This window comes from Daucus carota, chromosome 1, assembly GCF_001625215.2.
Source record: "Daucus carota subsp. sativus chromosome 1, DH1 v3.0, whole genome shotgun sequence".
In the NCBI taxonomy this organism is placed as follows: domain Eukaryota; kingdom Viridiplantae; phylum Streptophyta; class Magnoliopsida; order Apiales; family Apiaceae; genus Daucus; species Daucus carota.
The window spans coordinates 46,187,947-46,327,720 of NC_030381.2; the positions used below are offsets into that span (position 1 = coordinate 46,187,947).

At 33.8% G+C, this 139,774-nt stretch overlaps 22 protein-coding genes across 39 annotated transcripts in view; 8 read left to right on the plus strand and 14 right to left on the minus strand.

Moving 5' to 3' along the window:
- Window positions 1-789: 789 nt before the first annotated feature.
- LOC108204534 (purple acid phosphatase 2) lies at window positions 790-4,159 on the plus strand. Its single transcript, XM_017374025.2, has 8 exons — window positions 790-1,313; window positions 1,577-1,777; window positions 1,910-2,021; window positions 2,237-2,466; window positions 2,746-2,884; window positions 3,164-3,384; window positions 3,524-3,645; window positions 3,728-4,159. The coding sequence occupies exons 1-8, from the start codon at window positions 1,152-1,154 to the stop codon at window positions 3,915-3,917; spliced, it is 1,377 nt and encodes a 458-aa protein (XP_017229514.1). The 5' UTR covers window positions 790-1,151; the 3' UTR covers window positions 3,918-4,159.
- A 1,345-nt stretch (window positions 4,160-5,504) lies between these two features.
- LOC108205124 (protein CHROMATIN REMODELING 35) lies at window positions 5,505-14,405 on the minus strand. Its single transcript, XM_017374927.2, has 7 exons — window positions 14,264-14,405; window positions 14,086-14,157; window positions 12,618-13,057; window positions 11,095-11,283; window positions 9,313-9,477; window positions 5,836-7,604; window positions 5,505-5,755 (listed from the first exon to the last, which is right to left on the minus strand). The coding sequence occupies exons 2-7, from the start codon at window positions 14,150-14,152 to the stop codon at window positions 5,752-5,754; spliced, it is 2,634 nt and encodes an 877-aa protein (XP_017230416.1). The 5' UTR covers window positions 14,153-14,157; window positions 14,264-14,405; the 3' UTR covers window positions 5,505-5,751.
- A 1,792-nt stretch (window positions 14,406-16,197) lies between these two features.
- Window positions 16,198-22,309, plus strand: LOC108205172 (SUMO-activating enzyme subunit 2). Its single transcript, XM_017374992.2, has 11 exons — window positions 16,198-16,411; window positions 16,485-16,574; window positions 18,024-18,107; window positions 18,188-18,406; window positions 18,817-18,918; window positions 19,790-20,248; window positions 20,351-20,580; window positions 20,917-21,010; window positions 21,175-21,357; window positions 21,451-21,548; window positions 21,629-22,309. Exons 1-11 carry the CDS (start codon window positions 16,373-16,375, stop codon window positions 21,978-21,980), a joined length of 1,950 nt encoding a protein of 649 aa, XP_017230481.1. The 5' UTR covers window positions 16,198-16,372; the 3' UTR covers window positions 21,981-22,309.
- Window positions 22,310-23,462: 1,153 nt separating this feature from the next.
- On the minus strand, window positions 23,463-28,004 carry LOC108204972 (uncharacterized). Its single transcript, XM_017374693.2, has 6 exons — window positions 27,608-28,004; window positions 25,512-25,547; window positions 24,979-25,180; window positions 24,112-24,190; window positions 23,883-24,000; window positions 23,463-23,727 (listed from the first exon to the last, which is right to left on the minus strand). Exons 1-6 carry the CDS (start codon window positions 27,820-27,822, stop codon window positions 23,703-23,705), a joined length of 675 nt encoding a protein of 224 aa, XP_017230182.1. The 5' UTR covers window positions 27,823-28,004; the 3' UTR covers window positions 23,463-23,702.
- Window positions 28,005-28,360: 356 nt separating this feature from the next.
- On the minus strand, window positions 28,361-36,080 carry LOC108205199 (chaperone protein dnaJ 10). Of its 2 annotated transcripts, none has more exons than XM_017375039.2 (10): window positions 35,941-36,080; window positions 34,135-34,258; window positions 33,549-33,608; window positions 32,837-32,919; window positions 32,388-32,553; window positions 32,186-32,315; window positions 31,641-31,799; window positions 31,379-31,551; window positions 30,661-30,741; window positions 28,361-28,714 (listed from the first exon to the last, which is right to left on the minus strand). In XM_017375039.2, the coding sequence occupies exons 2-10, from the start codon at window positions 34,219-34,221 to the stop codon at window positions 28,634-28,636; spliced, it is 1,020 nt and encodes a 339-aa protein (XP_017230528.1). In that variant the 5' UTR covers window positions 34,222-34,258; window positions 35,941-36,080; the 3' UTR covers window positions 28,361-28,633. The 2 variants fall into 2 exon arrangements, with proteins under 2 accessions (XP_017230528.1, XP_063941779.1); XM_064085709.1 differs by lacking the exon at window positions 28,361-28,714 and adding an exon at window positions 28,935-30,274.
- Window positions 36,081-50,840: 14,760 nt separating this feature from the next.
- Window positions 50,841-51,956, minus strand: LOC108206338 (bZIP transcription factor 11). The gene has a single exon (XM_017376604.2). The coding sequence runs from the start codon at window positions 51,505-51,507 to the stop codon at window positions 50,995-50,997; it is 513 nt and encodes a 170-aa protein (XP_017232093.1). The 5' UTR covers window positions 51,508-51,956; the 3' UTR covers window positions 50,841-50,994.
- Window positions 51,957-55,033: 3,077 nt separating this feature from the next.
- Window positions 55,034-56,155, plus strand: LOC108223411 (F-box/kelch-repeat protein At1g57790-like). The gene has a single exon (XM_017397671.2). It carries the CDS (start codon window positions 55,034-55,036, stop codon window positions 56,153-56,155), a length of 1,122 nt encoding a protein of 373 aa, XP_017253160.2.
- Window positions 56,156-58,070: 1,915 nt separating this feature from the next.
- On the plus strand, window positions 58,071-63,716 carry LOC108227144 (bifunctional dihydrofolate reductase-thymidylate synthase). The gene is made up of 12 exons (XM_017402170.2): window positions 58,071-58,363; window positions 60,333-60,835; window positions 60,922-61,321; window positions 61,439-61,483; window positions 61,566-61,631; window positions 61,927-61,988; window positions 62,072-62,146; window positions 62,235-62,400; window positions 62,470-62,593; window positions 62,838-62,944; window positions 63,016-63,140; window positions 63,425-63,716. Exons 1-11 carry the CDS (start codon window positions 58,292-58,294, stop codon window positions 63,124-63,126), a joined length of 1,731 nt encoding a protein of 576 aa, XP_017257659.1. The 5' UTR covers window positions 58,071-58,291; the 3' UTR covers window positions 63,127-63,140; window positions 63,425-63,716.
- Window positions 63,717-65,195: 1,479 nt separating this feature from the next.
- On the minus strand, window positions 65,196-65,909 carry LOC108223416 (uncharacterized). Its single transcript, XM_017397683.1, has one exon. It carries the CDS (start codon window positions 65,907-65,909, stop codon window positions 65,196-65,198), a length of 714 nt encoding a protein of 237 aa, XP_017253172.1.
- Window positions 65,910-67,764: 1,855 nt separating this feature from the next.
- On the plus strand, window positions 67,765-69,597 carry LOC108205926 (small ribosomal subunit protein eS25y). Its single transcript, XM_017376057.2, has 4 exons — window positions 67,765-67,904; window positions 67,988-68,062; window positions 68,566-68,700; window positions 69,227-69,597. The coding sequence occupies exons 1-4, from the start codon at window positions 67,902-67,904 to the stop codon at window positions 69,338-69,340; spliced, it is 327 nt and encodes a 108-aa protein (XP_017231546.1). The 5' UTR covers window positions 67,765-67,901; the 3' UTR covers window positions 69,341-69,597.
- Window positions 69,598-76,230: 6,633 nt separating this feature from the next.
- Window positions 76,231-92,949, minus strand: LOC108201493 (hypothetical protein). 11 transcript variants are annotated; one of them, XM_064085711.1, is made up of 13 exons: window positions 92,793-92,949; window positions 90,503-90,935; window positions 89,426-89,538; window positions 89,086-89,144; window positions 86,986-87,058; window positions 85,763-85,885; window positions 85,540-85,660; window positions 85,205-85,403; window positions 80,306-83,082; window positions 78,637-79,218; window positions 78,199-78,540; window positions 77,873-77,898; window positions 76,231-77,580 (listed from the first exon to the last, which is right to left on the minus strand). In XM_064085711.1, exons 10-13 carry the CDS (start codon window positions 79,130-79,132, stop codon window positions 76,465-76,467), a joined length of 1,980 nt encoding a protein of 659 aa, XP_063941781.1. In that variant the 5' UTR covers window positions 79,133-79,218; window positions 80,306-83,082; window positions 85,205-85,403; window positions 85,540-85,660; window positions 85,763-85,885; window positions 86,986-87,058; window positions 89,086-89,144; window positions 89,426-89,538; window positions 90,503-90,935; window positions 92,793-92,949; the 3' UTR covers window positions 76,231-76,464. The 11 variants fall into 11 exon arrangements, with proteins under 11 accessions (XP_063941781.1, XP_063941785.1, XP_063941786.1 ...); XM_064085715.1 differs by lacking the exons at window positions 85,540-85,660; window positions 85,763-85,885 and having other exon boundaries at window positions 90,503-90,544; window positions 90,699-90,935; XM_064085716.1 differs by lacking the exons at window positions 85,540-85,660; window positions 85,763-85,885 and having other exon boundaries at window positions 90,503-90,549; window positions 90,699-90,935.
- A 1,453-nt stretch (window positions 92,950-94,402) lies between these two features.
- Window positions 94,403-97,056, plus strand: LOC108193545 (protein RER1A). Its single transcript, XM_017360292.2, has 4 exons — window positions 94,403-94,542; window positions 95,064-95,442; window positions 96,504-96,684; window positions 96,801-97,056. The coding sequence occupies exons 2-4, from the start codon at window positions 95,093-95,095 to the stop codon at window positions 96,855-96,857; spliced, it is 588 nt and encodes a 195-aa protein (XP_017215781.1). The 5' UTR covers window positions 94,403-94,542; window positions 95,064-95,092; the 3' UTR covers window positions 96,858-97,056.
- Window positions 97,057-99,125: 2,069 nt separating this feature from the next.
- Window positions 99,126-101,755, minus strand: LOC108205151 (uncharacterized). The gene is made up of 4 exons (XM_017374967.2): window positions 100,851-101,755; window positions 99,804-99,893; window positions 99,617-99,684; window positions 99,126-99,414 (listed from the first exon to the last, which is right to left on the minus strand). The coding sequence occupies exons 1-4, from the start codon at window positions 101,475-101,477 to the stop codon at window positions 99,291-99,293; spliced, it is 909 nt and encodes a 302-aa protein (XP_017230456.1). The 5' UTR covers window positions 101,478-101,755; the 3' UTR covers window positions 99,126-99,290.
- A 327-nt stretch (window positions 101,756-102,082) lies between these two features.
- Window positions 102,083-103,478, minus strand: LOC108205152 (uncharacterized). The gene is made up of 4 exons (XM_017374968.2): window positions 102,770-103,478; window positions 102,593-102,682; window positions 102,433-102,500; window positions 102,083-102,340 (listed from the first exon to the last, which is right to left on the minus strand). The coding sequence occupies exons 1-4, from the start codon at window positions 103,385-103,387 to the stop codon at window positions 102,220-102,222; spliced, it is 897 nt and encodes a 298-aa protein (XP_017230457.1). The 5' UTR covers window positions 103,388-103,478; the 3' UTR covers window positions 102,083-102,219.
- A 947-nt stretch (window positions 103,479-104,425) lies between these two features.
- Window positions 104,426-106,424, plus strand: LOC108225645 (uncharacterized). Of its 2 annotated transcripts, XM_017400668.2 has the most exons (4): window positions 104,530-104,579; window positions 105,064-105,141; window positions 105,860-106,037; window positions 106,147-106,424. In XM_017400668.2, the coding sequence occupies exons 3-4, from the start codon at window positions 105,861-105,863 to the stop codon at window positions 106,237-106,239; spliced, it is 270 nt and encodes an 89-aa protein (XP_017256157.1). In that variant the 5' UTR covers window positions 104,530-104,579; window positions 105,064-105,141; window position 105,860; the 3' UTR covers window positions 106,240-106,424. The 2 variants fall into 2 exon arrangements, with proteins under 2 accessions (XP_017256088.1, XP_017256157.1); XM_017400599.2 differs by lacking the exon at window positions 105,064-105,141 and having other exon boundaries at window positions 104,426-104,579.
- Window positions 106,425-107,869: 1,445 nt separating this feature from the next.
- LOC108225842 (protein RADIALIS-like 1) lies at window positions 107,870-108,473 on the minus strand. Its single transcript, XM_064086813.1, has one exon. The coding sequence runs from the start codon at window positions 108,134-108,136 to the stop codon at window positions 107,870-107,872; it is 267 nt and encodes an 88-aa protein (XP_063942883.1). The 5' UTR covers window positions 108,137-108,473.
- A 3,921-nt stretch (window positions 108,474-112,394) lies between these two features.
- LOC108197333 (protein RADIALIS-like 1) lies at window positions 112,395-113,347 on the minus strand. Its single transcript, XM_017364918.2, has 2 exons — window positions 113,016-113,347; window positions 112,395-112,699 (listed from the first exon to the last, which is right to left on the minus strand). Exons 1-2 carry the CDS (start codon window positions 113,224-113,226, stop codon window positions 112,695-112,697), a joined length of 216 nt encoding a protein of 71 aa, XP_017220407.1. The 5' UTR covers window positions 113,227-113,347; the 3' UTR covers window positions 112,395-112,694.
- Window positions 113,348-118,358: 5,011 nt separating this feature from the next.
- On the minus strand, window positions 118,359-124,845 carry LOC135150488 (glycine-rich RNA-binding protein 7-like). Its single transcript, XM_064086817.1, has 4 exons — window positions 124,717-124,845; window positions 124,082-124,408; window positions 119,063-119,188; window positions 118,359-118,859 (listed from the first exon to the last, which is right to left on the minus strand). The coding sequence occupies exons 1-4, from the start codon at window positions 124,828-124,830 to the stop codon at window positions 118,545-118,547; spliced, it is 882 nt and encodes a 293-aa protein (XP_063942887.1). The 5' UTR covers window positions 124,831-124,845; the 3' UTR covers window positions 118,359-118,544.
- On the minus strand, window positions 121,041-123,283 carry LOC108204956 (uncharacterized). Of its 2 annotated transcripts, none has more exons than XM_064085725.1 (9): window positions 122,953-123,283; window positions 122,787-122,874; window positions 122,612-122,689; window positions 122,322-122,461; window positions 122,174-122,255; window positions 121,976-122,076; window positions 121,718-121,798; window positions 121,436-121,549; window positions 121,041-121,337 (listed from the first exon to the last, which is right to left on the minus strand). In XM_064085725.1, the coding sequence occupies exons 1-9, from the start codon at window positions 122,959-122,961 to the stop codon at window positions 121,230-121,232; spliced, it is 801 nt and encodes a 266-aa protein (XP_063941795.1). In that variant the 5' UTR covers window positions 122,962-123,283; the 3' UTR covers window positions 121,041-121,229. The 2 variants fall into 2 exon arrangements, with proteins under 2 accessions (XP_063941795.1, XP_063941794.1); XM_064085724.1 differs by having other exon boundaries at window positions 122,543-122,689.
- Window positions 124,846-125,917: 1,072 nt separating the features above from the next.
- Window positions 125,918-130,167, minus strand: LOC108204957 (uncharacterized). Its single transcript, XM_017374661.2, has 4 exons — window positions 130,008-130,167; window positions 126,669-126,756; window positions 126,397-126,521; window positions 125,918-126,280 (listed from the first exon to the last, which is right to left on the minus strand). The coding sequence occupies exons 2-4, from the start codon at window positions 126,751-126,753 to the stop codon at window positions 126,047-126,049; spliced, it is 444 nt and encodes a 147-aa protein (XP_017230150.1). The 5' UTR covers window positions 126,754-126,756; window positions 130,008-130,167; the 3' UTR covers window positions 125,918-126,046.
- Window positions 130,168-135,971: 5,804 nt separating this feature from the next.
- Window positions 135,972-139,291, plus strand: LOC108204626 (uncharacterized protein At1g01500). 5 transcript variants are annotated; one of them, XM_017374155.2, is made up of 4 exons: window positions 135,972-136,126; window positions 136,230-136,329; window positions 137,182-138,014; window positions 138,827-139,291. In XM_017374155.2, exons 3-4 carry the CDS (start codon window positions 137,262-137,264, stop codon window positions 139,055-139,057), a joined length of 984 nt encoding a protein of 327 aa, XP_017229644.1. In that variant the 5' UTR covers window positions 135,972-136,126; window positions 136,230-136,329; window positions 137,182-137,261; the 3' UTR covers window positions 139,058-139,291. The 5 variants fall into 5 exon arrangements, with proteins under 5 accessions (XP_017229644.1, XP_017229645.1, XP_063941792.1 ...); XM_017374156.2 differs by having other exon boundaries at window positions 135,975-136,126; window positions 136,280-136,329; XM_064085722.1 differs by lacking the exon at window positions 135,972-136,126 and having other exon boundaries at window positions 136,134-136,329.
- Window positions 139,292-139,692: 401 nt separating this feature from the next.
- LOC108223432 (NAC domain-containing protein 83-like) overlaps window positions 139,693-139,774 on the minus strand; it is a 945-nt gene continuing 863 nt past the window's right edge. Inside the window, exon 1 of the mRNA XM_017397700.2 lies at window positions 139,693-139,774. This exon is cut by the window's right edge and continues 863 nt beyond it. Coding sequence (XP_017253189.2) covers window positions 139,693-139,774 — 82 coding nt within the window.

The window sequence follows — 139,774 nt, forward strand, 5'->3', positions numbered from 1 at the left end:
CGAGGATGGAGAATTAAGTTCAGATATACTTGGCGTTCGTTAATCCGATGATATTATGTTTATCATATTTATTTACAAGTACGATTATATGTTTTTCATTTTATTATTATAATTATTACTAAAGTCGGTTTTGAAAAATCCAACGTCCTGCAAGAAAGGCCAAAATAATAAAAGTGAACTGAATAAATCCAAAAACAAACTACAAAACATGCCATTTGGCATTTGCACAACAACGACTACACAGATTTACAACCTATGATATTATATTATCGAATAGTAATTAATATTATCATATTCGGGATTAAAGTACAAGTATACCTTAAAATCATATACCTAATTTTGAATGAGTAAGGCTAGGTATTTTAAATTTTTTATTTAACTCTTTTTACAAATAATATGAGCTGAATTTAATAAAATATTTTACGTACAAGAATTTTATTATTATTATTAATATAAATAAAATCAATCAAATATCGACAAGAATTTGGATAAATAGGTTCTCACGATAATTATATTTCGATGCTAAATACTCCCTTTGTTTTGAAATAGAAGTAGCTTGACATTGTGACACACTTCCAAGTTCTTCGACTGTATAGTTAAAATTATTATTTTAATATATTTGTTAAATGAAATTATATGATTAATATTATAATTCAGAAAAAAAAATTAAAAATAATAATTTAAACTAACAATTAAACGATTTAAAATGTGTGTCAAAAATAAATCGAACTGTATTTTAAAATGGATGGAGTTCGGTAGTAATCGAAAAGTTTGACTTTTCTTGGGAGCATCTATCATTGTTAATTTGTATTATCAACGGCTCTCCCAACCCAAGCAGTATCAGAGTAGCTTCTTCTTGTTCCTTCTTCTGCGAGCTGAGATTTCAGACCCATCCAAACACCAAAAATTCAACTTCAAAAACAAGAGATTATATTTCATTATTTTTTTTTTTAAAAAAGAAACAGTCGAGATTTGCTTGATTTTCTTCCGTGTTTACTCTAACTATATTCGTGTGAAATCCCCGAATATTCCATTCTACAGTTGACTTTGCTCATCTTCTGCGTCTCCATTGTGTGTATAAGTAGAAGCAGTGCCTGGACATTACACTTCATCACTTACATGTTTGTTGTTTCATAGTTCATAATACTAGAATGTCTCGTTTTCTGGGACTTGTCTTATTTCTTCTCAACGTAGCAGACTTGTGCAATGGAGGAGTTACCAGTAGTTTTGTAAGGAAAGTGGAGAAAACAATAGATATGCCTCTTGACAGTGATGTTTTCGAGGTTCCTCCTGGCTACAATGCTCCTCAACAGGTCTCTCTCTCTCTCTCTCTCCCCCTCTCCCTCTCCCTCTCTCTCTCTCTCTCTCTCTCTCCCTCTCTCCCTCTGAATGTAATAATAATTAAGGCCAGTTTCCATGATATATGAATTGGGATTGTTTATCAACACATAAGCATCACTCTGTATCACACTTCTTGTTCAAATTGTTTTTAAATAAATTAATCTTTATCCAATTCCAGCTGTTAACTAAGGCCTTGATCTTTTGAATTCTAATTTGTAATTTTATTGTTTTCAAGGTACATATTACACAAGGAGATGATGTAGGGATGGGAGTGATTGTTTCGTGGGTCACAATGGAAGAACCCGGCTCTAACACACTTCTTTATTGGATTGCAAACACTAAACTGATCCGAAAGGCCCGAGCCAAGATTACTACCTATAAATTCTACAATTATACTTCTGGTTACATACATCATTGCACTATTAATGATTTAGAGGTAATTTTTATATATGTTGTTTAGATTCTTTTAAGTAGCATTTTTCTACTTGTTACTCAAATGTTTATTACCTGTAAAGCTGATGAGATTATCTTTTGTGATGGATGTAATTTATTCCCATTGTTTTGGCAGCCTGATACCAAGTATTATTATGAGGTTGGGCTTGGACATTCACCAAGAACCTTCTGGTTTGTTACTCCTCCTGCAGTTGGACCCGATGTTCCTTACACCTTTGGCCTCATTGGTGAGCGTCTCTTCTTATCTGCTGTTACATAGTAGGTGCTGCTGATAGGATAAATGAATACGTTTGGTTCACTTTATTCAGTTTCCAAGCATGAAATTAGAGAAACTAGATACAGAGAACTCTAACGTAGTTATGTAGTTGAAATAATTGTGCTGGTTGTGATGTGTACGAATTACAGTGCATTATTACTCACTTCCATTATAATTTTGTTCTAGGTGATCTTGGTCAGAGTTACGATTCGAATGTGACACTCACCCACTATGAACAAAATCCAACAAAGGGAAAGACTGTGTTGTTCGTTGGGGATCTCTCCTATGCAGATCAATACCCTGATCATGACAACCGAAGATGGGATACGTGGGGAAGGTTTGTCGAGAGGAGTGCTGCATATCAACCTTGGATATGGACTGCTGGGAATCACGAGATAGATTTTGTCCCTGAAATCGTAAGGATAAAATTTTTATTTGCTTGATATTTTCTCTATTGTAGTCTGTAGTGTAGATGAGTCTAGTATCTTTAACAAGTTTTCGAGAATAGGTTGTCTTTAATGGAAGCTGCCAGGGCTATATCACTGCCCCTGACCATATAATTAACTGCACTCTACTCTGTCTAATCATCTTACAAATAACCAAGACATGAGCGCGGTCAAACATATGCATAACTTATGATTCTTCAGGTCACTATTGAAATACATAATGTGACTGTCTTCAATTCTTCCTTGCAGGGTGAAACTAAGCCCTTCAAGCCTTATACTCATCGCTATCATACCCCTTATAGAAGATCAAACAGCACTGCTCCCTTTTGGTACTCGATCAAGAGAGCTTCAGCATATATCATTGTGTTGTCCTCTTATTCCGCATATGGTAATGAGTACATCCAATTTAAGTTTCACTATTCTGAATCATATTAGCAAGCATGCACATATTTCCATTTTTTCTGAATTGCTTATGTAACATTCCTTATGCTTGAAGATATTGATTGCTTTAGTCTAAATGAGAAACACTCCCCGAAATCATTGCTAAGGATTGCAGTAGTTGAGAAGGCGTGTCAAAATTGCCATAACAAACATGCTCTATGTCATTTTCTTGTTTTGAATAACAGGTAATTGAAGTCTCCTGTTATTGATTGATATATTTTTTCAGGAAAGTACACACCTCAATTTAAATGGCTTGAGAAGGAGCTACCAAAAGTCAACAGAAGTGAGACCCCATGGTTGATTGTTCTTATGCATGCCCCCTGGTATAATAGCTACAATTATCACTACATGGAAGGTGAAACAATGAGAGTGATGTATGAGCCATGGTTTGTCCAATATAAAGTTGATCTTGTGTTTGCTGGTCATGTTCATGCCTATGAGCGATCAGTAAGTTCATGTTCCCACTACTCGTGTTCCAAAGTAAATTGTTCTAGTTTGACTTCTATATGTGTTCGTAATAATCCCGAGCTTCCAAGCATGTTATAGTTATAGATAAGGAATTACACTAACAGCTTGCTTTCTGCAGGAACGTGTATCGAACATAGCATATAACATTGTAAACGGAATTTGCAGTCCTATAAGTGACCAATCTGCACCAGTATACATAACAATTGGCGATGGTGGAAATCTTGAAGGATTAGCAACCAAGTAAGATAACAAACACTTTACAAGTATGTCTTCAGTACATTTCTAGATAAATACTAATATTCAGTTCTTTTGTTTGATCCAGTATGACGGACCCACAACCAAAGTACTCAGCTTTCCGCGAGGCCAGCTTTGGCCACGCGACTCTTGATATCAAGAACCGAACCCATGCTTACTATGCTTGGCATAGGAATCAGGATGGATATGCAGTGGAAGCTGACAGAATGTGGTTTTCTAACAGGTACTGGCATCAGGGTGAGGATTCAACAACCTAGCCGCAAAGAAACAGACCTGTTTCACAAAAATTGATACACGGGTAAGCCGTAAAATTCAGGTCTTTTAGTTCACCTCCCGTGGGATTGCTATTCATTTGATTAGACTTGAGCAATTCAAGTGTATACCCTCCCTTGCAGATCACTGAGCAAAGAGGTTTTTCAGTATTGTATTGTCGAATTATATTGCTTGTAAAGAAATGCACTTGGACAATGCTGCTAAAGAATTTATATTTTATATTTCACAGTTATGCAACTTGATTGCATTTTACATATACAAATGCATAATTGTAATTCAGTCTCAGAAATCATGAATAATTCATTGTAGTTCACTTGGATTTTTTGGCATCTCACATCGATTAATACCAATTTGCTTAGGTTTGGTCAATATGCATCTAATTATGGACTTAGAATGTCATAAATAGTATCAGAGTTATACGGCTGGAATTGGAAGTGCAACGAAATTGTCCTGATTTTATAAGTTTGATTATGGCTCGATGACGTTGATCAGGATGTCATCAATTACAGAAAGAGTATATGTGATTTATAGTGGATTTGACAGAGAGTGTTTGAAACATCTCACGTCGATTATATAAAAAATATTTGTGATCTTTATAAAGAGAAGTAAACAACTGATTTATATCAATTTGCTAGCATTCTTAGATCAACATGCGATGGACTCGACCGGAAGTGCAAAGAAACCGTTTGGCTTTCGTAAGTTTAACTATGTCCTCAACAAGTACAAATAACAGTGTACCCCAAGGTTTACAACATGTGAATACTTACGTCCTCGAAAAGTACAAATAACAATGTACTCCAAGATTTACTAGAGGTGAATCCAAAAGAGTTTGACATTTTCAGGCAAAAGGATTCCGCAAATACATGTTGGGATCGACAGGCAGAAAGATTCCACAAATACATGGGATCGACAACTTTATTGCTAGCACTAAACATTCAAGTAAGATCATATTATTAATAAGTGTGTACAAATTCAAAAACAAACATAATCCGCCTCAAACGGAAGTGCAAAGAAACTGCAAGGCTTTTGGAAGTTTGATTATGTCTTCGACAAGTACAAATAACAGTGTACTCCAAGATTTATGACGGGTGAATCCAAAAGAGTTTGACATTTTCAGGCAAAAGAATTGTGCAAATACATGTTGGGATCGACAATTTTATCGCTAACGCTAAACATTCAAGCAAGATCATTAATAAGTGTGTTCAAAAACAGACATTTAAGAATATGATGACGATGATGTGTGTTTGATTTGATAAAATTTGTATAAGATGGTAATATGACATTTGGACCTACATGCAACGATTGACGGCGACGGGTAGAGATCCCCTCTCAAAACCCTCCTGCCTTTATAAAATAAACGAAAAAGTGTGAATAGCAGGAAAAGTTGCAAAACCAACCACTACTGATGGGATTTAGCAAAAGTAAACTTTAAAATGTTCAACATCTCAAAGCCAATATACTCAACTTTGGACTATTGTACGACCTGTTTTTAAACATTCTCTACTTTGAATCATTTCTCAAATCTTAGCGCTTTCTCAAGCAAAAGCCTGCTAATACTTTGATGCCAGCAGGGAGAAATAACTCAATTAACTAGATTCCCAAGGTTGCATATAACAAGAAATAAAATTTCAAGGAAATTGTTCTGGAATACCAACAAGTTCAAGATATTATTAGGTGCTCTGGTAGGAGATAAGTTGAACAGAGTTATGTCAAAAGGCACTATTGGAGAAAAGCCCAGTTCCTAATTTTCACTAGTTATCATTCAAGGAAGGCTCTTCACAAACAAAATTCTTTGACATGTTTCGGTCCTTTCAGCATTTACCTGAAAAAATAAGCAACAAAATGTGTTAAGACATTAAATTGCAAAGTCAACAATAACAGTAGGCAAGGAAAATATTATACCTTCTGTAAAGAGAGACGACATCTTGATTCAACCATGGAGTTTGCAGAAACTCGTCACCACAATCTTGAACATCTGCATTCTCCAGCTGGAGATCTTGTGGACCACAGCTTTCGTTCCATTCAAACCATAACTTCGAGATAGACTCCTTCCTGAAGCTGGTGTTGTGGTCTTCCTCCTCAGGTGAATCAGCAGCCACAAGACGATATGTGTACACCTTTCTAGTTTGACCAGGTCGGAATGCACGACCTATTGCTTGACGAGTAACAGAGGGGTTCAAATGTACATCCAGTATAATTATCCGTGAGGCCCCAACAAGTGAAATTCCTTCACCGCAAGCTTTGATTGATCCAAAGAACACTTTCGCATCAGGTGAACTGTTAAAAAGATCAACAAGTATCTCTCTTTCACGAACTTCACTATTTGTCTGACCAGTTATCACGAATATCTCCTTCCCTGGACTCCATCCTTTAGCCTTTACTGTTAGTCTCTCCAAAAACTTCAATGGCGGAAGGTACTGACTGAACACAAGGAGCTTCTCACCACTTGATTCACACAAGCGAAGCATATTAAGATAAAACTTTGCTTTGACTCCTTCTCTCACATCCAAATTCTCCAGCACTTTATCAACTTTTGATTGATCAACTCCATCTTTGTCTTCAGGAGCCCTAGGAATAGACTTCAACTCAGGGTGCACATATAGGGCACTACCACCAGAGCTGATTTTGAATTTCCCTTTTAACTCCTTTACAGTCACGAGTTCACGTTTTTGTCGAGAGCTGAGGTTTAAAAAAACTGTGAAGTCGAATAGTCCAGGTAATTCATCAAGAAAATCTCCCTTGTAATAGTGAAGAACCTTGCAAGTCATCTCCCTCAACTCTTGTATGATGAGTGCCCTTCGCTTGAGGTTGTCATCTTTCACGAGACATTGCTCCACCAAATCGTAGAATTCATTATCACCTTTCTTAAACATGTTCCCTCTCTTGGAGCTTGACACTCTGCTCAGGATCCGCTTTTTAATTTTCTTGGAGGTTTCCATGCGTAAAAACTTTGGCCGTACAAGATTCAAAATATTGAAAACCTCTTTCACATGATTCTGGTACAATGTGCCAGAAAGAACAACTTTTCGAGGTGTTTTAACTTTTTCGAGAGCTGCCAGCATGGCAGTTTCTTCATTTCTTGGCGTATGACCTTCATCCAATATAAGAAGTGTAGGAAGACTCAATAGGATCTCTTGACATTCGGTTGTGGTCTTGCTGGTATCATCATCTCTTACTATGGAAGAGAACTGCTGATATCCTAAGAATAAGATACTCCGTTCGCCTCTCCATTGTTTTAGAATTTTCAGCTGCTCAAACCTACTGTCTGCTTTTACAGAGTAAAAGTCGAGAAGGGGGATGACGTCAACTTGCCATAACAAGAACTCTTTCTTCCAAATTTGCATGATACCTTTTGGTAGTATGATAAGTGGTCTTGCAGAAGGAAATTTTGCCATAAAACTCTGTATAAAACTGATGATCATAAAAGTTTTACCAGATCCAGGAGCATGGGCCAAGATACACCCCCCTGGATTCTCCGTTACCAGATTCCGCACCAGAAAATTAAAGCCCTCAATTTGATGAGGTCTCATTTTTTTGCTGTGCCTTGGATGTGCAAAGAGTTCAGTTGCAGTAAAGTCTTCTTCAGGCAATCCAACAGGAAAATCTTCTGAAATCTCGCCGTCTTTGCCATTTCGACCTTCATACCAGTAGGTTCTAGTATTCTTTGTGTTCTATACAACAAAAGAAAGACCAGCACATTAGCGAAGCTTTTAAAGAATGAAGCTGGCATATCTTAGTAAGATAAAAATAGTAACTCTGGAGCCTTAATTTGTCAAAGGCACAAAGACAGTAGAACCTATATGATTTAAATTGGTGTTTAATAAGAGGATTTGCTAGTCAACATATATCTTAGCAGCTAGATGAAGCACTCAAACAAAATTATTAATCATAAGCTAGCCAGAGACTCAATCCAGACCAACGCAGAGTGGTCACATATGTAAATGATATGAAGCATGCATAAGCCAGCGAATACATAACTAGTAAATGCCCAATTCTACTGGAATCAGAAGCACGAATGGTGTACAAATAGAACAGCAATGTGTGTGAGTATAACATCTCAGCAAACACCAATAAAGAAAAGAGCTTTGTAGCACAAACTATTACTTCATCTCTGTTATCACAGACAGATATGAATCCGCATAAATAATATTATTTCATAGAGTTTAGCATATTTCAGCTGAGCAACTTCAAAAGATAATCTACAACACTAGATAGATATAGAAATAACTAACAGCGATTCAGTATAAGATCATAAGAGATTTATAGAGTGTCTTTTTTGGTGAAAGATATACCTACACAACCTAATCTATATATATACTGCACTATTAAATCTGAAACAGAGACAATTCTTAAGGGACTTTTAAAAGATAGTTTTTTAAATTAAAAACATAGGTTTTTTAATACTCAGTAGGATTCTCTTAGAATTACAACCAATTCTTTATAATTGTTCAGATGCTGAAAGAATTAAAAATCCATTATTTACAATAAAACTAATTATTATTATCGTATTACTTTTTTGTATGTCGGTTTTATTTTAAAATTCTAATACAGATTTGTAATATATATAACTTCAACAAATATAAATCATCTAACTGCCACATGATGAAACTAATTCTATTGTTTTTTAATATTTAGGCCCATCCGTCGCACGGGGCTCTATTGTGGTTGTATTATATTTGGAAAAGTCTAACCATTTGCTAGCAAACTACAACAAACTTATGTAGACAAAAGACATGCTATTGCCAGTAGTGAACTAATTATATCCACCAGTCCCAGATCCCCGGATTGTGAGCAAAAAACCTCAAGCAAATGTGCAGTTCCAATGGTTTGGTCTGTAGATATAAGTTCGTTTTGTATCATCCCTAACAACCATAATCATGCAGCCTCTATAAGCTAAAATGCACTTCATTACAAATCCTGAATCTAATTAGTACACAAAAAGAATATTGTACAAATTTGGGCACATATGAAACTGGTTTAGAACTTCAAAAAGTTTGGCTTACCTTAATCACAAGAAACCCTTTTCTGATGATATTAGTTTATCCAATTATGTCATGATTTTGATAGCTGCACAGCTTAGGTTCATACAGCTTTTAATTTTTATCATGAACCATATGTTCATTGCTCAGAATCTCCATGGTCTACACTATTTACTCAAGAAAATCAGTAGAGATGTTAAAGAATGAAACGGATCCACATCAAACATATGATACTACCAAATCCATAAATGCAGCAAACAATTGTCTGCCTTACACATAGGACAAGCAAAGTTTCAGAATACTTGCAGCACACAGAAAGACTCTTGCCTATACAAATATACAACTATTGCACACAATCTAAATGATGACAATGTACAAGTTCAAACAAGAAAACCCATACCTTTGCATATTGGTATTCGATAATGGTCTCTATTTTTTTCTGAATGACGCCACAAATACGACATACGTAGCCAATATCATCTTTTAAGATAAAAGAATGCTCACAATCATCTTCATCATCTTCGTCATCTTCACCATTATTAAAAGATGGACTCACAGGAGCTTCCTAAAGACATGAGAAGCTTCAGTTGATATACAGAACTCAGGAATAGACGAAAATGCAGAAGTGTTCAAGGTAGTTACATGCAACTTTCAAATTAATGATTATAAGCAGTAACTAACAGAGGAAAATCATGAAAGTGGAGTAACACGTTTTACTCCTAATTCTTTTGAAACCCGAGTTGATCTGGTTGTCAAAAGTAGGATTTCTATTGGTTAAGACACAGATCTTTGATGGACTGCGATAGATCTTGCTTTGCCATGACAAGCAAGCTTGTTGCAAATATGAAACCACTAGCTTTCGAAATTCAAGGTTCAGTAGAGGTATATAACTTTAAGGTTTCTAATTACAGACACACTAGCTCTGACTTGATAAGGACAATATAATTAGAATCATACTACACAATATCGTACAGATGGGCATCCATATTATTACTAGATATGTATACAAAAATCAGCAAGTACATAAACCAGGGGGTGGTGGTTATAGGCTTATAGCCGTAACGGTCATGCTGCTTCTTCATGTGCCAACTTCCTTATGACACCCATCAAAATAAAATGATTTCACTTTTCCTTGATTCTTCATCTTCCCCTACTTTATTAGACATAAGACAGCAATTAAGAGATAGAGCTTTGACAACATTGATGTTTCTACAGCATACACAGTTTCTGACCTCCTATGCACCTATGCAAAGAGTCCTGTTTCTATAATACTACTGGTAAATTTTATAAATGACAAGAAAGCAAAGGTTTGTGAATATGACCGATAGACATAGCCTAACAATTAAAATATGTGTAAAGACGCCGTCCTCTAGTATTGGTTAACTGTTAAAGAGGATATGCATAATTGCCACACATTGGTGGTTTATGGTATAGAAAGAAAGTTAACTGTTAACAGTGGATGACCCTTGAGTTTTGTTCTAGCAGTGTTGAAATAAAGGTGTGTGTTCACATTTCAGAATAATTATCACAATAATCTCTCATCACTCGTGTCCAAAAAAGTCAAATTTACTATCTGCAACTGCAAGTACTAAAAGGTGCAAGAATATGAACTTGGACATTAGAGTGTTTGTGCTGTTTGTTTTAAATAAAAAATTGAAGTGGTACTTTTATACAAAATAACTATGTACAAATAAATATTTTATAAACCTTAAATTACATGCAGAATTCGAAACAAGTTATACTTTTAAGGCGGAGGGAATGTTCCTTTTGTGGTGAATCAGTCAGATTTCCCATTTTCAGTTATTATTATATTCTAGAATTACTACCAGGACTTCAGAGAAATTAAAGACTATTGTTTGCGAATGTTTCTGAGAATTTTTTTAAAAAAAACAAAAAAATGTTTTCAGATAAATAGATAATATCCCCATTTCAGTTTACTATTCAATTACAATAAATTAGACTAATGTATGTGCCTTTATTAAGTGTATTCCACTCAATTACAACTGAAAAAGAAAAGGTGTATGCAAAGTCAATGACTATTGCAATCATTAGCAACATACTAATAAAAAAAATCACAACATTAAAGGATGGAATAAAGGTATGTCTATTGGAGATTAAAAGATGACATAACAGCGAATTTTCAGTTACTATGAAATCTGACTGGATATGTAACATATTTTACCTTGGAAGATTCTAAGGCAAATGTCATCTCCGTCCAGATATTAGCTAGGCCATCACAACTTTCATCATATTGTTCGTCCTCAGACTCATCTTCCACCCCGACATATTCCCCTTTATCATTCCTGACTTCAGGTTCTATAGCCATGCTTCCATTATCTACCCATGTTTGGCTCTGAGGATACTCAATTTTCTATACAATTACAAACAACATACATAGCAGTTAGCACAAAAATAATTTGAGACAAGGACACGTGAATAGTTTTATGAGAAGACACGAAAGAAAGGGCTTTTTCAGTCGTGAACAATTACGAGTGTTGACAGTCATACAACATTTACACAGTACTGTCCCAACTGATTCTTTACACTTTCCTTTTTGGGATGTCCTTTTCAATTCTTTACATTTCAAAACTTACCCAAATTAATAAAATTTTATAATGTAAAAATTAAGCATATCCACTACTTTCCTCCACTATACTCGCTTTATACATTAAATATCAATGGATGGATCCCGCCACTTTACCCAACCCATTTGTAAAAAAATGGAAGGGACAGAGAAAGCATTAATAATACTCATATAAAAAGATAAAATACTAGTATTATAATACAAACATGATGTGCCCTTAAAAGAAGAAACGCAAACCAATTTGGGTAAATATTTTGTGTGACGCAACTATCTAGATGGATCGGTTCAATTGTTCAGACACAGAACCAAAAAAGGTACAACTTGCAAGGCTGAAGTGCTGAAAAGGGATCCTGTTTACTATTTTCGACCAGGAAGTGAACAATTCTTATCGCATATGTTTTTGTAAGTTGCAGTCAAGGTAAATCATTTCCAACACACTAATATGCCTGATTATTGACTCAAAAAATTTCTTATGCTAATCTTGCTTTAAGAATTTCGCTTTAAATATTTCCCTATGACATACATGTAGGAGCTTTATATACGACTTTATCGTATATGAATATAAACTTGATAGTCTACAATAATCTTCAGCCTAGTAAACCTCACGTCTGGTACAGGTTTTACTTGTTCTAGTTGTGGAATCCCAATATCCCATAATACAAGAATAGGAATCAAATTCTCTTCTTCCTATTGTTGAAATAGGTAGTGCTCTTTCAGACCGAACTTAAACTTTACTACAGTAGAGAGCTTCTTTATACATGTTCACTTGTATACTGATTGCATTTTAATACAATGATGGAGGAAAAGAATAGCATTTTCTGCCAAATAACTTAAACAGGTTCTTAGCTTATACAGTATATACTGCTAATAAAATAAAGCAAATACTTGCAATTCAAATATGTGATATTATGCTGCTAACAGTAGGCTATTATTGATTTCTGTAGAAATGTTTGATGCACAGGAAAAAGGTAGCAGTCACTTAAACTGAATTACTGTATCATTTAACACAGTAGTAAGCATGCATATGTGAGTGAGCCACTTCAAGTATTTTGCTTATTGCATGCTGTTTTACTGCAAATGATCTTTGATTAGACTTTCAAGTGAAAGGATAGACAAACTACCACTGGATCCAATATAAGAGGTCCACTAGCTGGCATCGGCAAGAGAACACCCTGGTATTGCCGCGAAGAGCTCTGTTCTACAGGTTCATCATCATCCGAATCGATAATCAGAACAGGTGCTTGTCTCATTCCCCGGGGATCACAATCATCATCCAAGTTAACAAACATAGCCGGTTGATTCGTAGCTTCGTTGATAGAGCTTTTATCGTGGCTCCTGAGTAGACGAAGATCGGGATTCATCGCATACTTTGGCTTTAAAAAATCCATACCTCGTTCAAAAAGTTTTTTAATATCTTCTGTCACGCTTCCGTATTTCCCTGACTCCAAATCTTGCAGATAATCAGCTTCTCGGTATTCAACAAAACTGTTGGCTTTTGAAGGGTAAGAATAACCTCTGTCTTCGTTAATTCTCATCCTCTTCCTCCCTGTTGAATAGAAATCTGCGAAAAGCATTGACACGTATAAATTTTACAAGAGAATATAATATGCATGAAAGCATGTAATTTATCAGAGTAATTTATCTATTTTGAGGTTCTATTAGCAGGAGGCATTCCTGACTTAAGAACATATTGATTTCAATTTTCTAGATGTGATACTTCAGAATACATTGAAGTTTTTGGGTTTAATAATAAAAACTGAAGGAAGAAACCTTAGAAGGAAGAGTTGATGAACTTAATGATAAGTTCACTAAAATTGATCTTCTCCCAAACAATATAAGCAAATTATAATTGCACTACTAATGTCAAATTATGTGTTCATTAAAGAATTTTACGTATAGGCAGACATGAATAGGCAAGGAACGCTATCCTTGGAAAGCACGAAAATTCCTTGCTAAAATGTTTACGCAGTGAGAGTTAAAACCCAGAAAGCTTACTCTGTATCACCTTGCGACATTTTTAACATATAATTCGAAAAAAACATCCACCACAAGCTGAGAGGCACAGTTCAATCGTAAGACGCTTGCATGTATGCATTCTCAAGAGGTTTATAGTTCAATTGAAAAATGAAACCCAATGACTTTATCAACTAAACTGTTTCACGATTCAGAGCTTATTCTTTTCCTTAACATCAACAATGTGGGTGCCATAAAAGCAATTACCAATTAGACCTTGGAGCTTATCATTCTTCTCCTTTTTAGATCAATTCGGAGAGTCAACGTTACAAGGAAAACCCCCAACATGTCTTTTATCCCTTTTTCCCTCATTCAATATCTTAATTATACCTACTGTTATTTAACGACTTTATCTCTTTCACACATTTAACAAAATAACAATAATAGCATGTAAAGGCTTAAACATAAACAAGGCTCCTGCAAAAAAAAAAAAACCAACAAAAACTGTAACTTTATTTCCTCATTCACAAAAACAGACACAAAAGAACAACAATAACACGAGTAATCACACTGCAAATTCTGAATGCACATACACAACATATACACTATACATACATATGAATACATGTAAATTACCAGATCGAGGAGAAATCGCGGTTGGGATTCCCAAGGCATTCTGCAAACGCTGTGCAGCTGACTCCATGATCACTGAAAAACAAAATTCATGATTATAATCCTGAGCATAAAAAAGCCCTAAATTCAGAGTGGAATTAGAGATTAGAAACCCTAGAACAAAAGGGACACAGAGACTTGCATTTCAGAGAGACAAGAAACTCAGAGGTTGTGTTCCACTAGCACAGTACCAAACTAAGAGCTTTGTTTTCTACTTGCACACATTCATTATTTATTCATACTCGATTACTCATCACTTTTAGAATAAATAACTTGTCAGGTACCATTACTATCCCATTTGTTTCTTTTCGAGTTCTAACTTTTAACAAGTGTTTAATGGAGTAGTTACTTACATTACAATAAATTTATTAAATGAATTTATTTGCGCTTTAACATTCACAAAGGATATTTTTACTTTTATTGAAAATAGTGTATAAGATAATTTGACAAGTAAGAAATAACATATGTACAGGGGCTGTGTTTGGAAATTAGAGGTCGGAGGTAAAATTAGAGAATTGAGGTGTTCCAGGTTTGATTATTTCTATCGGACAGTGTTGGTAGTTATGGTAGTTAGCGGACTGAAATAGAGATTTAGACTAAAAAAGCTACATTGAGGAGTTTTCTGAGTTAGAGATTTTGCCATGTGTCATAAAAAATTAATTAAATAATTATTTACCAAACAATTTTACAAGAAATTGCTAATTGAATCCGATAGTCAAGACATCTATTTCAATTAGTTAGTCAAAATATCAAATTCAATTCGCTGACCGCTAATTCCCAAACACGACCATGCTTCCTTCGGCCCAACCAATTATTTACGTTTGGTTTGGGCACATAGATTAAGAAATATGTATAAAGTATTGGAAAAGCGAAAAAAAATGTGAATGAAATGATGAGACCTGTTGATTTTTATGTTTTATAGGATTTTTCCGACCTAAACACAACACAAAGTTTTGTTTCAAAAATCAACATCTTGGATTATCCGGCGTTAATAAGGGGTGTTGGCCATTCAAAGGAAGGCCCTAATAGTTACAATCCATTAAAATGGCCCCGAATGTCACCACAAAACGCGTCGACAACAGGCGTTTAGAGTAAACGCCATTTCGCTTCACGTTCTGAGGATCGGGAGTTACAAAACAGGATTTCATCCCACGTTCTAGTGTTTCTTCATTGGGTTTTTTTAATGGGCCTTAATAAACGTAGGTTTAACTTACGTTTAACATATGTAATAAATGAAAAACGTTACTTTATGTTAACGATTGTAAATTTATTTATAAGATGTTTTCATTCTCTGATTTAGTTGTTTTGACAAGCAGATTTGTTAGTGATTTATTATAAAACTGTTTGGTAAATATTTATTTTATTAGAGCCTTTTGTAACACATATCAGAATTTTTAATCCAAAAAACAGCTAACTATCAAACACTAATATCAACAGATTGAAATGATAAAATTTTATTTTATCTCAAACCTGTAACGTGGACCAAAAGAAAAATATTATAAGGTTGGTTTGCGATGATGCAAAAACTTCCGAATTCGCTCCTTCCTGGTTGTTCGCAATCCCTTACAAATTCGTTCATCTCTAGTTTAGTACATCATTTTTTTTTGAAAAACATATTCTTAATAAGTAGAGCACTGCATATATATCAGAATAAAAATAAATATTAAAACTAAACAATAGAAGTATTATTAGTCATTTATATCTTATAATATTACTGATAAATAGAAAGTAATATTTTATAATATTTTAACATTTAAAATAAAAATAGAAATATATTATTAGTAAAACTAATTATGTAATAATATAATCATAAATGATATTAATAAACTTTACAAGTAAAAAAAATCAAATATTAATACAGTAAGAGTTATCTGCGCATAGCACACCAGTAAAATAATATAATTTCCTACTATTTCTTTTGCGGCAAAATAATTTGTAATAACAATTTTGGAGCCTTTTCCCTTAATATATAATTTAAGTCGTAATTAACCTATGAGTTCCTCGTGGGAAAAAAAAACCCTATGAGTTCCTCCCTTTTCCACTTTATTTAATTATATTAATATTATTTTTATCATGACTTTATTAGCCCCGTTTACTCTCCCGAGTCCCAAGATTCCCCAAACACTAGTTCTCCCCCCTTTCTTTTCATTTCTCGCTACCCCAAAAGCCAAAACCCTCCATTATTTTCGTAAAATACACACACAAATATATTTGATTCGAAGCAGCAGAGTAGTTCTTTTAGGTCTTCTCTATGGCTGCTGCTACTCAACACCCGTTTTCTGCAATAAAGGTACAATCTTTACTTGTTTTCTGGGAATTTTGAGTAGGGTTCTAAGATTTGCTTTGTGGGTTTTGTTAATTAGGGCAAAAAAGTGCTAATGGTTGGTGCTGGTGGTATTGGATGTGAGCTTCTCAAGACTCTTGCTCTCTCGGGCTTTCAAGATATTCACATAGTATATTTCTCTCGCTTTTATCATGCTTATGTATTGTTGTTTGATTTTATTTTATTTTTATTTTTATTTGCAATTGCATGGCTTATTATTGGTTTCAGCAGTTTGGGTTTCTGAGTTTTCAGTTTCTTTTTTCTGGGGTGCTTATTTTCTTGTAAATACGTGTATTCAAATTTCTGCTTGCTATCGTGCTTCATATTTACTATCAGGGGGATGTTGAAGTTTTAAACTGATATTAATCCCACTTAGGGTTGTTGTCTTTAGTATTTAGTATTGTCATAAAGTAAATTGGATTTTATGTGCTAATTGACATTTGATGAAGATTATAGCATCCTTACCACTTTTGAGGCCATGTGTACAACTTCGTACCTATATTTTGTATTATTTTTTTCCCAATATTATTAAGGGCAAGGAATTTAGATTAGGTGTTGAAGCTTAGTGAATTTTTTAGAATCTTGGTTGATGTGACTCTTGGTGGATCTTAGTTGGGCGAAAGGAATGGAATGAAACATTATCACACCGATTCCATTCCATTAGAACTATTGAATTTCATTCCTTTTAAAACAGGCAGGATGAGTCCATTCCTTTTAAATACTTTTAAATACAACAGAACCAGAGAAAACATATTTTGATTCCATTTATTTCAAATAAACACAACCTTAGTGTCATGTGAAGATCCGAATAGAAGCTAAAAGAATTCAGATACAATGATGCATTTAAATAAATATCTGTTCCTTTACAGACTCCGTAAAATGGTAAATGTAATCCACACTCTGTGTGCTTGGTCACCTTTGTTACCTTACTGTTAAAGTCAAATAATAGGAAGTGTATCAAAATTCTAGAAGCAGATTCACTTCATTGCCCGAAATTCCAATTAAATATAAAGTTACCACAGCATGCATTACAGGTGTCAGATGTTTTATATAATTGACATGCTAAATACCAGAGAAAGCATTAGCTCATGCCTCATGTAACACTCTACTGTAAGGTTCTCCAGTGCAGAAATTCATACTGTTATGTTCACTTTCCTAAATTATGTATTGTTCCGGGCTTAACTTTCTTTGCTGGTCATGTGGCGTGGTCTATCATATAATTAATAAATGAAGACATTAGAGTGTGGCTGTTAAAATGTTACTCTGTATCAGTTGAGTCTTCTTTGTTTTGTTTCGCTCCCCTTTCATCTTTGTACTACATTTAGTAAACAATCTTAAACCTCAAGTGTTTTTTTTTTAAAATTAGGTACTATTTTTTATACTCTCATGAAAGCTTCCAGCAATCATGTGATCAGTGTTGCTAGGCAGTTTATTTGAACCTTTAGTAGCACAAAATGTTTACTCTTATCATTTCCTTTGTTTTGCAATGAGCTTCACACTATTCTTTAGTAGAAAAAAATTGTTCTCAGAATTTGCGAAGGGACTTCACTTGTTATTGACCTCATCTTATTTGTTGCAGATTGATATGGACACAATAGAAGTGAGCAACCTAAATCGACAATTTTTGTTTCGACAAACACATGTTGGGCAATCCAAGGCCAAAGTAAGAGAATGGTTACCATGTATCTATTTTAACTCCCGAATTGGTATTACTCCCCTGATTCATGTTACTTATTCAATCAGGTTGCCCGTGATGCTGTTTTGAGATTTAGGCCTCAGATTAGCATCACACCATACCATGCAAATGTGAAAGATCCTGAATTCAATGTGGATTTTTTCAAGCAATTTCATGTTGTATTAAATGGACTCGACAACTTAGATGCTAGACGGCATGTTAACCGCCTCTGTTTAGCAGCAGATGTACCTTTAGTTGAAAGCGGGACAACCGGTTTTCTGGGTCAGGTAAGCTTTGACAGATATATTGCTTACAGTGAGAATTCATTTTCAGTCTGATCAACTTGTGTTTTAAATTCTTTTCAGAGGTTTATATACAGTGTTGTTAATAGAATGGGTAACATATCTATTTGTGAATGGACAAGGTGGAACTTGAATACTTTATATTTGTTGGCATTAAGTTCAGTTATAGTCGGCATTAGGACACGTTCTCATTTATTTTGCAATCTACTGCAACTCTAGGTCGCATGATTAACAAGTTATGTAGATCGCAATTATGATGACAAGCCTTTTGTCTTTTAGTGCTTGTAGTTCTCTAATCTCTTTGAATGACTGAAAAGCTGATGTTCTAAACTTCCCCTAATAAAGTTCATTGATGATCCTCTTGTATTTTCTTCTTTCATCTTTTCTGGATGCAGGTCACTGTACATGTTAAGGGCAAGACAGAATGCTATGAATGCCAGCCAAAACCAGCTCCCAAGACATATCCTGTGTGTACCATTACAAGCACTCCGTCAAAGGTATCAACACCCTTTTTTTTGTGATTTTATTTTGCTAAATGTATTAAACCATGTTATTATCTTTGCATTGTGAAGTGAATATTTTAGAGGGGGAGATTTACAGACCTTACAAACTTTTCAGAACTTGGTTACGTAACCAATATTTCTGTCAATATTGAAAAACAATCTCTCCATTAGAGAACATATTGCGACTTAATATATGAATAGTTGAAAGTTGAAATTTTCGTTTGCAAGTGTTTGACATCATTTGATGGACAAGAGTTATACTTTTGTTGAACTTATTATATGATTTTATTGTACAATTGTATAAATAAGTGAACTATATTAAATAATTAAGGTTTCATATTTTTCTATTTATCCCTAATTTGGTAATGGTGAACCCTAGAAGGATAGTTAAATAATAAACATAATTTGTTCAGCACAATTGTAACTACTTTTTAAATATTATGTTGACCCCAGTTATATGTGTTAAACACATGTTAGATGTAAAAATCAGTTGTGTATTTAATATAGGAGTGATGGTTCTGCAATTACTTACAATACGGGCCCATAATAAACTAAGGTTCAACATGTTGGAAAAGTTTTTAAATTCTAACCATTTTTTTTACTTGATCCGGCTTATGAACAGCCTAATCTCTACCTGTTTACTAATTTTGTTAATCGGTTGCTTCTGATTTATTGCTTTATAAGGATTAAGAAAATGGCAGTCTGGAGTTGGTGGTATGTAATGGTAAATATTGGTGGATAGTGGAATTTATAGTAGTACCAGACACGAGTTGTGTCTGTTTAAGGAATTATTTAACATTTTTTTCTTACTATGTGTTGGTTTGGCCTCGTGCATTAGATTATGACTGGTTGTTCAATCATGCAGTTTGTTCACTGTATTGTTTGGGCTAAGGACTTGCTTTTTTCAAAGCTCTTTGGCGATAAGAATCAGGAAAATGATCTTAATGTGCGTTCTGGTGATGCCAGTAGCTCTTCAGGACATTCAGAAGATGTATTTGTGCGTAAACCTGAAGAAGACATCGACCAATATGGAAGAAGGGTTTATGACCATGTTTTTGGTTATAATATTGAGATGGCTTTGTCTAATGAAGAGACATGGAGAAACCGAAACAGGCCAAGGCCTATATATGTACGAGATGTTCTGTCAGCTGCTCTGTCACAACAAAATGGTGACATGGAAAACACTAAAATTTCAGATGATCCTTTATCTGTATCTGCAATGGTGTCACTGGGTCTGAAGAATCCACAGGAGGTGTGGAGCCTTGTTGAAAATTCAAGAATTTTCCTCGAGGCACTAAAGTTGTTCTTTTCAAAAAGAGAACAGGTACAAGATGATTTCTTACAATGTAGTAGTTTATGTAGCTTTATTGTTTAAGAATAACATTCTATGCTAACAACCCCCAATATCTTACTTTGCACTGTAAAGGAAGTAGGAAACTTGAGTTTTGATAAAGACGACCAGTTGGCTGTAGAGATTGTCACTGCTGCTGCCAATATTCGGGCTTCTTCCTTCGGGATTCCCTTACATAGCCTTTTTGAAGCCAAGGGAATCGCTGGCAATATTGTGCATGCAGTTGCAACAACAAATGCTATAATTGCTGGCTTGATTGTGATCGAGGCAATTAAAGTGCTTCGGAACGACACAAGCAGCTATAGGTGGGTTATGCTCTTTACCACAAATGCATTTATTAATATAATTTTCTTTAATCTGTTTGACACATTCTACTTCGCTGTGTTTCTTCTGGAAGTTGATGAACTTGTAAATGCTTACATCAAAGTGAAAATTACTAAAAAAAATATGATGGAGCAATGCCATTGAATTGACTGTTACCTTGGAATATACTTGTGGAAGAACTATAACGGAACACTGCCATTGAATTGACTGTTATCTTGGAATATATTTGTGACACTCTTACTGTTTGTGTTTTAGTTTAATTTTATTTTTATTTATTTTTTAATTATGATTCTTATCCAAGTTGAAAAAAATTACAGGATGACCTACTGCCTTGAACATCCATCTAGAAAGATGCTTCTCATGCCAGTGGAGCCATTTGAGCCTAGTAAGAACTGCTATGTTTGTTCTGAGGTGAGTTCGGTTTTATCACAGTTTCTTGTTTTATTGCTAATAATTGTAGTTGTTTTTTTTTTTGACGATTATTATAGTTATGTTAGTTTTGAGATTTCACACTTATTTTGGTTACCCACTTCTGCTAATAAATTGTATGGTCCATGGATCAATTCTGGAAACAGACACCTCTTCTGCTTGAGATTAATACTCAGCGGTCAAAGTTGAGAGACGTAGTTGAGAAAATTGTAAAAGCCAAGCTTGGCATGAGTTTGCCATTAGTCATGCATGGCGCTGCCCTTCTTTATGAGGTTGGTGATGATCTTGATGAAATAATGGTAGCTATTTACTCAGCAAATCTTGACAAGGTAAATGTTCTTCCGTTGATATATGCCTTTATATGTCTTAACTCTATTTTACGATAAATGCAGATGATCAATTGTTTCTCTATTTTCCCTTAGGTTCTATCAGAGCTTCCATCTCCTATAACTGGTGGTACTATACTCACAGTTGAGGACTTTCAGCAAGAGCTTTCTTGCAATATCAATATTAAACACAGGTGGTTATTGTTTCTGACACTGTAATGTAGTTTTAGTACTCTTTTTCTAGTGCTTCAATAAATTTGCTTAATTTTGAAAGGGAGGAGTTTGATGAGGAGAAGGAACCAGACGGCATGATTCTCTCTGGATGGACTCAGGCTTTGACAACAGAAAACAATAAAAATTCTTCTGCTGGTAATGGGACGAGCACTTCCAGTCAAGCAGTTCCAATTGAAACTGTGGTGGATGATGAACTAGAAATTCTTTCAGGAGAAACTGCAACTCTACATTCAGGGAAGAAAAGAAAGATATCTGACAGTTCAAAAGCCTCTAATACATCTTTCGAGGAAAAGAGTAAGAGAAAGGCTGATGAACTTGAACTCGATAGTCCTATTGTTGTGCTCGAGGGAAGCATGGAGAAAGACAATGGGAAGAAGAAGAGGTTGCAATAGAATACTCAGGTTTAGTAGATAACATATCACATCTTAGTTATGTATCATGTTTGAAAGAATTGCCATTCGTTTACGTTCTTTAATCTCGAGAAGTGAATATGTTAGGGCTAATATCAAATTCCTTTGAGCTAGATACATGTATCAAAACATCAAGGATAGCACCATCTGTATTTGTCGACTTTTGCCAAACACTGTAGCTAGCTACTAACGCATTGTTAGAAACAGTGCTAGAACAATGGATACTCCCGTAGCTAATTGTCATCTTTCCTGAACAATTTTGATGACTTTCTGATGAATTCTGGTATGTGATGCAAATTTTCCTGATGCTAGAGTTATTTGCATAAAAGGGCAGGGCAATAAGCTGCATATTTTAAGGATTCAATCTTTCCTGATGCTTATACTCTTGCTTTAGGAGTTGGTTCAAGCAGCATTTGCTGGGTAATACTATTGAAACTGATCAATTGTTCAGTATGTGAGGACCTGAATTTTGTTCGTATTTATGTTGTGAAAATTGGGAGACGTTCAAGTGTTACATGCTTACACAATTTTATGATCCTCAACACAATTGGGATGAAAAATTAAGTTGGAAGTGTGAAGTCTGTCCTAAGCATTCCAAATTGTCAAGTTTCGCGGACAAAAAATTTACGGCGCGAAAATTGTGCGAGCGAGGAAGGTGGTTAAAGCTTCTCGTGGTTGTATTCCATAACTACTTTGTTTTGAGACCTGAGATCTACTATGATTTGCATGATTTTCTCTAACCATATTCATGATTGTAGCACAAAACGAAACCTACACAATAAAGTGCATGTTCTCATTTGAAGTGAACCTTTGAGTGAGAGACATGACGGCAGTTCAGTCGGAGGGTTTTGGCAGAGATCAAGTCACCGATTCCTTAGCCGCTTCGACAAAAACTTTAGGGACTGTCTGAATTGTGGGCGGGAATGTGGTGTGGGAATGAGTATTCCATGGACCGAAAAGAATGATTTAACCACCAAATGAGAATAATATCCCCATTCTAAACAATAAATTTGCTAATTCAAATACTAGTACATGGGTGTGATTATTGTTAACTAGGCTCATTAACCATGATCCAAACACTCCCTTAGATCCACCCGAACTAAGCAATCTCTTTCATTCTCCACTTCAACCAGCCCTGTCTCTAAATACAATGGAACCTCAACGAACTCCATTTATTTCACGATTTTACTCAACTGCATGAAACCATACAAACTGATTCTATTCAGCTTGATATACTATTGAGATAGATAATTCCTTTCAGCTTCAGGCAGTTCCCAAGTTAGCACTGGTCTGCGAGGTAGAGCCAGTTTAGTATAAACAATCCAAGCTCAAGCTGAACTCAAATTACGAATCAAGCTGAAGCCAAATCTGATAGCTACAAGGCTCAAACTATAGATTTAAGGCATATTCATACTGTCCAGATAACAAACTATAACTTTACTGAGTATTGCTACTTTAACAACAAATAACAATTTTTGGTTTGATATATTGGAAAAACAAGCAAAACTAATATGCGCCTCTGACTGGCAGGAAGTCTATAAAGGTACAAGTTATCAATCAATGCAAACGTGATAATATACAATTACATTATGAGCAATTGGTATCCTGGACAGAGTATGAACACTGAGGTACACAGTTTCAATTGTCTGGTATAATTTACAGATATTGCCGAATTCCTTAACATACATAATATCAGAAAGAATTTCACATTGCGTATGAGAGCTTGTTCCTGTAAGAAAATAAATGCGGGCCTCCAATTAGAAACAGTTTAATTCAACAGAATCAAGTTTATGTTGCAGAGTGTTTGTATAAAAACATAAGGTATATAATGTTCAGAAATATAAAGATGTATAGTGCAATTAAATTTGAGCTTTGAGCTCTTACAATGAAGTATGCAGGTACTCATCCGGTGTTAGAGGTTTCGGACCACCAAACCAATTTATCAGAAAAATGTTCTCTATATCAAGTTTAAAGATCTGGAAATTGTGATCCTTGGGCCAGTCTGCAAACCATTAAAATTAGATATGTTGAACAGATAACTAGAACATGCAAAGTGGACAAAAATCCAAACGAGAACAGGACGGGTATTAGTTATAAGATATGATATATTTACCTTCCATCTCAGGATGTTTTGAGAACAGGGCATTCTGGGCATATTCCGCTTCATTGGATTTATTATCAAGTACGTTCAACTGGTCAGCATCATTGTAAATATTAAATACTATATGATGAAAGACTAGCAGGAAAAAATTATCCGGTCTAACAAACTGCTCTAATGATATATATAAGCAAAAAAAAAGTGTAGTTATGAAGTAACTACTGCTCCGTCACCCAAACTCTCAATTTTAATATTATGCTACACATTGACATAAATTATTAACTGTATAAGATTTATGTATGGTGACACAATCTTTAAGACTGTCCAATAAATCAGTCGATAAGAACTTTTACACGTGTTGACCTTTCATGAGATATGCCTAGTCCCCGCCCCCGGTTTATGTCCAATTTCAGATCCATATCCAAGGCTCCTAAGAACCCTGCTCTTGTATCCGCACACGTACACAAGTCCTAGTAGCATAGACTCACTGCGTCTCTTCATTACAGTTCTGCTTTTAAATCAAATTCTTTTATCTAGTTTCTTCTATACGTACAGACAAATTGTAACATTATCTACCTTTATACTGTCTTCTAGTTTGTCATGTTAAAAGGCATACTAGTTTTGGTTTTCGAAATACTAATAGCGAAAACTCAACCTTAACTACAAACACATCCTTCAACACAAGCACATAAATGTGAAAAGAAACAAGATAAATGTATAATAATTAATAAACATATAAAAACTAGCCCCAAAATATGTTATCCTGCACAGATGCAACTATTCTCATAACAGTAAAAATCTTAATCTCCAACATGGTATTTTTGGCCAGAGCTGATTCCTGAAGACAAAATTGAACAGATTAACAATTAGTTTCAACAATACCTTTCCTGTAAGTGTAATTTTTGCACAACTGGGGTTTTCAGGGTCCTTTTTGCCACAAGTTCCAATATTATATTCACTTATTGTAAAGGATGATCTCTGGTCTTTTAAAGCATAAGTTGCTGTTGGATCCAGGGTAGTTAAGTAAAAGTAAGGGATGCCGCTGCCACTATCAGGTTGCCCATCACTAAAAGAAACTACATTCCTGTTTAGGGAGAAACAATCGGGTCACAAAGACCAGAATAGTGGTAACATATTGCTAATTAGCAAAAGACAATTGCAAATTATACCTCGCCAGTAAAACTCTGAAAAGTCGGTAAGAATCATTATTAGATTTTAGGGGAATATCTTAACAATAATGGTCAATCATTATCACTACTTCAAAGTTATTAGATTTGTAAATTTCTCTCATATTAAAATTCTACAATTACAAAGTGTCCTTCTGAATCAGTCTACAAACGTAGGTGCATCTAATCCAAAACTTGTTATGCCAAACTATGTGACTATATAAATCAAGAAGATTATGCCAAACATACCCAAAAGGTGCACCTCCCATATCATCTGCAATGGTGCTGCATAAGTAGATACAACCAAATTAGTTTCATTGCGATGGATATTCAAGCTTTCTGTTTAAATTGCGATATATATTTGTAAAGTAAAATAGGAATGTGCTTCATGTATAATTGCATTAGAACGTCAGCCGCTCTCCTCATTATAATTTGGCTCGGTAAAATGTAGATCATCAAGGACATGAAAGTATTAGAGGTAGCAAAATTAAACACAACCAGAAACCTGACACGTATCTTAATTTTTTTTATATTAATCTGGGGAGTTTGGGGTTTCCAATTGGGTAAATATTGACCCGAAAACTTTTGGTCAGCTATGGCACCCAAAATACCTGAACCAAACCCAAAAGTTAATAATATATAAAATAAATGAATTACATTACACAATTTATACATATATCATATATTTTACATACCATTTATACAATTTTTATTCACACATCTCATGAAGTTACTATTATATATATTTAAAATATTAAAAGTAAAACTATTTAATATAGTTAAAATAATTAACTTAAAATAATTTTCAGGTCAAAATGGGTCAGTTTCAGGTTGAGCAATTACACAATAGGTTGGTTTCCGTTGAAATTTTCAAACCCATTTTGGGTTTTTGTCGGGTTTGGATTGACCACAAAACAGGAAGCGGAGTAGGAAACCCGACCCGACCTCAATTACACGAAATTGCCCACCGCTCAGAAAAACTGATCATCAGAAAAAACTGAGATGTTAAAAATGAGCAATCTTTAGTTATGGATACATGTAAATCGTTTTCTTCTTTCTTTCCTTATGTTTATTACACAGAGAAATTGGTGTCTGAAGGTACTAAACTTTATTCTTTACCTATATGGTGCTAGCAACTAACACATAATGTAACTTATGGCTTATAAGATATTACTACAAACTGCATTTCACAGAACTATCTATCCTCTTAGAAACTTTGAAGCACAAATAACAATCATACAAGTCATGCTTCTTCTAGTGAACTGTGATTCGTGGTGAAAGGCAAAAATCATTTTCCTCAAGTCACTAAACTGTACACCTTGTAGTATGTTGATTATCCAGACAGAATTTCTTTTGTTTCAGTTTTTTTTGATAAAATACATATCAACAGAAAACTCATACTTACCGTGCTTAGGTAAATGGATTAGCTTCTATGAAAAATGCACTAGCTCTTTTTATGGATTCGTTTGAAGTCATTCTGACTCTAAAGTATATTATAATTTTTCATACTTTTAAATTTAATAAATAAATGGCAATCTCTATTTCGATAAGCCTAGTAGCAATCAGACAACTAGTAGCAATCAGTAATTTCAACTGATCGAGACTGTATGAACTTCATTGACTGTCATAATCAAGACTTATCAGTTGCCCTTGATTAGTTGTCCTCTTTTAAACTGATCAGTACTTATTTATGATGATTGTGTTTGTTGGTCTTGCTTTTGCGTTCATTTCGTAAAAAAATTGACCAATTTTTGACCAAAGATCTAAGACTATTTTTATTATTAATTCTAAAAACTAAAAACTACTTTTTAAAATAGATTGGATATACTTTACAATTATATCATATATTCACATTTTTAAATCATATAATATATGTAAGCTTCAGACGAACTCCAGTCAATTTGACCATTCAAAAGTCAAACAAGACAACCAGTTAAGGACAGAGTGAGTATAATGGATTGTAAAAATTTTTGAGTATAGGGTGCCTGATTTCAACTTTTAAGTTGAGAACTATCTTTAATTTGTGTGATAGGTCAAAATAACAAAATAAATCAGAAGTTGGTCGTAATAAGTCATAAGTCATCAGTCATCTATTGTACAAAAATTACTTTTAAGCAACTTAAGTCAAAAGTAATTATTTAGAATTACCCAAAAGTGATGTTGATTGCAAAGAAAAAACTCCACATGAAAAGGATGCCCAGATCATAACGTTTGACCTTCGATCGAATTAAAAGGTCAAGAACTTGCTTCATGCATAAATCAAACAAGAATTTTGGATTGCATCAACAAATAACAATATACATACAACAAAAGTTGAGAGTAAAAGGGAAGAGAGAGAGACATACTTGAGGACACCCCAAGAAGAGTGAGAAACCAACCAACGAGCAAAAGGGGCTGCATCAGCAGGGCGAGGCCGAGATGAAGATGAATAAAGTAAAGGCCGTGCTTTTACTAGTACTCGTGATGATGATGATTCTTGAAAATCCCCAAAAATTAGCAGCAGCATCGCTACTACAATTATACTACTCGTTACATTCAAATTATACACTCGTCCCATCATCGTATGCTTGCTTTGGGATCAACAGTAATCTAGGAAATGATTTATGGAGGAACACAACACTCGACTCCAAGCGCCTCTTTTTTGTATCCGATGTTAGAGAGAGTATGTTTCATAGTACTACTTCTAATCAATTATTCAATTGTCATCTTAAAAATAAAAATAAAAATAAAATACTAATGTATGATTAAGAATATGCTCAAAGACAACAGTATAGAAAATTGATATGCGAAAACTATGATCATTATTCCTTCCGCTTCAAAATAAAATTTTGACTTTTACATGTAATTTGACGTGTAAAAATAATATTATTTTATAAATTATTTTTTATCTTTTTTTTAAGTGTATGAAAAATTTAAAAAATAATATATAAAATTATAATTTTAATGATGAAAAATCACTCGATCTTAATATCTTGAATTCTTGCACAATTAAAGTATTTCTTGAACAATTAAATTAGTTCAGAGGAAAATAAATGCAACTATGTAAAGTTCTTGCATTTGTACAAACTTAGAATAGCAAAATGAAAAGGCAAGAATGATGCAACACAACTAAAAAACTAATAATAGCCAAGAAAGGTTATACAACAACTTTTCAGTCTGTTCTTAGTTCTTTCTTCCAACAAACAACGATTACAAACTCCAAGTTCATAAACATACATCAGAGTTGAGAGTTGATTCTCCTGTCATAATGCTTTGTCTCTACAAAATTAATTACTGTTAGCTTAATATGGTTTTAGGAAGCCAATAAGCATGAGACATGGAAGATCACACATACAAAACATACATCCCTTGAAGGGAATAAAATACTAGCATCACTTGGATGTAGTGGCGTTCAGATCGCTTTGGTCTTCATGGCGGAGACTGTTCTCTCGACTGTAAGCTGCCTTGGCACCCTGAGATCAGTGAACAGTTTAACATATCAAACCAAAAGGAAGGAAATGCATGACGGTTCATGATTTTGTATACAAATAACAAAGGCAGCATGTTAGGTCCAATCAGACGTAGAAGGGGGGGGTTGAATACGTCTTACCAATTTCTTCGATTTAATTTAATTGCGGATAATCTTTGTTTCAGTCCATGTTAAATCAATCGTAAATAAATAACTCCAGCAAGTCGGGGAATATTCTTATATTAGAAATAATCCTCGGGTGCTACAAATTCCAACACAAATGTCGGCTGCAGAGACTACAATCACTCTATTACAAACTCTCGATAAATACGATCTTCTAATTTAACTCTCGAGAACGTGTATAGTGTGTGCACTTACAAAGTGTGTAGTTGTTTTCAAATGAAAACACTAAGCTCTATTTATAGGCTTTCCAACAACTAACCATGGTTAACGAGTTCGTCCTGGACGACTTGAGTTCGTCCTGGACGGATTCGTTTTATAAAAATAACACTAACTCCAATTGAATGTATGAAGGGGCGCAGGTTCTATATACATATATATGTATAACAAAGCTGCGCTTTGAATCATATATATGTGTATATATAAAAGGTCAAACCTTGCGCTTCAGGAAAGTCAATAGTGGCGCCATACAGTGTTCCCTTGTGATGCCTTGGTCAAGAATAAACTGAAGTTGCGCTTGACATCATGGAGAGTGTGTGTGGCGCAAACTTTGACCTTGAGTCAAAGGTTGCGCCTCATTGAGCTTCTACTGTAATACTGAGAAGTGCCTTAGACAAATTTTGAAGGATTGACTCAAGTCAAAGTTGGCGCTTTGACTTGAGGTCAAACCTTGCGCTTCCTTCACTGTGTGTACCCCTGAGAGTTACTTAGAAAATTTCTAAGTGGTTTAAAGGAAGGATGAGGCGCAAACTTTGACTTAGTCAAAGTTTGCGCTTCATCAGTGATGAAGCTTCCCCTGTATTGAAACACTTAGTCAAATTCATAAGCCTTCCAGTTTTGCATAATAATTAAATATACATACATATATTTATAATTAATTGTGTTTAATTAATTACTTGAATTTAATTAAATTCAAATAATTCACAATTAATATATATATATATATATATATATATATATATATATATATCTAATTAATAAGTTCTTTTATCAATGTATTCTGGAGCAGCTTTATTGACTTGATCAATTAATTCGTTGATTAAATCCACTGAATTCTTTCGTATGTCCTGACGTCCTGTGCACTGGTCTGGTTCACGAACGACTCGAACTGAAATGATTCCTTGAATCCTTTGCTTGATAATATACTTGATCAGTCATTCCGGGTTAGATGTTGCTTCGATAAATTTGATTTATAAATAATCAAATTAAATATACTGGAATCTTCTGGTCTTTGATACTTGATCTTCAGGCAATCTTGATAGCAGAAACACATAGAACTTTATTCTTCACTGAGGCTTGAACATGTTAATGAACTTCTTTCAGTGGACGGATGCTCGTCTGAGATATCTTGATTGTCTTTGTCTGTTCGTATCGAATCTCCAACCTGTAGATTCCTGTATTATACTTACGTATTGTTTCCTGTCTTTTGTTGTGTTGAGTTATCGTAATTATATTTACGTTACATTATGCTTTACACAGCACTATTTCTTAGTATATGCAGTTTTGACCCTTTTTCATAACTTGTTTCGTTGGAAATATCTCTTTTTACATTCACTCAAATATGCAAAACAGATTCCGAGAGTTGCATGAGCTCAGTATTAATTATTAAACACATAGAAGAGTCAGACTTAAAGTTTTAGAAGTGGCAAATTTTAAGTTTTTCATCTACTATCTCACTCGGTTAAACTAACGTTATACTATTATAGTATCTACACTTTATTTAAATCTTTGCAACAGTCACATAGAATTATTGTCAAGGCAGCATCTTACTTGAAAAATAGTCCCAAGCTTTTTCATTGCTTTCGCCCGTAGCTTAAGAACATCCTTCGATACAGTGGTATCTTTAAGAACCTGAAGCAGGAAAAAACAAGCACAAAATTGTTTATTTGAGATGCATTAAGTCAGAGTCAGAATTAATAGATATTAATAGTATGGACTTCGGAAATTATGACACTGAGGCTATCAGACATGCTATAAATTGGGCCCAGACATGCTATAAATTGGGCCCAGACAATTTGCAATCTCTACAGGCAGAACTATACATAACACATATGAAAGTCCATATAATAGACATACCATGTAATGGGTTGGAAAAAAGAGCAAACTAATTCTGGACAACGCTCAGTCAAACATTGGTTAGAACCATATGGATGACTTATTAATAAGTTATAGAGTAACAAAGTTCTAGACATCCTTATCCGTTTCTAAAAACCATTTATAGGGTGCAGTGCTGGCAACACCCAAAGTAAGTCATAGCACATACATCCTAAACCACCTTTAATCTCTATCAGTTATGCTTAGACATATATTACTATAATAGCACATAATACTTTTCCGGTTCCATTCAGTACGTAATCTCTAAGCTGAAATTATATAAGAGTTTGCAGATCATCAAGGTCTAAAGTAGAAAAGCTTTCCTACTTAAACATAATATAATTAACCATACATCAGTAATTACTATTTGCTAAAAAAGACAAATTGAACTCACTGCTTGGCAGACTCGTGACAAAGTCGACTCAATATCTACTACATTAAGCTGCCAAAGCGACTGAACCATTGCGTCCTTTTTTGCTTCGAAGGCTTTAATTATGGATTCTTCCTTGTTTTCTCCTTGACTCAACTTCTTCATTTCCTCTTGCATTTGTATTAAAGCCACAGCACCTACATACAAGGAAATGGCGTGGTTGTTTACTTAATTCTAAACCGAAACAAAACAACATCTCTCTACTCTATTGATAAGTATATTACACCTGAAGCCGCTGAAACTTGTGATTTTATCATGTGACCTTTATCTCGTACCCACTCTGCCAAAAATGGAACCTTCATAAATCGCTTATCCTTTCCAAGTTCTCTTGCAGCTTGCCTTGTGTATATATAACCAATAGTATGTAGCATTGCCTCCCCAAAAGCTGAATATATAAGAACATAGCAGAAGTAAATTAGAAAGATGATGCCAAAAAAAAAAGATAAAAAACAATATGGCCACTTGCTGTTTAAATGCAAAACAACTGTTTGTTCTACAGTGAAGCAACACTTTAATGTGCAGGATTAGATTTTAAAACATCTTATTCACTGATCAAGCATTGTGCTGTAATGTGGGGACTTTCCATCCTTTTCTATAGTTTTTCCTCATGCTTTCTTTAGGTCATATTTGTATCAATATACATGTTTCAGAACAATATACTTGTTTCATTATACTCAGGAGGAAATGATGAAAAGAAAGTTAGGTTTTCGAACCCCCCAAACTAAAGGATTACAATATCAAACCATGAGGATGGAAAAAAAGATGTCCTACCAGCTTTAGAAAGATTACGGGATTCGGATGTGGCCCAATTCACAAACTCGTCAGTTTGGCCTATAACGAATGGTTGAAGACGATCTTTGAGAAAACTAACAAGTTTTTCTTCTCTCTCCTTTTGCAATGCCTGTAATTTGTGTGATAAGTTAGTGGTGCCTTATGGTTATTTTATGACCATAGTAAAGCAAAAGAACGGCACCTTCATCTTCTCCTGAACTTTCTGCATGCGAACTTCAGGAACCCCATCATCTACATCAAGTTCTGCAGAGGCCAAAGCCGCCAATGCAAGCTGCCCAACATAATCCACAAATAACTCACTCCCAAAAAGCATACCAAAGACAGCTGAAGGGTCCATCATGGATTCACTAAAAAAAGAGAGTAGACACAACTATCTTATTAAACAGAAAAGTTGACAACAAATCATTGCAAAGATATCCGAGTATCATTATATGTGTGTGTGTGTATCTGTGTGTGTGTGTGTGACGTATATCCTGCATTTAAATCCCTAATGCTTTATATTTCAAATTCACATATCCCCGAACAAACCACCCGTGCCCTTGCATCTTAGCTCCTATATATAATAGTCAAGCTACTTGCCATGCAACTTAATTAACCTTAAACAACGAGCACGAAACTACAGATACTTACCCCTGTACTCCAGACTTTCCATTTTTATCATATGCTTCACGCTTTTCAGGATCACTCAAAATTTGATAAGCCTCTCCAAGTACCTATGTAATGATCCCCGCACACGAAAATTCAAGTCAGAAACACTGTACCAAAGCAAATAAGTACTATTTGTTTTTTAAGATTTTGATGCTGGAGACTTGGTTGGGGTCTTGCAGAACTGTTGCAAGAGCAAGTCCATTGCATAGCTATAATTGGTTGTATAGCTATAATGTAGAACTAAGTTGCAAAATTATCACTCATGCATAGCTATACTTAGTCCTGTATATGCATAAGTTATAGTTGGTCCTATATTTAGGAAGATAGCTATAGCTATCCTTGCCACATTATCCAACCAACTAGAATATGAAGGCAAAATGAATCCTATTCATTATTAAAAAATTAAAATACATGCATTGAATTTGAATGCAGTTGGTTTTACTTTAAAACTATGCATTGGAGCAGCATTGACTTTTAAGACCAAAAAAGCAATGGCTATAGCCATTTAAACTTTATCACTGGACTTGCTCTAAATGAATATTTAAACAGCTTAGGGAATCTTATCCGCGTCTACTCCTCAAATTCATAGAAACATATAGGAAAGATGACATTAAACACAAAGGATTACAAGAGACTCTAATTGTTAACCAAAACAAAGAAAATTAAAAAAGAGCAGATGTAGATAACATATTACCTGGAAATTATGTGCAGCCTTTGGATCTCCGGGATTCTTATCAGGATGAACTACTCTCGCCTAAACAAACCAAGTGAGTGTTTTAAAATTGAATCTAATTAGCAAACCTTTTACTACTCAAGTATCATTAAATAATTTAAACTTTGTAACTGATTATAATACTTTGCCCTACTCAAGTATCACTAAAAAACCCTGTTCAGGCTACATAAATATATGGAAAAAGATTGCAGCAAAAAATCTTACACTTTAGATGAGTAAAAATACATTTGATTTTTTATAGCATAATCCAACTGAACATCAGATAGTTTGTGCAGAATGTTTACTTCGACTTGAGATGAGATGCAAGTGTTAATGAAATAGCGAGAATTAGCATGAAATATTAGTGATCCTGGTCATTTTCTGGTTACAAATTTACTTAAGATTTGAATACACATATGAATGCAATTACAAAAAGAATCACAGAATAATATCACCGCCTAATCCTATCTCTTACATATGTTTATTTTACACATTTTCCGCATTGTATTGACAATTATGATCATGATGTGTAGTAAACAACCCAAACGAACTTTGTCGGAGGCCTTACCTTAGCATAGTATGCCTTCTTAATCTCTGCAGGAGATGCATCCACACTGACTCCGAGAGTATCATAATATTCAGTCTCCTTCACCATAGCTCACCAAGCACAGTAATACACTTCTTTTGTTCTTCTACATAAGACACATATAGGGAAGAAACAAATAATGAAAAAAATTAAATAAACAAAGTTATAAACTTGTTGCTCAAATTTCAAATAAGAACATAGGCAGTAATGAGTAAGATCAGACTTCTTAGTTAATAATATGTAAAACGAAAATCCAACAAGTGAACTGCATGTGAAAGTCAATATACTTACAATGAATGTGTTAATACAAACACAATCAAAGACGAGGATGATAAAATATTGAAGAAATACTAAACTTCATACACAAGTTTCCCTATGAACCATTACATCTAAAACTTACTAGTCACGAACCGTGAATCCATAGGGTGTTAAGATATAATCCATTTTAATCAAAAATGCTGACAATTTCAAAGCATCATATTGAATCTGAGGCAATATTTTTAATTTTGGACCTAGGTTTACACATTGGAAGTGTCATTAAGGCCCAACTTTGCTTCTAATAATCCCTCTGATTATTGGCATACATTTTGAATTGCATAAAATAAAAAATTCAATATCAGTATTAGTTCATAATTTTCACATTTATTAAGGAAAAACTTCTAAATTCTAATTTAACATCAAATGTCTAAAATTTAATAAGGAATATAAGTACTCCCTATGTCCCTCTCATTTCTTTACACTTTTTTTGTGTTGCTCGACACGCATTTTACGACGAATATAAAACATAATTCTATAATTTTTTTTAAAAAAATTTTCTTATAAAACTCTATATATTATATTTTTATTCAGACGAAAAAAAAGTTCAAAATAATTTATCAAACTATGTTTTAACGGCATTAGCCCCCCATCCCCCAACCTGAACAATTGAGGGGGACGGAGGGAGTATTATTTTTTAACATTAATATATGCGCAGAAAAGTTAAATGGCGCTAAAAGTAAATCGATGGAGTAATAGATTAGATGAAAAGAACAGATCAATAAATTCTCTTCTTGTTTAAGATAAATAATTTTACCAAGTCCTTCTCAACAGCCAACACCTTAAAGTATAAGGACATTTTGTACTTGAATATGGTAAGAAGCTTGTTGTAAGAGAGGTCATGCCTCGAGGTCCTCAACACCCCCCCCCCCCCCCCCCAAAAAAAAAAAAACAAAAAAAAACCCCACCCCCAAAATCCACTTCTTAATCTTAAAAAAAAGTTGCCTGTATTCGTGTTGTTGTAAGTTAGTTCATGGAAGCAATAATATTCATTTTGATCAAGTCATATTACAGAATCACAATAGGAAGGTGAATTGCACATAATTCGTACTTACGAGAATTCAAGTTACAAGACAGCCATACGTCAAATTTAGTTATTAGTTATCACTTAAAAAAATAGCAGGATACTCTTCGAGGTTCTCGACTCGAAGGCATGAAGGTACATTTACCGTCCCCAAACCCTAGCGTATTGTCGGTTGGTTTTAACACGAAGAAATAGTAAAATATTGATAATTTAAGATTTACTCTGATCTGATAAACCAAACACGCCCAAGCCATTATCCTAACAAGTTAAACTCCCAAACAAAACTCAAACAGAAAGTGCGATATAATAAATTAATACTAGCAGCTACAATCTTTAAGTATCACACGAAAGAGGGATCCATCTAAGATGAAGAAGATAGATAACAGAAAATCAATACATAATATAAAACGCAAAAAATCAACAAAATGAAGAAAAGGATGGATACTTACGGGAACAAGTGAGATCCTGTGATAGATTAGAGTGTGAGGTAGAAGATTACACAATTATTTCTCGTCTGTTTTTAATGGTTGATCATACAATTTCTGCATCTTGTAATGGGCCTATGGCACCTTTCAATTTAAAACTTCTCCGTGCTGGGTCTTATACTTCAGGCCCGTTATATATATTACAGTTTGGAAGTGGGCACAGGCGATTTGGTCGACATCTTAGATCGCGCTCGTGAAATAAAAATGGGGTGATTTGTATAATTTGTATATTAAGTGGGGTGTATGGATTGGGATTCTAACGCATATTTTTTTCATTCATTAAATCGGAGAGTATTCGATCGGGATTTTAAATTATGCTACAAAATCTGATGGTATTCAATTGGAATTTTAAATTATATTTTAAAATTTGATAGTATTCAATTTAGATTGTTTAAAATCCATTAAAATCTGATGGTATTCAAAATGCTGATAGATTTTTTTGGATTTCATGAAATGATGGATTTTGTGGCATTATTCAGTGTATTTTAAGTTTTTTGAAATCCCACCAAAATCGATGGGATTTTGAAGCATTGTACTTCAATCTTATCAACTCTGCGACATTTTATCAAGAATCCGTACAAAATCAAAATCACATGCAATCTATAGACAAAAACAATCCATTAAAATTTCAATCGAATACACCCCCTAAAAAGTTACTTTATTCGAAATGTAAGAAATTTAAGATATGCTATGTAAACTGGATTTGAGGATGTCCTCGACCAATTCTTCTGAGACACTTCTCAGTTCTCATGAGCTTACAATGATTTGTAATATCGGATGTGTGTTTTTCAAATTTGGGTTTTGGTGAACTAAAGTAGTTCATACTTCATAATCACTATCATGTAGTCATGTACTGGTAATTGTAATATATTAATTTTATCACATACATTTATTATTTATTTTAAACACTACCTAATTAATTAAGCTTAACTTCATATTAAGGGACGACAAGGTACTTAAACACTACCTAATTAATTTATTAATAGACTTAAAACATGCAATAAGAAAATCTTTGGAAAATCATGTTTAAAATTTTTTTTGTCAAAAGATTTATTCTATTTTGTTCCTAATTATCTTTCTAAATGCAAATGCTGAATTGTTTTACTGTTTTTTATCAAATAAAAAAATCAAGGAATTTAAATTTAATTAACCTGATAAATCAAGGGGTCATTCATGTCCACCCGGGTGAAACCCATCTTTGCATTATATTATATTATATTTAAGAAGAAAACTGCCCATGATCTTCAACAAATCAAGGCGGTTAATATGTAATTCAAATTTTTATATTATATTTAAGAAGAAAACTGCCCATGATCTTCAACAAATCAAGGCGGTTAATATGTAATTCAAATTTTAAATTTTCCTTATCTGATGCTCATGTCTATATTCCTCCTACTAAGAGCATCTCCAACGGTGTTGGCTATATTCGTTGGCTAAATTGGACCTGTAAGACATTAGAGCATCTCCAACCATCTAAAACCCTTGGCTAAAAGTTGAGTTGGCATACCTAAAATAAAAAAATTTAGCCAACAGCTCCAAAAACTCAACTCCAACCATGCTCACCTGTTGTCTATAAATTTAGCCAACCTCTTATGGATGGCTAAATTTGTCGAACCTCTACAGGTCTGTAAGAAAATCTGTATGAAGATTGTACATCATTTATTACCATATTGAACTGATATATTCTATTTTAACAATTTAAAATATTAATAACATACTATTTTTAAATTATAGCCAACCAATATAGCCAGTACCATTGAAGCAAAATGTCTTACAGGTTCAGCAAATTTTACATAATGTCTTACAGGTCCAATTTAGCCAACGATTATAACCAACGCCGTTGGAGATGCTCTTATGTAAAATTTGTTGAACCTGTAAGACATTTTGCTTCAATGGTATTGGCTATACTGGTTGGCTATAATTTAAAAATAGTATGTTATTAATATTTTAAATTGTTAAAATAGAATATATCAGTTTAATATGGTAATAAATGATGTGTAATCTTCCTACAGATTTCTTACAGACCTGTAGAGGTTCGACAAATATAGCCATCCATAGGAGGTTGGCTAAAATTATAGACAACAGATTAGTGTGGTTGGAGTGCTAATTTTTCAGGACGTTGGCTATATTTTTTAATTTTGGAATGCCAACTCATTTTTTAGCCAAAGGCTTTGTATGGTTGGAGATGCTCTAATATGGTAACTGATAATTCCATGATCAAATTAGCCATTTTGGTGAGTTCATTATCACTATCATTTACGTCCTGCTTATTTTTTTTATTTTGCCATTGTTATTGTTCTTATTATAATCTTACTAACAGAGATTATGCAGAAGAACTTGGATTCATACACAGCAATTTTGGTGAGTTTTGTTCCATTTTATAGTGTTTAATGATACAAACTGTATTCAACCTGACCCACATGCCTGTCATCGTTGTGTAGATGAGAAGCGTGTTGCATTGTCTCAACATATATCTTCTTCTTCTGCATCAAGATGCTGTAAGTTTATATTGTATATTTCTTTCAAGTCGTGTTGGTTTAGTATTGCAAGTATTGTTAATAAGAACTTCTGCATGTCACTCAGTTTTTGTCTCCGTCTGCGCCACTGTGACTTCTATGATTGTTCACATGTATTACTGCACGGAATGCTCCATGGCGTAACATATTTGAAATGTCTATCTTCCTTCTTTCTTGATGTTGTTCAGAAATGGTTTTGATGTCTATTTTTCCGTTGAGTTTTTGCACACAGATTCTCATGCCGTGTAAACTATTTTAGCTTGCAGGAAAGATGAGTCAGATGTGTTTGCTAGGACTTCTCAAAATGCATAGGACTACTTTGACGAGTAGCAATGACAGTCAAGATCAATGACAGTCTAATGGTGAACCACATATAGCAGATATATTAATGGCAACAACACTGACTTCACTTCGAGTTTCTTCACAATTTTCAAGCAGATGGTAAACCGGAGAAAATTCATAAAGATCGACTTTGGACCGACATTAATGTTGCTTCTGGAGATGTAGTCTCTCATGTGCTGCTGGTATAACAAATCATAATAACTTTGTTTATTAATGTGTTTGTGTTCATTTATTTTGTGGTAGTATATTGACTTCTATTGATTGTTTTTCTGTACTTCACATTGACGGCATTTAGTGATGTTTTTTCTGATGAAATGTTTGCAGGAACCACATTTTATGATATTGATTCAAGAATTAAAGATTGGGCGAGTCTGGGATACAAGTTATGTAGCAAAAAGGTTATTGCTGGCTTGCTGCAAATGACTGATGGGTTCTTTGGGATCGCTCAAAAGGCATACAGTCACTTTGTTATGACAGGGAAGTTAATTCAGGAGCAATGACATTCTGACGTGTTCTTTAAATTTGAGTTCATTCATTTTCTGATCGTATATTGTCTAATATTTCATTCTTAGGCCTACGTAAGATCATTTCCTATTTGATTGCAGAATCATGCATTAACAAATGTATATGAGTATGATAAATATATATAATAATTGCATTGATATATATTTCTTCACAATAATTTTAATATTTTTATATCAGAGATTTTATTCTCACTTTTTTAGTTATCTATTTTTTCTAGAATTAAATAATATATAGCTCTTACAAAGTATGAAAATTAAATAGTAATCTCTGTATCAAGAATAGTTTGCACAAATATATAAGAATGCTATAGATAGTGTTGATTGTAAATATTAAAAAAAAATGTGGAAACATCTCTTCTTGTGCTTTTTAGTTTAGTAAATATGCAATTAATTTAGGAAGATGGTATTTTTGCAAATAAGATCCTAAAAAGTAGTATATTTGATAAATTCCCTATAATAAAACCTCATTATATGTTAATTCACTCCCTGTAAATATAATCATAAAAATCATCATTATTAATTTTTTTGTAGATATTGCCTTAATTGACTTAAAATATTTGGAGGCTATTACTTTATTTGATTTCATTAATTTAATCATTTAGAATCATCATTTACTAATTTACTCGCTAATAATCATGAAAAATCATTATTAAAATTGAATTTTTTTGCTAAATTGGTATATTTGTTTATTATTATATATGGATATAATATAATAAAAAGATTTCACATTAATTTTTTATTAAAATTGTTTAATCATCAAAATTCAAAATCTATTATACGAATTAAAAATGTTACAAAATTTAATTCAATATTGCAAATCATATATATCATAGATATTCTTTTAAAAAATTTATAATGAATATTAATTATTCTTTTTATATTATTTATTACATAAAGTAAATTACATATAATAAGTATCTCTGATATAATTCTTTGTCGACAACCACTTAAAATTCGAAGAAATTGTCAATGAAATTGTCAAGGTGACAATTTCATTGATAAAATTGTTAAGGTGACAAACACTTATATTTTCACTGTTTGCTACACACAATTCTATCTCATCTCCACTGATAATGTTTGGAAATTAATTATTTATTGGTTAATTATGAGAAGTAATTTATATGTTTAAAAATTAATTATCTTATCGTTATTATAAGAAGTAATTTGTAATTGTGATATCTGTTACTCGTATATTTTTATCTCATAATCGATAGCAGGTTGAAATTTACAAAAATTTAATGGAACCCTAATAATTTCCGTGTGCGAAGCACGGGCAAAAAGCTAGTTTGTATAATTTGTATATTAAGTGGGGTGTATGGATTGGGATTCTAACGCATATTTTTTTCATTCATTAAATCGGAGAGTATTCGATCGGGATTTTAAATTATGCTACAAAATCTGATGGTATTCAATTGGAATTTTAAATTATATTTTAAAATTTGATAGTATTCAATTTAGATTGTTTAAAATCCATTAAAATCTGATGGTATTCAAAATGCTGATAGATTTTTTTGGATTTCATGAAATGATGGATTTTGTGGCATTATTCAGTGTATTTTAAGTTTTTTGAAATCCTACCAAAATCGATGGGATTTTGAAGCATTGTACTTCAATCTTATCAACTCTGCGACATTTTATCAAGAATCCGTACAAAATCAAAATCACATGCAATCTATAGACAAAAACAATCCATTAAAATTTCAATCGAATACACCCCCTAAAAAGTTACTTTATTCGAAATGTAAGAAATTTAAGATATGCTATGTAAACTGGATTTGAGGATGTCCTCGACCAATTCTTCTGAGACACTTCTCAGTTCTCATGAGCTTACAATGATTTGTAATATCGGATGTGTGTTTTTCAAATTTGGGTTTTGGTGAACTAAAGTAGTTCATACTTCATAATCACTATCATGTAGTCATGTACTGGTAATTGTAATATATTAATTTTATCACATACATTTATTATTTATTTTAAAATATAATTCTATTAAAATAATATATATTTCTAATTGATAATAAATATGTTTGAATTAATATAATTTATATTGAATAAATTTTCAATAATTAAACACCTTAAAAAATTAAATGAAAATTGATCCAAAATAATTTGGTATGATGAAAATGTTTAAATATAATTTAATTAAAACAAAATGATTCATTAAAATATATTATAAATTAAGTGAACGGCAGGCCATACAGCAACTGAACTAAAAGATCATATCTAAACATAATTAAACTTCATTAAGAGCACACTGATAATTTTGTCAAAAAGAAACAAAAAGAGCACACTCATAAGAGAGGTCGGTGTTTAACATTTGTTGTTGCAGTGAAATTAACAACTGTGCAAGGGGTCGATCGTCAAACAATCTAGCTAGATGCTGGTGCTGAATCACATTGTAATGAGAGCTCACGAACAAGAGGGGGAAAAGTACCGGTCTGCATGATTTCATATTTTCATGTCATTTCAGCTCTGCGCGCTCACCTGAAAATGGGACAGCTGAGTGATAATATATAGATGGGGAAATTTTGTAATTTTCTGATTGTAAATGCTTGTTTCCTCAAAACATAACGTTGTAGTTCTAGCTAGAAGCTTGGAACCATCACTGGATACGGTATCTTTTCGGACAAAGACGTATATCTGCTTTCGTAACGGTTTTATTTCAACAAATATCATGCAAGCAGAGGATTCATTTCTTGTCCAAACAGTCATTACTTCCAAACTTGCAATTGTTACGTTAAATTATTAATATGTCTAAACTTCGGCCGATAAGACTATCTTCTAGCGATTAATCATCGGGTAGGCAATAATTGCAGTAGTATCTATTTTCTTTATCATGTCACACAATTTAAACTTAGGCATAGTGATTCTGACCAATCTATCCTCAGAAGTCAGGGATCTTTGCTTGGATTGGGGGGATTTAAATTCTTTGGCTAACAAATGGGAGTCCAAGCTAAAAAGAAGTGAGGTATCCCATTACACGGGATGATCATCTTTTTTTTCAGCTTTGTAAGTCGCCTCTGACACCTGACCATATATGTGTTGTAAGGTTTCAACTCGATTGCTTTGCTCCCATTATGTTCACATTGCTATCACATCTCAAACAAAGTAGTTTATTTTACTGCACTTGAGCAGTGATATATAACATCATCTGATAATGACTCAAATGTTATATCTTGCATATGTTCATCATCTGTACCTTAACCTCAGTGGACAATGACTTGCAGATTATTTTTACCATATCTTTATTATTATATATATGTATACGCACCGTTTGAAGAAAGTTACAGAAGCCTAACACAGAGTTATCAAGTGGATGGTTTGTGAAAGCAGTTGTGACTTTATAGATTCCTTGAAACTCAACTCAGTGTGGGACAAATTTACTTGGTTGAGACTTGAGAGTGAGAGATATCTACTTCTGTTGTGGCCAAATTCATGCAAATATTTTTAGTGTTCTTTAATACAATACATTTTCTGCCTATCTTGAATCATAAAGATGGGCGAGATCAAATATCTACCTACTAAACCTCCGTCTCCTTTTACATGTCTATATTTAACAGAATCAAGATAACTGTTAAGTCAAGTCTCAAACAACCAAAAACCAAAAATCAAGCCGCTTGGGTGTACCGACTTGCCAATTTCTTGCATTTAAAAACAAGCGGAATGTAATTTTTGAACAAACGAGGAATAAAAAGGATTTCCTTGTCTCCTAGACCACCAGAGGCAGCGACAATATATAACTTAAGTGATCCATCCCCTATTTCCCATTTGTGGTGGAGATAAGATTATTAAGAACTTTAAAGTAGCCTCATCATCAGTCTTCACCACCAACTAAGGAATACAACATGAAGAAGCATAGAATCAATCATCTCTTCTTTTCTCCGTCTCTTAAACAAGCTTTGCCTACTGCTCCCATTTTAATACAGCAATTTAGACCGACCATCAATGTTCACCTAGTAAGACAAATATTCTAAATTTAAGCATTTTGTCATCACACACACAATACTACTACTCTCTTTAGAAAGGTGCATCAAAGTATTTATAATGTCCTCCTACATCATTCATTATTACTTTATACCAATCAATTTTCATATTAAATAACTGTAATGACCTACTAAAATACAAAACAAAACAAGAAATTGAGCTCCACTTTTTGCTCAAGTCATGTGAACCACTCAAATAGTTTGCGTGGTTGGCCACATGCTCTCACTCTGTCGAAACAATTCTCCTAAGCACATATTCTCATCAGTTTCATAAACAAAGAAGCTTGACAAGGGATTTCATCACTTTGTTTTCCCGTGATATATTGTGTGGTCCATGAAAACGTACCCTTAGAAGAAAATATATAATGAACCATCCATTGGTCGCCTAGTCCTTTACTTTTCTATTCGAAAAAATATTCGAGAAATTTAAAAATTATTTTCGTCAACCTACAGTCCAATACATGGCGCAGGCACAACACCCAATTAACTGCATATTACTCCCTCCGTCCCCTGAGTAGTATACATTAGGGGACGGGGACGCCGCACGGACTTTAATGCTCCTGTAAAGTGTAGTTGTGTAATTTATTTTTAAATTTTTCTTTTTCTGAATTAAAATTTAGGTGTTATATTTTTATTCAGAAAAAGAAAATCTCAAATATAAGTTACAGAACTATATTTTATAAGAACATTGAAATGCGTACCGTGCAGTTGAAAAGAAACGTATACAATTAAATGGGACAGAGGAAGTATCACTTTGTCCCGCTAGATTATTTATAGTGATAGAACTATACTCCCTCTGTTTTTTTATATGACGCTTCTTTTTCACAAATCTCAATGTGCTTTGACCGGGACCTTAAAAGTATTATTTTTTAAATTTTCATTTTTTGAATAAAAGTAGGTAAAAGATAGTTTAATTCAAAGAAAGAAAATTTAAAAAATAATATTTAAGTGTCCGGTCAAAGCACATTGAGATGTGTGCAAAAAGTCAAGCGTCATATAAAAAACAGAGGGGGTATTTATTACTCCCTCCGTCCCAAACTAATTGTCCTGTATGACTTTTTGGCGGTCAAATTGACCCAATTTTGACTAAAAATTAAAAATTATTCTTTTACAGTTTTACGGAACTAAAAAATATATTTTAAAATAGATTTGATAATCTTTTCAATGATATAATTTTCAAAATTTTATTCGATTATTTAATCGGTTTTTTTAGTGTGTGCCCATAGGCACATGCTAAGCACCAACTCTCATGAAAATAAATTAATTTGATTGGTAGAATTGGTGTGAATGCAGGGGGCCATCAACATTTAATATCCATCTACCAATCAAAAGTTAATATTCTCATGAGAGTTAGTGACTATTGTGTGCTCATGGGCGCACCATAAAAAATTTGTTATTTACAGGGTGGTATTGGATCATGATTTTTAATAACTTTTATTGACTTTTAAAGTTTAGGTGTATTCAATTAAAACTTTTAAATACTCTTTGAAAGTAAAGATGTATTGTATCAGGATTTTTAAAAAGTCTTTCAAAGTTTGTGGTATTGAATTACAACTTTTAAAGAGTTATTAAAAGTCAGTTGTTATTCAATATATCAATGACTTGGGTGGAAAAACATAATTGATAGACTTTTAATGACTTTCTATGGAAAAATGTATATATTTTTTCAGAAAATTGTCAAGCCATTATTGTCAAGATTTGACATGATTTTATCTTCCCTCAATTAACCAGTCGCTCCTACCTGGATTCATCCTCTGCGAAAAGTCTCTTCAATTCAACTAGGAAATGATCACAATTATGCCTAAAAGGACGGCAAGCATGCTACATCAGTTGCTCAACTCCTCTGTACATAAAAACTGGCTGTAGTCTCAAGTCTCGTCTGTTACACAGAATTGACTTATAGAACAGGGGCTTATCATCTTTCAAGGCTCCGGCCCGTCACTAGAATTTTGTTTTTCAAATTCTATATATTTTTGTTAAAAATTAGTAAGAAAATCATTTTAAATCCTGGCTGATATCAAAAAAATCAGCTATACTTGAGTTAACCCAGTTAGTTTGTACCCCGGTTCCGCCACTGTGCACACACATAATTGATAATCACCAGAACCCTGAACATGCAGTAACAAACTCAAAGTTGCAAGCTATAAACACTAAAAGCAACATAGTTGTAAAAAATGATAATTATTTGTTACAAATATGTTGAGTTGCATGTTTTTCCATCGTAATTTATAATATTTAAGTGTTAATCGGATTATTAATAATATTTAATATTTTAAAATTATTAGATTAATTTTAAAAATATATTGTGAATTAATCGAATTTAAAAATATGATTTTATAATATTTAATAAAAAAGTATTTGAAAGTCATGAATTTGTAATATGATTTTTATTAGAGAGGCTATTTATGATTTTAATAAAAATCTATTAAAGTATTTGAAAGTCATGAATTTGTATAAAAAAAAGTCTGTTAAAGTTTTTAAAAGTCATTGTCTTAGAAGTCATTATTTTTTTTTTGAAATCTTAAGAATTTAACAAGAGTCATTAAAAGTCTATAAAATCCATTAAAGTCATCCTCTCAAAATTTGTCATTAAAAGTCATAATACAATACCAGTCCCTTAATATACAAATTTTTCAGTCAAAGTCGAGTCAAATTGACCATGAAAAAGTCAAACAAGACAATTAATTTGAGACGGAGAGAGTAAAAGATTTACGATACACGTCTAAGTAATAACGTAAAGAAATTAGCTGGATAGAAAGGATATTATAATATAAAAAGATAAATTTTTTCACCAGCAAACCTATTGTGTGTTTAGAAATCTATCACTCAGTTATAATTCTTTTCTTGTACTCACCAATGTTAGGTCCGGATTTTTTAATTTCACTAACATTAGGTTTATATTTGATTATTTGTATTATATTAATTTTGATAATGTGATGTATGTTTATATCTTATATATAGCATTAATAGTTTAAAATGAGTCGTTAAAAATATTAAAATTGAGAAAAATTGTGATTAAAACTCATGAAGTCATCAATTTCGGAATCAATGACTTTAAACAATTCATCCTTCCTAATAATATAAAGTCTAGTTTAATAATGCAATGCACCATTTTGCGGTATTAAAATTTCAATCGACAGATCCCTCTCAAATTTTATCTTTCTCAATCTTAATAACTTTCAACTTATACAATTTTTATAATAAAGAAATCATTTGAGAGGAAAAATTTTATCTTCGATAATTGTCCTCTGTAAGGTATTATTTTTCAAGTATTAAAGTTTCAATCAACTAGTTCACTTCAACATCCTTCTTAAATTTATTTATCTTTTGGTTTAATTTATATCATTCGTCCTCCCATGTAAACTAATCGCAGATATACGGAGTCCTATATATAAATATATAGAAATATGTCGGATCACCAGGACTACCATTATATTTTAATAATGTTACAGAAAATAACATAATGTTAATAATCAAATTCAAACCCAATGTTAATGATTTAAAAAAAAATTGAACCTAATATCATTGATTAAAAATATTAATTTTAGTGGTAATTTTTAAATATAATAAGTTTGACGACTAAATCCATTTTCCAATTATAGTATTAGCCGGTTTGATTAGAAAAGATTTGTCTTCATCAACAGGTCACTCCATGCATCTCACAATCAAGAAATCAAGATCACCAGTAAGATTTTTTTTACCTGACCTCGAGAGAATATTCATCGCATTTCCTCTTGTTTAGTACTGGGCCCCTGGCCTCTGGGGCTGTCTATAACGAAGATACGGACGTCATCCGAGATTGACTAGAAATTAATCAACAAAAAGATGAGACGTGTATATTTAGAACTCTTTTCAGAAGACAATTCCAATTTTGTGTTGTATCTGGTGCTCTAAGAATCTCGGATTTAACCGATTAATCTTCGATGTTGTAATCGGCTGATTCGAATTTGAAATTCAATTAATGCTTATAATTTTTTCTTAACCGAAGTATATATAATAATTTGTTAAAATTAAAATACTATATTACTTTAATTATGAACAATTTAAGAACTTGTGATATAGTAAATATATATTTGTTAATAAATAATTGTTATAATCGAAATTAAGTATTAAATAATATTTTAATATTAAAATATATACAATTTTTGTTCCTATTAATCCTTCCCGTTAATCTCCTATCCGCAATTAATCTCGAATCGATAACTCAACCGATTAGATCTGATTTGTGTACCACTAAAGGGTCGTTTAGGGGTCGTTTGTTTCGAGGAGTGGTATGGTGTTGAAATGAGGAATTGTGTTAAGCTGGTATGGGTTTGTGGTATCATATCTGATATCATGTGTTTAGTTGAGTGCTGGAATTAATATATACAATTTTTATAAAAAAATAAGTTATTAATATATATTAATTAAAAATATTAATAAAATTATTATTGTCATATATTTTTGCACCATTGATTTAATTTAGTATCAAACATTAATATTTCATTACTTAAAAAGAGACAAAAAATAAAAAATAAATGTATTTCAGACCTCCATCTTATACCCACCCCCTCCCCGCTTGGTATCAAAAACCTATATGCTGAGATTTATGGTATGAGTTTTAGATTTTGGGGCCGTTTGGGCGAGCTTAAAATAAGTGCTTCTTGCTTAAAATAAAAAAGTGAAGTAGAAGTTATAAGTTAGTTAAGACTTATAAGTGATTAAAGTGTTTGGGAAAAAAGTAGAAGTCATGAAACAAAAGCTAGGAATCATAGCTTTTTATAAGTGCTTCTCGACTTTTTACACAAACGGTACGAATAAGTGCTTATAACTTAAAAGTCCAGAAGCGGGGCTTTTTTAAGCCCCGCCAAACACCTACTTTGTATTTCTCAACCAAACACCGGGAGTATGGATTTGAATTAAACAAACTCTATACCTGATTCCACAAACCCCGAACCAAATAACCCTAATGATTGATAACGGAAAACCGTGAAATCGACGGGTCCAAAAAATTTAAAACATAATTATGAATTACTTTCAAAACTCCGTAGTATTATTTCAGATCTCAGAAATGGAAAACGTCATTTTGTACTAAAATATACTCGTAACTTAAATATGTAAGTATTATCACCAATCAAACACTCGTTTTTTTATTATTGACCGACTTTAATTTTTTTAAAAATAAATAAATTTATCAGACTCTATTTAAGTTTGTAAAAATATTTTATGATTTATTGATTACGCTTCAATTGACTAAAAATCTTTATTAAACAAATAATTATATTTACAATGAATCTATATACTTTTACTTAATGAGCAATTCTAGAAGAACATAGATTCAGTTCACCTAATAGTCGTGATAATTATGATTCCTTTACAAGTCTACATCTGGCTTTAGCTCTTTAACCTTCTTGTGCAGTAAAAGTTCGATGCAAGTGACATTTATCGCTTTCACGGTCACTAATTAAAGGAAGACCTCATTTGGCCTTCACTCAAGTCTCGGAGTCCCTATTCATGAGAATATTAATATAGATCGTCGACCTTATATTACAATTAAACTCCAATCAGTTCAAAAGAGATAGATCCCATTTGTCTATGTTTGAAATCCAGATTTTAAGTTATTTTTAATTTTAAACTGAAAAATTTTTATTTATGTAATGATCAAAAATTATTTTAAATTCAGAAATAAGTCAGAAACTAATTTAAAGTTAGAAATTATTTGAGGTACCTTTTTAGATTTTTCTTATGATAAAAATTACTTATAAGTTACCCATTAGTCATTTTTATTATCATATTTTTAATGAATCGCATGTCATTAATAATTCAAATTTACTCAAATATACATTTTAAGCTCTCAACTTATCACTATTTGCTCAACTTCTATAGCCTAAAGAGATTAACATCATATTTTATATGCATGTAGCGGCCATCAACTCATTGACGATTTAGACACTATTTTAAATATATATTTTCTGTTTTTGGCATATGAATTGTTGACAACAATCATTCATGACCATCTTTGAGAATTTTTTGAGTTCCATTTTGAGATATAATTATGTTGGATTGTAGGAGTCGATCTCGAATTTTTCAGTGAGACTAAACTCAGATATCATATTAAGTGTGATTGGTTCTCCTCAAATCACATTATGCTAGGAAGATAATTTATAATCAAGATTATATTGTAGATTCTAAAAATCAAAGAATATATTTTCAAATATTGGAGTCTTGAGATAAGATGTGCTCAAGAAAAAATACAGTATAAAGGACATTTCAGATTTTTATGTTGTAGTAGTTCCCATCATATAAAATATTTAGTTAAAAATAGAATATATTACAGATATAGATGGTAAGGATCATTTAAGAAATCTGAATTCTAATGGAACATTAGTTTTACTTTTAGCCAATCTCCTCATATTATATTTGCTTTAGAAACCTGTATGAAAAATATATATTATTTGTTATCATATGAAAATTATTATATTATATTTATAAAAATTTGAAATATTAACAATATTAGAGTCGGATATCATATATATCTGTGTGTGTATGTGTGTAATCTTGTCTTCCGTTTTATTTATTAATATTTTTGTTACTTTTCCAATAATTATATTTAAATTTTAACTTCCATGCCTAATTCAAGCTAGATGGATGCAAAGAGGTTTTGTTTAAAAAAAAAATTCTTCGGTACTGGCTCACAAGTCACAACGTGAGAACATGTCAAAAACCCTGAACAACGTCCATAAAATAATATGGGACACTCGTGGCTGCTTAAATTATGTCAGAAACCAACTTCTTATAAAACCACTGGCTTTTGGTAGTCTGTATTCTGTAATGTGTACTCGAAATCACTTTGTTTTACTTTATTTAATGATAAGTTCATGTGATGTCTGAGTTTTGAGTACATTTTCACGAATTGAAATAGACATGCATATACGTAATAGTGCAGTAACTCCTTTAAAGACTTTTAAATGTTCAAAACGCATTTTTTTAATATATTTTGATTATGATTAAAAAGTTTAGTTGAGATTTTTATATAAATATATTTAATTATATAATCAAAGTCTTTTAAGTTTTTAACTGTGCATAAAATATTAAAAAATATAAGGATTGTTTAACTGAACTCAAAAAATAAAATCACTAATTATATAAGCGATCAATTAAAAGTGTTAAGTAGGTTATTATTTATTATTTAAATAAGTAATCTATACGTTAAATAATTTGGATAAATATATTTAAAAGTTTGGTGATTTAAGAGATAGAATATTGTTAGAAAAGAAAATAGAAATCCTAAGAGAGAACTAGGTTCACGCGTCTAAGTGAATTATACCCTATAAATCAGAATTTGAATAGTTCAAAATCATAACTTGTTCCGGGGACATATTTTTATTTTAAAATTTTATTCTACATAAATTTATATTTCATTTTAAACAAAATCTATAATAATTAAGTATATAAAAGGTAAATTTCAAGAAAAAGACTTATATAATCACTAAGCAGTAAGATCAAATATCACAGTCCAGTAACTCTTGAACACCCATAATAATTGAGAAAAAGAAGCCCATTTACAAGAACCCCATATCTCACTACTTATTGCTCAACACCAAATTACTCTCATACAAATTATTTTAAATTATAATTATCCTCTCCATAGCAACCTGATGGTCCATGTTGAGATCAGTACTGTAACCCATCTGCAGATGCCATTATAGGATGCTGGTTTGCATACAAATAATTCATTGGCATGTTCATGTTGATGAACATGTTATCACAAGATGGCTCATCACCAAAAACACTGTAAGCATGGTCTTGAACACTCCCAAGATTTGCATTCCTTGCATCCATGAAGCTGATGATCTCATTGAGTGACTGCAGTCTGTTTGAAAGCTCAGCCACTTGGGCTGCCAAGACTGAGTTCTCAGACTCTATGTTGAGGAAATGTTGAGTAGTGACACTCATACTTGTCATGATATGCTCATTTTCTGTTTTGAGCTGGTTGAGCTGAGCCATCAGATCATCCAAATGCTTCTGCTTCCTCATTCTTGATCTTCTTGCTGATTCACGGTTCGATATCATGCGCTTTCTTTTCCTCTCATCCATTAGTACCTGCAGATCTTTCTCAGAGCCTGAGTTCTGAAGCAGAGATGACCCTGAGGAAGTTGTTGTTGCTGTTCCACTAGAGGAAGTCATGGTTTATTGAAAAATAAAAATACCCAGATAGTTAAATATAATGATTTAGATTATTTGTAGATATATGTAGAAATATATAATAATATTAATATTATTAATGCTTATAAATTAATTTGGAGCTATGAAACAAAGTAGAGCCAGTAGAGGAAGACAACTGAGAAAGATGAAACCAGATGAGTCCTGCGCTTGTATACAGAATTGATCATAAACCCACACAAAAATAGTTCACTAAGAATTTGAGACATCAATTTCATACATCAACAAATATTGATTTAGCATCAAGATTTTTTTGGAAAAACAACAAAGCTTATAATTTGAAGGGTCTTGGATCGGATCAAGTCCAAATCCTATGTTTTCTTGAAACAAATTTCAAGAAACTTACAAGAGGCTAAAGTGAGAAATGAGAGAAATGAGAGGAGAGGAGGAAGGGACTTTGTGAAGTAGTCTGAGGGTTATTTTATAGCCAAACATCTGTGGTAAGGAAGGAGAGAGAAGTAAAAAGTTGAAATAATGAAATCGAGAAAATCAGAAAAAGCAGAATAAAGATATTATAAACAGAGAAATAAAGTTAGAATAAAGGGGGTTTGGAATCTCTCGACGTCTGCGTATAAAAATTGAAATGCGAGTATAAAAAGAGAAAAAGTCAGGTGTGGGGATGCCTGGGTAGGGAGTGATGGGACATGTGGGGTGAAATACACAAACTTCCACAACTGTCTAGATCCAGCTGTGTTGCAACATTGCAATCACTTACCGCTAACATTACCGAATGCTCAAGTAGTAATTTTCAATTTCACTTTTTTCTTACTTCTATTAAAAAAAATTTGATATACTGATATCCTAAACTTAAATGTAAGATATAAGCCTCAGGTCTCATGTAACTCTTTGCCATGTAAAAAGGCATGCCAATTGTGTCGCTCACATGCTACCAGAGGTGTCGTTGGAGATGTTATATTATGAGATTCTCATCGATCAACCGTGTCGCTCACATGCTACCCAGACGTGTTGTTGGAGACGTTATATCATGAGATTCTCATCGATCAGAATCGTCTCAATTTCTGGGTCCGACACTTTGAATTGATCCACTTCAATCGGTGAACTTAAATCACGTTCGTCTTCAATTATGAATATTTGAAATCGTAAACTAAAATACAAGAAATTTAGGGAAAGATTCACTCCACTAGTATCTTAGTAATATCTTCTTTTTATTTCCGGTCTTTAGCTGATCTCTTTTTTCTCCTAACTCTTATTTCACAAGAGTAGGGTTAAGTATCCAAATTTTGTTTCCAAATTTGTTTTACCAAATGAGGTTGCGGATACATGATTTTTAATTGGGTGATTTATGTGCATATAACGTGTATCATTATTAGTGTGAGTGTAACCAATCATACATTACCAACTGATTTTGAAACACTTTTTGGGATAGCTATCATTTTCCGTTTTATGATATATATTAGGGAAAAAAAACTTTTTCCACTTTTTATAATCATGATACCTTTTAATAATAAAATATGACACAAGGAATGAATATAAGAAATATTGTTGGAGATGAGAATAGCTAATGATGACTTCAGTTATTAGGATCCAGCATTTTATAATTAATTTGAGGAATGAACTAAGATATTGTGGACTCGCTCTTAAAACACTAGCATATTCGATATGTGTCCTATTTTTAAGGGAGCACTATGCACGTCCTAAACTAATTTTATCATTACAAAATTAGATTCCCACCATTTCAACACATATCTCTCCTCTCAATCTCATCCTTCCCTCTAGTAATAATTCAAAAATATTATTATTTTAATAATAAGAGGCAATTATAACGCATGTTATTAAATTTCATACATTAAAAACAATGTCCTAAATCACTAGCAGCTATTTTATATTTTTAATAGAGTAGTGTTATATGCACAAATTTGGGTACAAAAATTTATACTAAATGATACAATAATTAAGGTGATATGTTTAATTGACCATTTTTTTTGAATACAAGGGGGTTCTTTCTAATCAAAATTTACACGAAATTTACCTTTTTTTATTTTTAAGTCCCCCTCAAAACCGTAAAAAAAAACCTCTCAACCTCTTCCTTGTTCCTAGTCGCCGTGAGGGGCTTCCCTCGGTTTTCACCGGTGGAAAGCCCCAAATCAGTTATTTTCTTTGCTTTGTTCATGTTTTTCAATAATACTTCTCTCCGGTTATGGATTTCTGTCTTTTAAGATTCTTTGTTTGATAAAATCTTTTTGGGATGAGTTTTGATCCTTAAATAAATGGATATGGACACTTGTTTAAAAAATATGATTTGCTAACAATCCGATTCGATAATGATCCAGTCCGATAAAAAATGTATATGGATATGGTCAAATCCAATCTGGTAATGATCCGATCTGATCCACACTTAGCTATATATTATATTATATTATACTGCTCCCTCCATCTCATATTATGTGTCCAGTTGTGACTATCGAGGAGTCAATTTGACCAAATTTTGACCATTAATTAAAGAAAATTTATTAATTATTTATAAATCTGAAAAATGGATATTGAAGGGGATTAGATATATTTTCTAATAAAATAATTTTTTAATCTTCTTAAATTAGATAGTATGTATAATTTGTGGTCAAAATTTAGTAAACTTGACTTTTCAATAGTCAAAACGAGACATATAATATGAGATGGAGGGAGTATATTATATTATCTTATATTATATTATATTATATATCTATCATATTTGCTTGCTATCTAGTTAATCTAATAATCACTCTTTTTTTAGCACGGGTGGATAGCTCAGTGGTTAGGATCTTATCCTCTATCGTCCCAGGTCCTGGGTTCGACCCTGGCTCACCCCGGGATTTCTGAGAACAGATACTCACTTGTGAGGCTATAAGCCATATTTGTCAAAAAAAAAAAATTATCATTCTTTTTTTGTGCAGAGTGAGAATAATAATATAGAATAAACATAAGGGGGCTAAACCCTTTCACTTTGTCGTGGATTAACACCTCCTCAATCACGTGATTTTAGGACATATTTATTGATTTTAATCCTTGTAAATAAAGGAGCGGATCATAATTTGTTTCCTCCAGAAGTATCAAGCAACTTATTTATTATTTTTCTATTTACTTGATACATTTCATGTTGGAGGTTTTATAGGAAAAACTAACAAAGTTTTTCAGTTGCATTTTTGTTAATAACATGAAGTTGCAACCTTTACTTTACTGTTTTATTATTTCTTTGTTGCGCTTGTTAAGTTAAAATTCAAGAATTAATAAAACTAAAAAATATCAATATTTTTGTTTGTGGAAGGCTAATACATTGTCCACGATGCAAAAATATATTTCATAAATTTTAGTGGATCGGATCTATGATTCGATTATCCACGATCCGAATAGACCGGATATGGATTTACTTGTAAAATTTCTGACTCTTAATCCGATCTGATCCAATAAAATTAAATGAATTACGATGTGAATTTAGATACATCCGATCTAGATCGGATCAGTTTACATTTAGTGCACAAAAGATAAAGAGGAGATGAAGAAGAGCAAAACCCTAACTAAAAGTATGAACCATTGTTCGTGGGCAGATCTTGATCCGGATTTGTTGGGAGAAATAAAGAAGAGGCTTTACTGGGCGGATCATGCTCGATTCAGTGCTGTTTGCAAGACCTGGCTAGCGGCTGAGCACGCAAAAAGAGCCGGTGATGTATTGCCATGGTGTTTGTTGCTGTATCGAGAGAAGCTTGACAGAATCACATACCGCCTCTATGAACCCCTTAATCTGGACCAACCACTTATTACTCAAACTATTCATCTGGATGAGTTTTTTGACCCATCCACTATTCAAATGGCTGCACCACTTGTTTATCTCCATGGATGCTTGTTATTTTCTCTGCATCATATTGATCATACTAGCACCAATTTCTTATTAGTCTCGGTTCCTACCCGAAGAACCATTAGACTCCCTCAGTTTCACCACCCCTCAGTATCAAATTCTGAATTTTTAAAAGCTGTTTCCACTTACCCTTATTCTCGAGATTGTGTCTTTTTAGCTCTTCATGTTGCTAATTCTCAACGTTGGACTGTTGGTATTTTTCGCCACGGTGATACACAGTGGACTACTACTGAATTTAATCTGGGAGAATTTTCCAGTCTTCAACGGAGTCAGGGTGCTGTGTTCATTCGAGGAGTTTTTTATATACTCTGTTACAATCAAAAACTTGCATCCTATGACATTGCTTCCGGGGAATTGAAATTTGACTCTTTTCAGTTTCCAACTGATTGCAGGAAAAATTGTCATTTGCTAAAATTCTTCGCGTTGAATGGGGAGCTCATGATTTTGTATCATCACTCAAAAGTTCGCAAATATATTCTTACAAGCTATGATTGGTCGCATAAACGTTGGGTTCCTCTGAAAAGTTTAGGGGTTAGTTCTTTGTTCATTAGCGACTGTTCTGTTTATGCAGATTCCATAAATTATTATGGGGTGTCCTCAAACAAGATATATTACCAACAAAATGGAACCTGCCGTGTTTATTCCTTTGAGAATGGTGAGCTGTTGGAATCGACTTCATCCGGACTTAGAAACTGGGATGGTCTCGATTATTCTGGATCGCGTTCAGTGTGGGTTGAACCTCCTGATCTCTTGTTGAAATAATGTACCACCCAAGAGAGCTAAGATGACCATACAGCGGTCGCATGCCACTTGAAGAGTTGCTTAATAAGAGATTCAAGTGATCCCAGGTTCATGGAAGTATGTGTTAGTGATGGTTAAAATTCTGCATTGTTCTATTGACATTGGTATATTCCTTGTAATTTAAAATTTGTGCCTTTTATTCCTGGTTATAGATGTGGTGCCTGTCCATCTCTGATCTTAGGTCTGGTAAGCCTTGTGAGTTGTCATTGCCTCTATGTTAACAGGGATTCAACTAAAACAGTGATGTTGCTTTACTCCACACCACAGTAGAACCTTACTTGTTAGGATTAACAAGTTAACCTTACTTGTTATTTATAATATTCTGGTTTCTAGTGCTTTATTCATATCTTATATTCCACATTTGGCAGTACTTATCACTTCTGCTCCACTTCCTCAATTTAAGCAAGAAGCCACTTCTTTTAAGCTAACCCAAACAAACCCATATATGTTCTGATGAGAGTGTCTCGCGAATCATGCACTACTCATGTTTGCTTTCAGTGGTGATAGGTCGTGTACTCATGCACATGTTTTATGAGTGTTGATCCAATGTTCCAGATCTGATATTATCAGTGCACGGGTGTTTTTTACAGATTCTAATCTGGATATCAATCACAACTTTGTAAAAAACACAGATATTCAAAACTCACCCATCATGGAGCTGGAGAGTAAAAAAACTAGAAGCAAGTGGGCCTGTAAATGAGGACAGACTCATCATTGAACTGATTACATCTACGATTAATCACCGACATTTATGTTCTAAAATTCGGTGATTAATGATTATTAATCCATGTTCTATAACTCGCTGAACTGATTACATCTCCGATTAATCATCGATTAATTTGATTAATCCCCGATTAATCTAATTAATCTTTGATTCTGCTTATGATAGGGGTCTTGATCCCTTATTAGGACAATTAAGAAAGTATAATAGCCAAGGACAAATATTTTTTTTGACAATTAATACTACATTCAGAATCGAACTTGAGTGTCCTCAAACAACAATGGATAAACTCGGCCTTTGCAAATATTTAATCACTTTCTTTTTTGATAATAAATATTTAAATCACTTTGAAAGTGGTATTCCGAACTATATACTATCAAATTTAATTACAGCACTTTGGATGCGTGATTGAAGATAATAGCCAATTAAAAGAAATTTCAAATTCGAAAAGACAACCTCATATATCTTAAATTTAATGGTCAATGATTCAATAAACTAGATCATATAATTAATGAGGACGATTGGATAACCAGTGTTTATCCACCGTTGTGGCGGGACACTTAATTAAGGTATGTAGTTGTTGTCATTAGCTATCGCAAATAAAATTAAAAGAAAAAGAATTTTATTATAATGTTTTGCATTACTTATTAAAAAAATATATATTATACATTATCATTTCAACATAAAAACAAAAATCAATTGATATAATTAATAATATTATAAAAATCACCTAAAACTAAAACCAATTATAAAAAAATTAATTTTTTAATATTAATCAACTAATATTATCTTATTATATAATAATGAGAATAGTGTATCAAGATGTTTAATATTTTGATGAATAATGAATTATAAATTTAATTATCTTTACATAATAAACTAAATAGATTAGCGTCGTTATATTTAGTATCCGTAAATTTTAGAAAAAATTATTTAATGTTTTAAAATAATATTATTTCAAATATTGTTATTATAATAATAATATTATTATATAAACAGTTTTTAATGGCAAATTTATTAAGTTGTATTATTATAAAAATAATTTTACATAGATACAATTTATTTAATTTTAAATATATATAATTATTTCTAATATTGTAGTCCGTAAATTATTTATTTAATTCTATATAAAAGTAGGTTGCTGATGAGAGAAAGGAGAACAAGAGGAGACACAATTCACTGCACTCGCCTTGGCGGCACTCCGCGTCAGGCGTGCGAATGTGCGATTATCTCTCTCGAAAATCTCTCTCTCTCTCTCTCGGAAATCAATCTCTCTCTCATAGTTTCAAAAACCGCTGCTTGAGCCACTAGTTTTCCTCACCCGCACACCTTTTCTGCCGTCAATTTCACTACATTTCGAAATACATACATTTTGAATGTATAAAGCCCTAATTTCATCCACATTTCCTCTTCTAAACTCACTTTCACAAACTTTGGCTCTCCGATCGGTAACTTCCTTGTGCATATGAATGTTTGTTTGCTTTTCACAATTTACTTGTAATTGATGGTGTGATTATTAATAAGAATGAGATTATTGTAATGTTTTCGCCTGCATTAGTTAAAGCATCACCATTACTTGCGATGTTATGTTATAGATGCAAAGCATGAGCTCATAGATGTTGATATATGCAATATTTGTTTCGCAACTTGTTTACTCAAATTACTGAACTTATAACATTCTACTCGTGGATTTACAAAAATTTGTGATATTCTTAGTGTAAGGTTCTGATTCAACTTTGGTTAGATTCTTTCAATTAAGTTGTATTTGTTCTTTCGGAGAGTTTTCAGACTATTATTTCGTATTATTGTCTATAACTATAGATAGTTGGAGTTTTGCTTCTTTTGATGGTTGAAATTTGTTGTTGCTTTCTGTTCTTTTGATGTTTTCACCGCATTATTCCGAATTTCATAAGTATAAGGGACATAATAAGTTGCTGAAACTCGTGGCTTTTCATGTGTGGGATTGTTCAGTGTTCTGTAATAGTGACTTATAAACAAGTATAAGATGCATGTGTGAAAGTTATATACTTATGTTTCACACTGTAGCTATGATCTTTCTTGAGATAACTTGCGTCAACTTGGGAACTTTCTAGTTTTTGAAGAGAATAATAAGCCTGCCTGCCAGCAGAATTCTGCTATAATGTTGATTGTGTTTTTGCGCGTTTTCTACTTCCCTTATCCACAGATTTTTGGAAATTTTGTCTATTCATTTATAAATTTTGGAATATAACATATTGTTCTCCATCTGTCCATCACTAAGAAATGTTATTATCTTATTTTGATTTTTACGCCTTATCCATATCTTATTTTCCAGTTTATAGACTTTGGATTTTGTATTTATGACAGGGGAATACTTAGTGAGATTGCTGGTTTTTAATTCCCAACTAAATTTGAAAAAAGGTCATTTTACATATCTTTATCTAGTTTATAGACTTCTCATTTTGTATTTTTGAGAAGGGAGAGAAAGGGTGCAAAATTGTCGGTTTTTGATTTACTAAATTGAAACAAAGTCTTCGTGACGTGTCATGAAACGTGTTCGATGTGATAATCATTATTTTTCTTCTTAAATTCATCCTCTCCTATCTGGACATTAATGAGGAAGTTGACTTTATGCTTAGTATAAGAATCCATCCATCTTATACTTTGCCCTGCTGTTCATGTTTTAGTAGTGTGTTTTACAATAGTGAATTACATTATTAATACTTTTTGGTCAATTACCCTATTGGAGAGTTTGTGTTATCTATCATCCTCTTGTGAGTGTTGTCGGTATTCACTTTCTCTGCTTACGTACTTGAGTCCGTAGAGACAGAGAGTAGCTTTCCGATTTTCACCCCGAAACACAAATAAATTGTTATTGTTGACCTAAAAGCCTTTCTTGATGTTTGAATCCCAAATTTAATTAGTTAAATTCAACTGTAATTTTTAAAGGTCACTTGAAATCTTGCACAGGCTTATATTTGACTTCTTATCTTCTGTGTTCTCAAAATCTATGTGTAATTAGTTTGATGTGCACAATTTTTAATGTATAGCATTTCAGTTTTTATGTTCTCTGCGTCCTTGTACTCTAAAAGATGTTCAGTTACGCTTTTGGTGAAGATTTGTGCACATTTTGTTAATTAAGTGGTCAAGGTCTATTAATTATCTTATCAAGTCATTCTCTAGTGTTTCAATCCTTTTAGTCACGTTGAATGTGCAAACTGGCAATACAGACTTCTTTCTGTATCTATCTTTATTGGGAAATATTAAGTTTCTTCATCCATCTACGTTTCCTTGTAATAGTAATTGTTCTTCCCTGTTTTGGTCTGATCTTCTGGTTAAATTATATCTCTATTTATGAATGCAGTTATAGATTGATTAATCTTTCTTGAATTTACAATTAATAATTTAAGTCATCAATCCATCTATTTTGCTTTTCAGGCTTCTTTGTACTTGCTTACCAATTGCAACTTATCATCATCAAACTTCTCTCATTGCCATCGGTTTACTACATATATGGCTAGCGAAGCTCTCGCAAATCCTACTAATGGAAGTGGCATTACACGCCCTGATCCACAAAGAACTTATCAGGTTGTGGTTGCTGCAACCCAAAATATGGGTATCGGTAAGGATGGTAAATTGCCCTGGAGGTTACCTTCTGACATGAAATTTTTCAAGGATGTCACCATGACTACATCAGATCCTTTGAAAAGGAATGCAGTCATAATGGGTAGGAAAACTTGGGAAAGTATTCCCATTCAACATCGCCCTCTGCCCGGACGTCTTAATGTTGTTTTGACTCGTTCTGGGAGTTTTGATATTGCAACTGTCGAAAATGTCGTAATATGTGGTAGCATGATTTCTGCTTTGGAATTATTAGCAGGATCTCCTTATTGTGTTTCAGTTGAGAAGGTTTTTGTCATTGGGGGTGGCCAGATATATAGGTGAGCAACTGAGCAACATTTGGTTGTTAAATCCTTTACCAAGGAGATCCTCTCCCACGTTTTAACAATCTGTTTTACTAATGCAGGGAAGCTCTCAATGCTCCTGGATGTGATGCAGTCCACATCACTGAAATTGAAGAACACATAGAATGTGATACCTTCATTCCTCTTCTCGATGAATCAGTTTTTCAGCCATGGTACTCATCATTCCCATTGGTGGAGAACAAAATTCGTTATTGTTTCACGACTTATGTTCGTGTGAGGAATTCTGTTGCGGAGCTCACAAGTCAGACCAACGGTCTGTCATCTGATAGTAAATCAGATTCTGGTAATTTTGAAATTCAGAATTTCTCTTTTCTTCCCAAGACAGTTTTTGAGAAACACGAGGAGTATTTGTATCTGGGATTGGTTGAGAATATCATTTCTAATGGTGTGACAAAGAATGATAGGACACGTACTGGTACTGTCTCTATATTTGGTTGCCAGGTAACGTCACTACAGATAAACATCTTTTATCTGTTTCTTATGCAGCAATGCTTTATGAAAATCATATTATAGGTTATGGCTGATGTGTAATGTGGTGCTCCTTTAACTTGTTTACAGATGCGGTTTAATTTGCGCAAATCTTTTCCACTCCTCACAACTAAGGCATGTCTTGCTTTTTTTTTCTCTTTTACTTGTATTAGTTTTTAGTGTTTAACTTGACATTCAGTTGTTTGTGATTTAACAGAAAGTGTTTTGGAGGGGAGTTGTTGAGGAACTACTGTGGTTCATTAGTGGCTCAACTAATGCTAAGGTAATAACACCAGAATTTGGCACGATGCCAACCTTTTTTTTTTGTTTAATCATATTATCTTCGCAATTTAATCATTCATATTCATAAGTTCACATTCACCTCGTCATTTCAATATCCAGTATCTATTTAAAATCATGTGCCTTTCTCCTCATCATTTAAAAATATTGTAATATCCTTGAGCATTAGTTGTCTATGCGTTTCCGAATACGTGTGGAATCATCAAATTGACATATTAGTTATTGTCGGATGAGTGCTAACTTAAAATTTGGTTTTTTTTTTTTAATTTGATGTACAGATTCTAAAAGAGAAGGGCGTTAATATTTGGGAAGGCAATGGATCAAGGGAGTATCTTGACAGGTTTTAGGCATTACATGGTTCAAATACAAGGGCTATTTCTTATGAGGTTCTTTTTATGATGTGCTTTCTTCTTTGCTTCCCAGTATTGGTTTGACGGATAGAGAAGAAGGTGACTTGGGGCCTATATATGGTTTTCAGTGGAGACACTTTGGTGCAAGGTTTAACCTTCTTTCCTATAGGCTGGTTAAGTATATTTGATATTGAAGTTTAGCCTGTGTGTTAACTTTTATAACTTGTCATATTCAGGTATACTGATATGCATGCTGACTACTCAGGCCAGGGATTTGATCAGTTGCTAGATGTTATTTCAAAGATAAAAAATAATCCTGATGATAGGAGGATCATTCTATCAGCTTGGAATCCATCTGATCTCAGGCTAATGGCACTTCCACCCTGTCACATGTTTGCACAGGTTACTATTACAACTAGTTAATATATGTATGGTTCTTTGTAAGTTTTTATCAATCTCTTTTCTGTTCAGTTCTATGTAGCCAATGGCGAGTTATCTTGTCAAATGTATCAGCGCTCTGCTGATATGGGTCTCGGTGTTCCATTCAACATTGCATCATATGCACTTTTGACATGCATGATTGCTCATGTTTGTGGTATGTACTTCTGTCACAGCTAATCGGTATTTCTTTATCTACGTTATTTACTGCTACAACGGTTTAATGCTTGTTGCAAATTAAACACAATTGATGCTCATAATGCTAAAGAGCTAGCTTTTGCTGTAGCCCACTGTTAAAAAGTAAACCTGTGGACCTATCTGCTGGTTCTAATCATAGTTGATTTTTTACCTGTGGATAGTGTCTTGGTAACTTGTCTTTGATTGATCTGTATCTTGTGCAGACCTGGTTCCTGGAGATTTTGTTCATTCTATTGGTGATGCTCATGTCTACTGCAACCATGTCAGACCTCTTCGAGACCAGCTTCAGAAGTTGCCTAAGCCATTTCCGGTACGTTTCAGTATGAAGACAGGGACTGTAACTTGCCTGGTTGTTGTGTTTTTTACATTATTAATGTGTAGGTTTTGAAGATCAATTCTGAGAAAAGGGACATTGACTCATTTGAGGCTGCTGATTTCAAACTCATTGGTTATGATCCGCACCAGAAAATCGAAATGAAAATGGCAGTATAAGCTGTTGTTCTCAGGCAAGTATTGGCAGTCTTCAAACCTCAAGCATGCTAGTTATCAAATTTTAAAATCTCAATTTTGTAAGTTCAATATGGAGCATATCATTTGAGCATGTGGTTCCATTTGATTAATGACTTGTGAGTCTTGATTAATTCTTGAAGTCATTACCTTTGTATATCGAGATCATGTTTTAGCGTCAAGCCTTGTGCATGCTTTTTTTTTTTTTTTTTTTTTTTTATAGTATATGTTTCACAAGAATATCTTTTTCAGTAGTACTGAATGTGTTTACCCGTTGATGCAGGAACAGGAACGGATACTAGGAATTTTGGCAGTGATCTGTATCCGCTGGGAAGAAAAAACATTAGAATATTGTTACATGAATATACCTTAGACACATGTAGGTACTGGGAATCCTTTAGTTCTACAGACAGTGGTTCTAAGGTGATTTAGGATATGTTATCTGACTTTCTGGTTTGGCTGTCCATTGGAACTTTCAGTTTATGTTTGTGTTTACTTCCCCTGCCTTGAAAATGTTTAAATTTGTGGAAGGTCTTGTGTTGGATGTTTCAATGGTTAAGTTTTGTGTTTGTTTACGCCGTCTTTGGAGCAAAATCTCTGATGCCGTATAATTTAATTATTATTGGGGATATTCTCTATGGTATCACTGTACAATTGGCTTTTGTCAATGATGCGATAACATATTTTGCATATTTTGCTTCTACGTGATAGCTTTGTACATTTGGTTTTTCACGTATAATACCCTCATGTTATGTAAAATGTAACAGATTCGATTTCACATTGTAGAACAATTTGTATATTTGAAATCCTTGTAAAAAAAATTACATGACATACTCTTAAATTATGTAAAACGGAGTCAAACTGAGTGAGATATAAATGATCAAAGGTTTCTCATTCATTTAACTCCGTTTACATGATACAAAGGTATATTTCATGTATTTTTTACATAAAGATTTCAAATGTACAATTTGTTGTACAATCTAAAATCCATTTTATTATGTTTTACATAATATGAGGATATTATATGTGCAAAACCAAACGTACAGGGTTAGCATAAATAGAAGTAAAAAATGTGATGTTATCATTGATAAAAGCCAATTGTACGGTACCATGAAGAATATCCCTTATTATTACAGGCTTAATGAGAAAAAAATGGGGCTAATTTGGTGTATATCAATGAAAGAACATAAAAGTTAAAACCAACTATTTTTCTTCGGTCAAGACCCGTGTTCTCATATGCCATTGTGTTGAAATGGCAGCTTATTTCTGATGTATATTATTCTGCCAATCTGGTCTTGCATAGATGCTTCGAATGTTCCCTGTTAATGAAATCTTGTCCTCTTTCATTTCATCAGTAAAACATTTTATTGCACACACTTACGTTTATTTTTTTCGCCTCTAAAAAAACACACAGCTTCACTTATTTAGTTGCCTATTTGCAGTATTATGCTACCAATCTTTGCAAAAAGAAATTAGAATAAAACCATCCTTTATTTATATTATGTCCATAACGTTCCCAGGCCCTGTCGATCTCCACTGTTATTTTATCTGCAGAACATGACTGACCATAAATTCTATTCTAGGAATATAATGTTTGTCAAGTTTTCATCTGGAATATGACCCACAACTTGCTTATCAACTCTTCTAATATTATCAACTTGCTTATCTCTTTCAGCCAACATGATTATTCGAATCACTTCGTACAACTAAAAGATTGTTAATGGTTGGATAATTTTGTACGAGTAAACATCATATGCTCTGCACGCCCATGTTTGGTATTATTTTTTGGTTTTAATTCAGTGAAATTTTTATACCTCCAGTTTCATGTTTTTAGATTGTTTTCCGGTCATCTGTTTTTTTATATATTTTTGAAAATAAAAGTAAGTTAATATATATTTACATATTTGTATGTACAAAATTAAGATCTGATGCACACATAATTTACATCTCTATATTAAATTAGCATTGGACTACTTTTATGACTTGTTAAAGACATCTCTAATTGTAATCAACAAACTAATTCTAAGAAGAAGAAGCTTTCTTCCTCTCATAATTTAGTTTCCATAAGCTACAATAGATGAGAATTCTTCCCTCAAAAATTTCTGCTGTCGCGCTATGAAAGCTTCAACTGCATGCCTGAACTCTTCGCCGCTCATTTCATCCTCTGCATAGCATTTAGCACTAAAGTTTTGTGCTGAAACTCTGTGATCCCCACTTTTCCGGACCATAGCCGGAGATTCCAAAGTTCTTTCATCATGGTTTCTAAATTTTCGACCATTTTCTGTCACAGTTGGTCCAAGTTTCTTTCCAAAATCTCGATGTTGGTACTTCATTAAACTCTCTGACGGTCTCCTAAGCATCTTTCCATCCTCAGAACTACTACACATATCTGAAACAGCTTCTTCCCCTTGTTTTTCGACCTCCTCTACGCGATTAACACAACTTTCAACATACTGGGTACAAAATTCAGTGGTATGGCTAAAGTTTTTGGTTTCTTGAGCTGAAAGGTGGCCAGAATTGAACACGAGAACAAGAACAATAGCATTTCCGAGGATGAAGAGGAAAGCAGGACTGAAGATTGTGATATAAAGACTGTGAATACAATCAGCAGAGACTTTGAGAGCCAAAGGCAGATGAGTGGAGAGCCTTGAAATGATGAAAAGAAACATGCACACTTCCATCAACCTGAATAAAGCTGTGATTTTTTCCAATCTTTTGTACCTCAACATTGCATTGGCCTTTTCAACCTTAATATCAATGCTATTCATTTTTTGATTTATTATTTTTAAAGCTGGGATGGTGAGTTAGAATTATATGAGAATTTCACTCAACAGAGGATTGATCTAATGACAGAAGAAAGGCCTGTTTCTTTGGCTGGCAATGGTTAAGAGGCACCTCTATTTATACTAGTTTTTTCTTTTATCCCTGCAGCCTATTCTGTCTCCAATTTAATTTTAATACTGTTTGAATAAACATGCATTTGTGATACATAATAAAGAATGAATAACTCTGTTAATTCTCTGCCTCACATTATTCCAACTTTATTTAGTTGATTAGATGAGATAAGTATGGAGACAGAAGGAATTTGCTTACACAGCAGCATTCTCAGGACCTATCAAGTAATAATTATGTTCAAGGGTTTCCTCTGAATGATTCGAATAAATTCTTTCCCATATTGTATGAGAATATATCCAATTTCTGTAAATCACTGCTAGTTTACTTGTTCCATCAAACAACCCAGACAAACACATACAAGAAGTGTCTTTTTCTATGAAAATTGGTGATCAACCGTACATATTAACTTATAAGTTATATTTCTTATGGAAAAATCTTATAAGTTGCATTTTATTTTTAAGGGTTAAACATTGTCTAATAATAAATAAGAAAAACCTTTTTATTATGATAAGTATCATGTGAATTGAGGTGTGGGAGTTCCAAATATTTATATTTAATTTTTTTATAACAAAAGAAGAATATCTTTTAATATTATAACTCTTCGTTTATCTGAATTATATAAAGTACTCCCTCCGTCCCTCCCATTTCTTTACACTTTCCTTTTTGGGGTGTCCTATCCAATTCTTTACATTTCAAAACTTATCAAAAATAGTTAATGGATCTCACCACTTCTCCACTTTTCTTTCCTTTTCACACTACTTTTACTCCACTATCTTCTTTTTATACATTAAAAATCAATGGGTCCCACCACTTCACCCATTTTTCTTCCTCTTTTCTACTACTTTATACATATTTATTAACCTCCGTGCCCAACCCATTTGATAAGAAATGGGAGGGACGGAGGAAGTATCCTCTTAGGACCATCCCATCAGAGTAAGAATTCGTAGAACTTTGTAATAACAGTAAGGATCTTGTAGTAGTACTGCACATGTAAAAGGTGTCATGTTTATATATTATATTTTAAAATTATATTTAAACATGCACAACGGTGTAAAAGTTATGTATTCAGATTTATATTTTGAAAATTATAAAATTCAGGGTTATACCACCAATATAAAGTAATGGGTCAATTTATTCCGTTTTCAGGTACATGAGTAGTTTCCACATCACATTATGCACTCTATTCTCTAACATCACACATACACCATTCTTTTAATAAGATTCCCTCCCTGGAATTTAAAATATTCCAATCTGATTCCTCAACATAAGTGTAGAGATAAGAATCAGCGGAAAAAGTTAAATTAAGTTAAGAAGTTAATAAAGTTTTTAATCCTATTTCAAAAAAAAAAAAAAAGGTTTTTGATCCACTTGCATAAAAAGTAAATACATTCATGTGAATGAATGTGTCTACTCATGCAATTTAATTTATTCTGGTAGAATGCATCTTTTACATGTGTTTAAATATTTTATATTTTATATTTTAAATAAAATATATTTATATTTATAATATTTTTTTAAAATATTAACGTTTATACAATTAATAGACAATACGTTTTTTTTTTCCCAAATCGGTTTATTTTATATAAAATGTATTTTACATTGTCAATACAATTTGTGGAGACTGCTGCAAGCAAGCCCACTAGTGAGAGCCTCCAAAATATCCAAAATTTGTTGGACCCCAATCCCCGTGACAAGGCTGCCTAAAAATAAGCCGGTTCTTATAGTATGGGCCATTGTATAAACCTAAGCCCAAATGTAAAGAAACTGAATAAAAACGCCTAGCTAGGGTTTATATTACGGTGCGTTTCGTTGCTCTTTCAAGTTTCAGCCGCTTCTTCTCTCTACTATCTTTCTCTACAAATCAGATGGTAAGCTTCTTCATTAACAGTCTGTGTGTATATGTGCGTGTATATTTGATGACGAATGTGTATTGATGTAATGGCTATTGCAGGCACCTAAGAAAGAAAAGGCACCTCCTCCATCCTCTAAGCCAGCTAAATCTGGCGGTGGCAAACAGAAAAAGAAGGTCATCTCTCTCCCTCTCTCTCTCTCCCTCCCTCCCTCTCTCTCTCTCTCTGCTCCCCCCAGTTACATATATGTGTGTTGTTTGGTCATATTTGATAATGTTATGTTAACCCCTGTTTGTGACCTAATTAACTGTTAGTTTTAACAATTTGTAAAAAAAAATAACCATTAAAATTAGTTCATATTCTGTCGTAATATGTAGTTGTGTTTTCTGGGAAAAATCATGTAGTTAAATTGTATAAGCTGAGACATTGTGCTTTATTGAAATTTGTGGCAGTTGAGATTATATAGATAGAAGAGTATTGGTACTGAATTATTTGCCTGGTTTCAAATTAAAATTTTGTACCTGAACTAGATAAGGGGGATTCAACAAGAATGTGTTTTCACCTGCACACACTTTTTTGTTTAAAACATTGTGGAACATGTAAAAATATGAGATTGAACTAGCTGTGCTAGAGATGATGTTTTAATGTTTTAACGGAAACAAATTTATAACGAGTACAGAAGTGGAGCAAAGGAAAGCAAAAGGAGAAGGTGAATAACATGGTGTTGTTCGATAAGCCAACTTATGATAAGCTTCTCTCTGAAGCTCCCAAGTTCAAGCTTATCACTCCTTCCATCCTTTCTGATCGTTTGAGGGTAAGAAACTCTTTAATAACTTGTTCATTATGTCTACATAGTTGTAGTATATTATATAGTGTGTGACTATCTTCTACTCAAATTATAGTCGTTTCTAGTATCAGTAGTTTGTAAACCATTTACTTGGACTGAACTTTGAATTTGTGATGTGTTTTTTCTCATATTAATCAGGGTGAATGAATTAAAGTAACAACCAACAAGGATGTATGATCTTTGCTAATTTAATAAGTTTTTCTTTCTTTGGGTGCACAAAACTTTCAAGTATATTCCATCTTCATATCTATGTGAATGTTTTTGCAAGATTTAGTATTGTTACTATTGTTAAACAATATGATATAAATTATAGAAATTACTTGGAGCTTAACTTTTAATTATACCAGTGCTGTACTTGAGTTGGCTATTATTGAGAGGGTTGGTAGATTTCCTCATTTCTTATTTAGTTAATACTATTAGGATTTGCATATACCATAATCATGTTTTAGCTTTTGGTTTTGCTTATCAATCACATCTTAAATGTCTGGTGCAGATCAATGGATCACTTGCTAGGAGGGCAATTGCAGATTTGATGTCAAGGGGTTTGATCAGGATGGTATCTACCCATTCAAGCCAGCAGATTTATACCAGGGCTACAAACACTTAGGTGTTCCAATTGTTTGCATCAAATGTACCTGGCTTTTAATGAGCTGAAAGATATTTTATAAAAAAAGATTCTGCTCTCATGTCTGATTTAGCTTTAGCTTTACATGTCACTATTCCAGAAGATGGTCCTCAGCTTTAGATTAAGTGTCTGCAATTTTCAAGTGTTTTTGTCTGTAATGGTGGGATTTGTGGAATTCTGAGAACTGCTGTTTGGCGTCTGCTATTAGAAATTTGAATGCAAATCAGTGTTTTGGATTATTACAGTTTCAGATGAGATATGATGACTATGTCTTTGGCTCTGGAGGCAATTTTTTTACTGCAAGTGATGTTTTGTGATTGTTTTAGTATTCTTATCATTTAAATGGTTTCCCTTCAACATACTTCCCTGATCTGTTTAGGGGGCAAACTGTCTACAATTCAATGGAAGTGTTGTGTACTCCATGCTTAGCAATTTTTATATGATTTGGAAGTAGTTAATTTGGTTGAATGGAACTTGTATTAAGCTAGCTGATAATTTCATTTCCCGTGGTTGAATGGAAAAATACCAAGTCAGCCTATAATATAGAAACAGAAATTTTGTATAATTTTTCTTTCATTTTTTTGTGTAAATATTAAAATTATTTAGAATTTCCATGGATATATTCTAAGGAGATTATACCCCGAAGGTTGTTTGTCGTTAACAAATTGTCATTTTGGAAGACTTTGTTTTGGTGCATGACTTGATTCTTTCCTTTTTTCCTCCTTTTTTCCTCTCTTTATTTTATTTCTTTTCGTGGTTTTTTGTTTTTAATCTGGATTTTTTTCTTAGTCATTAAAATTTTATTGGCTAAATTTCTTAGATCATGTCTGCATGGTCTTTGGTTAGTCGATAGACTTTTTTGAATGAAAGTTCTCCTCTCTTAGTTTCGCGAATTTTGTTTCCTTTATTTTTTCAAGTGTTTTTTTCAGACATTAGAATTTTTATTTAATTTCTTTTGGGATATTTCGACATGTTGGTTAGATGAAAGTTTTTCATCTGTGAAAGAAGTTCTTCTGATTCTTTCGATATTGTATTTTACTGACGTGAAAGTCTTATGACTAGCTGGTCGAGGCGATCAACTAATTACAAGAAATAAAGAAAAACCCAGGGGAGGCACATGAACATCAGAATCTGTCAACAGCATATTAAATGGCATAACTTCAAGACGAAATCTATATATAGGTCACCATAATTCTTCCGATACAACCACTCTGCACCTTTCTGTTCAGGGTTTTAATCATTCACCTCCAAATTTGCAACTGAAAAAAGACTGTAGAAGAAAACTTCAACTGAAGACAGATCAAGATATTCTCTAACAAATGATAATGATTTCCTTAAATCATATTAAAACTGAAAAAACAAACGATAAGATAAGAGCGGTGATCTGATTTGACAAGGTTTAGTGCCTAGAAAAACAGCACTCCCTCAATTCCTTAAACTGAGATTTAGGTTATAAACTTCCTGATCTCACTACATAACAAACAATTGAGCTATCTTACTTTAAATTGCGGACAAGTGGGCATGTCTATGTGACTCTGCTCGCTTCTGTATCCCTTTCAAAACTGAATTCCGCTTCTGTATCCCTTTCAAAACTGAATTCAGTTGTGATCTTAACCTTCTTAGCCGAATTCCAGCATCTCTTCTTTAAACAGCAAGCTACCTGCAACCATATCATTTCGTAAAACTTATCCCTTAGTAATTATTTTCTTCTTTGTTGCGATTTTTCTTTTTCATGTAATAAGTTAACTTTGTAGTTTGTACAACAAACTTTGTAAGCAGTTCCTCAACCAAACATTTTATTACTGCCCTGATAAGCTTAATCCAATAAAAGTTGCTTAGTTTCTAAACAAGTTGTAACCAAGTAAGCAAAAAAAAAAAAAAACAAGTTGTAACCAACTAAATCCATGTCTTCAGGCATTAAGAAGATTAATCAGAATCTTATATTATTTAACAGTGCATAAATATAATTGTTGTGCAAATTGACACATATGGAGAACTAGATACTGTTGCAGCTTCTTGACACAATAGCTCATCCTTGCTCTTGCTGCACGAGAGCACATGACTTCTGTGGTACACTCATCATCGAAGTTATTTAAAGTGAGGAAGAAAGCTTTTCCATGGAGTCAATATCTATTCCCAGATGCGCTGATGAAATCTATAGGAAAAAGCTAGAAAAATACGGTCATATACTCATATATAACTATATGTCATTCATCCTTGCAGTGCCTTGTGTTCTCAATCAAAATATGAATTTTACCAAGATTTTTATCCTGTGTGGCTTTAGAGCAAGTCCAATGCAAGATGCAAAATGGCTATAGTCATTGTTATAATTTAGCACTAAAAAGTGTTTTTTATTGTTAAAATAGAACTTCAATTCCAATGCTAGATGCATTTTGCATCCAAATAATTCCAAATTTAAGTAATTTTAGTCCCTCTCTCCTAAACTTTATTTAAGTTCACCACTATACATATCAATTATAGTTAGTTGATGATGTGGCATGGATGCATAAATGCATCCTTGATTTCAAATTTAGAACCAAGGATGCATATATGCATATTTGCATCCAAATATAGAACCCCATTGGATTTGATATTTTTAGCATTTGATTTCAAATTATAGAAATGGCACCACTTATAACATTGCATTGGACTTGCTCTTACAGAAAAACTTTGGTTAATGACTAAACAGTATGAAGCAATGATACCATACCACACAATTAATTACCGGAAAATAAACAATAAAACGAAAATTGCAAAACAAAAATGAAAAAAGTCTGACAAGTATGTTCCCTGGGGCAAGAAAAAGATGAGCCCAAAAGTTAAAATTATCATGACTGAGATAAATAGACTGACACTACTTACCTGTGGATTTTATATTTCTCTGTTACATCTTAAAGAAGGGGATGCTGTTCACTGTGAAAGCATCTGTAGCTTCACCTGCACCTTCACCTCTGCATCACTATTCAGGTTCACAATAGCCATAATGATAAGTTCTTTCAGAAACTCCAGTTCTCCCTACAATATATAAAACTAATAGCTCCATGCATATGCATGTTGCAACAAAAGAAAACCAAATAGATAAACGTTTGTGGTGGAAATTTGAAAACACTCATAAATGATGCTTAGTTTTTTCTTTGAAGGCTTGAGTTTTACATGAAGCTTTTTAAGAAGCCACAAAATGAACTCTTCTGAGTCAGACTGACAACCTGATTCGAACACTTATTACTTGCATGTATAACCGCTTGTAGAAACTCATGTGGACTTACCTGTAAAAATGCATCACTATAACTCAGTTACCAAACAAATCACATTATAAGCAGGCAATATTAACAACTTTATACAACACAGGGTCGCGCTCAAGAGAGAACCAGTCCTTAAAATAGAACCATAGAACCATTAAGGTTCTGCTGTAGAACCCTAAATTTTAAATAGATTTTTAGGATCCAAATCTAAATACATGTTTTTTCATGTTTTTTCATCGTTGTGTGTGTTCAAAAATAATTTTAAAATATAATACATAGATATTGACATTTTTTTGCATGTGAAGTTCTGCTGCAGAACCCTAACTAATACTTAAGTTCTGCTGTAGAACCCCACCTACTACTAGAAATAAGGTAAGGGTTCTATGGTTCTCTCTTGAACATGACCCTAAAGACACAATATGAAACCTATTCTTTAAAGTTCCTAGCAAGCCAATTTTTTGGGTGAAATCCCTGAAGTGCTGCGCAAGAGGAGATTCTCTCTGAGCATAATTACCTGGTGTAAAAAATGAAATTCCTCAGTGGAGTGACACACCTTAAAGATTCAATGGTGACATTCATGAAGTCGGTCTCATTTATGTTGTTAAGTCCCACTTAAACAATACAAAAGTAAAGGCTTCAACAATTAGAAACAGCCCACCAAAATCATACAGCTAGAAATAGATGCGAAAGAATTACAACAAAAAAAAATAACAAAAAATCTAAAGGTGGGTACCCCTTTCTGGAAGATAATTTGATTCATCAAAGGCTCTCAAGACCATTGCTTGTTTCTATCAAGCTGGTCAACTTGATCCTGACTGAATCTCTGAAGAAACGCAAGGAAACATAATGAATGAATGTACTGGTATAATAAGATGATATGCAGGACAGCATAGCTTGTAAATTTGAATAGCTTGGTGAGTCAGTCAGCCTTCCTAACTTCTTAATAACAACTTACTATGTCCCTTACTAAACATCCTACTCTACTACTAAGAAAATTAGATTTATGATAATGACAAGTCATTGATTTCACATCAGTCAGGTCAGGGAGGCAACAAACTTTCTCTGCCAGAAGATATTTAGTGTCCAGTTGGACCAGCCGTGATACATGTGAGATTTCAGTCCTCCTCCTTGAATATACTTCACACAAGGTAACCATGCATATACATTCAAGTTGGAAAGATATACTGAACAAATCATGAGCAGCCTGATTACCGTATGAGAACAAGCACATTAAACTAGAACTACATGCATTATTATAGAATGCTACTAAATTAGCAAACGAGATAATGACATGATGTCATAGCGACATAGATGCAGATATTTTAAACCAGGTTTCATGGCATCCATAGATCTTTAGGGCTTCAAAATAAACAATTTAGTTAAAGAATTTATGGAACATCTGGAGTCTGCCAACAATGCTGTACATTTATGAAACCTTATCATCTAACCAAAGGACAATGCAAGATATTCCCGGAAATTTAAACAATAGCATTGTAATGTCTGGAAATAGAAATCCTGAATCTAAACTCTAAGCGCACTTGAAACAAAAAGAAGAGAAAATTAAACCTGAAATTAGTTATAACAATCATTAAAAAACTAGAGAATTTTACAAAGAAAAATCTAAACCAAATGAGAAATATAACATAAAAAGATAATAGAAAATAGAAATCTTACCAAAGGGTGTCAATCAACATCATTAACGAGTCAAAATTAATATAATAAGCATCTATTAATATATTAGGGGGTATATTTAACTGAGATTTTAATTGACTGTTTTTAATCTATGAATTTTAATGGATTGTATTTGATTTTAGATGAGATTTTAAAAAGCTTAAAACAAATTGAACATTTTACAAAATTTTGTACCATAATTTAAAATCCCGATTAAATACCCCAAGATTCAGATACATTTTACAAAATTCGAGTTGAATACCCACGGATTTCATGAATGGATTTTAAACTATTTCAACCAACATAAGCATGGATATAAAGTCGTAATCTTAAACAAAATTTAACTAATGGTTTGAATATCAAGGTTCTAATTTTTAGAGGGGACTTTTATATAATATTTGCCAAGAAAGAAAAAAAAAACTTGCCACCTAAAATGACACAATATCTCCATTCGTGATACAAACCGCCATGCCAAAACCCGCATCGGCAAAAAAAGCCATCAGAAACGCCATCCTTACTAGCAAGTAACTCCATTAAATAAAATATGAAACAAAAACGACGTACGTATAAATATACTAATACTTCTTAGAAAAAGAATTTATTTAAATATACATACAGCCTGAATAGATAGGAAGATGGTTTAGAGGAAAAGGGAAAATAACTCATATAAGATGATTAAAAGGAAAAGGAAAAGAACTTCGCATCTCTCGTGGGCATAACACAAGCACATTGGAAACAATTACACCAAGTATTTGTATGACAACGAAACCTGGTCTTAGAATCTAAATAACTATGTATCTATCTACGCATGTGTAACAAAATGAATAACTTAAAATCGATGGAAAACATAAGATCGAACAACAAAGACATAAAAAGGGAAAAAAGAAGAGGTAAACAACATTTTACCAGATTAGACTACAGAAGATCAATCATAAAATGAGTGAATTTACAACACCTAACTATGAAGTGGTGGCGGAAAGAAAATTGTTGAGGAAATTGACGGGGCGAGCATCTAACGGCGAAGTACATTCCTATTTTTTTAATATTAACAAAATTATCAAATTTGATTTGTTACTAAAATAAACATGATAGTCCAGATTCTATATTGAACATGTATAAGTTACATATAAGGTTTATGTTAAATTACATATAAAGTTTATGTAGGAACATTATTACCTCTACAATATCATTATCGATTTTATCACTATAGTAATTTTGTGCAATTTACCTTGAAAATTTCATTTGCTTTCTCCAACATGGAAGCTGTGTTATCTTGACCTCGAAAATTTCATTTACTCTGTTCAACATGGAAGCTGTGTTATCTTGACCTCGAAAATTTCATTTGCTCTGTCCAACATGAAAGCTGTGGTATCTTTAAGACAGCAAACTGTGCTCCGTGGAGTATCACATGAAATCATCAGTCATCACTGCTCTCCATTATTACCAAACAGGTGAGATGAGATAAGATATTTCTTAATGAAGTCCAGTCCAGTTATTTTGCATGGACTTTCTGAGCTACATACCTGCCTGTCAACTACTCCCCTTGTCCCGGTCATTTATATACATTTGAAATAGAGAACTCGGCACATATTTTAAGGTTCTTATAAAATATAATTCCGTGAATTATTTTAAAATTCTTTTTCTTCTGAAACTTTTTATTCAGAAAGAAAAAAAAATTTAAATATAAATTATACAACTATACCTTATAGAATCCTTAAAATGCATGTCAAGCAAAACGAAAAAAAAATGATTGGGACAGAGGATATAAAACATAAGTCACGGGTAAACCTATAGTTACAGAGAGATATTCTCTAGGACTACAATGCCATTGATTCTAATGAAGAGACTTGTCATGTATCACAAATGATTGTGTTTTCATACCACTAAGAAGAAAATGTCACAACTCAACTGGATAAGAACATGCAAATGCAAATGTACTTGGCAAAAAAAAAATGCAAATGTCACAAACAATTGTGCTTTCATACCACAAAATTCTTCAGAGCATTTTACATCAAAACAGACTTGGTTTAACAAGGATTACTTATGAATCCAACAAAACTAAACATGTTCAAATAAAACTGATAAAACGAGAAAAGCTTAATTATTGCTAAGATATTATCATCTCTTTCTTTGTAATTCCACTTCCTTACCTGAACTTGGCCTACTCCATGACATGTTACCTAATACAATCTTTCACAGCATATTATTCTGGACCTTGTTCTGAATCTCGATTTGTTTTTTATTAGAAACACTCTTGATCACATCCGTAGCAACAGCGCGTGGAACTTCCCTTTCCCTGCTGCTCCCGGAAGCAACATGAGAAATGTGTGGATTATGCACTACAGATGGTTCAGGGTTTTCCTGTCCAGTCAATCGAACTGTAGATGTATACAGAGGCCAATTCTGAGGCCAAAGACAAGTTACTTCTTCAGTTTTAGCCGTTCTCTGTGCAGAAGGAGACTTGTCAGTCTTATCTGAGGCTATGTTCTTCTCTACCTCCATCAGTTCTTTTGAGGAGGACCTAGTGAACGTTACTGAGGCTGGACCATCATCAGCATCATCGTCCGAGTCTAGCACAATAATCTCTTTACCAGCATATGTCAGTTCTGACTTGTTCAGTCCACCTTCCCCAAGCTTTCTAAATGACCTGCTCGCTATCTCATGCGGATTGCTCTCACCCAGGTTTATGCTCTTAGTCCCAAATAAATTTGAGCCACAAGCATCCTCAGTTTTCTCCATTCCCTGTGCAGATTGAGACTTGGAATTCTTGTCTGAAGCAATGTTCTTCTCTACCTTAATCAGTTCTTTTGAGGAGGATCTGCTGATCGTTACTGAGGCTGGACCATCATCTGAATCTAGCATAATCACTTCTTTACCAGAAAATGTCAGTCCTGACTTGTTCAATCCACCTTCCCTAAATTTTCTGAAAGACCTGTTAAGTATTTCACGTGGATGGCTGTCACCCAAGTTTAAGCCTTTTGTTCCGAAGGAGATTAAGCCAGAAGCATCCTCAGATTCCTCCATTCCCTGTGCAGAAGGAGACTTTAATATTGAGCCAGAAGAACTCGTCTTGCAACGCTTTTTTCCTCTGCTTGTGCTACCAGGTTGCACCGCATGGACTGAAGTCTTTTCTGAACACTTGGTTCTGTTAATGCTTGGGTCTGAATTTTCCATCACGTCTTCGGAATCCGGAAGGTCAGCAAGAGCTATGTTTAAATCAGGTATTTCGGGCATAACACGTTTGCGTCGATTTCCTTTTCCAGCTGAAGCAAATGCATCAGTAGAAGATAACTTTAAAGAGACCGTGTCCTGTAAAATAGATAATTAGTAGAATAATAATGCCTGCAAGCTTTAGCAACAAACAAAGTTCAGCTAATAAAAAGTTTGCAATAGAAAATTGGGTCTCTTGTAATGGCAGAAATTTTCTCTCACAAAACAGATTCTGCCTAAATGGCAAATACATAGCTCTATTTTCTATACCAACAGAAAAGCAGCATCATATAGAATGCACAGGAAATTCTTTACTTGAAGCACAGTTTATAGTACAAAGTCTTGTTACACATAAATTTCAATGCAGTATATACGATATATATTCCTGTACCTTGTCTATGTGTGAAGAATTTGCACCTGCAAACATTGAGAAAGAGAAATTAGATGCAAAAGAGAAAAGAAAAACCTAACCACAGGTTTAGCCTATGGGTTAGACACATAAATGGCTACAGATAAAAGAACATATAAAAAAATACATGATTGCATTCTGTAGAACAAAAATGATCATATCAACAGGGGGAGGGGGGGGGGGGGGGGGGGTTGTTACTTTTATAGATTGTGCCCTAGAAGTCTAATAGCTACTTTATCTGTCAGCTGAGCTGCACTAACTCTTTGATCTATGTTCTTTTTATATAGAGGCATAAGATATATAGATACCAGAAAGTTGAACTTCTTCCAGCGGACCAAAAGCTGGCTGATAATTGTTCAGCATCGGAAAAGAACCATAATTCTTCCTTGACATCGGCATCAATGATTTTGTGGAAGTTGAGCAGATATCTAGCCTTTTATTACTGGACAACACTGTGGAGTCAAACTGGTGATTACACTCTTGTTTTGAAATTGTATCAGTAACTCTTGAGGTCTTTCTCAATGCTTCCGGGTACTGTACGTAGTTAAACTTTTCTTGTCTACATAGTGAAGATGGCATTGAACTTCTCTCTCCCTTGTCTCTGCATTCTCCAAGATTAGATCCTTGGGGCTGAATGTGAGATGCTGTGCCTGTAAAATAGTCATGCAAAGACCCTATGTAAGCAAAGCTGCCATCACAAATATGATGAAAATTAGAAAGGTTATTAAGGTTTCCACGACACTTACTGAGTGTAGTTTTGCTCGACAAAGTAGACACTGGATCTTTTGAGGAGAAGTATCCCCTATTAATACATAGAGCATAATTACTGTTCTCGAAGTTTTGCACAAGTGGATTCTTTACTACTTGCACACTGTTGGTGCCTTTGTCATTTTTAAGAACGGACCCTCTCCCACTTAACTGAGAAATATTCGATACTGAGCCTACCATATCTGGTTTATAATAACTGATGTTATTTGACATTGTGGAGCTAGAAATTCCAGAATCAAATTTTCTATATCCTTTGGGAGGTCCATATGCGTTAGATGCATCCCCCACTCCACTTACTGAAAGGTGATTCATAGTATTATGACCAAGAGGAATAGAAAACTGGTGCCGCTCTTGAAGTGCTGTATTGGAACTGGCTCCTGACGAAGATGACATGTAGACGAACGGGTGATAATGTAACGGATTTCTAGATCTCTCAGCAGAAGTATGATATGATTTTATTGCATGATTCCACATGATGTTTCCGATATAAGACTTTGTTTGCTTGTATATAATCTCTCTTCAGAGTCTGCAGGTTTGATGCAAAGGGTAACAGACAAATCCTGAATAGAAAAACCAATGCAATACTATAAGCATAATATATACACGTCGATATACTAATAGTGATGCTGATTATGTGAGCACTGCATGACATATGGAATTTATGTTTTTCTCATCATATAAACAAAATTAGTTTAAAACCAAGTTTTGAGCATATATAACCATATGGATCTTATGGTAAATGGCTGTTGGGGAGATCAAGATTACTTTGGTGTTCACAATGCCTCCTAAAAGCATAGAAGTAGAGGGACCAATAGCAAATACGGAGTATCACCTGAACTAAAACATAGCACAATTTATCATACAAAACTGGAAGCTTTACAATTTTTACTCATTTGGAAACAAGGATATGAGTTTTACAAGTTGAAAAGATATTTCATGAGAAGCCTCCCATAAGAATAGAAGGGAACAATAGAAAATACAGAGTCTCAACTACGCTAAAACATAGCACAATGTATCATGCAAAACTGGAGGCTATAAATTTTTTATTCGTTTGGAAACAATGATATGAGTCTTACAAGTAGAAAAGAAATTTCATGAGAAGCCTCCCATAAGAATAGAAGTAGAGGGACCAATTGCAAATATGGAGTGTCAACTAAGCTAAAACATAGCACAACTTATCATGCAAAACTGGAAGCTTTAAATTTTTACTCATTTTGAAAACAATGATATGAATTTTACACGTAGAAAAGAAATTTCATCAAAGCCTCCTATGATAATAGAGGTAATGGGACCGATAGCAAATACAGAGTATCAACTAAGTTAAAACATAGCACAATTAATCATGCAAAAGTGGAAGCTTTAAATTTTTTAATTCATTTGGAAACAGTTATATGAGTTTTACAAGTAGAAAAGAAATTTCATGAGATGCCTCCCATAAGAATAGAAGTAGAGGGACCAATTGCAAATACGGAGTGTCAACTAGGCTAAAACATAGCACAACTTATCATGCAAAACTGGAAGTTATTTATTTTTTACTCATTTGGAAACAATGATATGAGTTGTACACTTAGAAGAGAAAAAGCCCTGTATTCCAGGCCCCAAGCCCCTACAGGAATCAACAGTTGAAATATTGGCAGCAACAGTTACCTGACTGTAAAAGACCAGAACTGAGCCACTACCCACTGCTTCTGAAAGACCTAAAGGATGAGACACAAAAGCCAATATCTCAGATAGTCAGATGCAACAGGTAGCAATATGTATATATATTGTTCTAGCAACAACATATTCGAATCCCCTCACTAGTTCAGACAAATGTAGAATCTGTCTCAACAAAATATATTTATATCAGCGTTGCGAAAGGCACAAACTCACAGAAAGTTCAAAGTTAAGTCTAAAGTGCAGCATGCAAAGCTTCTATAAAATGAATAACAGCGAACACAATTTTTACTGAGGCAAAGTGTTTGCAGTTTCAAATAATTAATTATAGGGTGCTTCGCACAACCTTTTATAGTAACTGGCCAAAAAATAACCTTAGATTTGTTCTCCCACACTTCTATGTATTAGTCTGTCATATGTTTTTACTAGTTTAATTTTTAATTTGGCAAAATAACTTTAAATAATAATCAAAACATATTGAACTCTTAATATTGATTGAAAAAATCATATCAGTAATTTAGTTCCGTATTATTATTCAAATATATTTTCAGGGTGGGCTAATATCATATTTTATATCTCTTTCACTGAACAAAAAAAAAGTTCAACCAAATTTTCAGTGTTTAATGTGCGACATGCCCTCCCTTTCTCATTTTATATGAGCGACCTACTTTTTGCACGCATTTCAATGTGTTCAGAATAGTTACTAGTAAGAAGATTATTCTAATTACAAAAAATTACCATTTACAAGTATCACTTCCAAATGCATTAAATTGCGTGCAAAAAGTGCAAAAGTCAACTAGCTTACATAAAATGGACAAGGAGAGTATTTATTAATAACGATTTGTTTAAAAATGTTTGTACTTTTGTTATACCAGATCCAACACATTGACTAATCCCTGAGGGCTAAAAAGAAAATACTCAATTACACTTAGCACATCATAATTCAAACAAATTACATAACAAATTAACTTAGCACATTATGATTCATATCCTATTAATATCCTATAAAAATACTGTAAACACTTGAGTCACTATATCTATATCTATATGCAAGACAAACTAAAAATTAAATTTTTATAACATCATAATATAAAAAATCATAAAAATTTACAATAAAATTATAGTGCAACCAAAGGGCACAAAAAATGAAGAAATGAATGTAATTGATTGATGCTTGAATGTAAGGATAGAGTGGACAATATGAGATTCGACACGGGCAGATTAAATGCACAAAGAAGGGTGTACAAAGAAGGGTATGCAAATATCGCCACCCTTAATTATATAACGGTATGCGACATGGTCATAATCTGAAACACAATAGAAATAGCTCACAAGACATATACAGACTTACTTCAACAATTGTAATACTTCTTTCATTATAATTATAAAAAAACACGACTAGAGATGTAAATAGCTCTACTTACGTGAAAGGTAGAGTAGAAAGATATACCTGTGCGGAATTGCAAGGAAGAACGGTACAGATGCTCCTCGGATAGGCAGATTAGGTAGAGTAGAAAGATATACCTGTGCGGAATTGCAAGGAAGAACGGTACAGATGCTCCTCGGATAGGCAGATTATAGGCGAGAAGAGGGAGGGAGTCGAGAGACGGTGAGGCAGATGAATTTAGGGTTTTCTTTTGGAAAAGGTCGTGATTATCTTTTTAGGTTCTTTTTGTAGCATTTTCTCATTATGGGCAATTTTGTCTTTTTACATCCACTCACGATTCCGCATTTCCGCTTAATTTTTTTTCGTTTAGGGCGCGGTCTGCTGTGTCTATTTACGAAGATTAAGTAAGTTCTTTTTTTACAACACTGAGCTATTTGTAAAGAACGATTGTGAGCTTTCCATTCAGTAGTCAGACAAGTCAAAAACTAAAATAGGCCATTACACAAACAAAATCAAACTACAAATTTGACCGCAGAAACATATGGGAAGAAGTTTGTCCCTTACAAATTAGAAACACAATCAGGTTACCGAAAATATCAAATTAAAATATAAATATAGAAAAATTTGAAGGAAAGCATGTAAATACATTAATATATTGTTACTCAAATTTGTCTAGATGCTAAAGTAAATTTTCACAATCATATTAATATAACTTAGTGATATCTGATATCTAATATATTCCAAAATGGAACAGATCAGAGTCTTTGGTTGCACATAGAGGAATCTTTTCTTACTTATCTGAACTCCTCCTGCGGAAGTGAAAAACATATTCACATGGAATGACATATTCAAGTACAGCAGCGAAAATATGACTCCACTGGGAAAACATACGATAATCATCAATAATTAATTTGCATCAAAGAAGTGCAAGTTCTTAACAAAATAATTTGCATTAAAGAAATGCAAGTTGTTAACAACATATATACAAAGCATGAAGTGGAGCGAAGAACTGAACAGCAGACGGTTCAGAACTCAGACTTAGCACCTTGATCTAAACAGCCACACTCAGCCTATAAGACATATATCTATACACATCACTTTGTTTTTTCCAAAGATTCGCTTTCAAAATTTGTCATACAACATTTTAAGACAGATGACTCTATTAGTTGAGAAAATTTACCTGATACATTCAGTACAATCAAAATAGAATTTTACTTGATCAAGAAACAAGAGGTAAATGCCAGAGAAAATACCATAATTTCCTTCGAAATTTTTCGCAAAAATCTTTTTTCCGACCTTCAAAATCTTCTTCACCTCTGACTGCCCCTCAACTTTATATTCCTTTTCACTTCCACGACATCTCTCTATTATAATGCCTTATCTGCACGAACTCGTAATGAAATGAAATATATGTAAAATTTGTCCATCCAACACACTATGCCCACATGCAAGTAAGATAAAATAAATCATCAAAGAGCCCGTGTATTGACACATGTTTTCCATCGTGCAAAACTATATCTGCAAATAATATGTTTTTGCTTTTTTTGTTCTTTATTCCTACTGCACAAGTTCAGTTAACCCATCAGATAAGAGAGGGGTACACACACAAAAGCTCAAAATATGTCCGCACATTGATATAGTCAATGATTGTCATGCTAACATATCATATATCTTATACTCGGATTTTTTGTTTAAATTATAAAATTACCATTAAACATATGGCCAGAGAGAATCCTATGTATTGGTGATCATGTGCTTAATAACTAATCTCGATCACATATTCAGGAGAATTACTTCAAACTTCAACCAATCACAAGAAAAATACTGCACTGATAACCAATTCTGTATAAACTTATAACCCTTGGAGCTTTTTATTTCTGTTTCTCCTTGAAGTATTCCAGATCGCTCTCCATGTATACTCAGGTGATCACTTGCATACTCTATGGTCAATACTGCATTATCTCTACCGTCTACTATCTAGTGAGTATCTTGGTGTTCCACTAAAACATTATATGCATGACCTGATCAAAATTCCACGAGCGTTTACAGTTTTACAGCTGTGCTTCCAAGGTTATATATGTTGAACATCCTTTTATTTACATACATATTACAAGTGTACAACAATTTAACATTCTCACAGGCGACCGACCTTAAAATTATGGCTTCATCTACACACACATATGACATATCCACTGGCTTTCAAATTGAACTATTTCCTTGGAATAATTGTAGCATACAAGCTAAAAATCCCCATAAAAATAATGTCACTTAACAGGAACTACACTTAATTATTCATAAAACACCTATTTATTGTTCTAAAATGCTTTCATTCTTTTAGCTCCTGATTTGATCATAATTCATAAAATGAAATTGTGCTAGAATGGAGTCGGTTATAAATCTCTATAGCATGCATCCGTTTAAAAATTAAAGTCAAATGAAGGTGACCTGCACTATAACATCAGCAGATTTAATTATAACTATCTTGTTCCGACTTCTGACAACAGTGGGAAATCTAGTCTAATCAATTAGTAACATATACATAAACTTGATATTTTCTAAGATCAGCGCAACATCACAAACACTAGATCTATTAGGACTTTTTCACTCGTTGCTTAATCTACGGAGCACAACTAGACAACGAACTAAGCTGCATAAGTGGACAACCCATTTATTAAAGCCAATTCCTGCTAATACTCCACCTTTGACCATTCATATAGGGATTTATTTAAATACACCTACTCTATTTCTGAATAGAATACTATTTTAACGGACTCTTTCGGTCGACAGTCAAACACCCTGAACAAAAGGAATAGTGAAATTTTATTAAATTTGAACATACCAGAAATGCATGTCTTCTTCGTGCACTATCATTTAGAACAAAGAGTCTTTCTAGAATGTGGAGTGCATTGTTTTATTGCATGTTTCCACGGTATTTGGTTGGAAAGGTACAGCAGAATATTTAAGAAAATTTTTAGTTTGGTGAATGGTGTTTCAGATGGAGCAAGTTTTGGTTGGCTACTTGAGTTGATTGATGATAAGGTTTTGTAAGTTCTATCTTTTCTTAAGATTTGAATAGAGGTTTGATTTGTTTTTGTATCCTTGGTTTTCCTCCACCTCAGATTTCAGATCTCCATAGTTTGTTAGGGAGTCACTCTTGTACATGTGACCAGTGCCTTTCTTTTTTAAAATAATAAATGTTTAGTGCGAAGGAAAATAAGTCTTTTTGTAGGAATGATGCATTTTTTTTTAATAGGGTTCTGTATCTTCAATGTCACCTATAGTCTTGGTTTTGGATTTAAAACACGCCACCTACTCCCATAGCTTTGTCACATTTCTGAGAATTTGGAACTGCGACCCCCCCCCCCCCCCCCCAGAAGAAAAAATGATAATGAACAAAAATAAATTTGCAGAACTTATGTGGTTATTTAGTAAATAGTCCCAAATCATTAATGTTGACAAGATACAGTTCATCATCACAACTTTGAGAACAAATAGACAATTACCAGTGGGATTTTATCTTTCTCCATCACATCTTTATAAAGTTTCAGTGGTGGTAAATCCAATCCAGACATTTAAAAAAGGCATCCCCTGCTATCTCTGTGAAAGCGTCTTTAGCTTCTACTGCACCTTACAACTGTGTCATTCAGGGGCTAGGGTGGAAGTAGCCTTAACATGAAGTTCTTTCACAGCCTCCAGTTCTCCCTAGAAAACATCAAATTGAAAACTCCATGAGTTAGTAGTAAAGGGAAAAAAAAAAGATAAACATTCATGGCGGAAAATATATGGGAAAAAGCCTAAAAACTCATGAATGATGTTGTTTTTTCGACAAAGACTCAACTTTTTAATGAAGCTTGTCAAGAATCCACCAAATGAACTTGACTGGGTCAGACTGAGAACCTATTTTTAACATTTTTTTTACTTGCTTTTATAACCACCTCTAGAGATTTATGTGGACTTCCCTGTACAAAATTACAAATGCATAAATATAAATCTGTAACTAAACAGATCACATGCTTAGGAGACGATATAAATAACCAAATTTTATAGACAGGACACCAGACCTGTCCTTTGAAGTTTACAGCTAGCCAAATTTTCGGGTGAAAAGTGTTTCCTTTATGGAGTGACACATAAAGACTGAATCATGACTTTTACAAAATAAGTCACTTTTATGCTGTAAGGACCACCTAAACAATAACGAGAAAAGGCCCTGGGAGTCACAATCAATACATAATGCCTCAAATGTCACTGTTTAGGAAAAAGGCCCCCACTGTCACTTCAAAACACAACTTCAAGTTGCGTTTTCCTCTTTTCAGTAAAAACGTAACACGAAGTCACGCTTTGAGTATTTATTTTTTAAATGTAACACGAAGTTACGTTTTAAGTATTTCTTTATAAAAAAATATACTTGAAATTAAATTGGACAAAAATTAACAATTATTAATATTTAGGTTCACATTTGGGTTTTAGAATGATTTATTTATACTTGAAATTAAATTGGTTAAGAGTTGGGTTAAGGATTGAGGGTTTAGGGGTTTAGGGCCTAAATGCCCTAAACCCTTCAGCCTAAACCCTAATTAATTCTAGGCTTTAGGGCCTAACAGCCCTAAAGCCTAGGAACCCGTGTAATAAAGTTAATATTGGAATGTAGATTAACAGTTGTTAACATTTTAGGCTTCAGATTTGGGTTTTAGAATGATTAATTTATTCTTGAAATTAAATTGGCTGACAGTTAGGGTTTAGGCCCTAAACCCTCAAGACTAAACCCTAATTAATTCTAGGCTTTAGGGGAACCAAATTAAAAAATTATCCTTGAAACGTAAATTAACAGTTTTTAATATTTTAGGGTTCACATTGGGGTTTGAGAATAATATATTATATTTGAAATTAAATTGGTTTTGAATTTTTTTTATATTTTTTTAAAATAAATAATAATCAAAACGCAACTTCAAGTTACATTATCATTATAAAACACAGCTTCAAGTGGCGTTTTAGAAGCAAAACAAAACTTAAAGTTGCGTTCTGAGTATAATGTTATTAAAAAAACTATAGACGGCAACCGAAGTTGCGTTATGCCCTAAAACGCATGTCGAAGTAGCGTTTTGAAGTGACAATGTGATCGTGACGTTGAGGGCATTTTCTCCCCCCAATGTGACACTGAGGGCCAACACCCAACATTAACAAGTTAAAGATATCAATAAATCAGAAGTAAAAAAGCCCACTATAATAAAACAACCTAAAAAAAGATCTGAAAGAATTACAAATATATATAAATGAAAGTGGGTACCATTTCAAAAAGATGCTTTAACCCATCAAGGGCTCTAAACCGAACAGAACCTTTTAATATCATAACCCAAAGCCTATAATCAAATAATGAGCAACCAGATTACTGGCACACAAAATCAGAACTATATCCACTCAAATGCAATGCTACTCGATTAGCTATGGAGATGGTTACATAGATGCAGCATTTCTACATCAGGTCTTTTGGCATCTACACATCCCTGCATTTATCTGTAGGGCTGTCACATATAATTTGATTAAAGAATTTATTTCATTCCCTCTGAAGTTCGCCAACAATGCTGTACAATTTTCACTTGAGAGACAGTTCTGTAAAATTTGATAGGCCGAGGAAGACGGGGAATCTATAATAACTAGCATAGAAGCCCGTGCAAGGCACGGGCTCTGGCCTATAGCTTAGTATTGTTTTGATCATGCACACCTTGATCGGGCTCTGTAGGATTGTGGTGGTGTAAATCTATGCAATTACTTTGTGGTGGTGGTGTCAATCTATGCAATTACTTTTCTTTATCTAGTAAGAACTAAGGTCGAGTTAGTCTTTAAAATTTGACTGCATTTTCGTGTCCGAGTCCAAATTGAGTCGCTAAATTTATGCAAATGCCTCGCCAACACCTAGACAACAACCAAGTTTACATACCTTAAAACACAAATGCATACGCATCTGAAAGTTGCAGTGTGTAAGCATGTAAGTGTATTTTTATATTTTTAGTTGAGTTTGTCTATGAGCTAGTATAACATACTTTTGAACCGCAGAAGGGCATCACCTGCTGTTATAATAACAATACATTCTGAAGTTCGGAAAAAACCTGAGTTGGTGTGCCTAAATTTCAAAATTTTGGATTATGTACAAGTGTATACAACTATTGTAGGGGAATGGCGTCTGTAGTCAGGCACAGAAATACTCCAGCATTGCCAATCCATAATCAATTTTGCAAATTTGTATTAATTTCGAGAATAGTATTAGATAGGACTTTAATTTACTCATGGAGAGAACTACTAATATAGAAAATTTGTATTATTTTTTATCCTGAAACAGTATCACCTACTTTGGCAGAGGTAGTGTTGATTCAGTATCCAATCTATGATGGATAAATTATTTCTATGATTGCAGAGGTAGTGTGGATTCAGCAGATATTTTTTATGATGTACTGGGAAGTAAAGTCAGAAGATGTTAATTGACTCAAGTAAAACTGAACTTGGTTCTTATTAACATTTTTGGAGGGTACGGTGATATAGCAATACTGGTTAAAGAGTTGTAATTTGACATTTAGACACTGTGTTAGTGTGGTTGAAGCATAAGTGTGTCTGACAAAAACAGAATTTTTGAAGTGTGGTACTCCTAGTCATATGTAAAACTCTACATTGATATTAAAGTTTAGTAAAAGTAGTTCTGGTGGGCCTGTATGTGAACAGTAATCCTTAGTGGCAGATATGACCTGAGTATCTAACCTGAAAACAGAACAAAAGAAAACCCCGAGCATTGAACCTGGAAACAGAACCAAAAAAAAAAAGTTGACAACAACTCATGATGAGAAAAGGGCATTCAATGGTGTTTCTCGGGCAGCTTTGATCAATACAGGGTCGTCAATTGCCTTTGTGAGAGAGGCTGTGTCCATGTTTGGTGGTCTGTGAATTGCATCTGAGATATGATCTGTCCAAGCATGGTGGCTCGTGAAACTGGGAAGCCAACATAAGCCAGCCAATGGAGGTAATGGTAGCTTAAACTCTGTTTGTCAGCATTTATTTTAATATTGTGAACGACTGCAATGGAGTTTAGCCAGTCCTTTAGGAGGTAGTTCATTGACATGATTCTTAGAAGCCGGTGTAAATAATATTTAAGTAACACATGTACTACTGAGATTTTCCAAAGATTAACATCATTCACTCTAACAAATTTATATCATGATATGGAAGATATTAATTTCAACAATATCTTTCCTTCATATGGTGATAAGATTCTTATTAATTTAAAATCTTTTTTATTTTTAATTTCTTAACATATCTGTTAGTCATACAATACTGTTTTTTTGGTACACACAGAGATGAAAAAGTATTGAAGAACCTGAGGAAGTAAAGGAGTAGGTACCTGTAGTCAAGAGACATTCTGAAACAGTTTAAAATCCAAAATGTAGTGAGGTTCTCTATCTGCACGATTCTTTCAACTTAGTATATATACAATTCTTTATATACTGATATATGCAAATTTTCATATATACCAAATGAACAGCTGATCCATCCATCACACGGAATTCACATTTTTTCTGATAGTTTTTATCCTTCACGTGATATCTTTATATTTGTCTAATTAACTAGATTTTAATACATTTTGAAGATAAATTTTCATATAATTAAGAATGATTTTCATAATCATATAATTAACCACCAAAACATATGTAAATTGTCACATGTTTTACATAGTAACATACATGGGCATGGAGTGGCCTGTAGGGAGCCTAATATTGCTTTCTCAGTGGATTCACCGGACAGAAACCACATGTCTAATCTTGTTTTCCCAAATCAAGCACCAAACTGGGAGAATCTACAAGACCGTGAGACACATAACTATGGCGCAGTAAGTAGAGCATGAAGAGAAGTATAGATGTCATGGGATAAAAGTAGTTTTTAAAACTTACAGAATTCGTGTTCTACAACCACCCCGAAAAAGGTGATGGGTAACTGCGTTTTGCAATAGTTTCACATTGAACCATATATATCAAGTTAATTTGTTTTGATTCATCTTTCATATTAATATTTAAAAAAATTGACTGAACATGACTATATTTATATCATCATTTTCTTTGCCCAAAGTTTAAAGATGACTGATTTTAGTATAGATTTTAGGTTGAGTATAATATTTATCCAAACAATTTAAGATCCACATAAAGTATTATGGGTTAATTGTTTATAATATTAGTAAATAAATAACATTTATGTAGACCTTATCAACTAATAACCCTGATATGCCACATTATAAGTCTAAACCATTTTCTTGTTACACCTGCTATTTAAAGTTGTAGTTACTATAAATTTATAGGTTGACCAAAGTTCTTTAGTTTTACTCACATATTAAAGTTTTAATAAACATATAAGTTAAAATAAATAGCACATATATGACTATATGTTGATCAAACATTGGTGCACTATTTATGTTAATAATTATACGGTCTTTCTAATGTGTGCCCAAGGGCACGCAATAATCACAAACTCTTATGAAAATGAGCTATTTTGATTGGTGGAATTGATGTGAATGCAGGGGGGCCACAAACATTTATTACCTATCCACCAATCAGGAGCTAGTATTTCCATGAAACTTAGTGACTATTGTGTGCCCATGGGCACACCATAGAAAATCCCATTATTATATACTTCATTTTTGCATCTAAATTTTATATAAAATAAAAAAATTTATGACCAATCTAGAGGTTGACAAATTTTAATATTAAGTACTTAAATCCTCTGTATTAGAAGTGGAATTGACACACGCAACAAGCATATATACTTACCTTGAGAGAGATGACCAGCTGACAAAATGAGACCACTCTGACCTGCCCTGGAACCAGATCATAGATCAAGCGTGCGAGAATTTCACATGCAGGATAACTAAATTGTTGCTATCAGAACTTAGATAAAGATAAGCAGTGAGGAAAACTTAGCAATAGAAAAGTGAAACTCATCACTCAATTAAATCTATACACTCACGAGACATCCCCAAATTCCGTTGAGATTTGTAATGGAGAAGCTTTAAAGCCCTATGTTCCTCCACCATCTCTTTCGTAAGGAACAGTTTTGGCATGCCTCGTTTTCTCGGTGTTGCATCCATTCAACATGGGGTGTCGTTCCCAGAGGAGCCCACGACCAATCCAGTGAAAAATCTAAACCCGCCTACTTTGCTCTCTGGAACTTTGCTACTACTGCCTGCTGTAAAATATTTCACACCTAAATAGAATGAAAGCGAAATTAGCTATGTACAGCTAAAACAACACATTAGATAATATCAATGTTCAGAAATACTCATAGCTTGACATAAGTATTTGCCCCGATCCTAGCTTCACACAACTGTATAAAGACAAAATGAGTCACTTCTAAAATGAAACAGGTAAAAGCACAAATTTCATAAGCTCACAGACAAAGGAGCAGTATTAGTAAACATTGCTGAAATCATGAACCACAGCAGCACTAAAGAAAGTCAACATTCAAGAAAATTCACTGTATTTTAAGTATACTAATTACGAAAAAGATGATATTTTGTGTTGAATTTTAGCTTGACAGTGATTTACTTAAGATATGGGACTTGAGTCACCAGGTTAGCAACACTCGCCTTCCCTGCGATGACCCTCATCTGCTAGCATCATTATCTATAAACTATATCCATATCTATCTCTGGTTCAGTCAAGTTGTATTGTTATATCATCAAATGTCCTTTCAGTTTCTTCCTTCCACATTGTATAGGATATCATATCATCCAACTTACAGTGATTTCTTTTAGCGGGCTTTTGAGAGTGAATTGGAAGTCGAACACAACACAGGTAATATAGAAGATAAAATAAGAGCAAGAAAAGTATAGAAGAAAAAAGCAACAAAAGGAGAAAGCTCAAAAATTGGTACTAGAACTCATTGCATTGTTTGTGTTTGATCAGGTATCTGCTCTAAATCCCAGCTTATTTAACTCTCCTACATAGACATATGTAGACATGAAGCATGGCATCAATATAAATAGCAGGAATACACCTGCACATGTACATAGTTGGATAGTAATATGAGGTAAAACATTTTTAATAAGAACAGTAACTCACAACACAGACAAACAGCTTTTAAACAAAATTAACAAAGTGCGCAATAATCTGGCAACACAATCAGCAGAAGCAAAAGAACCCAAAGTAAGATAAACAATATACATCAAAATTCTCAAAAGGTTCACTAGATTTCAGAATACACACATCATAAAATTGGGACAACATACTTATAAATGGGAGTCATAATCAGGCTTCACAACACACGAATAAGCTCTACAAACATACTTACACCACCACTGATGTTCATATCTTCGAAGAAAATGTATAAAATTTCCATTCCTTCAATCATTCCATTTCAAATTATTTGATATAGAAATCTAACCCACATGTTTTGGAAAGAATTCTCCTTCCACTTCTTGATCATGTTTTCTTACAATTTTCATCATAAAAAAATTAAGTATCAATCATATATAATCACTATTTTCTCATACATTCTTCTTTCACCGTAAAACCCCTTTATAATTATTCATTCTCTTCTCCCCTCGTTCCATTCCATCTAAGTAAATGCAACCTTATACCCTTTGCCACACAAAATACTGTGTCTGCTCTCTGTAGATTCGTCTTTGAGCAACCTCTATCATACGACTCATAACTTCTCTTTTACATCACCTTCATTACCAACAATGACCGGAATTCTATCAAGTGTTTCACATGCACAAAACATACTGTCAAAATATGTACCAATCAATGCTTTTGCAATCAAAATTAATATGAGACTAAACTCCACATAATAAAATAATAATCTACAATTTGTCTGCGCTAATTCTACAACTCCCGCTGATACATTAGGAGCAAATATAACTGATTCTGATAAAGAGCTAACAAGAGTGTTGGAGTGATCAAGTAAGAACATCTAAAATTCTTTCTGTAAAACAATGGAGTTAGTGAAATTAATAACAAATCAATTCAATTTGAACAATTCATAAAGAATGCCATAATTTGACTAAGTGTGTGTGCGCGCAAAAAGAAGCCAAGAGATTAGAGCTTGTAATAGGCGTACCTTGAGAAATGCGAAACAAGATATACACATAACTGTATGTATTATATCATCTTGTAGAGTAATCGTAGAGTAATCAACGAGTGAAAACAAGGGTACAGTGGCTTTGTTGGGCAAAGCCTAGATAATTAGTTCAAGTGATTAAGGAAAGTGTGGTTTGTCGAACCTCAGATCAGATATTAAGTAGGCTATTCGTTATTAAAATTCGTGATAATTAAAATTAATATAATTACTTTTATTATATTTACTTTAATCATATATTGAAAATATTTTATATGCAGCACTCTCTGGTCCACGTTACTTTACTTTTTTATATTCTTTTACCTTGCTTGATTCTAAAATTTATAAAATATAGTTTCATGATTTATTTTTAAAAGTTTATATATAAATAGTTAGATTTTAAATATTTATTTAGAAAAAATTAAAAATAATTTGCCATGAGAGTTTTCAAATAAATGTCAGGCCACTTTTCAAGAAAAATGCCCGATATTAGCCTTTTGTTTAGTTTTAAATCATCCTTTCATGTGTGATCTCGTCTTAATTATAATAGTCAATTGTTGATTTTAAGAATATTTATAAAAATATCAATTTCTAACAAATCAGTTTAGCAATCTCATTTGCAACATTAGTTTCAACGTTGCAAATGAGATTGCATAAATTGCAAATGAATTTCTCACATTTGCTGATGTTACCAAATGATGTTGCAAATAAGATTTTAGAAGTTGTAAATCGTATTTGTTGCATAAGTTGTAAATGAAATTTATCAGTTGCAAGTAGTTGTTGCAACTGTTACAAATAAGGATACAGAAGTTGTGACTTGTGAGTCATGTTTTTATAAATAATTTATAAAAGATAATATTTCAAAAAAAAAATATTGAAAGTTGTCAACTATTTTTGTAATAACATTCAAAAAATTAGCCGATTACAAGAAAATCCCTTATTTTGTTACTTTCAAAATTATTGATCAGATACAGTTGAAACAAACTATGTGCCCACATTTTTTTAAAAAATAAATCGGATTTAGTCAGAAAAAGGTGTCTTCTTCTATAAGTTAATCAAATAATTTGAAATTAATTTGATGATTAATCAAATTATTATTTGAAATCAATTCAATATTTTTTTTTAAATTGATATTTTATACGACAGTACAATTGACTTTTACAAATGATACTATCAATTTTTTTCTTTGTATCTACGATAATTACGTACATTTGATTCCTCACATAATATTATTATGTTAACCAAATATAATATATTGTGAAATAAATTATATATTATCTTTCTTAAAAAAAAATTAGACTCTAAAATCATTTAAGTTAAAGTCAAAATGAGTAAATATAAATAATCAAAAAATGATTATGAATTTTGAATATATTTCACTCATTTCAAATTCTTTCACATGATTCAATCAAAACACCAAAACGCTACACGATCCGGCGTTTTCTTCCCAAACCGAAAACGCATACGTTATTAACCGATATCTGGACCATTTTTCGCATTTTAAACTCCCTCAAACAAATTATAAACTCTTAAACGAATGAAAATAAAATATTTTCGCCTTTAAAGAAAAGAGAGTTTAATAACAAAAAGTTCTTTAGCAAGCACAAGTAATTACTGACGATATTCTCGTCAAAAACTAATATTACAGATATTGATTTTCTACATCTAACAAAACAGAGCCCTGTCTTCCTATTTTTAATCTTCAGACCCATCTCTCTCTCTTCTCTCTCTCTCTCTCCCATTATCGTCGGAGGTAAGTTTATCTATTGTCAATGCACTTTCCGATCATTATCACAACACATATATACACATATTTAATACTTGTGTTCTGTATTTACCCTTCCCCCCTTTGCCCATAAATTTGTATAACTATAATTAGGGTTCTTGATTTTCCCTCTTCAGATCTACTTCTGATTTAATAGATATGTACCCTTTCTATTGGTTTAACTGCTTTTTTACTTTATTATGTAATGGGTTTATGAAATCATGAGAAAATATAGGACAAGATTGGGCCTTGTAGTCTTGAATATCAGTTGACTAATTTTCTTGATTTTTTTACCAAAAAATGTTAACTAGTTTGATTAAGTTGCTTCTTTGGGTTTAAGTTATTTATTAAGAATGTGGGACACTATACTCATGAATCATTTTCTTGATGAGTTTTAAGTATGTGATTGAAGAATTAGATGGGTGTTTGAGAATGTGCGTTGGGTTATAAGTTATTGTATGTGTATATAAAGAATATCAGGATGGTGCTGATTGCGGTTTTGTTTAAAGATCTATCAGGGTTATCAGGCTTTGCTTCGATGGAAGGTGTTGGAGGTGAGGGTGCCTCTGCTACGGCACCTCTTAATCAGTGGAGACGTGATGTTTGGAAGCTCTTCCAGTTTTATTTGGACAAGTCTACTCCACACGCGGTTTATAGATGGGTTGGAACTGCAGTTTTAGCATTTCTTTATGCGCTGCGTTGTTATTATGTTCAAGGCTTCTACGTTGTTAGTTACGGGCTTGGGATCTATCTGCTGAACTTGTTGATTGGCTTTCTGTCTCCTCTTGTTGATCCAGAACTGGAACCTTCCAATGGGCCTATGTTGCCCACAAAAGGTTCTGATGAGTTCAAGCCTTTTATTCGCCGTCTTCCAGAGTTCAAGTTCTGGTGATTGACTTGTACTCCCTTCTCTCAGTTTGCTGTTAAACTTATAAATATCTGCTTTGACATACCATGGTTTTGTTGCTAGTATTACTATTGCTGACTTGCCATGACTGCTACATTCTACTGGTGTTCATTCTTTCTCTACTTGCTAACTAATTTTTAATTCTCAGTTGTAACTGTTTTGGTCACATAAGCTCTGTTTAAAGTGTTAATTTGTCTTTCTTGACTCTTTGTTACACTAGATTGTTCAAGTGATGGGTTGCACATACTTCCAATTTATGTACTCCTCTGCTTAGGATCAAACTAAATGCAAAAGGGTTGGTCTCAATAGTGGAGGCATTAAAGAATAATTCTAGTGATGAGTGATAACGAAAAAAAGTACACTGAGCATGTTTTATGCAGTCATGTTGGAATTGGAAAAAGTAGATTGTGTTTTGTTTCATTTAGCTGTTACTTAAATTAATTGTTTGATTGGCGGGATAGTAGTTTACATCAAACATCTCATCCCTTGCTATATAATATCGGAAATGATGCTTAAAATGGGTTTTTGGTTAGTTGAGAACGTCTCAACTCTTATTGGCTTAAAATACAATTCTTATATAGCAAGTCAATGTGAATATATATGCTCCCAATCCCAAGTCCTTTACTTGGTAAACCTGGGCAAGTCTGTGTGTATGTGTTCCTGCATAGACTTAAGCAATGTGAATGCTAGGGCAATTATGAGTCGATTGGAATGCTTGAACAGGCTTATGTTGACAGAGTGATGCATTATTGCGCACACACACATATAAGTATCCATCCGGTCCAATACAATCCCCCTCAGATCCCTTTCATGGAGGAGGGCCTGGGGGTATATATGTAGTATAAATACACAGCTGAGTCGAGCAGTTACAATGGTTCTCATTTATAAATGGCAAATTTTTTATTTTTAGTGTAAAAAGGTCTACATAATTGCATATAGATAGTTCTCTCTGGACAATGCAATCACTCGTCTCACAGCTTTTTAATCCAGCTCTTTTAAATACACGGTGTTGATCCTCTGTGTGTTATCTCTTTCTGTTCAGGTATGCGATAACAAAAGCATTTTGTGTGGCATTTCTCATGACCTTCTTTTCTATGTTTGATGTACCTGTCTTTTGGCCTATATTACTATTTTACTGGCTGGTGCTGTTTCTCCTTACAATGAAGCGCCAAATTATGCACATGATTAAGTACAAATATGTCCCTTTCAACATCGGAAAGCAGGTTAGCACTATGATTTTTAAACATGATCCTTCAGTGTTTATATATATTCAATGTAGGTTTAGAACATCCAGTGATATGTCTTTCTCACAATTGTAATTGTGGTTTGTTGCCTACAGAAGTACAAGGGGAAGAAGCCTTCAGGGAGCGGCGGAAGCACTTCCAGAGGAGATTGAAACCACGGTGGTTCATAGCTTAGGCCTAGTAGAGATCGATGCAAAGATATAGCCAAGAAGCAAACTGTTATAGCTTTCTATCATAATGTACAACTGTATTTAGATTGTATTAAATTTGAAGAAGGATCCTATAAACATGTATTTCAACTCTTCCAACTTCCAAGCAGTCTTTACAGGATGATCTACTGGTTATATTCTATATTGGTTAGAAAAGTGATGTTTTTTGGGATTGACCTAATGAAATTTGTTGAGAAAATAAGGGGTTTATTGTACATGTTCTCCGCCTTTAGATGTTAGGAGCTTTAATTTAATTATTTTAAGACAAGTGCTGTAACTTTTATATAAATCAAACCCTCCATGGAACACCAAATTAAAGTTCAAAATTCTGTTCACTCCATTTTCTTTTTTGGCCAGGGGTGCGTATAATTTATACAGAGAAATTCTTTTTATTGCTTACAAGAACATGTAAGATATTCCCACAGAACTTCAAGTGCACCTCATGACACAATTAAATCTAAAATTAATTAAATCAGGGGATTTATAAAGAAAATGTACACTAAGGGAGAAATAAATTATTGAAAAGATAATAAATATTCAGAATTTAATTAAAGAGAATCCTTTTAATTGAGTTAAAATCAATAAAATACAATAAAATATTTAATCTAAACAAACGAATGAATTTGAGATTTTGATCGTCCTTACGAGCTCACTAAATGAATCAAACACCCCAGTATATATCCCAGCGGCGTATCATGGATTCACGGTTATTGGGATGCTCTCGATCAGCGCACTGAGTTGATCTGTAAACGAATGTTCTTCTTTTTTTTTCTTTTTTTTTTTAAATTTTAAACGGTGTGCACAGGCCACAGCTGCAAAATAGATAAGAGGGGTAACTTTTTTCTCCGTTGTTTTGCTGTCCCTCCAGTGTATACTACCAAACTATGGGTATTGGGCTATTGGCCACATCTTTACTGGTCCGTTAGAATGTAAATAGTCAAAACTTTGGTTATTACGATTTACGTGGGACGTTTTTTAATCAGTAGCTCAACGAATAAATTCTATAATATGAAAATGATTTTTAAAACAGAGTACCGGCAGGCGTGTAAACTTTTATGAATCCGAAAGGGAACAAAAACAGGACCACAACTTTTGTACTGGCTTTTTTATATTAATTTTCTACTGCAAGAGACGTGGATAAGCGGTAAGAAGAATGCTACTGGTATTTTGCCGCAATATAAATAAATAAATTCTTCAAATATAGCTAAACAGCCCTTCTATTTTCATATTTCTTATTTATTTTATTTAATCATTGATTCTTATACTTATATGTGATAATTTTCTTATTAATACATGGTTGTAATAATTGAATATCAAAATTAATTGATTGACCAATCAATTCAGAATTTATATGAAATTTATTAGAGATTATTTAGTTAGAGTGTTATTGATAAAATCGATAAAATATTTCGGGAAAAAAAAACCCGCAGAGAGTAGCAAAGAAAAGTGGTAAACATAAAAAAGGTCACGGATTGCGTCCTACAAATAAACGCAGTCATGGAGTGCGTCATTTTTGTTGTTGCCCATGAATATAAATACTCTATCCCATTTAAACTACATGCATTCAAATATTTCTCCCAACTAAACCAAGCTTCAACTTTGTTGGTAAGCTTGTCATAAACTTTTCTAGTATCTCGTACAATGAATCATGAATTGGCTCAAGTTTATGTGACGAAGAAGCTTTACAAGGACAAAATGAACAAGATGCAACCTGCAACAAAGAATAGAGATCATAGGGAAGAGGCGGAGGAGGAGAAGAAGATGAATTATTATTTATGCTGCTTTTCGATGGTGATCAAGAAGATTCATCCTTCCTAACAACAACAATACTTGCGACTACCATTTACCAAATGTCTACTCATACGTGCATTCAAGATTTATTTTTAATCTAGTGAGATATCTTATATATCTGTAATCAGTGGTTTAGTTGTATGAGTAAAATTAAGATTTAAACTTGTTTTGGTTAAGTAGAATGTAGATATAACAGGTTGTTTTCATGTACTTGTTTCTGCAGAAGGGATCGTTTGCTTTCAATGTACTTTTTGGCTTGTTCTATGCTCTGAAGTCCACTATCTAATTTCAACTGACCATATTAGTTATAATTGTCTTGTGAGCTGATAGATCTGTAAAATTGTTTCTTCTTTGTATCTTCTCTTACTCATTTCTAAAAGGCCAAGAAGCAAAAAATTTAAGCAGAAATGGAGTCAAGAGTGATGTCAGAAGCAAGTGAAATGTGTAAAAACTGTGAATATATCAGAAAGCAGGTTGAGTCTGTAATCTACATACAAGTATATTACACATCAACAAATTTAAGCAGAAATGAAGTCAGAATAACGTCATGATAAAGTTTAATGAAAGTGAAGTCGTTCATGTCATTTAAGCTTTTTGCAAGGAAGAAAGTATTTTCTTGACGCGATTGTTGTACTCTGTGGCCTGATCGCTCTGAACAAGGTGGCCTGCCTCTTTTACAAATTCCAGAGTAGCTTCACCGCCTAACTTCCTGCAGTTGAATGTATTCCAGGAAATTTATTTTACTGGTAATGTTCTACTAATACTTCATAAAATCACTATAGAAAGGTTATAATAGTATGGGTGTGCTATTAATATATTAGAATATGCTTATTTAAGAAAAATTGCCAGATGAAGGAGCAGGCCTAAGTAGATGTCGGTTAAATGTTCTGGTAGAGGTGATAAGAACTTACTGTTTTATGTTTTCAGCAATTTCTGAGTTAAAAACCTTGTCATCTTCACCCCATAGCAGATGGATTTTCTGCAGTCACAATATATTCACATGTTAAGTATCAATGAGTTGCAACCACTACCTGATATTTTCTAGCGACCAGCAGCGTGTCATAGTCCAAACGAGATAATTAAAAGAGTGTAGCAGACCTGGCTGTAGTTGCAAGGGACAGCTTCATTGTCACTAACCACCCAAGCCTGTAAAAGTTCAGTTCTCTCCTTTCTGTTAACCATGAATTCCTGTGGCAAGAAGGCAGGCATAATTCTTGTTACAAACCCACAGGAATAAAATAAATCAATTGTTTTTTAAACTGTTAATCTGTATCCAAACATAATGCGTCAATCTTTTAGTTGCAAGTAGCCAGACTGTCAATAAGTCATAATTCTAGTTCAACAGTTTGTTCTAAGCTTTTATACTACAATGAATATTATAGGTCTTAAAATTTATATCATTATAATCTTGTGGATATGTGTCTTCGTTGAGAAATTGATGTTGTGTTTGGTTGGGATGAATGAATATGGAAGGAACAGATAGATTTATGTTGTTACTAGTTCTCCTAAACCTTAAGGTGTCAGAGGAAGACCCCAACATGATCTTATACTCTTCAACAATTTTAACTATATTATGCGTAAAAATTCAAAAGTCCATTCCTTCACCACTCCATCCTAACAATTTAAACTGGAAATGAAATCCACAAGTTCATTCCTTCATCATTCCAGCATAGCAATTTGAACTAGAATGAAATCCACCAATTCAAGATGAAATGCTGGATTCTCCCTCATACCCATTTTCTTCGCAAATCTCATCATAAAAGTTCTGCTCTCATTCTTTTTTGTTCCATATCTTCCCTTCTAACTCCATTATTTCCCTTTATTTCACCCATTCCATTCCATTTTCCGCACCAAACACTTGTGGAGGCACTTAAGCATCAACAAAAAATTACCCCATATACTTAACAGAAAATCGAAACCATAATTCTTGTTTTCCCTGACCCTTTTAAGTTTGATATCAATGTTATACTTCAATTCAAGTGGTACAAATAAAGATAATTACGATACTTAAACCTTCAAACAAATCTAACACCAAAGGCCAAGACAGTCCAAGAACATCACTACTGAAACACAAACAATATGCTTCTAACTTTAAACAATTCTAAGTAGCCAAACAACCAAAAACATACAAAGTATTTTGTTTACCTTGATAAAGTCCTTGGCCACAAAATCAGGCATCGACGGGGGCTTATGATTAGTCATTGCCAGAAACGCTTTCAGATCCTTAACAGACTCAGGCATCAAAAACTCCGACCAGCTCGAATACCCCATCCTCTTCAAACACGCTTCTGAAGTCGACTCAGTCAAGTCCACCACAGTCCCACTAGCCACAACACAATCAACCAAATCAGGGTACAATTTAGCCATTTTAAACCCAACAGTAGCTCCATAGCTCAGCCCAACAACACTACACTTCTCCACCCCAAATTTCCTCAAGGCCTTGACCAAACACTCAGCCTGAAACTCAAGTGATCTGTCCGGCTTATCGGTCATGGAGCCACCAAAGAAAAGCAGGTCAGGCACGAAAACAGAGTACTCACTGGCGAAAGCAGTGACTTGGGAAAGCCATGAGAAGGTTCCATCAGTGGCGAAACCTTGTAGAAACATCACAGCAGGCTTGCTGGTCACCTTGGGATTGTTTTTAGTAAGTGCAGTGGGCACTAACATCTTGATCTTGGTTCCTGGTTCTATTTCAATGATCTGGGATGTCATGCCGTAGCATTTCATTTGGAGATTGAGCAGAGGCTTGGCTACTGCAAACACTTTCACCATGTTTGGTCTTGTGAAAAATGCTCAACTTTTCAAGATTTGCAGAAATGATCAACTCAGATTTATCAAACTGTGTTTCCTGGAGATGAGCTGCCTCTTGCAAGTCTATATAAGTAATACATATATGTGAATTATGTAATATACGAATCATCTAAGTCTACCATTCAAGTCTACCATGTTGTCAACTTGACATAATCTTGAAGAAGAAATCGTTTTTTCAAAGTCAACTGTGGCTGCTGATACTATTAAATCATCAATAACAATGTATATTTAATCTAACACTAATGGACTGTGATTCATAGGGTACTAATCTTGTAATAGTTTAATCCGTAGTTGATGCTGTTTCTTGGTCCCTGCTAGGCTGTTGCCAGACAAAAAATTACAATAAGTTAAGTAATAAGTTATTTTTGTATAAAAATGTACCCGGAATATTTGGTTCATGGTTGATGAATCCGGGAATTGCCATTTGGAAAAGGGAATATTATTTTCATCAATCAAGTGAACTATTCCTTCCTTGCTACATGAGATTTCAAATAATTCTTGTTCCTCTTTACACTCATTCTCATCCTCGATTTAAATGACCTTGTAGTGCCTAAAATAGTAACGAGGAAATTCAAAATTTTTCAGCAACTTTATTTACATGAATGTTCATTGCAGAAATCAGAACATATACACCAGTGAAAAACAAAACCATATATCCGGTGTACATCTAGAACTTAAAAATAAACATTAAAATGAGGAAATCTCATTTATTTACAGAAGCAAGAATGTTCTTGAGCCTTTGGTTGTACTCAGATGGCTGATCTGAATGAACAAGATGTCCAGCATCCTTTATAAACTCCAGATTAGCTTGCTCCCCCAATTGCCTGCATATCGTAAGAACATAATTTAATTATATGCAAGAGTACATTAAGAAATCTGATATGGTGGTGAACTAGAGAGGGTACTTGAGACTCACCTCTTAATGTTCTCCGCAACTTCTTTTTTGAAGATCTTGTCATCCTCTCCCCATATCAAATATACTTTCTGCAACAAGACCACATGAATTATAGTATTAGCATATCACCAAGTTAAATGATATCTCAACTTTTACAAGACGTAAAATCATTGATTGATACCTGGGAGTAGTGGCAGGGGGCTACATCATTGTCATTGATCACCCAAGCCTTCAAAAGCTCATCCCTCTCCTTTCTGTTGGCAAAGAACTCCTGCAAGTATCACATGAGCTTATATGAGACTAGACTTTATAGACTATGTTCACTGAACAAATTCGCGATCACTATTGTACAACAAACCTTTAAAAAGTCCTTTGCAGCAAATTCAGGAAGAGACGGAGGTTTCTGACTAGCAATTGAGAAAAACGTCGTAAGACCCTTGGTAGAATCCGGCATCAGAAACTCAGACCAAGTTGAGTATCCAATATTTTGCAGTGAAGCACGCGAAATGGACTCAGTTAACTCAACAGCAGTGCCACTAGCCACAATACACTGGACCATCCCAGGGTACATCCTAGCCATTCTGAACCCTAGTGTAGCTCCATAACTAAGCCCAGCCACAGTAAACTTCTCAACTCCAAAGCTCCTCAACCCTTTCACCAAACACTCTGCATGAAACTCCATTGATCTTTCGGGCTTGCTTGTTGTGGAGGCGCCAAAGAACAGGAGGTCCGGCACGTAAACAGAGTACTTCCCAGACAAGGCTTGGACTTGTGATTGCCAGTTGAAAATCCCATCAGTTGCAAAACCATGAAGAAAAACAATATTAGGCTTGGCTGGATTGGTTTTTGATTTGCATGGAATCCAGAACCTCATTGTTGTCCCGGGTTCGATTTCCACAAGCTTGGGTTTCATGCCATAGGCCTTCATCATGACTCGAACCATTGGCTTAACCACTGCTGCAAAAATCTTCACCATGATTTTTTCTACTGAGTATAAAACTAGATAGTGAGCTTGGAAATTTTAATGTTGTGAGAATGTTTTGAGATTTGAAGTGAGGTCTAAGTATTTGACTACATTGTTATATATAGAGGAGAAATAAGCTGGAATTCCATTTTGATCTGACCAATAAAAATATAAAATAAAGTGGTTGATAGTGTCACGTACGCGTTTTACCTTTATTCGATATTTTAAGAAAATACTACTAATAAACTGTAAATTTACCATGTGGGAGGAGTGCTAATGACGATAAAGAAGGATTAATAAAAAACTATAGAACCTTCTAACTTTAGTTCTGGATGTTTTTTTACATCTCAAACTTGTACATATCTATTATCAGTGTTCTAAAAATCGGTCTAGTCGGCCGTCTAGGCGGTGCCTAAGCACTAGGCGGCGCATCAAAGCGCTCCGACTCGGTTTTAGGCGGTGAATTAGGCGTTTTTTTTATATAAAAATTGGTCCTAGGCGGTCAAAATCCCGCCTAGGCGGTCCAGGCGACCAATAATAAATAAAAAAAATAAAAATAAAAAATCTAAAATTATGATTATATTATAAAAAATTAGGTATTCACTTGTACTTAACTTAATATCCTATAAAAAATTAAAATGATTAATTTTATTTAATATTTCTTACATTATTTATAAGATACTGATTGATATATATTTATTTAATCAATAATTTTGTATTACATGTATCAAGTATTTATTTTTAATATATGATATTATAATATTGCTTACTAGTTTGACTCTACTAATAATGAAAAGTAGATAAAATTATTAAATTATAATAATTTAAAAATAATATATTTCCGATTAATGCTCTGATTAATCTTTTCGATTAATCTCCGATTTCCAGATTAATCGCTAAAAAGTACCCCGAATGCCCAGCCACTTCTGGAACATTGCCTATTATTGTTACGCGGTACCCAGAAGGCCCAGAAGTTAACCCAACTGTGCTGGGAGCCTGGGACCCAGCGAACTAATAAGATCAGACAAATTCCTTCTAGTAGGCTTGGGAAACAAGACAACCCGAAGAAACGGGCCGGAAATGACAGCCCAAGTTTATAAAATAAAAACCATAAGGGATGGGCCGACTTTGTCAGAGCATAAAATTCAATTGGCGTCCAGGCTCTCGTAGGTTCAGGCGAAACGATCACTCATTCTCTCTCAAGGTTCTCTCTCGTCTCTCTATCTCTCTGCTTTTGTTGCATAATTGTTGCAAGAACATGCCATGCGTTTTTGAAACCTTTCTCTCTGAATAGAATCATTACAGGCACATGTTTTTTATACACATATACGTGTTCTTGCCCGAAAATACATACTTCTATCTTGAAACGATAATAGTAAGCACCAGGATGTTGTTGTCGGCTGATTCAAAGTGTTGATCTGTTTTGATAAGATGTACTATGTGCTATGCATTGAGTGCTCATGCTCTAAGTTTCTATAGCCAGTGCTTATGTTAAAATCTTTCAAACTAGTTAGTTAGGTATTATTTTTGAAGCTATTTTCTGGTTCCTTCGCTGTGTGTGTTATTTAGTCGGTTTTTTTTTGGCCTAGGAGCTTGCGGATACAGGTAAATCTACTACAATTCGACAATTGAAGACAGCTTAAAATGCACAAAAATTCACCTGATTTCCTTAGTCATGTGTTTTGTAGTTGTGCCAATTGTAGAATACACATGTCAAATGGATATCTTATATTCACAAGTCATGCCAAGGAGAGAGTGAATTAGTGGTACGCCCTTGAACACAATGTTACCCTTATTCCTTTTGTTAGTGTATGAAGCCCCCGAGTACGAGGTCCAATAAGAATTTAAATACCTGAGCGGGTTTAAAATAATTAAATCTTACTATTTACTCATAAGTCATAATTATATTCTCTGCAAAAGTTTAATATGAATCCATACCAAGACCAAGCCATCGATTATCACTTGAAAATATAGCCATTTTATTGAATCTAAATTAAAACATTGTCTTTGCAATGAAATAAAATAATTATAATTATATAAATAAATGAATTGTACCACTTCTTTTCGATATACCAGTAATAAGTTTAAATTTGTGATACAGAAGAGATTGAATTTTCTTGTGCAGGGTAGACATTTAGAGATAATTATGTATATAATGTATAAAGAGTATCGATCTTTATGTATATAATGTATTCAATATAGTGTTTATTATATATTGAATACATTTTTGAGTATTTAAATGAGAAATGAACTGAAGACCAAAGTACCTTATTTTACTTTGTACTCTTGCCAAAATTATTTACTTACTTATTTTGTCAAATATTGAATTATATCTTTAATTATGTATATTCTTATGTACCTCCTAGAAGCCATCTACAAGAGGCACATGAGGGGTTTTCCCGTTGCCTAGATTTTATAATGCTTGTAATATCTTATTTTTCTGAGTTACTGCTTGATTCTTTCTACTAAATTTTGTTTCCATAGAATGGAAGCGAAAAAAGAGCAATCATCTCCTGCTGTGTCTACGCCTATCAGCACTTCATGTAGAAAGAAGAAATCTGAAGAAGCAACTTTCTTGGAGGACGTGAAGGACCATATTGATGAGTTTATTCATGCTTCCATGGAGGAACATGCAACCTGCTTTAAGAAAACTGTAAAAAAGGTTAACTCGATTTCTTCAACTCTAATATATTTACTCTTACCACAGATTTTCACAAGGAAATTCTGTTGTTTAACTTCCTTGTTGACCATTCTTTGGGATCTTTTTTTAGATGTTTGGAATGTCAAAAATCGTTGCTGAAAGGAACTCTGAGAGTAAGGAAGTTGAAAGTTCTCTACCCCTTCGAACAACTGTTGCTGACTAAAGTTATATATCAATCCAGTCGTAGTGTGGTACAATAAACTGGTACTAATAAAATAAGCAAATGGTTTACATGATTTTGTAGAGACTACTATTTGAATGTATGAATATTATGTCCATCCATGAGTGCATACTGCATTTCTGGAGCTTCAGTTGTTAGTAAGAAGATCTGAAGTTTTAACCCCTTAATCAAGCTGTTTCATACTTGTGCTATTAATTTTTTGATTTATAGTACAATTTTTAAAAATAGTTTACGATATTCTAGTGACAAATTTCAAAATTTCCAACCAAATGTGGATTTATCTTTCAATCTCTTTATATAAAACTTGTTTCCGCCTCTTCCATCAATTGTATAAACTCTCGCTGATCTTGTTAAGTATGATAAATGGAGCATCTAACCATTTAGGGACTCCATCTTCCAGTTTTTATGGCCAGCCTGAAAGTTGTGTTAATTGAATGGAGCGATATCTGAACTAAATTTATAATTTTGGAGTAGAAAATGATTATAATTTCTTGAATTTATATCGCAATCATTGTTTTAGTCCTTTTTTTATGGGATTATAATACCTTGTAAGAGAAGGTATTATAATCCCAAGGCAATTAATCAAAAAAGTGATTGAAATACAATCCAAGGGATTATAATCCTTTAATTTAAAGAAAATCATGTAGTTATCTTGGAATTATAATCCTTTCAAACAAACATGGCCTATATCTATATATTTATGTATGTATGTTAGTATGTATGTATGTAAAATTTGTTAGTACATCATCTTACCTTCTTTATCTGGTTTGATAAATTTCACCCTATGCTAATTTCTCTACATGTTTATCTTCAAATTACATTGATGTGATTAAAAAGTTATTGATCATACAGTATTATTTCCGTTGGAGCTTCCTCTGGAAGTTGGTACATTGAAAATGAAAACTAGGTGATTTTTGATTACATCATATATTATAACCCAATTGTTTTAGGCGAAATAAGAAAAAGGCAAGAATTGGTTCTTGTATTTTTGAGCTTAAGGTGCATAGATTGATGCATCTTTATTTGTTGCTACTGTTTTTTGGTCATTCTTCACCCGAGCTTTTGATCTTCTATCCTGCGCGGTTATTATCAAAGGAAAAAAAAAAAAGGGAACGGTTACTAAATGACAAGAAAATTCATTGATTTTAGGCAGCCGTATGTTGCCTTGGCATGTATATGTAATATGTTGCAATACATGATGTGCATGTGAACTATAGTATTCATAAACAAAGACCATACCCATTTATAGAAGAACTAAAATTATTTTTAATAGGAGAAAACTGTGTGTTATATGTGCGCGAAAGGCTTTGATGTTGATGGAGGACGAGGAGAAGTGCTCAGTAGTCAGTAGTAGGCACTAGGCAGATAAGAATATCTGAATGGTGGTTTGAAATGATTCATTAGTCGTTCTTTGTATCGAATATATAGTTTTAACTTTTAACAGTCTAAATTTTAAGTGAAACAGATACTACATGAGACCAAATGCTTAATGCATTTAAAAGATTATCGCTAGGAAATAGAATATCTTATAGCAAGAGATTTTAGTCAGAAATGCATGAAATGCGGTAGTTATATTTACGTTTCCTGGTAGTTAGTACTCTTTAGTCCTAGGCTACAGAATGTAAGTACTCATGGTACCTTGATAATTACCTCTAGTTGTGCGATAGTTTGGTAAGGGCACATCGCCATTCTCAATGCGCTTGACGTCGGCCACAAGGATTTCATAATGCCTCTTCACCTCCTCTGCTGTCTTGCCACTAATGGCTTTGGCAACGTTGTACCAACGGTCTGGAGTGTCTTTGTCATACTTAGCCAAAGCCTCTTCAAAGGCCTTGTTTTGCTGTACAGTCCAAAAGCCATGGGAGGACATGGATGCCATGAAACTTAACAGTGAGGGAATTATATGAAATTGTTACAAACGGCAGATGTGGCAAAAAAGAGACGAATTAGAGTTGGGAGAGAACAAAGAAAATAAGAGTGAAAGATATCAGGGTCAAGCAAGAAGTCAGTTAGAGATTTCTTTAAGCCTGATGAGATGTGCAAAGAGGGTGTCTTGCATGTTCTTATATAAGCTCCAGGAGTAGAGGAGGTGCGGTAGGGCCATGCTAGTTGGACTATAGAGCTTAATTCTTTGAGTGAATTTAATGATTTGTCTACTCAAGAACCGCAATAACGGAGGACAAGGTAGAGCAAAAGGTCTAAGAATTGCTACAATCAGAATTTTTATTTTAGTTTCTAATTTGTAATGCAGAGGACGAGGGAGAGCCAAAGGTCTAAGAATTGCTACAATTTGATTTTCTTATTTCTTATTTAGTTTGTACTTATAATACACGAAGCATATATTCATTTCTCTTCCTATTGATTATACATTGTAACTCGTTTTTCTGTTTTGAATGTGAAACATGAAAGTAGCCAGTTATTTTGTCTGCCACAAACAATTTTTCCTCGTGGTTTACTTTTACTGAGATAACCTAACTCATCTTTGATTCGGCATTGGTAAGTTAAGAGTCATAGGCCGATCAGGTGAGGCAAATATTAGTTTGTTTTTTAAGATTCATGTTTTTTTGAAATTGTGCAAAGAAGCTTTCTAAAGCTCACAAAAGGCCATACCAAAGTTGTGGAAGAGTGTACTAGTAAGCAGTAAGGATAGTCTTATACTCTTATTGCTTTATATGTATGAGTCAGGGATGTCATCGTTGAGCATAAGTACTGTGACTTGAAGGCCTGAACAACATTCCAAGCCATATTGCTGGCAAGGTGAGCTGTTTTAGATGATATAGTGTTTTTTCCTGAGGAAGAGCAGGCCGTATTCTGTACTCTTTATCATCAGGACCCCATGAGTTTTCCAGCAACAGAAGTACTGAAGTACTACCATAATTTATCACTTATCTCTCTCTCTAATTAGGTTATCGATGGTGTAAATTTTAGCCCAAGAAAAGCAATTCTTTTGTCCATTAACTGAATATACTTTTGTACTGCCTTTATCTCATATATATTCTCATATCTTATTTTCTATGACATCTGTGTCAAATCCTTTAAAAGATCTTATATCATACAAGTCTGTTTTAATTTTTGTCCGTGATTCTAATTTCTGAATATAGCATGCATAATCTTTTGATTAGTTTGATGCTTGAGACTAGAGGAAGGAAATGGATTATTTGGATGATAAATCTGAATAATGTGAAATTCGGAAAATGGGGGGACACCAATATATAATATTTGTTTGTTTAGTCGGTTTAGAGAATAAATGATTATGCTCTACTTAGTTTGCTTGATTTTGTAATGACTAATGACCTAATCATCACTGAAGATACAAATAACCATACGATTCTGGAAAATGCTTTGCGACACTGAAAAGCTTAATTTTTCCAGTTATATTAGAATCTTATGTTTTTCGATTCGTATATGAGCTCATCCTTGCATGTAGAAATCTGTTATTACATTTTAATTTCCTTAAGATGAGGTTGCACAGAGTTCCAGGCTTACGAAAGCAAAGTCAAGGGCAAGTACTTCTGCGAGAATCTTTCTGAGCATGTTGCAGTATTCTCTCTATCTTGTCCACTTGTCTTAATTTTGCCCTCTAGTGTCTTTGCTAATATTCTTTGACAAATTGCCACTCATAATTCCCTTTTTATCTTTTCCTGGAATAGGAGTTCATAGTGCGACCTGATTTAATTCACTTTGGAATATAGATGATCCTTTAAACTTTAATGAAAGTTTGTTTGTCTTGTGTTGGATTTACTATTTCTTTCTGTTGATTAGTTTACAAGATCATAATCCTTGATAAGTCTTCAGTGTAGAGCTTAAGATGTCTAATAAGCAGAGGTCAAGAAGATGACAGAAACATCTGTACAGAAGTGGTAATACCCTAATGTTCTTAGAGTCCTCATTGTATTTGTATTTGTTAGTACATCATGATGATAGAGCTCAGCTACAAAGTATTTGCAGGGAAGGTGAGATGATGTTTGTTGACACCACGGTTGATAGCTGATTAGGTTGATACTAGTGATACATAAAAGCATCTCTATGCATCTAGTGGACTAGAGGAACCCAACACAGGAGCTAGTGTCGACAAAGATCTTCTCTATGTTTAGGGTCCAGTTATATCAACTCAATATGACTTGAAAGCATAACGGCGTAGAGGATGGTACACACGATCAATATGATACTATGTTTCTGAGGTTTCTTACAGGACACGTATGTGCTGTTGACATTACTAAACTAGGATTCCTTATATCAGGTCCAGGATTGGAATTTATCAGCTAGCTTTAGCACAGCAAACTTTGAAAACTGGGCATGTATGATCCCTCTATGGCCAAGTTGCAATAGTCATATTCTTCCAATGAGGCTGTGCTGATCAGTAGTTGAGAACTACGTGTGCCATGGAATCTCTACAATATCGAAAGGCAGTAGCTGGAATCCTTATCATCTGGTTTCATATATTGTAGTACGTGTATGCGTTTCTTCTTGGTGGTCCTTCCAAGTTGAAGAAATTGTGAGACTCAGGACTTCCAGTGGTCCAATTGTATTACAATGCTATTGCAATTTGAGTGAATTTCATTTATAAGCTTAATTATCTTAGAAAAAGTCGGTATTTGTTGTTTAGTATGTAAGACCAGATTCTAACAACTCCTGAAAAGTAACTAGAGTAACCTGTTATTTCTTAAACTTCTTATAATTGCAGGCAACTATAATATTTCCAGCATTTTGGGACTAAAAAAGGAAAACATGGTGAGTTGAGTTAAAGTATTACAACTCGTTCTCGGATTCTTCTGAGAAAGATATTGGTCCTGTTTAGGTTCGTGAACAAAAGAGAGGGGATTGGACCATATTTGATCGATCAATCATTTGATAGTTAGTTGATTAAAATAACTGTTTAGATTTAAAAGGCCAAATTTGGAAAAGCTACTTTGGAGGAAGTTAGCGGCTGGGAGGGGTTTTTATAATTGCACGTCTGATATGTGTTTATTTATAATTATAATACTAAAAACTAAGTAACCAGTTATATAACAAACAAATTTTTACTAAAGAGTTAATTCAATCCAATAATCAAATTGCTAACCGTAATTGATAATTGTATAATGGTATCCGGTAATTAGTAATTGCCAAATAGGGTTATTCCCGAGTTTTAAGCACCTTGTACTGAATAGATCCAAAGCTTGTGGTGATTAAAGATTTATCATTGCAGAGAAGTGTTCGTTTAGAGTGGCTAAAGCGATGTGGCTTATACAAAATATAAATGACGATGTATGACCAATCGTTTATTCGTTTCTCATGTTTATCTCGGTAATTATTTAATATTAATTTAAATAAATACATAAAGTACTAAAGTAGTGTGTTTGTATTTCATGGTTACTCAGAGGTAAAATAAAGAGTTGGAGTTAACATAGTTAGAATATACAGCAGGAACACTCAAAACAACTTTGTACGATGAGCAGAAGATTCTTTCATGACGTTGATGCTCCTGATGATGTATTTGTTTGATAATGCTGCCCATCATGATCTAATACCATATTTGTCTAAAATTAATCTGGCTGAGATGCTGATTTAATTTTAATGAAACTGAAAGGTACGTTTATAAATCAATGTAGATAATCACATAGCTTAAAGCATATGGGTAGGAACGAGGGACTAATGATTATAGACAATGCAGCACTGTACTCTGGAACTAATTTTTTGTATGTAATCTTTAATAAACTTATATTAACAATTTTGTGTAATTTTTAGATGACCTTATCGTGGCATATAATATTAGTTTTTGTGCTTGATTTCTTTTTTTTCCTCCTCTTTCTTCTATCTCTCTCTTTCCTTCCTTCGATCTTGTGTCTTTTTCTAGGTTCTCTTAATCTCTTTTCAATTATCAAAGGCTTACTCACTAAACTTTCGAAGTTATCTCTACATGACATTAGATTAGAAGGTAGACTTTTTTGTTTCTATTTTCCGTTTTTAGATACGTGGTACATCACATTTTCTTCCAGGTGTTTTTTCCCAAATATAAAGATTTTTTTATCTAATCTGATTAGATGAAAGACTTTCTTATATGAAAAACTTCATTTCGGTATTGTATTTTGGTAAAACATTGACTTGAAAGTTTTGTGACAAAAAAACTTACATCGTTGTAGGAGCAAATTTGCACATCTGTTGAAATAACGTTTGGAATTATATCTTTCCCATAAATATGACACATAGGAGGGTAGAGATACATAGCATGTATAGCTAGAAAGAAGTATTGTTTCCTTTAGAGCTTGTTTGATGATCGATTACAAGTATACAAGAAAATGAACAGGAGGCACTGGTGATAATTTTATATCACCTCGAAAAGGAAAAAAAGAAGAACTTCAAAGGGAAGTAAGTGATGAAGGCAAGAATCGCTTCTTGTTGCATTGATTGATGCCTCTTTATTTGTTGCTACCCGTTTCGACTGAGCTTTAGCTTTCTCACCCTGCATAAGTCGTCACCAAATAATTAGTAACCGAAGACGGGAAAGTGATCTCTGGTAAGCTATGAATGTTTTGAAGAGATTTGGCATTTGGAAGCAGATATTAACATAAGATTGTGGTATGCCTCCTGTTTAAGTGACCAATTCTCCCAAAACCTCAAATTGTTGGGGGATGACTTACCAGGATCATATTATACCTCCCGTATATAAGTATTTACTGCATGGTTTTCTAAAACTTGTTGCAGGTGGTATTGTATACTATGATTCAAGTTCGTAACATACTAACATGTGTAGTGACAGACAGTAGTATGGTACATACCTCCAGTGGTGCGGTATTTGGGAAAGGGCACATTGCCATTCTCAATGCGCCTGACGTCTGTGACAAGTATCTCGTAATGCCTTCTCACCTCCTCTGCTGTCTTGCCACCGACAGCCTTGGCAACATTGTACCAGCGGTCAGGAGTGTCTTTGTCATACTTGGCCAGAGCCTTCTCAAAAGCCTTGTTTTGCTGAGCAGTCCAGGATGCCATGCAACTTAATAATAACTGGGAGTAGTATATATTTTGGTTAGCAACAGCTAGAGGCTACAAGTGTGGTGTAGCTGAACACTTGAAAGTGTGGGAGAATTGGATGGTTTGTGCTCAGAGAGGCTGCATTGCTTCGTCTTATATAAGCTCCGGGAGTAGAGGAGGTGAGGTAGGGTCATGCCAGTTTGGCTTTGGAGCCTCAATCTTTTTGACAAGTTTAATGATATGTCTCCCTGAGAACCACTTAATATTAGGGACCATAGATGAGCAAAATGGTTCAAGAATCAGCACATCTCTTTCTTTCTTTTTTTCTTTTCCTATTTATGATAAAATGGTTTCTATTCTATAATCCTAATAAGGCAGAAAGTTGAAATAAACTTCCGCTATATACCACGTTGGAGGGTCGGTGAATAACTAGTGCAAACAGCCGCACAACACATTCCGAACCCCCAATTTTTATTATATGATGGTTAAAATCCTTAATTTGTATTTCTTTCTTTGCAGTTGGGTGCAATTGGCCATATTGCCAATAATATTATATTATATGTAAATTAATATTATATAAACTTATGTTAGTGTTTTATTTTGAATTTAATTATTATATTTTAGTCTTTTGTATTGATTTCATAAGTATTCTTAGTGGATAATTAATATATAAATATTATTTTATGTCACATATAACATCCTTAGCCCACAACTAGATGCATACCGGACCCAACAACCCACCACAGGTCGGCCCAAAAGTGCTAGCAAATTAGTATACATTAGTTATTTGATTGTGCTTATAAAGGCCCAAATACTCATTATCTAACCGATGTGGGATGTTAGAAACACCCCCTCTTATATGCTCGACGTCCTCGTCGAGCTCACAATCAAACTTACGAGACCCGGGCAGTGCCTTTGCACTTCCGACATCCACCCGGGCAGTGCCTTTGCACTTCCGACGTCCTCGTCGAGCTCACAATCAAACTTACGAAACCCGGGCAGTGCCTTTGCACTTCCGACATCCACCCGGGCAGTGCCTTTGCACTTCCGACGTCCTCGTCGAGCTCACAATCAAACTTACGAAACGCGGGCAGTGCCTTTGCACTTCCGGCCGGGCAGTGCCTTTGCACTTCCGACGTCCACCCGGGCAGTGCCTTTGCACTTCCGACGTCCTCGTCGAGCTCACAATCAAACTTACGAAACCCGGGCAGTGTCTTTGCACTTCCGGCCGGGCAAAGCTCTGATACCATATATAACATCCTAAGCCCACAACTAGATGCATACCGGACCCAACAACCCACCACAGGTCGGCCCAAAAGTGTTAGCAAATTGGTATACATTAGTTATTTGCTTGTGCTTATAAAAGCCCAAATACTCATTATCTAACCGATGTGGGATGTTACAAATATATATTATAACTATTATTTATTTTTTATATTTTTATATATCAATATACTTAAATTTAATTGTTTAATTTTACATAGGGTCTACCAAATTATTGATCCGGCCTGACATTACAGACTGTTTGATACTTTGATTTATGCTTCCTAGTATAATCCAAACTTTTAGCAGAGACTGGCAATTGAGTTTCTGTTTCTTTTTGCCTTCCTCCCGAGTAAACTCCCAAAAGGGCCCTAAAAGTTCGCCCTGTGAATTTAATTTGAAATTTTAATTTGATCAAATGACATGTTTGGATGCACAAAAAATGTTGGATTTAGATTTTATTCATTCAAATTACTTGTATAAAAGTTGAGAATTTGAAATGACATTTCAAATCATGTCATTTGAAATCCAAAATTTGAAATGAAGCGCATCCAGAGGAGTTTGCTAGCAAGCAGTAGACGGAATCTTGTTGCTCTCTGTGAATCATAGATGTCATCTTTGTGTAATGTCCCAAGTTGTAGGTGTTGGCTTTCTAACTAATAAAAAAGAAGAGATTGATATGCCATTCTTCTGCCCATCATCCTATAATGAGTTCCGTCCTAATTTTGTATCATAATTCATACATAATTTACATGAATAACACTTTTCTATGAGTGTACTGTGTATCAAATTCTGGAGGGAGGAAATCTAGTCTTCAATGACACATATCAAGTGTTTGGAATTCGATGATGCTCAAGTTTGATACTATTATTGAACGATGACCTGAGATCCAGAGAACCATATGATTCTGGAATATGCTCTGCCATTTTTGAAGCCTACAAATTAACAGAAGAATACAACTAAAAGGTAAACTTTTTTTTTTTTTTTACGAATTTTGAAATTATAAGCTCATTGTTCATGTCATTCTGACCTTTTTGTCCTTACATTGTAGGTTGCAAAGAATTATATGCTCATGAAATTAAAGTCATGCATGGGTAAGTACTTCTGTAATAATCATTTCTGACCAAATTGCAGTACTCTATCTTGTATTCCTTGACATAATTTCTCCCATCAATTTTTGTTATATCCTTCTGTTATGATTTTCTTGTCATTACAGTATCATTAGAACCCCCCTTTGTAGCCTGCAACGAAGCAAAAAAAAAACTATTATACTCTCCAGGAAATTATTCCTATAATATTTGTATATTTCAGTGGAAAAGCTCGTCTTTTTTGTGAATATGAGATCATATTGTCAAGTGATTTAATTGACTCCTCCGGATTTTAAGTGGTCAGTATATGGACTATCATATGTCTAAATGGCAGAGGTGGAGGAGATGATTGAGACATATTTATAGTTGATAATCGAACTGTTCTCAGGGCCCTCTGTATTCTTGTATATGTTTATACATCGTAATGGGAGAGCTCTACAAGGTTTTTGAAGAGAAGATGCGACAAAATTTGTTGACACCGCAATACATATCCTGACATCCGATTAGGGTGATACTATTATACAGAAGTATCAAATCCTAGAAATTAGAGATAGAATGCCGGTGGCTTTATATAGATAGTGGACTTGAGGAGCCCCAACTATGATGTGATGTCGGCAAAGATCTTTCCTATAGACTCTAGTTGAAGTGAATTGCTATCAACTATGACTTGAAAGGATAACAGAGCATAGAGAGACTTTAGCGCTAAAAGAAGGCTACATGATTCTCTATAGCTTATAGAATATGATATTTGGAGGTTTCTCATGAGACGCGTATATGTTGCCTATATTACTAAATTAGGATTCCTTAGAGGAGGTCCAGGTTTGGTCTTTTCCGAGCCACAATAACAGGAACCTTTGATCCCTCTGCACCCAAGTTGCAGGAGTCATATTCATCCGACCTTGTCCACATACTTAATGTGGCTGTGCTGATCATTAGTTGAGAACTACGTGTGACAACTTTCCAGGAATCTTTAGGATATCAAAAGACGTAGCAGAAATGAGAGGGTAGTTTGAATACTTATCGCTTGGTATATATATATACTGGTACATGAATCCATTTCTTGTTGGTGGTCCTTCTTACAAGTTGGAGAAAGTAGGAGACTCAGACTCTCAATGGTCCAGTATTATCAATATAGTGATGAGATTTGAGTGAATTTTATTGATCAGCTTGTAATTTTTTAACGTTCAGAAAAAGTTCTTATCTGTTGTATAGTCTGTGAGGCCATATTTTAGCAAGTCGTAATCAGTGACTGAAGTCAGTAGCGATTTCTGATTCCACAGATTACTCTTTGATTTGAGAAAATTGAAAATTTTATCTGTGAGCCATATTTTATGTTTTCAGGCTAACATAGCACCCCTGCAATAGGATTGTAGAAAATGCATTAGTACTGTAGAAGACGTCTTCGTGTTTTCATTAAACACATGGCTTTGAGTCCGCTGGACATACTAATATAGCTTTAGCTCTGTCATTCGTGAAAGAGGAATTCAACCAAGTGCTGAGCTTTTGCCAGTTTGATATTAATACATCGTGGAATAAAATTTAGCTTGAAAGGGTAGAAAATATGGTGTTTATTCTAATGGTGAATTTGGTCATAATACATGAGTCATAAGTGGCTCCCTTCAATGTTGTCAGTTGCCAGTTTCTTCAGGCTATATTTCTTGATTTTTTAGAATTAATTTTGTACCTTGCTGTATTGTGCCCTAAGGTTATTTAGTCACCACACTGATTATGTCTGAAGGGCTGTATATTTACCCACATCAAATTTTGGCTTTAATTTTTCTTTTCATTGATTTCACTGATTTTGAAAAATTAGGACGATTTTAGACTGATCACAGTAGCTAGCTTTGAGCCTAGCACTTAAAATTATCAGAAGCTACTGTCCGAGCTATGTGAGATGAAGGAACGAATGCAGAAGATAGATGAGATGAAGCTGTAGAAATAAGGTCGTTTATGACCATCGATTGCAAGATATATGTTCACAACAATACAGGAGAGGGTAACTGATGTCATATTTTAGGCTATAGCTTTGATTTTGTTATTCTAATATTTTGTTAACTGATCTAAATTTGGATCAGCGTTGGAACAGAATTTGGAGTCATCCGTCTCAAATTTGGATGTTTGGCTGGTTTTCGCAGCGTCTGGTAATTGTATCTTCCCGAATCAAAATGCAAATAAGTCACTCAACTTGTAAATCCTCAATCCCAAGTCTTTATCATTAATAATGATTCTGCTGTGGAGATTTTTTTTTCCCACCGAGTAATGAAGTTTATGGATTAGATGCTTATCTATAAAATGACGAGTGATGTGGTAGCACTGTTGAGTACACAGGTGCACGCTGAATTACTGAACTTGAAAGATTTTTGTTTATTTCTAAACAAATGATCCAAATGAATATGGGAGAAGTTAAGAGCTTATTTTGTGGAATAACGTCAGTCTAAAGACTTCATCAGGATGGACTGTGTTTCTCTTAAATGTATGTATACACCAACTAGATTAAGAAAAACATCTGGAAACACTTTTTAGAGTGTGTAACATTTTTTTTAATGAATGTGTTAGAACGATTTAGGACTAGCGTGATTTGTCATTTTTTTCAAGTTCTAGTGTTTTGCTTGTAGCTTCTCTAGTTGCAGACAATCTTGTTAACGGTTCAACTTTCTCAGTAACAAGTTTTATGTCTCTGTTTTATTACAGCAAAGGTCCCGGTTCAAATTGAGGCGAGTTCACCGTTTATGTTCATTTCTGGTTTTAGTTTTAGTAAATCAACAATCAACAAATATTAAATAAATTAAGGCAAAAGACTGGAATTATTGATTAAGATTTAAGACTGAAATTGATAGATAGATAGATAGAGAGGGCAAAGGCATAAGCATAAGCCGTGATAGCACAAACCCAGCATTGCACTAACTAGAATCACCCCCTTGATCATACATAATACTACTAACTAGATTCAAGAGCACCCCATCATAATACTCTAACTAACTGGAATCACCAGCCCCCGTCATTTCCGCCACGGTTCGAGTAGCGAGAACCACCACCACCTCCTCCATAACCACCACCACCTCCATAGCCACCACCACCTTCACGACGTCCACCGCCATAACCTCCGCCGCCGCCGCCATACCCACCCTCACGGCGTCCACCGCCGCCGCCTCCACGAGACTGAGCCTCATTCACAGTAATGTTGCGCCCTTCCAGTTCCTTCCCGTTCATCCCTTCAATCGCGTCATTCATCGCCTTCTCGTCCTTGAAGGTCACAAATCCGAACCCCCGAGACCTCCCCGTCTCACGATCATTGATGATCTGCATTCATAACACCCATCACAATCCACATAAACAAATTCAACAACTCATTATACACAAACTCAAAATCGGCCAAACATACCGTAAATCGTAGTAATTAGTAACACATTAGTAACAAAGAGTAACAATAGTAACACATAGTAAACAAGATCTGTGTCCAACGGGTCAGATCCGACCCGATTACATAATTATCACAAACCGACCTTGGAATCAACCACATCACCGTACTGAGAGAAGGCGTCTTCGAGAGAGCGGTCAGTAGTGGCCCATGCCAGACCACCCACGAAGCAACGGTACTCGACATCAGCTGAACTCATTTCTAGAGATATTTATAAACCCTAATTAGATTAGTTAGGTGGAGATGGTTGGGACTGAGAGTGAAAGGGGGGATTGTTTATATAGGACGAGGAGAGGGGGCAGATATTTTTTTGGACCAAAGATATTTTTGGATTCAAGGGCGTGTTTGGCTGGAACACTAGCTCTCTCACTATATAACGTTATAAAAGAGAAAAGTGAATATAAAAAGATTGATTGAAGTTTATTTTTATAAATTAATCAGAGATTATTTCAATTGAGCGTATAAAATTGATTAGACATTTTTTTTTCAGATTATTTAATTTCATTTGAATTTCTCTTAAAAATTTATAAAGATATATTTGTAAAGGGCTCAAAAATCAAAATAAATGTTAAACCCTCTTTCATAAACACAAGGCGGATCTAGGATTTAAATTTTGAGGGCACCAAGCAAATTTTCGGAAAACATCTATATATTTTTAAATTTTGTAGGAGCACTTTTATAATTTCACAAAATTTAGAATATATGTTTAGGCTAAACATATATTCCCTCCATCCCCTCAATTATTAATAATGAGTTTTGAGTCTCGGCATGCATTTTAATATCCTTATAAAATATAATTTGATAAATTATTTTGAGATTTTTTCTTTTGAATAAAAATAAATATTTAATTTTTCTATATAAATTTTTTTTTAAAATAAAGTATTAATTTTATATGTATATTAAAATGTGCACCTAACAATAGAAAAAACTTTATATGTCTATTAAAACTAGGACTTTTGCCCGGCTACCGCCGGTATATTTTTACTCAGGAGTACTGTGAAAAAGTTGAATGGAACTTTTTCAAACAAAAGGCCCACACAAAAGCCTATACTAAATTGCTATCATAAGTCCCTAAGAATTTCTGTTTAATACTGCATAGGTATATACGAAACCCACTGAGCATTCTTATTTAACTAATTGGGCCTAAGCATAACAATTGGGCTAACGCTAAAAAGGGAATTGCAAATTTTTCTTTTAACTTAATTCGCGTTACTTTGTGAAACACATCTTAAGATGACCCAACCACATACTTAATAATTTTATTTCAAATTAATTTTTGAATTGAATTAAAATATATATATTTATTCGTATTAAAAACCTACAACTTAAACATTGATATTTTTGAAGTAAACTCTTATTCAACTCTTCACTTTTGGCTTACGTATTTAGTTGAGATCATCAAATAATTAACGTAAATAATAATGCTATGGAAGAGTTTAAAGGAGATTTGTTATACAAAAGGCGTATAGGGAATCCTCTCCATAAGTGCTATGATAATAATTTGCTTAGTAATACCGCTTAGGGACATAGCAATGACAGTAATTATACAAATTTGGCCCATACATTAAAACTGGGGAAATGTTAGCTAATTTCAAGAGGAAACATGTTATTTTATTTTCCGTGAATTTTACTTTTGGTTCACATCTTTAGATGAGTTGATCGGATAATCAATATTATTAATTTTAATTTATTTTTTCTGTTAATTAAAATATTAATTATATATTTATATTCCAAAATTACGTAATAATTTTCCATATATAAAAAGTCTTTTTTTACTAATTGCTTCTCGGCGCCGCCGAGCGACGACACCTCGCACTTTAATCAAATGTTTTATATTTTATAAAAAAAAATAATTTACACAGGTAAGCGACGACTCACATTTTAGTCGATTGTTTTTTATTTTTTAATTTTATAAAATTTAAATACATATCGTAGCTATCAAATTTTGAATAAAAATTAATGATTAATATAATGAATCACTTTTATAAGAATATTGAATTAAATTACCAGAAGATAATACGTGTGAAATTAAATATAATTTACATAATATTAATTTATTATAAGTTATCTTTTAAAGTGACCGTCTACATATTCATGACTCAAATTTCAAAATAAGTCCTTGAAAGAAGCTGATATTTTGAACTTCTTAGAATCACAAAACTTAACTTATAAGTTCATTGAACCAACGTTAAAAAAAATTGATTCTAACTCATAATTAAAAGTTTCTCGATGTCGCTTCTCGTGACACCAGTCTATTGCTTCTGCATTTGGGACATACCAACCTTGAGTATTGTCTCCTTCGGAGTCAAGCCCTTCTCAACATCTGACTTCAACCTTCTCATAAGGGATGGACGGAGGACCTAACATAAGCAAAAACATAATTAGAATAGCATCATATTGCAACCACGGACAACAAACTTAAATACAGTGCGTGTATCTTGTGAAGCTATTGAACAACCTCTTCCAAGTCATTTTCCCCAGAGATTGCAAACCATTCATCAAAAGTTTCTGATGAACTAAAAATCTCCGGAAGTAGAAAGTTCAGTAGGGACCAGAGTTCATGAAGATTGTTCTGCACATCACAACTGACATTGGTCAAAAATTAATTTACATACCAGATATCATATCTTGTGCTACGCACACTCGCAAACTAAGCAGATAACGTTATAGACGGATAAAAAAGAAAACACGCAAATATAAATACATAAGAACTTTAATAGGAGACACAAGAATCAGTCACCAGATTGCAGAGAGGAATCCAAACTAAAATAGCAGACCTCCAGCCATGGTATAACCCATCAGAGTCAGAAATATTGTTCCGCTGCGCAACAGACATCATTTAATCAAAACACTGTATAACAAACATATATATAGATTTAAGCACGAAAGATCTTTACCTGACCCATTACACAGAGGACTCGTTTGTAAAGGAGAAATAATGGAGAAAAAGCTTCAACGGAGAACGGTAAGGCTGTGTCATACCCAGTATTTGTTATACCTGCCGACATGCCGAGAATGACTGATTGGAAACATCAGACAAAGGAGTTCTACCATGCTTGCTGTCGGAACAGTGACCACAAGCAGCTGCAAGACCGGTGCCTGTATGATATAGGAACATGAACATCGTTGCAGACGAAAAATAATGCAGGCAAATGAATACACAAAAACTTTAACAGGCAGCTTTAGAAACACTCACCAGAGTGCAGAGAGGAATCCAAACTAAAATCAGCAGACCTCCAACCATGGTAAAACCCATCAGAATCAGATATATTGTTATGCTGCGGAAACAGAGTTCATTTGATAAAAGCACCGTGCAAACAAAATTTTGTGTGAATAAAACTTACTTCGTCAACATTTGATAAAATATCGTTTGAGATCACATGAGCAGGACTTATTTCGTCAACAATCACAGAATCAGTTACAGATCTTGTAAGCATGGGCGTTGACAAACCTCTGTTTGAGGAATCATATCGTCCTTTTTGAGCTTACGTGCAAATCATTAGACATGAATTAGACATAAATGGAAAAATGAGTTAATATAAATGACATAGGGACAGTTAAATACCTGACTTAGTTGTAGAACGACAATAAAAAGGACTGTTTTCATCAGAGAAAATACGCCCAGTATCTTTACCATGCTTGTCGCCGGAACAGTGGCCACGGGTAGCTGCAAGCCCGGTGTGGTCAACTTGAAGCAAATGTACGACGCTGCCTGTATAATATAGAAGAATGGACATCTTTGAAAACTAAAAACAGAACATGCAAATGAATAAACAAAAGCCTAAAGTACCAGCTTTAAAAAAACTCACCAGATGGCATAGATGAATGAAAACTAAAATCAGGAGACCTCCAACCATGATCCAACCCATCAAAATCAGAATCAGACATATTGTTAGGCTGCGAAAGAAAAGTTAATTGGATAAAATAACAGTAGAAAATAAATTTAGCAGAGATTTGCATACGATGAATCTTTACCCGACCCATTGTAAATTACAGTCGCTTGTTAATAACAAAATGGCGGAGGAAGCTCGGGGATAAAGCAGACAGAGATTATGGGGGAAAACAGAACAAAAGCAGAGTAGAGAAATGGAGAGATGGATCGGGAGCGAGTAGAAGAACAATAATAGAGCACTGAAATTTGAATTTTCAAAATGAAAGATAAATTTAAAAGAGGAGGAAAAAGGGGGCCGCATAAGTCAACTGCTGCAGGGGAAGTAATGATCAATGGCAAGTTTTGTAAATAAGAGGCCCGCGAAGGACAACCATAGTAAAAGTGACTCGCATTTGCCTTCAGGATTTATATTCTATAGATGTGTACAGAACAATAAAAAAGACACGACACGAACCTGACCCGCAATCCGATTTATCACAAAATCTGAAAGTGATCCGAAAATTACTTGATAGACCCGAAATTAGAATTTTAAGTGATTTTTACTTGATCCGGAATCATTTCGATTGCTGACATGAACACGACCTGTTATTCGAAATCGCCGTCCCAGCTCTGTGTATCAAATTCAAGTCTACGCTAGTAAGCATGCAGGATTGACTCTATGCTTTTATGCAAACCGGTTTTCGAGTGGCAAAACTACTGGAGTATGACTAGGCTGAATCTCGAATTTTAGCTCAAATTATTGAGTCATGAACTCGAGTATAATAATTCTCTATTGGAGGACATTTATTTTCTCTCTCGAGTTTAACCAAATAATATAGACATTCCACAAAAAACATATTAATTTAAGCCCCTTACTATATTTCCTCTCCTTCTATCTGCAATATTTAAGATTTTAAGTTCACTAATACAAAATTGAGAAATGAACGTAATTGTTGCTTTCGTATTATCTTCCTGTGGTACAAGAGAACAATGGACACTCGGAGAGATCTGATATTCTTCAAACACTAGCTACTGAACCAAAGCATGTACACACACGCAAATAAACACATACCAGGCCCAACCTGTATCTAATCGATTCCTGATTTTTGAATTCATACATCATTTCTCGAATCAGAGAGAATCAAACTCACAAAACAATCACGCACACTAACTTTATTTTATTTATATCCAAAAAAACCAACGAAATTTAATCATGCAACATACTAAAATTTAATTCCTCCATTTCCTGTCTGGACCTCCCGCACGGCTACCATACCTCGGAGACCCGGTATCATATCCACGCCCACCACCTCCACCATATGGTCCGCTGTCACGACGACCATAACCGCCTCCACCTCCTTCCCGTCTTCCACCACTATGACGGAAACCTCCTCCACCTCCACCTCCATTTGCCCTCGACTGAGCCTCATTCACCGTAATGTTGCGTCCATCTAGACTCTGCCCATTCATTCCCTCAATCGCTTCTCGTAATGCATGCTCTTCTCTGAACGTCACAAATCCGAATCCCCTCGATCTCCCGGTCTCGCGATCATTCACAATCTATCAAATAAAAAACATACAATATCAAATTAAACTTAAAAAAAATATGAAGCACATGATGATCAATTAGATATCAGCTTATCAAATTTGCAAGATTAGTGGCTGAGAAATTACATATAATAAACATAATTAAAAAGGCATAACCGATCTTAACGTACCAGAGGAGAGGATGAGGATGAGTAAAAGTAACAAAAAGAGAGCTAGAGAGTATGATGATAACAGAAACAAAAGCAGAACAGGTAACAAATGATCAAGATCACTAGTAACAAATAACACATCAGACTGCGCTAGCTGCCCCCGTCACCGACCTTCGAATCCACGACTTCTCCGAACTGAGAGAACGCGTTGCCCAGAGTCCTGTCAGTAGTGGCCCATGCCAGTCCTCCCACAAAGCATCGAAACTCTACATCTGCAGCTGCCATTGTCACGATGGGATTAATATTATTAATTTATATTTAAAGAGTTAAAATTTAGTGGGAGAAAGCAATGAAGAGAGGAGAGCTGAATGGAGGGGTTAAATAGGTGAATCAGCCTAGTTTTAGTGATGATTCATTGACCCAGTTTTGTTGTTTGTCCATTCTTTGCGCTCTGTTCTTGCGCTGCTACTACCGAGTTTCACTCTATTTTGTTGCAACTCAAACTCAACTAATTTCTAGCTTTTCCTCTACGTTTCCTAATTTTGCGTTTTCATTTTAATGGTTCAAAATCAATTAGAATTATAAATCAAGAGATGCAAAACAAACCTATTTATTTATCCCATCGATCAACTTGCTCTGTCACTTAAAAATTGTATGCCCCTGCTAATAATTAGACATTAAAAGATCGTGATCCGTCTTCGTTTTAGAGAATGTTCATGATCATAAGAAGCATATTGTTATAAATAACATATACAAGAAGTTCTTGTCTAATGTCCTCACGAGGACTGAAATTATAAGAGGATTCAAACAACATGACGTACACCATAATTGATCATATCCAAATTCAAAAGCACAGTGATAGAGATATGCGTACAACTGAAGAACAGATTGTAGCTGATCTGTTAAGTAAGTGCAGGATTTTACAAAGTCATAGTATATTCAAGCACAATCACTTCCGTCCATATGTTGCGGTTAAAACCCGTGGTAACAAAACATGTTAAAACATCAGTTACTGTTGTGGGATGGATCTTTAAACAGTTCAATTATTTTTCGTTCTCATATTAAGGTTTGTAAGCAAGTCCAATCCGATGTCAAAAGAGGTGCAGCACCAAATGTAAATATTTAACAGAACATTGTCACTTAGGGCTATTGCTTCCAGTCTATTCTGAATAATTAGACAAGGAATCACTGCTGCATGCCCCTAATGAACTGCTTATTTTTTTTGACGGAATGAACTGCTTATTTTAAATGACTGGAATACTGATTCTTTTATTCTGATCGCTCTATTCAAGGAATCACTGCTGCATGCCCCTAATGAACTGCTTATTTTAAATGACTGGAATACTCTGATCGCTCTATTGAGACAATAATCTGTTAAACAAAGAAATCAGATCAGAAGTCCCATTGTCTTCACAAAAAACGTAAAATGCAATATCTCATGTTCATGAGATGAATAAATTCTGTGTACAAAACATTGTCATGCTATGCTACTGCAAGAGAATTAAACACTCGTCTCCAGTTGCGAAACTGCAGCATTTGAGTAGATAGGGTGAAGCATATGACCTTCCTTGGGCTCAACATGCACCCATTTGCGTCCACTAAGCTTATGGTGTTCAAACTTGACATTACCTTCTTTTAAAGCAAATAGAGTGTGGTCTTTGCCGATCCCAACATAATTCCCAGGGTGGAATCGGGTGCCTCTTTGACGAACAATAATGTTTCCAGGTATGACTCTCTGTTATTATATTTATCATAAAGTTAATAAATAATAATTAGACTCAATATTATTATAATACATTGCAACAATAATTAGGTCCTTAAACAAGTACACTAGAATCAAAATTTGCTTACTTCTCCACCAAACTTCTTCACCCCAAGATTCTTGGGTTTTGAATCTCTCCCATTTTTTGTGGAACCTGCAGTTTTCTTGGAAGCCCAACGCCTCAATATCAAGTTCAAACCCCCTCCAGATGCATCTAGTTATCACAACATTAAATTATTGACCTTTAGCATCTTCATGGTGAAGAGTAACTTAACATTATTATTTATTACCATTGATTTATTTTAATTCATTGACTGACTACTAGGAACTCAAATCAGTACTTCATTATAAGAAAACATACCACTACCAGAACTGTAGACTGGAACTTTTGATACCAGCTCACTGAGATTCAGTCTTCTACACAGGGATGTTGCATAATTCATCATGTCCTATAAAAATAGGAGAACTTTGAGAAATTATTCATGCGGAATCAATCTAGTAAAGATCAATGTGCTTGACGACCATAGAGTTTTGAAAGATCACACAGTCACAACATCAGTTTTGGACTTGACCTAACAATAGATTATGCATTTTTCCAAATTTACTATGACACATGAAACAATTTTAGTACCAATACTGGATTGAAGGCATTGGACGCAGAACAAGTTATAACTCTATAGGTATCAGAATTTAGGATATTTGACAGTAATTACAATGTTATCAGTATCACAACAATTTGACATCATGCTGGGTCAGCTCAAACCCAACTCAAGCAGCAAGAGTATCACATTCTGAAGTCAGTATATCATAATCTCAGAAAATTCATCTATAGGAACAGAGAAAATACAATTGTACAATATTAATGTGCTTAACACTATGACAAAGAGCTACATGAATGTATGATACTTCGCAAGTGAAAATGTCAGTAATACATGAACCTTGAACTTGGGTGTTCGCACTTCGCAGAATAAGAACATTCAATGCTTATGTTATACAAACTAGAGCACCAACCATTTCCCAAATGAAAGGAAAAATGCTTATTGAACTATTATGATCAAATATACATCTGAAGATGTTAATCAAGAGCTCAAGATGGTACAAAAATAAAGAAGGAGGTGAGAGTGATATGTAGCATTGGATCACCAAATAAAAACAATTGTGGTTTTTTTTACTTACATAAAAAAAAGAAACAAATGCCAACATATATATTCAATTCTGAGTAAGTTTAGTGAATATAACAGGCCAATCAAGGAAAAGCAATAAGGGATCAAACAGTGAAATATGTTAGCTGCATTTTTTCACAAGGTTGTGGTTGAGCTAGCGCAGGAGTAGTACAAAGAGACTCCTAATTGTAGTTGTATTCATCAAAAATAATTACATTTATCTATATATGTTTACGTGTCCTTCACAAGTCAAAATCTTTCATCATTAACTCTAAATGGAACCATTTATCTAGGTACCAACAGAGGGTTACGAACAAAGATGGCCTCAGGAAGCTTGAAACTGAAGTGGGGGATCTCTCAAACAATTTGGAGCAGATGACCGTAGACTTTGACACATGGTTGTCACGTCGACAAGTCGAGTCAAGTCGATATATGTTCAGCTTGTCGACTAGTCGGCTAGTCGTAGACTAGTCGAAAATTTAATATTAATTAAATAAATATTAGTATATATTAATTAAATAAATATTATATATATTAATATATATCTTATATAAATGGTTTCCTACAACAAAATTATACCACTCCAATTCTCATATGTATATCAATCACAAAATAGATATGCTAATTACAAACATGTCTTTTTTCCCCTTTCATGTACATACATTAACATACTGACTTATGCATACATAAAACATACACAAAGATCTATAAACTTAGATTAACATGTTCATTATTGTTGATTTTGAGCAAGTTTATAATTATTTATTTTTTTCATTTTAATTTTTGATTGAATTTTGCACTTGTCGACCGACTAGTCGACCAAGTCGACCGACAAATCGATAAGTCGATCGATTAGTCGACCATGTCGACCGACTAGTCGACAATTTGCAAGTCGACCTCTCCAGTCGATTTTCTTTACCCGACTAGTCGACTAGTCGTCGACTAGTCGCGACTAGTCGAGCGCCGTGACAACAATGCTTTGACACCAAGTTCCAACATTCGGAACCAGAATTAGTCACAGGATGAGGTCATTGGGAACTAGTTGATTCTTCAGTGCACCAGATGAAAGGGACAGAGTGAAAGAGATTTACCACGAAAAGCTCATCATGACCAATCGGAATTTTGGCAAAAATAAGACAAACACCTCCCTCTAAGTTCGCAAGGTTACATTATTTTTTTTTTAAAAATATTAAATGGAGATGCCCCTACTGGATGGGTGGCAAAAGTTAAACAACTTTTTAATTACCAACGCACTGCTGCCAGACCAAAAGTACCATTTTTTTCACTTAAGTCTAAACAGAGAGGCTACTTAATGGTGACAGGGGCTTTAAAGAACGTACAAAAAGAAGGGTAAGTCAGTGACATGGGACATCTTTCTGAGGAGTTGTGGCTGTGCTTTTGGTCCACAAAAATTGCGAAGACTTTGATGAAGCACTTTCACATGTGAAACAAACTGGGACGTTAAGAGTCTACCAATGGCAATTAGAGAGATTGGGTTATAAGGTTAAAGGTTGGACTCAGAAAGCTTTGGTGGGGACCTTCAGGAGGGAGAGGGGGGTGATGAAGCAAAAAATTTGTAATGCAATTTGATAGTTCAAACCGAAGACTTTTAGAGACGTGATCAGTCTTGCAAGGGTGAAGGACAAACAGATTAATCATATATGTAAGATGGCCAAGTCACCTAAAACTGTCACAAAATTTCACATAGAAAAGCTCAAGCAACACCAACCATTGATTTCATACATAGGATGAGCTTTAGCAAAGGAAAACTACTGGACAATGCTTCCATTGTGAGGATGAATTCCTTCATGGTCACTGATCCAGCTGGAGGATGATGACACGAACCATATAAAAAACATACAGTTCCCCTCATCAAGTGGGAAACCAAGAAATGGTCGCGCTCACTGATTCAGGATCAACGCACAACTTCATCAATAATAAGGCTTCTAGCAAATTCAAATTAACTTTGGAGCCTATAAACGCCTTTCATGGCACATCATTCATCTCAGTGAATAATACATGGACTTGGTGTGAACTTGCAAGGTACAAAGCTTGTAATCACTTTAGGCTTTGCCATTAATTAGGACTGGACCTGATTTTAGGAGTTGAATGCCTTGAGGCTTGATAACGTTGAACTATTATGTGTAATAAAAGAAAATCTTACAATGGAATTGTAATTGGGAGGGCAAAACATGAGTGTGGCTTACATCGCATCACCTATTCATTCAATCACTACTAATACTATTCAATTATTCAACATGAATTAATCAAATATTAACATGAATTACGCTTTAGGGACCGAGTCCGTTGAATGTCAGGACAAAAAATGGAAGCTTAACTACATTCCAAATGAGGATGTAACAACATTAAACAAAATAGATTCAAAAGCATAGCATACAATCAAGTATTGTAATAAGGGTAGATATAAGCTACAGTATAATTCAGTTAAATGGGCAATAATATAAAGATGAATGTTACACCACAAACAAAGCTTAAAATGAGAGCAAATATTAGTTAGTTCGGACAGAGCAACTTACCGGCCGGTGCGTCCAACAACGGCTGCTTCGTGAACAGTTCCCCTTGACAAATCACTAATTTCTCCGGTAGTCCAGTTGCTTACTTGCTTCTACCAGTTTTAGGGCCGGCAATTTTGGGCCGCCTTCAGATTTTGACAAATTTGGGATTGTGGGTGAACTACGTAAGCCTGACCCGAAATTTTTGTTTAGCTAAATGATATTGTTCGGCTAATTTTATTTTTGAAAAATAAAGATTGAGAAAGCCTGACCTGATTCTCGTTAAAATAAAATAAATATATGAAAATACATGTAATTATTAAAATATAAAATTTTATTTTCAAGATACTTACTAATAAATAATCTATAAAAACAATTATAGATTTATAGTTCAACTAAACAAAATTGTATTACATAATGCAGTTTTTCATTTTATGAAACAGATATTCGATTGAATTGAAATCAAAATATATTTTTTTATTATACAAAAAATTGGATATTTGATTTTAATATTTATTATTAATAATTTTAGACGGATATTTAACTTTGGAACTCGGGCAAGTTTTGCAACTTCTGGAAAAGGGGTGCTTCCCACAAAGGGGGACGCAATGACCATGCCCAGCCGACTGTTTATCAAAAATACAGGTCTCCACAAAATCATATGATCATGTGTGGAGGCTGACGCCAGTCCAGTGCCGGAAGGTCAAGAATGTTGGTGACCTGATGACAGGAGCGCCGACGACCGAAATCCAGTGAACAGTGACCATAACTATAACGGTTTAGGATAGCGAAATTTCTTGTCGTGTAAGTTCCACTCTGCATGAAAGGCGTAACAATCTAGGCATCATCTCAAAGAGAAACTTGGTGAAATAAACATGTCTGTGAAGATACGGACTACCTACACCTACACAGAAAGACCTTCTCCGAGGTTGTTTTGGACCTTTCCTATGCAGCTTAGATGAAAGGCGAAAGTAAAAGAAAAATTTTATTGAATAGAACAAAGTCGGCTCCATATATTATAATATATATTATTTAAAAAACAATATCATAATCTTGAATTTCGTTTAATTAACAGTTTTATTTCATAATAAATATGAAAGAATTATAAATATTTTTTGTTGGTCATGTGTTTTTATTTTTTTTGAAAATATGTGGGTTTGTTAATTTTTCTCAAAACAAAATTGAAAATTGTAGAGAAAGCTGGTAAAAAATTGGTTCAGAACATGAGAAGAGTGCAGGAGTAGTGACTAGCGAGGAGCTTTGATTCAAAATTGCAAGACATTTAGAAGGTCTAGGGTTTTGCCTGTGAGCGGAGATGGCAGCGGCAGCTTATAGGTGCGGCGGTAGTAGACTGTTATCGTCTTCCAAACGCCTTTTCATATCTAAAACCCTAACCCCCAAATCCTTTCCCACCCCTTCCGCATCAACCTCTTTCACACCTCTAAGGTATTTTTATTCTTCTTATGTTTTATACTCTACTCTATTGTAATTGTTTTCACTGCTGCGTTCCCTAATTCTGTGTGTATGTTGATTCAGGTTTGCCTCGGTTTTGGCAAGCGTGGAGTCGTTGATGCCACTTCATTCTGCCATTGCCTCTGCCCGTCTTACTTCCAAAATTGCGCTTCACTCGTCTTGCTGGAGCTGCCTTTCTCAGGGTATCCTCCTCCCTCCTTTCTCTTCTCGCTTTTTAATCACTATTTTATGCTTACTCTTCGCGTTTTCTTACAACATAACATAGTTAAATTTTCTTGTACATTTCAATTCGTGCTTGCCTAACAATTAATAAAAGACTGTGCTTGTTCGTTTGTATGCTCACTACTTCTTCTACTTGCTGTTATAGGATTCGCCACACCATTGTGACAAAGGCTTTTCAGGCGTAGAACAAGGAAATAAATGCCTAGTATTTTATTTGTGTTTCATTATTTAAATGATTAAAAACTCTTTCGACATTTTCTTTCTTCATTGCCAAACTTGTTAACCAAATATTTGTTCTGTTCTGCGCCTTTTCTGTTCCCAAATACAAGTTTTGGCATTTTGTCATTTCAATCCATATTATGAAGTTTGCATCTGACTTCAAGTTAAATAAGTGTTGCTTGACTTTACTTCTTCTGTTGTATGGATATTAATCATTGTGTCACTATTTAATTCAAGAATAATGATGTTCATGTTTGTTAACTTCTGTTTCCTTTCGGGATAGTCACACCTTACGCCTTGGACACAATCCTTTATTATATCAGTTAGTATCTCTTGATATCTTGAGTTTCTCATAATAGTTATAATTGTAGTATTATACACAACAAAGTCATAGAGTAGAAAATGTTTTAATATATTAAATGTGTGAGACGGGTATATGTTGTTAATTGTTTTGAGCTGATTTTATGCTGCAGCTTCCATATGGATGTACATTGGTTGTGAATGCATAAAGTGTGAAGCATTTTTAGGAATAAAAGGGTTCTCTTTACTTGTAAATATTTAATATATAACTGATAACTGATTCTGCTTTTGGATTAGAAAACTTGGTTAGTTGTCTTGTGGTGAGCTGTTAGAAGTAAAATTGAGCTCGTCACTTATATTCTCAATTAATATGAATCATGTCTGTACTTAGCAGACAGCTGATGTTGCATGTTTATTTTCTGGGAACTTAAAGATATTCTTTATATACTCTTTAATATGCTTCCTAACTGTAACAAAGAAGCATTACTAGTGTTTATACACATAGTTTCACTCTTTCTCAACTATCGATTAATCATTATGTAATTTAATATCACTGCTTTGCATTGTCTTCTATCCTACTATGTACCTGCTAGTTTCAACACATGCCTTGCAAAAAACTCAATGATCATTCTCTTCTGATTAAAAGTTTCATTTTTGTCCTACCTTAGACTTTGCAGTTCCTCGGTGAAAATGAATCCAGATTGCCGCCCTTTCGAGCCCAAACCAGTTTTACAATAGGTTTTCTTCCTATTCTCCTGTTTAAGCATTTATTTTCCCTACTTGTTCTTGTTGCTCAGAGTCTTCAAGGTCTTTGGGATGAGAGAGAGAAATTTGTCATCTTCTTAATCAGGAAACATACTGGTCTCAAATGAATTTGTGAACATCAATGAGGCTTTCACCAACATATTCCAATAAAAATTTCTGGTTGAATTGTGTGAAAACCATTTGGGTATATGCATACAAATTTATTATGAGCTTGATAATTTTGTATCCTCAAAATAGCCATCATAAGAGGTTGACACTTGACAGTATTAAATCTTTCAGATCACTAAATTTTTTTGCTGTGTGTCGGATTGTAGCGAGTACTGATTAGTGAATGCTGAATCAGTTTTTTATATTTTATTTTGTTTATTAATTATTATGATTTTTTTGTGTGTTAGGAAAAAGCAAATAATCTCATAAACCCGGAAATGAATAATATTAGAGATTTATATTTGCTATATTTCTTTCTAAATAAAAAAAACTCGTCACTTGGATATGAAATGGAAAACTAAGAAATTGTCAGTCTATTAATAAAATATTCTGCAAGGTGAAATTGTTAGATTTTACATCTGTTTGACAGAGAGTTGTTGTCCTTGGAGTCTTCTCACTAGAGGGGGGTCCGTGTGTGTAAGTGAGAGGTAATTAAGTGAATTGTCAAATTAAAAAAAGTTGTCAATAATAAGACTATAATTGGATTACGGTCTTTAATATATGGTCTTTATTCTTTACAATGCATAAATTTGTGAGTTATTCTTTATTTATTTGTCTGAAAATTTAAGAATCTCAACTATGCATGGGGAACAGATTAGAGCATAATTATAAAATTTGGGATTTGGGCTTAAAGGTGAAGGTATCTTGTGGCAATTGATTGTTTTTTAGTGAAAGTTGATTTGACCATTAACTAGAAGTACGTTGATACTAGTAATAATTACTAATTGTATATTTAATTATTCGTTTACTTGTATACACTATACATATATGACTATTATATATTTATGCAGTCATATTTACATAGAATATAATTGGAACCAAAAATACTAAGAGATTTTAATTTTGAAGTTAGGGTCGATATGGGATAGTGATGGTCGGAGGATTTATCATTTAAAACAGAATTCATGCATTTGATAGCTGTACTTTTCTTTTTCTTTTTATCTAAGTTTCCCGTTGTGCCTAAAAAAAATAAAAAATCTGCCTTTGTGATTTTAACCAACTAGGTTCTTATAATTGTGTAATTTGATTGTTGGCTCATTAGATTATTTTCTGATTTTCATAAAAACTTATATTCGACCTGGTTTAAGTGAAATTTTGATTAATAGCTGATAATACACTAGATAAATTGTAACTTTGAGTGGACAACATTTTGTTAAACACGCCTGCGAAGTTGATGTCCCTGGTTCTGAACTTATTTTTGGATACGGCTGAGCAACAATTTTTTTGATTTATAGTCTGTTTTAGGGAAGTATGTGATTCAGGCTGTCACAGACTGAAGTAAGAGCGTGCAAAGTATTAAGAAAATAGCATTACAGCTCTCATTTAACACAATATTTTGTTTTACAATTGAAATAGAAGGAACCATACTTGTGCTTGTACAAGAACTTTTCCTCTTTGAGCTGTTTATATTATGGGATTTTTGTAGTTGGTGGGACCAACCAAGACAGCTGGAAAAAAAATGCACAAGCATATAAAGATGATAAAAGCAATTTTATCTCATTCCTTTATAATGCATTTAGGTTTTTGGATTCCAAGTCTGTGAGTTCACTCGGAAAGAAAAGATGCATGAATTATGAAAAATTATGCTGTAACGTGTATTGATATATAGAATTTGCAATTTAACAAGATCGCCCATTGGTTGTCCTTTTTTTTTTTTTTTTTTTATATGTAAAACCTTTTAAGAACTTGCACGGCGGGGTGAGTCTGCTTTTGCAGCAACTTTCACGCAAAGATATAATTCCTCTCTCCAAAGCCTGAGTTTTCAATAGAGATAAAAGCAGAAGAAGAAAGCAACTAACAAAATTGCACTCATTTTTGTGTTCCTTGGTTTTTTTTGGAAACTAAAGGAAGTAAAGAGGGAAGTAAGTTTTTATTAAAATTTCTCTCACAATTTTCACTACGAATGGGATGAAAAAGGAAAGCAATTGATGGAAGCTACGCTGTAAAAGAAGTGTTGAAATGATTAGTAGTATTTTATATTAAATCGAATTTTATGCATAAGTATGATTAATTTTAAAATTATTACTAAGATTTTAAAGTAAGCTAAATAACTCTCTACGAGATTCTATATAAAATGATTCTCAATGAAAAAGTGACATCTATATATAATTATATATCAATACAAATTATTAAAATAAAAATTAATTATAAACCTATACAATTAATGAGAATGAGAATGAAAAGGGTTTGGAACATAAATATTCCTTTCAAGATGGACCTGGACGAGGCGAGGATAGGGAACTAATAAAGTCGATATGGGGATTAGTAGGATCGGAATGGGGTAAAATCTTGGACTATATGATGCCTAGTATTTGTGAAATTTGGACTATTTATCACATGTCTAGTACTTATGACGCTCTAGTGATCCTGTGATGGATTGAACACGGACATATGTCGTCGATAGGTGATCCGATATAGATGGTGGGTGACTTGATTTATGAGTTCATACATAATTGGATGATTCGACGATGAGTAATGTATTTTATAAGTGGCTTCTATTTTTTTTATTCTAATTTTTAATTCAGTTTTGTATTTGAATATTGTTGGATATACTATTTTTGTCTAAAAAGGTAATTTTATTTATAGGATTAATTTGCAAAATGATTGGAAAAGAAGGTTAACAAGCATAAATATTGGACCGGGAAAATAATTTTTTCAGTTTATGATGTTATAAAATCAATCGGTCGGCCGACATGAATAATATTTTGCATCCGGTTTTCATAATCTGACGAGGACTAACGTTATCGTAGTCATCCGAAACTCATTTTATCATCTTAATAAAAATATAACAGGCCCCACTTTTTCCAGATTTTTGTAGTGTCATTACATACAATACACATATACATACGCACACCAATTTCTTTCACTACCGAAAATTCACTGGAGAAAAATTGATTTTTGGACAAATTTCTTGTAAAATTAGAAGGTGCCCATCTGCGTTTCTCGATTTCTCAAAAGTGGGTATCTCTCGTATTTTGAATTTCCGATTAAAATTTGATAGAGCGTGCTAGGTTCTTCCTAAAAGGCTATGTTTGATCGTTTTGTTTTGTGTTTTGATAGCGATCGGAGATTTAGCGAGGATCGTTAATAATTGATTCGAAATGTTGCAGGGCCAAGGCAGACAGAATTAGAGGCCGACAATTATATGAATTAGTTTGTGGTGAGCAGCTTTTCTTTCTGTCATAAAATTGATTTTTGTGTTTTTTTTTGTTATATACAGTGTGTGATACTGATGACTGATGACATGCATGCTAGTGTCCTATTCTGTCTGTAATTTCCTGGAGGTCTGTGGGTATTTCATTTCTTTGGATTTTGAGGTATTCAGTAAATCAGTAGTTGATAACTTTTGGAGAATGTTAATTTTTTTATCAGAGATTTGAGAAATCAACCATATAAATAGTTTGTTGAATACAGTAATTTCCTTGTTAAATCCGTATTTACTGTGGCAAGTAAAATTAGTTTGGATAAACTTATGATGTGTAGTGTGGTTTGGGTAAACAACAAGTTTTGTCAGTTCTTGGCTAATAAGTTTTGTTTGTTAGTCACTCTGGTTTGGAATTTCCTTCCCAAAGTTTTCCTGCAACCCCTTATCTCTTCCTTATTTTTTCCTCTCCTTTTACTCCCAATTCTAGCACCAGTGATGATTATACCTTCATTTCTTCCTCCTCTGCGTTTCGCATTGTTTATTTCACTATACTTTTGAGAAAAAGAAACATAATTTGCTGCCTCGGTGAGTTCCATCTGATATTTTAGTCATCTCTGCCAGTTCCCTTGAACAAATTTTAGTCTCAAGTAAGGCTTTATTCTCTCATCTGAGCTGCTATGTAGTTAGGATTTCTTTTGAAAACACACACACATATGTTGTGCTGGCTTCTTGAAAGAGTTAGAGTTCTCTGTGTATTTTCAAAGTTTCTTATTTTTCAGGGTTCATCATAACTTTAGTTTAGGCTTCTCAATATCTCACCTTCTCTTTCTGAATTGCTTTAATTTGGTTTTCCTGCAATTTTTACAGGGTATTCAATTTAGGCTGGCTGGCTTTTGTGAGGGTCTTCAGGAGCACAAAGGAGTAAGTTCTATACTTATTTTATAAATATGGAGAATTCTCATGAGAAAGTGAATGGATACTCCAATTCAACAAGGGACTTGGACAACTCTCATATGAAATGGAATGGAAATGGAGTGGTCGAAAATGGCCATGGTGTCAAGAGGCACACTTCTTACCAGCCTAGTGTTAAGCTGTCATTATCTTGGCTTGATATAAGAGTTTTCTATGTTAGAGTCAGCAAATGTGACATCGATGATTCAACTCCTGAATGCCTTACATTAAATCATATTCCATTGAATCATGAAACCCTTCTTGAAGTAAATGGAGCAAGAACTAGCATCTATTCGGATGGTGCGTCCACACTACTTAGAAGAGACAGGTTTGATAAGAAATCTGAGGAAGTAACTTACGTCAGTACTGATAGTTTAAGAATGACAGGAAGTGTGAAGTTTGAGGTTTTCAATAAGGATGTTCTAGTCATATCTGGTTTATTAGAGTCGAGTCAATGTACTGGAAGCATAGGGGATTCAGAAAATCATGGCCAGAGGTGGAGTATGCACTGTGAGTCAGATATTCCTGTGAGGAGCAGTCTTTTCAACGCAAAACAGTGTACAAGCCTAGAGTCGCCAGAGGTCGAGGTCTATGTAGCTGGTTGCTTTTCTGGTGTACCAATTATCTTGACAAAAACTCTGCAGCTTGGTTCAAGGAAAAAGCAGTCGAGAAAGGGGATGTTGAAATCAATCCCAGAATATGAAGCAACGGTAAGCCAAAAAGATGTGCCAGCTGGATTTGATTTGCAGGTATGTACTTTTCTAGTAAAAAAATGATAACTTTGAAATTTCTGGTTTTAATCCTCTTCAAGTTTAGGTTGTTTTTATTTTTGTCAATTATATCACATTACTTTTTCGGATCCTCTTAACTGTAACTGCTGATACAATGTTTTCTCATTTTCTGGCTATCTCTTTGATGGAGACGGTGCTTGATACCATAATGGATAAATATCTTATCCTTGATCGGCTAGGACAGTATGGGTTTGCACATGTTCCCAAGTTAGGGAAGAATTTAGTATGCACTTTTGTCCATGTGACCACATCTTAATAAATGATCAAACAGCCGTACAACCATGTCTTCAGATTTTGTTATTCTATCATATTTCAGCTATTCATTGCAAGTCTCTACAGCGAGATTTATTATTTAATAAATTATATTATTTTGGTCCCCCTCAAAAAGTGTATAGTTTTGATCACTGAACTAAAAGTCACTACTGCTGAAGATAATTTGTGTGGATAATGCATTTTGCCAGACCTTGCTTAGAAACTGTCAGATGCCATGTCCTGATAATTCTAATTGTGCTTGTCATTTTTTACCTGGAAACACGTGGATGTTAAATCGAAGAATATTGTGTTTTATATTTTGGACTTTCGTTTAACAGACTCTGAACCTTATCTTACTGGATTTATGTATAATTGGTTTACAGGTCACTTTCACAGTAGATTTTGTTAACAGAAGGGCTCATTGATATTTAATCTAGCACTTTGCACCTAGCTAATATGTTCCTTCTTGAATATGCTTGTTTTCATATAAGTATGTTTTCTTGCTTTTCACCCTGCAGGTAGCAGATTACTCTGACCACAAACCAGAGAATGAAGAATATAACCCCCTCTATCATCCAGGGATGCAATATCTGGAAGGTGAAGATGGAGAGTTATCATGGTTCACTGCTGGTGTAAGAGTTGGGGTTGGAATTGGTCTCAGTGTTTGTCTTGGAGTTGGAATAGGCGTCGGTTTACTGGTAAAAACCTACCAAGGAACAACCCGCAACTTCAGAAGACGGTTATTCTGAAACCTCACCGTGAAGTACTCTTACAAAAAACTTGAGTTTCTCTCAAGGCAGCTGACGTTCTGCTGGGTATAACCTTATCAAGTATTGTTTGAGGGAGTTCACATGTTTTGTTACAAGTGCAAAATGATACAATTTCTTGGCTTGAGTTAGATTTAGACATTCAGTCAATCTTGTAAGTGAAATAAAGCATAGCTTCGCTTGTTTTTCTAATAAAAGCGGAAGTTGTCTCAGAAATTTCTCAGTTTTTTGCTGAAGTTCTATAGCCAGAACTACATCTGAAATTTACTTGATCCAATTACAATATTAAATATCAAAACATAATCATTCTCAATCTTTTGTTCAATTCGGACAGAGGTACTAAAACAAATTTGCAAAAGAATATATCATTAGATGTGAAAACAAAAGTTCTTTAGAAACAGTACATGAAAAACTCTAGTTACACAGCAAGATCAAATACTAGAAAATACAAAATTCATGATCAATCCTCCTGGAAGACAAATTCCATTCTAATGCTCTACGCCCATAAGTCCATAATAACAGTAAGCCATCATAGTGATCAGGGTCTCACCTTTTTAGTCATTGGGGCCTGAAATTTAAGCTTGAAATTTCCTTTTTCCCGGGTTGGTAGTCATGTCTTAAACGGAGTCCTCTTCTTGAGGGTTGGAATGGCCGGAAAACTGGACCTTAGTCATGCCAAAAAGAAATTTCCCTCTTCCA

Coding starts and splice junctions, on each gene's coding strand:
- LOC108204534 (XM_017374025.2), top strand. CDS start 1,152: ATGTCTCGTTTTCTGGGACTTGTCTTATTTCTTCTCAACGTAGCAGAC. Junction 1,778..1,909: donor GCACTATTAATGATTTAGAG/GTAATTTTTATA, acceptor TTGTTTTGGCAG/CCTGATACCAAGTATTATTA. Junction 3,385..3,523: donor TTCATGCCTATGAGCGATCA/GTAAGTTCATGT, acceptor TGCTTTCTGCAG/GAACGTGTATCGAACATAGC.
- LOC108205124 (XM_017374927.2), bottom strand. CDS start 14,152: ATGGAGTCAGCTGCACAGCGTTTGCAGAATGCCTTGGGAATCCCAACC. Junction 13,058..14,085: donor CGCGATTTCTCCTCGATCTG/GTAATTTACATG, acceptor TGCTTTTCGCAG/ATTTCTATTCAACAGGGAGG. Junction 11,284..12,617: donor CTCTTATATTGGATCCAGTG/GTAGTTTGTCTA, acceptor GTAATTGTATAG/AAAATTGAGTATCCTCAGAG.
- LOC108205172 (XM_017374992.2), top strand. CDS start 16,373: ATGGCTGCTGCTACTCAACACCCGTTTTCTGCAATAAAG. Junction 16,575..18,023: donor GCTTTCAAGATATTCACATA/GTATATTTCTCT, acceptor TATTTGTTGCAG/ATTGATATGGACACAATAGA. Junction 20,581..20,916: donor AACGACACAAGCAGCTATAG/GTGGGTTATGCT, acceptor AAAAAATTACAG/GATGACCTACTGCCTTGAAC.
- LOC108204972 (XM_017374693.2), bottom strand. CDS start 27,822: ATGATGGGACGAGTGTATAATTTGAATGTAACGAGTAGTATAATTGTA. Junction 25,548..27,607: donor TCTTCTTGGGGTGTCCTCAA/GTATGTCTCTCT, acceptor CTACTTATGCAG/CACCATTGCAGATGATATGG. Junction 23,728..23,882: donor GAGTACCTGCATACTTCATT/GTAAGAGCTCAA, acceptor ATTTTCTTACAG/GAACAAGCTCTCATACGCAA.
- LOC108205199 (XM_064085709.1), bottom strand. CDS start 34,221: ATGGTGAAGGAGACTGAATATTATGATACTCTCGGAGTCAGTGTGGAT. Junction 32,554..32,836: donor GGAAAGTCTGGAGTACAGGG/GTAAGTATCTGT, acceptor CTCTTTTTTTAG/TGAATCCATGATGGACCCTT. Junction 31,800..32,185: donor CCGTAATCTTTCTAAAGCTG/GTAGGACATCTT, acceptor TTATATATTCAG/CTTTTGGGGAGGCAATGCTA.
- LOC108206338 (XM_017376604.2), bottom strand. CDS start 51,507: ATGACTTCCTCTAGTGGAACAGCAACAACAACTTCCTCAGGGTCATCT.
- LOC108223411 (XM_017397671.2), top strand. CDS start 55,034: ATGAAGAAGAGCAAAACCCTAACTAAAAGTATGAACCATTGTTCGTGG.
- LOC108227144 (XM_017402170.2), top strand. CDS start 58,292: ATGTATAAAGCCCTAATTTCATCCACATTTCCTCTTCTAAACTCACTT. Junction 58,364..60,332: donor AAACTTTGGCTCTCCGATCG/GTAACTTCCTTG, acceptor TTTGCTTTTCAG/GCTTCTTTGTACTTGCTTAC. Junction 61,989..62,071: donor TCAAGGGAGTATCTTGACAG/GTTTTAGGCATT, acceptor TTTGCTTCCCAG/TATTGGTTTGACGGATAGAG.
- LOC108223416 (XM_017397683.1), bottom strand. CDS start 65,909: ATGAATAGCATTGATATTAAGGTTGAAAAGGCCAATGCAATGTTGAGG.
- LOC108205926 (XM_017376057.2), top strand. Junction 68,063..68,565: donor GTGGCAAACAGAAAAAGAAG/GTCATCTCTCTC, acceptor TAACGAGTACAG/AAGTGGAGCAAAGGAAAGCA. Junction 68,701..69,226: donor TCCTTTCTGATCGTTTGAGG/GTAAGAAACTCT, acceptor TGTCTGGTGCAG/ATCAATGGATCACTTGCTAG.
- LOC108201493 (XM_064085719.1), bottom strand. CDS start 79,132: ATGTGGAATCATGCAATAAAATCATATCATACTTCTGCTGAGAGATCT. Junction 77,899..78,198: donor GGAAGAAGTTCAACTTTCTG/GTATCTATATAT, acceptor CAATGTTTGCAG/GTGCAAATTCTTCACACATA. Junction 77,581..77,872: donor ATTCTTCACACATAGACAAG/GTACAGGAATAT, acceptor TCTATTTTACAG/GACACGGTCTCTTTAAAGTT.
- LOC108193545 (XM_017360292.2), top strand. CDS start 95,093: ATGGAAGGTGTTGGAGGTGAGGGTGCCTCTGCTACGGCACCTCTTAAT. Junction 95,443..96,503: donor CTTCCAGAGTTCAAGTTCTG/GTGATTGACTTG, acceptor CTTTCTGTTCAG/GTATGCGATAACAAAAGCAT. Junction 96,685..96,800: donor CTTTCAACATCGGAAAGCAG/GTTAGCACTATG, acceptor TGTTGCCTACAG/AAGTACAAGGGGAAGAAGCC.
- LOC108205151 (XM_017374967.2), bottom strand. CDS start 101,477: ATGGTGAAAGTGTTTGCAGTAGCCAAGCCTCTGCTCAATCTCCAAATG. Junction 99,685..99,803: donor TCCCTTGCAACTACAGCCAG/GTCTGCTACACT, acceptor TTGTGACTGCAG/AAAATCCATCTGCTATGGGG. Junction 99,415..99,616: donor ATTGCTGAAAACATAAAACA/GTAAGTTCTTAT, acceptor ATTCAACTGCAG/GAAGTTAGGCGGTGAAGCTA.
- LOC108205152 (XM_017374968.2), bottom strand. CDS start 103,387: ATGGTGAAGATTTTTGCAGCAGTGGTTAAGCCAATGGTTCGAGTCATG. Junction 102,501..102,592: donor CCCCCTGCCACTACTCCCAG/GTATCAATCAAT, acceptor GTCTTGTTGCAG/AAAGTATATTTGATATGGGG. Junction 102,341..102,432: donor GTTGCGGAGAACATTAAGAG/GTGAGTCTCAAG, acceptor TACGATATGCAG/GCAATTGGGGGAGCAAGCTA.
- LOC108225645 (XM_017400599.2), top strand. CDS start 105,861: ATGGAAGCGAAAAAAGAGCAATCATCTCCTGCTGTGTCTACGCCTATC. Junction 106,038..106,146: donor TTAAGAAAACTGTAAAAAAG/GTTAACTCGATT, acceptor ATCTTTTTTTAG/ATGTTTGGAATGTCAAAAAT.
- LOC108225842 (XM_064086813.1), bottom strand. CDS start 108,136: ATGGCATCCATGTCCTCCCATGGCTTTTGGACTGTACAGCAAAACAAG.
- LOC108197333 (XM_017364918.2), bottom strand. CDS start 113,226: ATGGCATCCTGGACTGCTCAGCAAAACAAGGCTTTTGAGAAGGCTCTG.
- LOC108204956 (XM_064085724.1), bottom strand. Junction 122,462..122,542: donor TCGTTCTACAACTAAGTCAG/GTATTTAACTGT, acceptor TTTGCACGTAAG/CTCAAAAAGGACGATATGAT. Junction 121,338..121,435: donor GGGAAAATGACTTGGAAGAG/GTTGTTCAATAG, acceptor TGCTTATGTTAG/GTCCTCCGTCCATCCCTTAT.
- LOC135150488 (XM_064086817.1), bottom strand. CDS start 124,830: ATGGCAGCTGCAGATGTAGAGTTTCGATGCTTTGTGGGAGGACTGGCA. Junction 119,189..124,081: donor CAGACAGGAAATGGAGGAAT/TAAATTTTAGTA, acceptor TAGGGTTTATAA/ATATCTCTAGAAATGAGTTC. Junction 118,860..119,062: donor GTGATGTGGTTGATTCCAAG/GTCGGTTTGTGA, acceptor TTATGAATGCAG/ATCATCAATGATCGTGAGAC.
- LOC108204957 (XM_017374661.2), bottom strand. CDS start 126,753: ATGATGAATTATGCAACATCCCTGTGTAGAAGACTGAATCTCAGTGAG. Junction 126,522..126,668: donor AGTCTACAGTTCTGGTAGTG/GTATGTTTTCTT, acceptor TGTGATAACTAG/ATGCATCTGGAGGGGGTTTG. Junction 126,281..126,396: donor TGAAGAAGTTTGGTGGAGAA/GTAAGCAAATTT, acceptor ATATAATAACAG/AGAGTCATACCTGGAAACAT.
- LOC108204626 (XM_017374155.2), top strand. CDS start 137,262: ATGGAGAATTCTCATGAGAAAGTGAATGGATACTCCAATTCAACAAGG. Junction 138,015..138,826: donor CAGCTGGATTTGATTTGCAG/GTATGTACTTTT, acceptor TTCACCCTGCAG/GTAGCAGATTACTCTGACCA.